The 108,437-nt window shown below is 42.3% G+C and overlaps 1 protein-coding gene across 14 annotated transcripts; it reads left to right on the forward strand.

Annotated features, from left to right (window-relative positions):
- The first annotated feature begins 10,769 nt into the window (after positions 1–10,769).
- Positions 10,770–100,939, forward strand: LOC111842280 (calcium-dependent secretion activator 1-like). 14 transcript variants are annotated; one of them, XM_023808714.2, is made up of 31 exons: positions 10,773–11,525; positions 28,421–28,534; positions 31,444–31,776; positions 50,698–50,778; positions 50,876–51,109; positions 51,829–51,950; positions 63,056–63,167; positions 65,535–65,674; positions 66,280–66,346; positions 68,434–68,542; positions 68,984–69,196; positions 71,339–71,350; positions 74,626–74,762; positions 75,144–75,331; positions 77,110–77,211; positions 77,399–77,462; positions 77,695–77,818; positions 80,519–80,551; positions 83,794–83,900; positions 84,463–84,492; positions 87,988–88,144; positions 88,628–88,769; positions 89,560–89,721; positions 91,899–92,054; positions 92,575–92,722; positions 93,058–93,132; positions 93,327–93,410; positions 93,791–93,823; positions 94,525–94,632; positions 99,023–99,127; positions 99,558–100,939. In XM_023808714.2, exons 1-31 carry the CDS (start codon positions 11,190–11,192, stop codon positions 99,732–99,734), a joined length of 4,005 nt encoding a protein of 1,334 aa, XP_023664482.1. In that variant the 5' UTR covers positions 10,773–11,189; the 3' UTR covers positions 99,735–100,939. The 14 variants fall into 14 exon arrangements, with proteins under 14 accessions (XP_072569002.1, XP_072569003.1, XP_023664491.1 ...); XM_072712901.1 differs by lacking the exon at positions 89,560–89,721 and having other exon boundaries at positions 10,770–11,525; XM_072712902.1 differs by having other exon boundaries at positions 10,770–11,525; positions 94,885–99,697.
- The last annotated feature ends 7,498 nt before the right edge of the window (positions 100,940–108,437 follow it).

Genomic DNA, 108,437 nt, shown 5'->3' on the forward strand with positions numbered 1-108,437 from the left:
TATTTCTCAGCCCTTAAAACCCAACCAGACTCTGACACCCATTGCGACTCGTGGTTCTATTTATATCATCCCCCACCCCCCACCTCTCAGGTTAGATTCATTGTTCTAACCAGCAGTTGTTTTGATTTGCATATTTCCTTTCTATTTTGGGTTGACACCCCCCCACACAAACACATACACACACCCCATGCTTAACGGAAATATACCTAACGAATGGAAAACCAGCCTAAATCTCTCATTTCATGCCCAATCTCCATGTCATATCATTCCATTTACTGGAGCATTTCTCACAGAAGTTTATCCTTTTATAACAGTTTTAGTATGCAAACAGTTTACCTGCAACACAAACATGCCCCTTAAAAAATTGGAATTAGACAATGTAATTTGGCTAAATAAATGTTAATTGTTTCCAGCTTTTGAAGAACGTATAGTACCTTAATTCATTTGGAGAGCAAATTGTTGTATTTGCAGAGAGCAATAAGATAATTCATTAATCATGTCTGGTACAGAGTCCTGCTTTTTCATAACCCGGCCCATGGAATGTCTGCTAGTATCCTGCTTGTTCAGAACTAATCCTGCCTCTTCCTTCCCGAGCTCCAGCTGTGGTCTCTCCACGGCGACTTAATGTACCGTGTGCACAATGTTTGAAAGGAGGGAAAAAAATGGCATCCAGTTCATTTCACTGACGTAAGTTTTCTGGACATTGCAGAGGCGATCTGAGAGCCACCTGGTTGATTCCCGTGTGATTCTGGGTGCTTGAGGCATCAGGGACAGCATCTGCCTGAGCGGCATGGCTGAGAGGAGCAGAGCGTTCCTGAGACATCATCTGACGTGTTCAGGAACAGGGTCAATTCTAAAATAAACACTTAGACATGCATAATACCCAAAAATCCAAGAAGCACTATCAAAAGGAAAGTGGAACATGCATTTTAATTCTTCAGTGGCATTACCAAACTCCAGGAGCAGAAACTAAATCCCAGCTGTGCAACCACAGTCCTAGTAGGACAGGCAAAGAGCCAAAGCATTTGACACGTAAGTAAACAAAAACAGAAATTAGCTCAGCAACAATGGTCCTGCCAAAGTGGGGTGAAGCCGCAGCCAAATGGAGCAGGAATCTGAGCAAAGCAAGTTGCCAGCTGCAGGTTTAGGAAAATTATAGGCAAAAAAGTAACATTGTCAAAGCTGATTTATTACCTGTCACGATGGACAAAGGCGTCTGCTAAAGAAATAAATGCAGAGGTCAAGGTCTTTAGAGTGCCTAGATGTTTATGGCTAAGAAAATAAATATGATGCATAACATGCAAAGAATTCAGATTTGCATTACAGAGACGTTTACCGAGCACATATAAAGGGACAGCATAACAGACAAATGAAGGAACACAATGAACCTATAGATGAAGAATAATAGGTGACTCCCAGCCTCAGGGCTGCCTCCATAACTTCTGATGCAAACTGCTGACCTGCAAGCTTAAATGCCCAAGGTCCTATTTGTTGTTGTTATCGCTGCAGGATTCGGAGTTCGTGAATTCAGTGGGGTGCTTTTGTTAGTCTGTTTATTACAATCAGACTGCCGCACAGAAGTAGTAACTAAAATAATTACAAACCTAAAACATGAAAGAGTGTAAGTGTAAGTTATGTTATTACAGCAACGCAAACAGTATGTCATTACACACCTGTTTGTAGCGGAGAGGTGATGAATATAATTTGGTTGAAAAGCTATTAAGACAAGACTGCATTATTTATTTTTTCATTTATGTTGGTTAGATGCTGAGTGAATGACTGTCAGTGAATTGCAGCAAGGGCTGGTGTAAATAACTATTGGGTCCAGGACAAAATCATTTCAACAGGGCCCCCCCCATGAAGATCATTGTCTCTCCTGCCCCCCCCCCCCCATCCCTATAGTCCCCCCCAGACACTTGCCGAAGGAGTGCTGTGTTCAGGGTGGAGAGAATAGCCTTCATCCTGCAGAAGCAGAGAGCAGTGAGCGAGAGGCACTGACTGTCTGTCTGCTGCTCCCCCTTCCCCTGCCTCCGCAGTGGCCCCAGCTGCCCCCCTACGTCAGAAGATCCTGCCGGCTTACCTGCTTTACATAACGGCCTTGTTCAGTCTGTGCCTGCAAACGCTGCTGTGTGATCCTCTGTGCTAAAAGCAGACATTTCCTAACGGGACCTGAATTTGGCCTGTTTAGGGCAGCACTGCCGCAGGGCAGGAGGCCGGGGAGGTCAGTGTGCAGTGCAGCGTGCAGTGCAGCGTGCATCGCGGCAGCACTGAGCAAAGGCTTCAGCTCCAAGCTGCATTATTGATGGGCTTAGCATTGCATTGTTGATGCTCTGAGAGCAGCGAAAATTTCTCAGAGATAATGAGAGCAAGACCATCACATGTGTATCCCTGTAATGAGCGGGAAGGGGACCAGCAGGGATGCTGGGCGAGACGGAACTCTATTTTTAGTGAGGTTAGCCTGCTCAAAATGAGGCTCAAGGTGTAATTGACCACTAAAAACACTGATTCATTCTGGTTCTCAAAAAACTCAAAGGAGCATCTTCCCAAAATATGATCTGATAAGTCTCTTATCAAGAACGTCCCCAGTAGAGTAGGCTGAAGAATATGAATGTAAGTACAGTGTTCCTGGCATATCCAATAAAATAAAAGAATAACAATGTTAACTAACTGGATGTTAAAATATATTACATTAAATGCAACATTTGGACTGTAATAACAAATTAAAAGCATTTAAATTAATGGTAAGCTCAATGTTTCATAACATATACAGTGATGCAAAAAAAGAAATTCTGGATTCTTGGATGCATTCATCACTGTATATATGCTTTTGCAGAATTTACTGTAGACATCACTTAATCTGTTATCCTGAGTTATGAGTTAGGGGCTTTTCTTCAAAATATGACTTTAAGGGATTATAATTAGATGAAGCGAATGAAAATTTTCTTGATTAGAAAGAGCAGAAATCTCTACTAATCTCCACTGATTTGTCATCCTCGAGTGTTCATCTTCATCTTGTCTCTCTTTTTAGCTGCATAAAAATTATTTTCTGAACTGTAATGTTTCTCGATTTACAGTCGTTTTCCCCACTTTGAACCTGTCAACAAAGTGCATTATGCATGCTTGTGCACTTACAAGGCATCTAACCGTATGATTTGATATGTCTTCTTTTTTTTACTTTTCCTGTGGGTGTAACATTTCAGTGACTGAGTGAAGGTCACTGTCTTTCTCTGGATACCTACACCCAACTGATCTAACAGCTTTGATGAAAATTCCCGAGAGAGAATTGATATCTAAGATCAGATGCATCATTGCCAGGCAGCTGACTGCCCCTTGATGTCTAACTGTTTTAATATCCGATTGAAAGTTGTCCTTTTTTGCCGTCAGTTTTAGGGGAAAACAAATATTGAATTACTATCTTGCATACAAGTATAAATTCAAAACAAAAGCCATTTTTTTCTCATTTATCAATGCAGAACAGAATGAAGATGATCTGGTGTATTGTGTCATGTGATAATCCTTGAAAGACACACTGTTTCCCTGCAGTGAACTGCATTACAAAGTCAGTCCAAGCAGACCTATGAAATATCCCCTGCACCAATGAAAACAGTTGCACTGCAATGACTTACAGTACATTTTAGCAAGCTAGCATGCACTCTTAAATGTGAAATACGTTTCATATGTAGCTATCGACTTGTACATGATTCCCCATCTACTCCTCCACTGTCCTTGGAGAAGAAGCGCTCTATAGATACAGCAATCATAAATTCCTTGACAGTCATTTCATTTAGCACCCATGCCGTCACAGACAAGTCATGTAATATTGCTAAAAGTCTAACAACATGGTCCTCAGGAGCAAGTACATTGTTTTCAGATATGACACAAATTAAGAGTAGTAGGAACAACTGTGTCAGTTATCTACTTCCTCCTTGTTAACTTGTATTAGATATTAGCATTTTAGGTGAGTGAAATATTAAACTGTAGAACTCACGAGAGGATTGTATGAATGACTGTAGGAATAACAAAGTTTAAATGCAGCAATTCTGAAAGAAAAAAACACTGTAAATAAAAACAAAACTAGGCATTGTTCAGACATTACTTCTAATTCCATAGAGGAGTAATGAAATTGGTTGAAGTATTTAATGTAAAAATGATAACTTCTTAGATGTCTGCATAAAAGGTATTACACATTTAATAAAATAGAGAATCAGAAAGAAAGCCTTGCAGCCAATTTATTACAAACAATACACCTGATACTGTCAGCACGCGGCAAGCAGGCGAGCGGTGAAGCAGGAGAGCGAGCCGGAAATACGGACAAACGGGATTTAATGGAGGCAGACTGACGGACAAAGCACAGCACATGACAATACAATGACAAGTCTGGGGAAGACTGACTCAGACGAGGACTAAATACAAAAGACAAGCTAGACTTAACAGGACACAGGCGATCACAATTAGGGCTGAACACGAGGTAACGAGGTGGGCGTGGCACACATCAGGAGCGGACGGAGCGGATCATGACAGATACTATAATTTTATAGAAGGCCTATATTTTATTCTAAGAAATACAACAAAATGTCAAAACACTGACCATCTTCAGTCAGACTTAATTCTTTGACTAGTTGAGAAATTACATTACTTTTCTGCTTGGGATCAAACTCATTCAGGAAACTCGGATTTTGGAAATCTTGAAAAAATTCCCCAAATGCACTGAAACCTCTTTGCGGGCGGATACGTTTGCACAACAGTCAGTATCTAAGGGCAGCAGCGGAGGTCAGATGAATGTTTTCTGGTTCCTGCTGAGGAGTGCGATTAACACAGGCCACATCACTAGGGGGTTGCTGTTGCCAATTAAAAGATGAAGTGGTACCTCTGTGTCTACTCCAAAGCAAACACAGTTTACTTGACCCTGAGCTGAAGTTAAAGGCTCTCTCAGTAATTCCAAACACGGTAAGAAATACCAAACAGCTTATGATGATCTCAGAAGATGTCCTTCATTTTTAATCTTAAGCTTTACTCAGCTTTAAAGCTGTTGCGAAAAATCATGACATAAGCACAAGTCTGAGTGCCAGTAGTAAACACTAAGACCAATGAAAATCATTGCACAATTACTATCATTTCCTAATACAATGTTGACGTTAGGCATGAAATATAGATGCCGAAGGGCATCCAGGACATTTGAGAAATGAGAACAAAAAACTAGTAATTCAACACAAAAGGAGAAAACACAATATCACATTTATGCTGATCAATGTCTTCTTCATCGCACCATAAGCATATTCATCATAATAATCACTATTATTCATTGATCTCTTTAACACCTCCTGCTCTTACACTTACTTTTATAATCAATACATGTAACTGATACTGAAACAACTACTCCATTTATTAAATTTTAATTTAAACACTTCAAGCAGAATACATATAGCACAATCTGCAGTGTTTCCTCCTGACCCTCATATCCTTTCTTGCATGTTGCACTTCTAAAAAAGTATAATTACTAAAAATCCATAATACCTCTGTTGGCACAAGGCGTTATAGATTGTGCATCTTGAATTTATCAAGAGGAACAAGAAAATCATCTGTAGCTCGTTTAATACACTGATAGCTGCACATTTGTCCAATTTAGACTGATGGTACAACTGATCTGGTTTTGGTGGTTGGTGTTATACTTTAGCATGGCTTGTTACAAGTGCATTTTTAAATTCTGTTTCCCCTTGATAACGTAGCCTACTTAAGCACAATGAGAAAACGGCTGGAACTGGTAGCATAAAAATACCTAATGCAACATCTGTATCATTTTAAGGTATCTGAAGAAACCAGGCCAGGCTGAGTCGCACTAAATTTAGCATCTGGGTAAGGCAACGGAGCACAGCCTGCCTGTGTAGGTTTAAAAAGCAGGTAGTAAATTAAATGTGTCATGAATTTTTCATGAAAAGCCATCCTTTACGAATCCTTGGCCCTGTACATTAGGAGCAGGCTGACATTGACCTGGCACTCGACCACTAGATGAGAATGACTCAGTAACAGCATTTAAGATGACTCTGATAAACCTAGGACCACAAATGATCTCTGTTCTGCGTTCCTGTTTGTACTGAATTTGTGTAATGTCTCAGTGGAGAATGTAGAGCAGAATGAGCTGCATTACTTGAGCTCTTTATGTAAAATGGCCAAATTTGGGAGGAAGGCAAACATTTGTGAAGCATCGCAAAACCTTCAGGAATTAGGGTCCGTTCTGAGATTACTACAGAGGCCTGTTTCCTTCTGGTTTCTAATATGAATTTCTTGTGAAAATGTCCAAATAAAACTGAGATTAAAAACTTGCTCACACATTAAGCCTTCATCTGGGGGCATGCGTATGAACCTGAGACGTTTTAATAAAATATGATTAGAAATATAGATATATTTACTTTTGCTTCCAAACCAGACTAAAAATAACCATACGCAGTTGATAACTCTATGTTGTAGATGACACAAATCCATCTGACCTTTGATTTGAACTAAAATGCATTTAATTATTTCCATATTATGTGTTGCAGAGTTGAGAAGTGTGTGATTTTTTTCTGTGTGATCCTGTCTTGATTCTCCTGGATCTTTGCTATTGATTGGTTGAGACATTTTTACATGTTTCATATTACAAGATTTTTTTCGTAACACTTAACTTAAAACAGTCTCCTTGATTAAATATACACACCTTTATAATGCATTCATAAAGTATTTTAAACACTGCTATAACTAATTATAAAATGGCATAACATGTTTTAGCCATGTTTATTATGCATCATGAATACTCTGTGAAGCTCTCATCTATAATATACTTTTGATACCTTCATAATGCCTTATAATCAGAAGTGGAAAGATCAGGTCCAGAAAGTAAAAATCCGGACCAAGTTTTGAGTTGAGAACTCTGTGACTCTTTATACTCAACTGGTTGGTTGCAACAAAATCTTTGTCTGAATTTTTCCTTTCTGGATCTGAATTATCCACCTCTGATTTTATTGGTCAGCATAAGTCACTAAATTGCATTTTGAAGGTATTAATAGTGCATTATAGATGTGAACTTCAGAGAGCATTCATAATGCATAATTAACATGACTATAACGTGATATGCCTTTTTATAAATAGTTATGGCCATGTTTATAATGCTTTATGAATGCATCATTATGCATTATGAAGGTATCTATAATGCATTATATTTGGCTGCTTTAAGTAAATTTTTACAGTTTTTTTTAACTGTTTAGTGCTCAGTTCTTTGTTTTGTTTTCCATCTTGTAATTATAGAACCGGAACAATGGCAGGCATTGCTATGAAATGGTACATGCTGCCTGAATCATGCTGTGTGTATTGAGAAAGCATGGCAATGCTGCGACACTGCACTGACTGGCCTTCAGCATGTAATTTATGCAGCATAATAAGCCACAGGGGCCCTGCTCATAAACACTTATCCAGTGGACACTGCATTAAGAAGCTGCCCCACGTGTTTGCTTTATACAGACCAAATGGGAATTTCTCAAGCCTGGTGGCTGATGTCCCATGATTGCAGAGCATGGTCCTTGACAGAGCTAATCTCCCCGGGTGACAGGGAGCGGGATCAGGGACAGGGAGAGGGATCAGTTTGTATCCAAGCAGGCCTCAAATAGCTCATGCTGCAGTGACTGAAAAAAGAGCATTCTTCACTTGGCCAGAATGAAAGACAAACCGGAGGAGTCATGGGGACGGTGCAGGGGGAGACACTCAAGGGATAAACATGCAAAATTGATAGAGGTGTGCACAAAAATGAAGAGAAGGATTAGAAATAGAAAGAGGGTGATGATCGGGAATCCAGTGAGAGCAAAAAGCTCACTGCATTATGCTGGGCCAGTGCTGGTCTGTGATGTATGGTGGTATGCCTTCTAATGAATTCTTGGAGGGCAGAATTTCACATTTGTAGGCCATGAAGCTTTCAGTGACTTTAAATTATTATTATTATTTTTTTTTTTTTTGGGGGGGGGGGTATGTTTTAGGCAGTTTGATGAAGTAAGGTACATTCCGAAGCATGGACCCTATGGAAAACAACCTGATTTTAGGAGTCCTGAAGCCTAAAGGATCAAGATGTGAAACAAGGGGAAAAGGCAGAAGTAAATCCTTTGTACGTCCAGGCTGTGACATCATTTAATGTCTTTTGGCAGTGTTGAAGTGGCTTTGTTTCCTACATCTTCATGTAGAATGACAAACTTTGATCAGCCTGACCTATAAGCAGGTCATAAACTGCTGAATTGTAAAAATGAATTGTGTGAACAACCAACAAAATAATTTGGCTGCCCATGCATACATGCACATAGACCTTTAAGTGTACAGATATGCTTTTTGACAGATCTTTATGACAATAACAAAGCTAAAGAATATCTAAAAACAAAAATGCCCAATCATTCTATTATCACCCCCCATTACAATTTGGCTGCACAAAAACAGGTGAAACATGCGGCTCTCAAAGCACATTGAATGAAAGGACTATATTTTGTAATTATAATTAAAAATAGCTTGCAAAATGGACTGAGCAGACAAGCTGTGAAGGAGGATTATTTTGGAACAGTGGAGCCCGGTACTGCCTGGACAGGGTTTCCAAATAATATTACCAACATATAGGTTGTGCTTTGTTCTCTTAAAATTGGTGCATACAATTAATTTTGTTTTTGAGAGAAAAAGAACAGTTTTCACATTTTCCTTTGTCTCTTGCGGCATGTTTTTATTGATGTTATAGCTGTCATTCTGGAGTGTTCTGTGGGTTTGACAAAAATAAGCTTCCAACAATTGCAACAACAGCTTTTTCTTACGTCATTTTAGAGGATATTTTGTTTAATACGCTGACCCCATGTACCAAAACCCAGTGAAATCCATGCAGAGAATTTACTTACATAATGTATAAGTGATACAGTACTGGCACACCTCCAGTAGCACAGGTCAAAGTCTCTGCTGCCTTCTATTCACCCTGAGCTCTATTTCATTTTAACTTGTTTTTCTAGTTTTTATGTCTTTACAATTTTGCCATAGATGTAAATCAGTCAGTAATTAAACATTCTTTAAACTCTGAAGGATCCCACCCCCTGGAGGTAATTCTGTGCAGAATCTTCTCTCCCAAGTGTAGTATTCACCCATTACAACAGTTGTCAGATATTTCAGAGGTTCTAGAAGAGTCTCAGCCTGCTTCAAATAAATGGAAGACAGCCTGACAGTTCATACTCTGAAAAATGTGCTTGGATAAGATACCTCCCCCAACCCACCTCCAATGATGTCCGGCTAATGGAGTACCAAGCTGTGCAGTTGTCCTTCTTTTCTTTCATTCTTCCCCACCTATTGTTCTGCTACTTCCTTGACCATTCATTCCAAAGCCCTGATTCAGAAGGGGAAATAACTTCTACCACACTCTCTGGATGTTTTTTTTTTTTTTTCAAAGTGTATTGATTGCATCTCCAGTTCTCTACCACAGCTCACCTCTCCTCTACTTGTGCAGAATGCCCATTAGAATATCTCTGAAACCTTCCATTGTAAGAGTCCTTGGTGACTTTGAGTCTCGGTGACCTTGGAGCCAAAATTACAGTAAAACCACAAATATGCCATGAGGGTGAAATATACTTGGGATGTGATAAATGTCTTCTGCACAGCCTGCTCAAAACATATAACCTGCTAAATTAAATAAATCCATGATAATGGAATAGAAAATGGATGACCCAGTAATGTAATAGTCAGAGTGGAAACAGGAAATAGGGAACCACAACTGCCCCACAACGGACACTGAAATAAATCCTTTTGACAAAATGAAGCAAAATCACTGACTCCCTCCAGACCAAACATATGTTCAAAATATTATTAGCACCTGGCATGCCTAAAACTTTAATCTCATCTTTTGTGCATAAATGCACATCTGCCACAAGACTGTCACCTGATGGTACGACTGGATTATCCAATGATAAACAGATGTGTTCAAAGGTGATGCAACGTGAAATTCTGTTCCTTTTAAATCCTGTAACTGACTGCGCATTTACAGTTTAGTGTGATTCATATTTTCCCTGGCGTTCGGTATTACGGACACTCAGTATGAAAGGTCTGTATATGTAACGTTGATTTTAAGATTATAACAATCGTTTTGTACGCTCCTTCTCAGTTTCTAAAAATACACACCCCAGTTCCAGCCATGCAGAGAACCTGACATGTTTCTTTTCTGTAAAGAACTTTCTGTGGGTAGATGATCATGAGCCATAGTAAAAACACGAAAAGTGAGTTCTGCAGTTTAATATTTTACTCATCTAAAACACAATACTATAACTAACTATATAGAAACCGTTACTAAAATACTATAAAGTAAACAAAAATTCCAGAACTCTTAATTAAAATCTATTTGTATTACAATTTGAGACAGAATTCAGCACCCAGGGAAAAACCAATTACTTCAATAGGACATTGACCTTCAAAAAAATATTTATTTATACACACACACGCACGCACGCAGGCACACACACGTATATGTGTGTATGTGGTATCAAGGGACATCCATTAGGCCTACTTCGTAAATATATTTATTTAATAACGACGTTTAAAAGTAAATGTTCTTTTTTCTACTGGAAAATAAAGCCACTACGGTTTTAAATACGATCCACATTGAATAAGGTATAGAAAAACAAAAGATCCATTAATGCAATTCACGGTTGACTGGAGGTGGCGTTATGTGAATATTGCTGGTCTCCTTCAGACACAAGCCGGGCGGCCGCTCGCTGGACCCGTGTCCCGGGATTCAGCACCTCGGTCAGTTCCGTGTCCGCAGAGGATCCATTCGGCAGGAAGCGGCCATCGATCGCACTGTTTCATTGACAGAGCCGATCGCACTCAGCCTTGCCCCCCTCCCACCCTCTCCATCCTTCCGCCCCTTTTCTCACCCAGTGCCTGAAAAAGGGAGCAAACACGTAAGCAGAACCAGCCTCACTCTGTAGCGTGAGATACCGCGTCTGGGCGGAAGCTGCTCGGCGTTGCTCCTGCCGATTCGCCGCAACCTCTGATTGTTTTTCGTGGGCTCCTTTCGTTGCTCGTCTTTTACCATTTATAATAACCATCGTTGGACTTTTTCGGGCTGCTTTATATTACTTACATTGGAGCGGCGCTCGAATCCAAGTATCCAGATTTAACTGCCTATTTAAAGGTAACCTTTACTCAAAGGCAGGATGTTGGATCCATCATCCAGCGAGGAGGAATCAGATGGGATAGTGGAGGAAGAAAGCAAAGAGGTGATGGCACCCCAGGCCGGATCCCGAATCTCCCCGAGCCGGACCAGCGAGAGCTCGGGCGGGCTACAGCCCGGCGGCCGGGGCAGCGGCGCCCGTCCGTCCAGCCCGAGCCCCTCGGCCGTCAGCGAGCAGGAGAAAGAGGAGGTGGAGAAGCTGCATAGAGAGGAAGAGGAGCGGAAGAAGAAATTGCAGCTCTATGTATTTGTAATGCGCTGCGTCGCTTACCCTTTCAATGCAAAACAGCCGACCGACATGGCCAGACGGCAACAGAAGGTAAGGACAGTGCAAAGGGGAAAACACGCAAATAGTTGCTGAAGTGAGCTAGAGCGGCCCGATTGCTCAGTATTGCATTGATTTTATACAACAACAACAACAACACAGCCCTCACTTAATATCAAATAATACTCCCATATATGTTTAGGTTTGCAATTTGTAATGTTGATGTGCAACCCGGAGGTCCTCAGCCCCAATATAGTACACACATATATAAGCAATTATATATATATATATATATATATATATATATATATATATATATTCATTCATTCATTCATGTGTATAAGATCATGCACAATGTGGGAAAGAGAAGGCGCTGGAGAGATATTTATATGCTGGGCTGCCTCGAGACTGCAGCACCATGCATATTGCATATTTGAGAGGCTGTAAATTGCCTCAATCGAAGGAGCGTAAGATGCATAAAACCGGTGCTTGCCGCTGCAAGATTAGAATATCGCCAGGGGAAGGAAATTCATTTACAGAGACCCCATCCCGAATATTAATACAGGGAAGGGAGAACAAAGTCGAGCCGTGTCATTGCCGGAGACCTTAGCAGAGTCACGTGGTCCGCAGGCTGGACGTCGAGCGCCGTGATGCTCCTGCAGTCACACGGTGCGTTTTTGCGCCGTATTATCCAAGGAAATTAAGTGCAAAGATCTAGTTCATAAAGTATGATTCTGTGAATTAAAAGCACCCCCTTTTCATTCTAGAGGCCGAGATTTTTGTATCCGAGATGCTACTGAATTAAGTGATATAGCGGCATTAATAACTGCGCAAAAACTCGCTCGCCCGTTATAGTTGATTACGCTTTTAATTTGTGCATTATGTCCATTTACTATCAAAAAGAGGTTTAATGTCTGTTAATAATTAATCGATTTGCCTGCGAATAATCTACATGTTTCAGTTGTCATTGTAATGTAAAATGAGGCACATGAGCAATCTTCGGGTCCTTCAAATGTCGTCATTGAACAATCCGTACTTAGTGCTGCGTTATTACCGACCCAGGCCGCGCGGAGCCCTGAGGACTAACATCGCCCTACGTGAATCTGATTGCATTGATCGCCACATTACTTGATCCAAACGGTTATATCAATCATATTGGAATATTCCTTTCGGGAATTAACCCCTTTGCAGAGCATGGCGACAGAGACCCCGAAGTGTCATTGCTGTGTGGCCTACACACATGAACTACTTCTGTCCTTTAATGGTTGCAGTCGCATATATTTGCGTAGCGGTGGAGGAGTGCACCCTGAAATGATGACCTGACAAGGATTTAATTTAATCCTGGAACCATTTACTCGCACATCATTCTTTTCCCCTGTTATTATTATTATTATTATTGTTATTATTAATAATATAAACAATATAGAGATACTTTTAATAAAACTGTTTTAACAATACTATTTTAAAATGCACGAAGACGCAAAATAGAACACGGCGAGCAGGACAATCATCCTGATTATCAAAACGGGAATCAGCGCATTTAATACAGAAAGTGCATGTTCGCTATTTTGTCTATTGTATTTTAATTGTAATTAGTTCATATTAATAGCAGACAAAATGCCACGGCTTGTTGAATCAGAAAATAGATATGTTGTTGTGTCATAAATTCCCTTGTCCCAGATTTCACACCTTTCATGTTTGCCTATCTATCTATCTATCTATCTATCTATCTATCTATCTATCTATCTAATGTCTATCTGACTGTCTGTCTGCTTGTTTGTAACTACGTTTTTTTGAGGAAGGGAAGCAATCTAGCTAAAAATGGTCATATTCATTTAGAAGACGCCATGTTTATCATCTTGAAACGGTGTCGAGGTTTGATTAAACAACAAGTTTGAGGGAGTGTCTGAAAATGCTGTTCTCGCGTGTAGACCTTTGCAGCAGGAAAAAAAAGGGTCAATTATTTGGGACGGTGATGTTGAACAGTGGCCACGGTGGACAGGGCACAGGGATCATAATCGATATAGGATCACATTCCGATGCTGGGTAATGGAGTAAAGTTATAAGGCCCCAGCAGGGAGTGGCACTTCAGCAGCCTTCCTGGTTCGATCCGAGGGAGGAGGGGCTGCTTCCAGAGGCTCGGGCTCCGTAATGGGTGACCTCACTAAAAGCTACTTTGAAACGAGTAGCTGCTATCAACTGGGCAAGCTGAGAAAAGCCTATCACAGACAACACACCGTAAAAGCAATGTGTGCACTATGGCACTGTGCTACTTAGACAGAATCAATAAGAATAGGTGTTTAACTTGTCCTTTTAAGCCTGACCCCCATGTAGATTAAGATTCAGCGATAAAACCGTCTTTACATTGTAGATTATTACGGTGGTCTTCATTCTTTATACTCTAAGTATGTCTGTGATTGAAAGGTAATTCAGGGGCGTGAAATTTCCTAGGCACAGGTATGGGCTCCGTTGTTTTCACAGCTGGGTCTAGACCCCATAGGGTATTTGGTCACTGTGGGTTTGCGCTAACAGAGAAAAGTATGAATGGAGGAAGCCAGTGGAAAACCGACCTGCACAAAAATACAGCCATAGAGAAAACCATGACTGAACCGTATGCTAATTGTCTATTTTTGAGATAGAAAATTCAGAGCTTGTGTGCACATGTTCATTCACAACGTGGCTGATAGTCTGTATTAGAATCCCTAACATTTAAGGCTGCTGGTTTGGCATTTAATTAAAAAACAAAATCTGCTGTTTGTCTGAACAAGAGTTAGGTGACTTAAAGAAAGTATTATGACCAATACTGTCCTGCACAATCGGTTACAACAGATCAGCCAGTGTGTCAAGCTGCAGTTAATTGGCTGTACACAAAAGTGTTGGGACAAAAGTGGCAACAAATGATGTCCCAGAAACTAACATGAAGACACCTGTCATGCCCCGATCGTGCCGACCCTCCCGTGTGCCACGCCCCCTCATCTACCCCGTGTGGAATCCCTGTGTTACCAGCTGTTTCTAGCCTAATTAATTGCTGTTGTGTATTTAGGTCCGCATTAGAGTATGTTTCCCCAGTCTGGTCATTAAGCATCTTGACGTCGCTGTGTGTTCCTGATCGTGTCGACCCCTAATAAATCCCTCGTTTACCTGACTCCACGACTTCCTTCGCCTGTTTCCCTGCTCCGTACATATGACATCACCTGTCTGCTTTACCCATATACCCTTCTGTTTTCATATTTATATATTTTAATTATATTTTATTTATAAATTGTCTTCATTTTATCAAAGGCCTTAATGGGAATTCATTTTGTTTTTATTTTCAGTTATATTTCAGTTGATTGAATGCATTTGCCCATGGCCTGTTAAATGAGTTGTGGGAACAGGCTGCACACAAACATGCAAAAATGGCCAGCGGCTTTTGTTCATCTTCCATTAAATAAAATTTCACGATATTCATCGAGTTATCACCAGCATACACACCGAAACATAGTGCATGAGGTAAAACACACACACACACACACACACACACACACACACACACACACACACACACACACACACACACAATAACACCTGTGACCTGTGCATCAGGTTTGTGTGTAATAGCCAGGTGTGTATTACACTGACACTTTTTTCAGAGGAGGTGATGCATTCGCTCAGCACAGCAGAACATGAAGCATTCCGTCCAATTCAATCAAGCATTTGGCTAAAGGAGAGTGGCTAATACCTTGATGTTCTCTGCTGGCTCTCATTGCTCAGTGCACTTTGTACTCAGATATCTCTGTGTGCAAAAAGAGCGTGACTTATGGCAGCTGATGGAATGGCCTGTCACATTACTTCCAAGAGCTCCTCTTTAATTTTGGCCTTAGTTGCTGAGTTTACTGAGTATAACATGCCTTTGATGGGACGGTTCCATCTCAAACTCATGAGCTCATACACCTAAAATCTTAATTAACAGTGGGATCTTTATCGATGGGGGGGGGATGCACTTAAATGTTGCAACTACTGTAGAATAGCACCAGATGTCAAAAGCAGAGATAAACCCAAAGGTATTTTGAAATGAATTCTGTAAATTGAATATTTCATATAAGTAAATGTCCGTTCGTAATGCAGGAGCAACAGTGCAATCGTCGTTTCCGCATGAGGTGTTAAAAGTCCTGGACCAAATTCAGCAGAGACAGCTTCTCCTTTTGTTGCTGTTCCTTGCTGGCCATAGGCAGGGTGAAGAATCATGGATGGGCTCCAGCTTCCCACAGTCTTTTTGCTCACTTGCTCTGCGTTTTTCTGAGCTTATTATCGGCTCCTTGCCAGAGTTCTTCAGGTTTCTTCTTCATAAATCACCTCAGCCCCCACACATGCAAGTTAAGTACTCAGTGGTCCACTGTTTATAAGGATTTACATTCCTCAGTGTAGTTAATACACAATAAAGTATATAGACATTGTTATTAATCATTCAACCATCTATTCTGCCCCCTATGGGGAAGTATGGGGAATGAGGCAGGCGAATGTAATGGGATCTCTGGGTGAGCACACACACACACACACACACACACACACACACACACACACATGTAGGGTAAACATATCCTTATGGGGACTGCTCATTCATTTCAATGGGAAAAATGCTAACGCTAACTATGACAACCTTAACCCCTACCCTGCCCTAACCATAACCATAAGTAACCTAACAAAATACAAGAGTTTTTGCAAGGGGAAAAAAACAGATATTTATCACCTTATGGGGACATTATGTCCCCATAAGGATAGGCAAACCCGCTCACACACGCACACAGACATACACACTTGTATTAATATCTTTGTGGGGTTGTTGATATAGTACCAAATGTCCCCACAGTGTGATAAAAACCTGTTAGTTTGACGTCGTGGGCATGAAGAAGCTCAGTTTTAAAAAATCTTTGACTGCAATAAAAAATAAAAATATCAAAAGTTTGGTATTTTGTTTGGTTACTTATGGGCAAGGTTATGGCTGGTTAGGGGTTAAGATCATCATGTTTTTTTCCATAGAAATGAATGGAGAATCTTCACAAAGATAATTACTAATTTGTGTGTGTGTGCGTGTGTGTGTGTGTGTGTGTGTGTGTGTGTGTGTGTGTGTGCGCACCGAGAGATTGCATTACGTTCTCCTGCCTCATTCCCAATACTTCCCCATAGGGGACAGAATAGATGGTTGGATTGGTTAATAATATTGTCTATATGCTTCATTGTGTATTGACTACACTGAGGAATGTAAATCCTAATAAACAGTGGACCACTGAGTATTTCACTGGCACGTATGTAGCCTGAGATGGGCAGGCGTGCCGTGTGCCGGATGCTTCCTGGGGCTGGCTCCTCATTCTCTGGAAATGAGGTTGAAAGATCACTTATACTAATTGGTAAAACTGCTAGCAGTCAACAGCTTTGAGTTTAAGGAGAATCGAGCTGTTGTAACGCACGTCACGATTTTAAAGATACCTCAGTTAAGTCCCAGTCAAGCTTTAGTCAAAGAAAACCTTTTATCCCTCCTTAGCCTTCCTGTTTGGCGATCACTGCTACACCCCAAAGCTGTGTTCTGTGTCACAGAGTAATAGCTAAAAGTAGAAATAAATATAATCTGAAAAAACTGCTTTAAACACTGCAGCTAATTTGATACGAACAGGAATAATGAAAGAGAGGTCCACTGGATAGGGAAAAGTGTGCTCACCTTCCAGAATAACCGATTGCTCTGCTGGGTCTGAGCCTAAACCAAGGTGATACAGAAATGCAATTAGCTGGGTCTCCACAACAACCCAGATGAGGTTAGACCTGACCGGTTCTGGATATTCAGCATATCTGTCAAACCCGCGGCACTCTGCTCTGGCTCCGTTCCGCATAAGAGAACGTGAAACAGGTGATGTCTCTCCGAACAGTGGGTTGGGGGGGCTGTTAGCGTTTCAGTTGTCAGGTAGAGAGCCGCGCATTTAATCTCTTTTCTCTTCCTGCGTGCCCCTGTGATTGCCCTCTCCTACCTGTCACTCATGGATTCGAGTGGGAACACTGGAAATGAGAAACGTGGCTAAGTTGGACTCCTGCGCCCCAGACGGCCACATTATTGCTCGTTATCTAACTGGGTTTCAGCATATTTGTACACGTTTTTCAGACGCTTTGTGTAACTCCTTTTGGGAACACATTTCCAGATTATTTAGCACTTGGCAAATGTTACAAACCATGTTAAAAACAGCATTTCTATTACTGGACATTGCTAGACAAGCATTTTTTACAAACTGATAGATAACTAGGCTTGCAAATGCTGCTCATAACGGTGGATAATTTGTGAGTTTAGTGAGCGTGGAAGCGAGGCGTTTCCAAGCTACTGCAGAAAGCTCTTCCTTTTTCTCACACTGGCGGCTATGGGTTCGTGTAACTCTCACCAGTTTGTCCCTCTTCCTCATCCATCTCCCTGAGCGGATTCTGCTCTGGCAGTTTAAAAATAAGGGATGGAATTACATTAAGGGCTTCATTGTAGCATGTTAGCGGCTCGTCCACATCGACCGCATCGACACCATGAAAGGCAAAGTCATTCTCGCTGCGAACGGAGACTCATCGCGCTCATGACAGCAGGGTAGCTATTAGAGGGCCTGCCTGTGATTCCAGAGAGCACTGAGGTGTTTGACCTCTATGGTGCTTATTAGCCTTGCGTACGATTGCGCTGAGTCACAGGGCTTGCCACCTTCTGCCAGGTGTATGTACTTCTGTTCCCAGCTGGTTCCTCTATGACTCTTTTCCCACAATGCCAAGAGCCGCACTATTGCTGGGCCTTGTTCCTGTCGTGTTGGCATTTCCCGTCATGCAGGAGTTATCCTGCCAAATTAAAAGCCTGAACACCAAGAGAACCAAACCAAACCCATGTGTCTTGCCGGCTTGTTCATTCCTTTAAACCTCAGCTGACTGCCCATGGAAGTTACGGTGGAAGAAGGTGTGAGACCAATAACTAGTGGATGGAAGGAGAGAATGTACAACTCGCTTACGGGCAGAGTACTTGCCCAGAGAGCTGCCGTTCACAGAGCTTAAAGCCGGGGTCAGCCTGGTCGGGCAAGAATTTACAATTCTCTGTGTATGACGCTTTAGCTGCAATGAGTTTCAAAAGTTCATTGTTTAAAAAACATAAATGAATAAATAATGAGTGGCTTGAGAAGTAGCTTCTCCGTCTTCACCAGATGCAGAAAACGGACTGGTAGTAAACAGTGCAGGTGCTGAGGGACACAGAAGGCGTGAGCTCATACCCTGTAGCAGGATCATTAGTGCAGTCCCACCTGGAGTGTGACAAGGGGATGCATCTCAGAAGAGCCCAGGGGCATCATGGGATAGATGGCAGCAGCCGAAACCGGCGCTGTCCTCTTGGGGCTCTGCAGGGTGGGGGTGGTGTGGGGCTTTTGTCTTTCTGTTCTCCATTTTTGAGTATTTCTCATCAACAGCTACTTTTATTGTACCTTCAAACCATTGTTTAGCTTTCCATTCTTTCTGTTGAAGCCACACCAAACGCTGAAAAACACTGCATCCTGGGGCATATTTATTAATACTTCACTGTTATTCAAGGTTTGCATTTTGAACTCTTCTATTGGCAATTTTTGTCCATTACGTAAGATGCTTTTGCTTCAAGAGGAACCTGTTTAAAATGATTCCTGAGTAACTTCATTATTTAATTTTGGGACGTTATGTTCTCTAGCAGGGAGCCATTTTAAAATAGGCTGTCATTTACTTTTGTGTTTTGTGCACCCAAATGGTTCTGAGCAACATTATGAGTCTGACTCTAAAACCTGACTAGGATCAGTTTAGTGTTTCAAGTGAAATGCTCTAAAAGAGGAATAAATCTTCAATTTATAAGATTATTCTATAAGCAGTGTTTGGTCTTTCAGTGCAGGTTTTTGATTTGTAGCAATATGGACAGGAATATAAATCTAATAAATTTGCACCTGCCCACCCTGAGCTGCTAGATTCTGTCACTGATTTGTGGAACAACACAGAGTCTCCCCAAAATCTGTAGGGAATCCAGTCTATCCTCCCAGCTTTTAAGGAGGAGCTGCGCCATTAAAATAGATCAGTGCACCGTACATCCATGCTAAGTCAGCTACAGGAGCAGCATGTGTGTTGCATACCAATGGGTCACTGAGTCACTTCTCCACAACTAGCGTGTTTCTGTGAAGAATATTATGGACCTCCTCGGTACTTCACAGTCTCAGTCAAGAAACTGTAAATTGTACACTGGAGTGTCTGTTCAAAAACAGGTTTTAAAATCCATGCATAAGCCATTAAAGCAGGTGATAGCTTATTGTCAGTCTTCCTAGCAGTGTGTCCTCCAACAGAAATGAGGCCCTGGAAAAGGCATGCAGTAATTCAGGAATTCACAAAGAGTTCCGTCTCAAAGGCCTCTTTTGCTGTGGCTAATGTCAAGGTGAGCCCACGCTAATGGAAAGACCTACCAAGAGTGGCCTGTTTGTTGGATATGGAGGAGGAAAACAGAACTATTGAAATAATATTCGGTAAGACATGATGGGGCACAAATAACTTTACTCAATTACTCAATTAGTGCTCAACATTGAATCATGAACATATATAGTTCCTGAAAGAAATATATGAACCATCATGATTGATTAATGATGAACGAACATGGGATCAGTACGTAACTAACACTTAGCTACTAGTTAGTTAATGCATAAAGTAAGTGTGTACTGCTTCATTATTTGTGCTCCCTTCAGTAAAGTGTTACAGAATATTTAGTGCAAGTCAAATGTGGAAGAGGAAGAAAAAACATTCTAAACCCTAATTCAGCCTTTTAACCAGTTAATAAAAGTTCACATCTTTTTACTGAAAAAGACAGTGAATGTTGACCAAATTGTTCAGTGAAGACATGGAAAAAGATTCTGTTATTATGAAGGTAACTTGAGGTCAAAATAATGTTAATATATGTAACCTTGTAAAAGGGCTCTGCAACTTTCCCTAACTACTGCGTATATCTAGTTTGAAGCAGAAATCTTTGTAAATCTAACATAAATTTTATATTTAAGAATAATTGTCAATAATGTCAGCAAGAGCAAAACATTACTGGAAGATATGCTTTTGCCCTGAGATGGGTTGAATAAGAGGCTATCCAGAAAAAAGAGAGTGAATGCTAATTTCCTGCCATTAAGAAACATCCTCTGGTCTTATATCTGACCCCAGGAAATAACTTTAATTTGTGAGAGAACGGAAAGATTTTTTTTTTTTGTTAGAGGTACTAAGTAATGTAGAAATAGGTATTAGTGTGTGTGGAGGATTGTGCTCTGTGTACACTTGGTGAGTGGTTTTCTGAATTGCTTAATGAGGATGGTGCATTTGTGATTATTTATATAATTGTATTAGAGCAGACTCTGTTTCTCAGTGCAGGGGGGCCTGTCATTTTTATATCAGCTCTTATATCTGCAATTAGGCTCTGGGGGCTCGTGCGGGTACCACTCTTGGTAGTCGAAAGGCTGGTTGGTGGCTGGAGACCAGCCATCGTTCCATGGCTGATTGCTCTCTGCATTCACCTTCGCTGTGATTGGGAGCCCGAGAGGACATCAGTTTCTCCTGATGATCTGGGAAGAGGACTTTTGTTCACCTCAGATTAGTACCAACTGCATAGATTATCGCAATCAAAGAAAACCCCCCCATGGGGTAATTGCGCCTGTGACCCAATCAGGGTTGACTAGCATATGGTCATGTCTCCTGTCGGACAGTATGTGAATTCTACAGAACCCGCCTCGTTACTCAGGCATTTTCAGAGGGTGATTGTTGTTTGGGGGGGGGGGGGCTTAGAGAGGGCGGTATATGGCCGAGTGAGACTGCAATCAGCCAAGCAGACAGCTAGTGATGAAATAAAACTTAATTTCCTCAATTCCAGGAAAGGCTGAAGCATATAAAAACTAAGCCATATGTATATATACGTCATAGAAAACTATAAGCAAAACACAGTATTACAGAGACTTATACGTTTACTGTGTATACAGGTATTCTTCTCTGAAATCATTTCCACCTTTTAATATTGAACCCAGGATGTGGAAAGTATATTTAATTAGATTTTTTTGCAAGTAATATTTAGCTGTAGGCCGCGACTGACTCTGTACACATGCAGATTTCAAGGCCGGGGTTTTGAGTGCAGCTGATTGACCATTTCTGTTCCTCTCTGCTGATTGGTTTGTGCTGGGGCTAAGTGAAAGGCGAGCGCCGATGAGAGAGTAGGCAGCTCCATTATGCGCTTGTTTTCCATCAGTAAACAATGACATCAACGTCAGTACAAAAGAGAAAGAACAATCGGCCCATGTGTCTCCGCCCGAGTTGAAATGGCGCTGAAAATGAAATGTCTTGCATGCTGAATTATAATCGGCTCTGGGTTAGTAGGAGGGAGGAAAGCTGTAGGGGGGTGGCGGGGAGGGGCGTGGGGGGGGGGGGGGTTGCTTGATATACGGCGTTTGGTGAATGCAGTCGTGGAGGATGGGTCTGCGGCGTGTGCCGATGCGGCCTGTTGGAGTCCTGCTGCTCGGGGGTCGGGATTCTGCCAGCAGCACAATGCATGTGCAAACATCAGTGATGACAGTGGAGCACGGAAGGGCTACATGAAAAGAGAAGGAAGGAGAAGAGAGAGCTGCTGTGCTGATTGGTATGGGGGCGATACATGGGCTTTGTGGACGTGAAGCACAAACTCTCACGGGTGGCAGTGTGACTGAGCACTAGTGCAGCTACCTCAGAGTCATGCCCAATACAAATTAGGGTCTTTAATCAGTAATCGGCTTTTTCTTCTTTCTAAGAAGGCCACATGTGTTGTGTGTCAGATACATATGGCCGCACTGGGCTGCTCTGATGCTGGGAACAGGCACATTCAGCAGTATTTTCACTGCATGCCTGATGCCTGGGGAGGACCACTTTATTAAGGCCTCGCTCAGCACACAGTGATTACGTCATCGCCTCTATGTGTGTGTGATTCTCCATGAGTGCTGTGCCCAATTTCATCGCGGCTTTTGCCGGGTACCAGATCAGGGACTGTCAAAAGTCAATTATTCCCTTGATTATTCCTTGGGAGGAACCTCTTGTGGTTAATCTTCGGGTTTCGCCTCTGCACTTCATCCAGACGAACTGCTTCAGTTAATGAGCACTGAAGCTGTAGGATTGAGGAGCGCAGCCTTCTGGATTCAAGCAGCGATGAACCGTGGGATACATAGACAGTGGATATCAGATATGGCAGGAGAAACATCAGATCAAATATGACAGAAATGAACAACACTTTACACCCTGGAAACTCTTAATGCAGAACAAAAAGGTGGTTTCGGACAGGATGTTCAGGTCCATAATGTATTATGTTTAACTGGATAACTTACTGGGCAAAGGACTTTGACCTTTACCTACATCTGTGTCAGGCCACTGCACCATGTGAAAATGCACTGTGATGTACATGGTTATGTTGAGCAGGGGCAAATTTACAGTGAGTCCAAATATTCCAGTGTGTGCAGGGAGGAGATCTCAGAAGGACAATGCCCAGAATGATTTTGCTGATGTGGATAACGATTTCTGTTGATAATAAAAATGGTTATGAGGATGATTCGATGCTTATGTAGTCCATCAGTGGGATTACGGTTTAATGGCAGGACAAACAGTAAAGACATCAGAATGAATTAACATGACTGCAGTTTTGTATGTTGCGCATTGTCCTGTCCATTTATGGCATTCAGTACAAAGATCTGTAAATGGGAGATGGATTTTGAAGTCCATATTGCAGACTGTTAATGATCTGTTAGCCAGATGCAACAAACATTTTTACCATCATACAATTTAACTTGACCTAAATAGGATATATACCTCTCAAAGGGCCCATTCTTGTTGTGTGCTGCCTGATTCGGTACCAAATCAGGGTCTTCCATTGGTGTAAAAACCCACGGCCATTTTGACACGCCCATCAGAAATGTGAACAAGTCTAAAGAATGCTTCTAAAATGTAGTGTCATTCCAACATGACAGTTTCTCTTCTGGAAGCTTCTGCGGCCCAGGGGGACGAAGGGGGACCAATCCAGTGAATGTACCCAGACGAGGCTGAATCACCTCCCTTCAGCGGTGCTGTTTCCACTTTAAGGCCGTCACAGCTCGACCCCCTGCCTGGGTGCTAGCATCCTCTGTGCATCAGAAGTCCCAGGAATCCCAAAGCTGCTCTAAAGTTCATTGCTTTTTTCTGCCTCAGAGCTGCTAGAAAAGACAACTTAGCGTGGAAGTGTGTGTGTGTGTGTGTGTCTCGCATGCTAAAACAGGCTTGAGACATAATTTGTTTACCTGCCGTTGTTAGTATGAGATGATTACAAATAATTAGCCTGCGTTTTAATATGATGCTCCTCATTAGAATGATAATACCAGTTTTGCAGGGGAAATTAAATGAAATGTGTGGAGAAAGCTTTGTGTTTTTTAATGAATGTATAAGACTTGGTGTTGCTTCCAGTGGGATTGGGTTAACAGTCACTGTCATAATGGATGACAGTGACTTTTAAGCACAGCCTAAATTGAAGTCATAAGCTGTTCACACAAATAAGAGACAATAATCATGGAAAAATATCTAGCAATAGTTTGCATGCTGGGCCTTCAGCACCACATTAAATGGTGGTATTAATATGAGCACCAGGTCTTTTGGGGGAGTCTGATTCTGGGCCTGTTTTAATTTGCACCTGTTGTGTATTCTGGACAACGTGCCTTCGCGTTCACTAACATGTCTTTGTAGCTAAATGTTTTCAGAGAAAATTAGTGGATTGGATGTATCACTCAGGAAGGAGTAATGGGAAGTGAGAAACGTAATTTCGATTCCTTTGTATGTCTAGTACATGCGAAGAAATTGACAATAAAGCTGACTTTGACTTTGATAATATCAGACCTAGAATTAGCAATAAGTCGCAATAGTCTTGTAGAATGTCTCCCCCAAGCCTGTTTCCTTCAACAGCACATCAGAAGGCGCAGTCAATCTAGCTTTGCGTTACCCCTGTGTTTGTTTGTGAGCCCACCTGAGTCACATGACATTGCTTTGGAGTTCTGGAGACCATGGTGCTACAGTGTGGCTGCTTCTGCTGTTTGTGGGCACCAGTTCATTTGCCTGATCAGACCCAGTTCCAAAACCCTACTGAAGGTCATTTTGCCATATGGCTCCTACCCTTGTTAAACTGCAGTTGCCTGTTGCAATAACCCTTGGAGGGGGACGTCCTCCTGAAATGGTGGGTTAGCTTCCCAAAGCACCAGTCTGTCATCTGCAACAAATTATGTAAGCATGACCTCAACAGTGACAGCAGCAAATGACTATGTAATATCAAGATGGCGGCTGGATTTGAAGTCTTAGTGCAATGCGTTGTGTAAAGATAGCAGTCACGCTGGTCCGTTTAGATTAGCACGGTTACTATATTTAGCAAGCAGTGCACAACAGTCTACGTCAATAAATGGAGAAGCGATAAATGGCAGGCAAGTCAAGATATCTTAAAGCAGCATCTTTTCAATATTTTTATAGCTTTTGAACCTAGTATTTAAGCTGTGGTATGTCATTGAACATTTTGTGGGTTTTTCTTTTCTTGGTATTACTATAAACATGGCAGAAATGTATTATGCTGTCATGACCTTTTCATATACTATAATCCAGCGCTGCAATGTCACCAAGAGCGCTTAACACTTTTGCTTTTAAACATGATCTTTTTTGTTGTTGCGGCTGATGTTAGCAGATTTAACAAGGAAGCATAAATGGCACAAAAGAACTGAATCCTCTGCATTCTGAGGCATGTTTTATTCATAAAATGTCCTGTCATGGTGTAACAGCTGATTATTCTGGAAGCTTAATTTTTTCATGAGCAATCAACAGCAGGAACATGGTGGCTCATTCGCAGGCTACGGCTGCCCCACAGCCCGACGTGTGAATAGAGCTTTCATTCATTTTGCCATTTCTTTCTGGATGTGTTGAGTACATTTTCTACTGAGTCCTTGGCCTGTTGCAGACATTTGGTTGAACATTAAAGGGTCGGTTGGTGAAACCCACAATTTATTTTTGTGCTATGACAGACGTCCCCTTAGGCATATTGATTTCAGGGAGGTGAGGGACAACTGGAACTGGGGGGGGGGGGGGGGGTGCTGGCTATGGTTGGGTAGTATTACGGTAATTACCCGGCCCCCTATCCCCCCCCCACCACCCCTGTGTGGCAGATTTTATTGGGAAATACCAGCATGTCATTGCTTTTCAAAATACTGTATACCACAGTTTAATGCCTGGATGGTATTAAAAATTAGATACTGCCTGAGTGTGTCTGTGTGTGTGGGGGGGGCAGGGGGTGTTGGGGTGCTAGCAATAAAATGTGCAGACTGGGGAGGGGGTGTTGCTGGCAGTGAAATTTGCCGACTGGGTGGGGTGGGATTGCGGCGGTAGAACTTGCCGGAACAACAGATTTCCAGGACATTGCACATCACTGGTGGGTGTCAGAGAGCCGCCGTCAATTTGCCGGAGACTCCGGGACCTTCCGGGAGAGCTGGGATGTCGCCAAAGATTAAGGCTGGATTTTCTTCGTTGAATTTGTTTCTGTTTACCCGTCTTCCAAACTTCTGCTCAAATCTAAGTCCATGAGCATCCAGACTCCCATGAAATATCATCTGAGCCAGTTGTGCTACCTGCTCAAAAGAATGGACGTTTGGGGAAACATGGTGACAGTCTGCCGCATACACAGTCACCTTGTGGGCACTGTCCTGACATCAGTTAATCTAACTGCTTGCTGTTCCAACCGTGGAAAAAAACATGGGGAGAAAACATGTAGGGAACAAATTCCACACACAGGCTACAGTCTTAGCTGTCATGCCACCCCAGTATTGTGTACTAATATAATATTGTATATCATTAATGACGTTTTTTTGTTTCTGACAAGGTTAATATCCTTCTTCTGTTTGATGACAGTCTTATTGTGTCAGATCTGTCAAAATCCAATCAGAATTGAATATTTTTAATTACAGTGATGATCAGATGAGGTCAGAGTCTCATTGAGTAATATAAAAAGTCTTACCAGCAGACAGATGGAAATTAAGTAACACACGATTCAGGATGGCTGTGGATGTCTGTGCGAGACAGGCTCCTCCATCCATCTGTAATCAATAGCTTATCAAAAGTTCCTAGTCTGTGTGTTTGAGTTGAAAATAGGGCTATTTTTGTGTGTCCGTTCGCTTCACAAACCCTTTGGCATCCTGTGATTTCCGATATCTCCTTTCCCTTTGGATCTATCCGCATCCCAAAGAGGTTTTTCAGAAACATCTTATATCTTTACTGATGGACTCAGTAGTTTATTTTTGGAAATATTCATTTTTGAATTGTGTTTCTGGTCCTGACCAGAAATTTGCATATAAAATATTCCCAGCTGATTTGACAAAACTGGCTGTTTATTACAAACCGTTCAGTTTAAAGAAAGCGTCTTAAAATTTAGGTGTATTGAAGCAGCAGTATTAAAATAATGCATTAAGAACTCGCAAAGTATGCAAAGTATATTCTATTAATATACAATGCTCTCCAATTAATAACGCAGACTATAAATGTCAAAAATCGTCACTCTTCTGAAGAAGTGCATAGAAAACACAAGTATTGTCTACATATCTACAGAACAGCCTCTAAACTGTTGGCATAGTTTTCTAACTAAATTCGCTTTCCTCTGCTAGTGCTGGGACTTCAAGGAGAAACATCATAGCTTCAGCTCTGTTGTTAGTTTTGTATTAGTTATACATTATTTATTGGTATATAAGTAGCAGACAACACAACACACAATTGTAGTCAAGATATCTTTAATAACAGGATACAAACATAAGTGCTGTATGTCTAACTATTTTACTGATTTAAACCACATTTGTAAACAATTTACAAACCTTCAAACTTAACAAAATGTCATAGTGCCTGTTCTCGGTAAGCTGCTCTAACCATTTCCTGTACCACAGCTGCCACTTCCCCTGTGACAGGAATGACAGAGGAATATTAAGGTTAATACAAAAACATCCCGGTGACACGTGTCATGTCACCATGGTAACAGGGACTTGAACTCATCCATCAGTCATGTTCTGCTGAGGTGGGACAGGTGTAAAATCTGCCATTATTCAGGATAATGCAGCATCGCATTAAACAATTACTGCTATAATCAGGTTTACTGGTGCCCCTAACACCCACCCTCGCATTTGGTCTAGTCTTAGAAATTGATGCATTCTTGGCAGATGAAAAAATAACGCTGCATGTAAATGCGAGTAAGAAAGGAATTTATTAGTCCTTTAGAAAGCAGAAGATTTTTGTGCAGAATTTGACTAGCTATTGTCAGTCATGCTGCACTCACGCAAACCTAAAAATAGCATGTGTAGCCCTTCCTGACATTGGATAGACCTTTATCTCCCTACAAGATGAGCACACAAGGGGGTTCTGTAAATGAACAGCCTCCCAGCCCATCACGCTAATCCAAATTTATGGGTATTTAAACAACGGTAGAATTTTATTTTGTGGTGGTCTCAGTGAATTAGTAGCTGTGGCTCACCTACACTAATAACCAAAAATAACCTTTAAAATAGTACTAAATACTTCTGATTAAAGTAGCTTGTTGGGTACTTTCCTTGCGTGGTCTTGAATTTTCAAATCAAAGTCATCATCAGGGTTGTGCTTCTCTATCCTCTTATGATCTTAATGCATGGATCATGTCCCACTTGAGTCACATTCGACTTATTTGTCTTTTGCTTTTTTGTTTCACTGGCATCATGTGCTTTAGTTGCGTAACTGATGCTTTTTCCTGCAGTTTGTAGGCTGGAAACTATACCAGAACCTGTGCCGTACCTACTGGTCTCAATATACTGAAGACTGTTAGAAATGATGGATGTTGGCATGTCTGCCCACCGCCTATACGAATGACAGCCTTCTTTGTTCAGAGTGTGGGACTCCTGTCTCTTCCGCAGATAACCAAGCAGCAGCTCCAGACGGTGAAAGATCGTTTCCAGGCCTTCCTGAATGGAGAGACGCAGATTGTGGCGGATGAAGCCTTCATCAATGCAGTGCAGAGCTTCTACGAGGTAAACTTTGCTTTATCGATGAATTGCACATCATATATCGGACCCAGTCTTTATTCAGTTCAATTCAGTTTACTTTCATATAGCATCTCTCTCAAAATGGCTGCTTCAAAGTGCTTAGCATAAAATCATACAAAAGTGGCACTTACTAACGTAGACGAGCTTTGAGTAAAGATAGTGTAAATAAATAGTGAATAAAGACTAAGCATGGACTCCATTAGCAACAGATTCTACTTCCTTCTTTTTAAAGTGTAGAAATACAATATTTGGAAAGCTTATCTATGAAGATACACTAGTATGTGTGTTGATTACAAAATTTAATACCAAAAACATTTTAATAGACCATATAAATATAAACCACACAAAATGTAGGAACCTGAGTAAAAGGGGCAGTTCACCCCAAAACTGAAAAAGATGTGTTTTAGAGAGGCTTTAGTGCTGTCTATTCATCTAGGTTGTTCTGCTGGGAGATGCCTAGTTTTGGAGATATCTGCAGTAGAAATGTCGGTATTCTCTCAAATATAATGGCATTCTTTCTGTGGTGTATAAAGTGCCAAAACATACATTAGAAAAATTCAACAGCAAAGTCTCTTACCAGAAATCATGACCCAGTTATTGAGTATAACTCACAGACTTTGTAGTGAGCAATTTAATGTAGGAACTATTTTCTTTACCAAATTCCACACATCAGTCGTATTCTAAAACATCAGTGACAACAACAGGCTAGTAACATGGCTAGCTAGCTAAATTATTTTAGTGCAACCATCAGCTTCTTTGATGGATTACTTGAGGGGCAGCTTATTAATTTTCTGAACATTGTTTATCTACTTTTACAGTTTAATTTTACATTTAAAACAATAACAAAATGTAGTATTGTCCAAAATGACCACCAGTTGATAATGCATTGTAAACACCCAAAATTTCCATGGAAACATTTTGGTAATTTACCAGAAATCTTCCACCCTCTTGCCATCCTAGTCATCTCCTTTCTGCTCATTCAGCTTGTTTTTTTGAGCTGAAAACTAGTGATGCGCTAATAAGGAAATCTCTGACCGATACCAATATCCCATTATTTCAAACTGATACGAGTACCAGTTGTTTGGGAAGTTCTGCTTAAATAAGTTTAAAGGGACACTCCACCCAAATAGATAAAAAAATGAATTAATTACATTCCAAAAATATGAAAAAGTATTTATTTTTGGTAAGAAAACATCAACTCTGGCATACAACAGTCCCAGAATACTATGTTTTATAATTGTTTATAATCTTATATATTTATCACATTTATAACAGAGAAGGGCTGATCAACAAGTGTGATAAACTAATAAAATTTTTTCGAGAAATATATTTTGCTTTCTCAATGTCATCGCTAAATTTTCTTTTGTTACCAAACCCTTGCTTTACTCACAGACTCGCATTATACAGCAGTACTGCTGCCTTCTTTATTAGAATGGATTTGTTTTGCAGAAACTCATACCCTTCATTGTCTCGCCTGAAGGTGAGCAGCCAAATTTGTTGTATCAAAATTTTTATTAGTAGATCCTTCCTTGTGAAATTTTAGCAGAGCGGTGTTTGCAAAATGCATTTCTAACATTGTTTTCGCTCGTGTTAAAATAATTCCACATCAACGGGGTTGTACATTACTGCATCTGTCTCAATCTCACTCTGCTAAATCTGAGGTCCTGGGTGAGTCAGAAATCTGAGTATGAAGACGTCAGATGTCCATGCGACAAGGCCAATGTTGTGGTCCAAAGTTTGCAATCTACTCAGAAATACAGTTACTTCTCCATGCCAAGTTGCTACAACAAAACCTGTAGGGGGTATTGCCTTTAATTAGACTGAAACAACATGATGTCTGCTGCACATTATAGTGCGTAGCATTGTGTGATGTCCACTGAATGTAGTATCAGAATCTCACACTCCAGTCTTAGCTCTTTGATGTGTTCATGGAGTAACTGAAGTGGAAAATGAACAAGCAAGGTGTATCTTGAGGATCTAAGCAGCCTTTTTTCTGGCCCTTCAGCTGCAAAATATCCTTGCTACTCTCATTGTAGACTTTAAGCCAGAGGGAACGTTTTTTTTCCACTATATTCCACAATATGTCAATATCAGGTTGACTCATTGTGGATTCTTTGTTCAAAATGGCTTTTGTTCAAAATTAAGTTTTCTTCACTTTTTGGCTTTGTTGAAAGCACTAAATGAGATCTTCATTTATGGACTGAGTCATGGATAGAATGGTGAGTCACTAAAATATGGATGAAAATATATGCCATGTTAAAGTGGACTGAAGAACATGGTAAAGGAAATGAAACAGATTGATAGTAGTTAAACAGAGTGGAGGTCATCCTTCCTAATAGTGTGTGTGTGTGTGTGTGTGTGTGAGTGTGTGTGTGTGTGTGTGTGAATATCCCATAACTTTGATCTTCTTAAAAGTCTGAAATAATGAAACCTATTTGGTTTGAGGGCAATTATTTATAATTTTTTTTTTTTAAAGAGAAGAAATTTTGTTTTAAAATAAAATATTCCTTCTTCTCCTAGAACAAGAAAAAATATGATAATGAAGGACTGACCAGTGTATGATTTATATAAATTCTAGAGAATTACGGCTGCGCACTGTCTGAAGTATAAATCGATGTCTTTATACCAAGAGATAAAGTAGTAAGTGACTCTCTTTAGGCTGCAGACACCGCATATCATATATTCTTTATTTTTATTCTGGGCCATGTGAACTCGTTTGTTTCTTTGAGTCCAGAAACAGACAGCACCAAGATGGATTTATTGGAGTGTTTTAGTGCACTTCAGTGATTAAGCAATTTGCACTGTAGGCCACAAATACCATGCAGAGCAACTGCCTGGTGAGAATAGAGACCATCAAGAGTCTGACAGCAAGTCCCTGCTTTCCGTGATCACAGGTGTTCCTGAAGAGCGACCGCGTGACGCGCATGGTGCAGAGCGGCGGCTTCTCGGCCAACGACTGCCGTGAGGTCTTCAAGAAGCACATCGAGAAGCGCGTGCGCAGCCTGCCGGAGATTGATGGCCTCAGCAAGGAGACGGTGCTCAGCTCCTGGATGGCCAAGTTCGACACCATCTACCGCGGCGACGAGGACCCGCGCAAGCAGCAGCAGCGCATGACGGCCAGCGCCGCCTCCGAGCTCATCCTCAGCAAGGATCAGCTCTACGAGATGTTCCAGCAGATCCTGGGCATCAAGAAATTTGAGCACCAACTTCTCTACAACGCCTGTCAGGTAACAGCTGTCAGCATTAAGGTTGGGAAACAGGCTATGCAGAGTATTATCAATCACTCGATCTCCAGACAAGGGGAAGAATTTACAGGAAGTAATTTGAAGCAAGCAAAACATGTATTGAAAGAACCAATATTGAATGAGTTCCAGGTGCCCGCGACACGCAGTCTTAGTCCTGGGGACACTGAGCTGGTTTTTGTTTCAGTCAGGCACTTAGACATTACGGAGCTTTTACTTTTTTTGCCTTTTACATCTATCAAAGTACCACAGATGAGAAATAATTGATTAGAGAATGCTTATGAGCAGTTCCGTGTAATAATATTTATGTGAGATTACATTTCACTGTGGCATAGCAAGACCACAAGGTTGTTAAAAATTGCAACTTTTTATTCAGCAGCTCATCTTGATAGGGCTGTTTGAGAAATGAAGAGTCAGGGATTAAGTTACACTGGTTTAGGCTAATAATAATAATAATAATAATAATCAGGGGTATAACAATACCGTTTACCCACGGTTCGGTATGTACAGTGCTTTTCAGGTCATGGTAGCAGTAAGGTTTCTGTATCCTTATAATTCATTAAAAAAAACACATCACCATTTAATTAAAAAACAAACTCTTTATTTTGCCAAATAACTGGATATTTAGCCACGATACAAACCGAATCGTGGGAAAAGGTATCAATACACCCCTAATAATAATGCTACATGGTGATTATGATATGGAAACATATTTGTAAAATCGTAATATAGCTGTAAAATCTCAGAAGAAGACTGCTATGAGCTACCGTACCGAAAATATTAGAAATTCTGTGTTCATATGTCTGTGACAGTTAGGAAATAAAGAGATATTGCGATATTACATATAAATGCGGAGAGAGAGGGAGGAAAAAAAGGGCAGTGAAAATCATAGGTTGGGCCCACAATTCGCTTGAGGGACCGGGCTCCTGCTCTGTTGGAGACACATGAATCCAGTGTAATATCTGGCTACAGATAAATAAGGTGCCGTATACGCAGTGTAAAAAACCCAGTGTGGCTCTGGCAAATAAGGTGCCGTATACGCAGTGTAAAAAACCCAGTGTGGCTCTGGCAAATAAGGTGCCGTATACGCAGTGTAAAAAACCCAGTGTGGCTCTGGCAAATAAGGTGCCGTATACGCAGTGTAAAAAACCCAGTGTGGCTCTGGCAAATAAGGTGCCGTATACGCAGTGTAAAAAACCCAGTGTGGCTCTGGCAAATAAGGTGCCGTATACGCAGTGTAAAAAACCCAGTGTGGCTCTGGCAAATAAGGTGCCGTATACGCAGTGTAAAAAGCCCAGTGTGGCTCTGGCAAAGTGCTGCATACTGATCCCCTTCTGGCTATTATTATTGCTATTTTACATGCACAAAATGCTCTCTGAGAAGTGCACAAACTGAAAGAAGAAACTATTTTTGGTGACAAAAATATGAAAATAACAGTTTTAATATTGCTAAGTAGCTGAGATCCTCATACATATTCATATAATTTTGTTTTGATATTTGAGTGTGTTTGTGTCATAGAGCACTATGATATTCTGATAATAAGTGTAAAGATTTATAGAGTCCTAGGAAGATTTTCCTTTGTGACCTTTGAGTGAGGATGAGTGTTTACCGTGATATGCGTTTGGTCAGTAATTTCAGCCATTGTGTGATGGAGATGTGTCCTGCAGCACCATTAGCCTTAGATTGATGGACATGCTAGAAGCGGTAGGCTGGAGGACACGTCCCGAAGATATGGATGTATTGTAGCTGTTGTTAATAGTGCAATGTTTACATATATCTGGATTAATCTCATTTTAAGCTTTTTGTGTTATGTGAATTGTGCTCAGTGATTGGCATGCTGTTTGGAATGTTTGATTAATATTTCCTGTTATTCCTACATATTTAGATTTTTTTGTGAGCTGACAATTTAGCTTATTTCATCGGGTAATGTTTAGTTTTAATGTTTAATGTTTAATATGTAATGTTGATTACATACACTTAATTTGTAAACGTATCACCTGCTAGGTGCCATCGAAAATTTGACCCAAAAATGGTTATATTTACTGATCTTATCAGCTTGCTCAACTCAGTATAAGCTGAGGATACAATGAAAAAACTACCTTGCGATTCTAGGAAGGGTTATTGCCTGAAATCTGTGCCATCAGGGATTTTTGGCGACATCCAGATGCAAGGTGTTTTGCAGCTTCGAAGCTGTGCATTCTGATGGCCCCTTAGCTGTTAGATTTTAGCTGCCGTTTCCCCAAGCAGGTTCCAGTTAGCACAGCTGATGTTCTGCTGACCTATGAAGGCTGAGGACATTCTGCCGATTGCTATTTTATGCTTCCATATGGTGGCGGCCTTAGTTATTTGGCTGGCTGCATTTAGTAGTTACTTATTTATTTTTGTTGACCTTGATCGAATGGTCTTTGTACTGAACTTGGTCATTCCAGAGGCAAGAGAGCATTCTGGGATGTGCTTCTGCATGCGAGCGGAGAGGCACTGACACATGAGGGGTGAAGTATGGTGAAGGATGGGTTTTATGAACATAAACCTCAGAGGGGTGGAGGTGCATTATTCCCATATAACCTCCTCCCCCCCAGAGTGGTTTATCCCGTTTAAAATAGGGCCACCTGCCAAAAGAGACATTTATTCTTCCAGGAGAAAATATTTGCTCATTTAAAATAGATGATAAGAGCATGAAATGTGTCTATGCATGAGCCAACACGTCAGTTCCTGCAGGAGCTACAAAGGCAGCAGCAAACAAGCTAATTTATGGCCAGGTAGCCTTTTAGGAGGCCTGCAGCTGTGGCTGATTGGCTTGGGGATCTCATCACAGATGAGGGTTCGCTCTTCGTGGCGATGAAGCCCCACTGACATGGGGGGCATTTCAGAGAGACGAGCTCCGCGTGTCGGGGTGTCTGGGCTCCCTCCTGCCTGGCCTCTGTCATTTCTGGGTGGATAAGTCTTCACATTCAGCAAACATATGGAATGTCCGACTCGGAAAAGCGTTGGCGTTTTCCGTTTCACTTGTCATATTGCTGCAGCTGGCTGTGTTGTAACTGCTTGTTGTCATTGTTGTAAGCAACAGTTGTAAGTATGAATTTATTAAATGAATGGAGAAAATGGACACATTGATAAATATAAATGGCCATCAGGTTGTGCATTTGTAGTGTTCATTGTGCAGTCATGTGAGAATCACTAACCCCTTTGGGCTGTTTATGCACCAATCAGAACTGGGTATTTAAGCATGCTGTGATATAAAGACCAGCTCAGCAGTTCATGGGTGCAATGTGGCTCTGAAGGTTACGCCTCTGCTCCTGTGATTAGAAGGTCGCTGGTTTCAATCCCAGCCTTGGCGTGATGGTTGTGTCTCTGTTGGGCCCTTGAGTAAGGCTCTTAACCTCCTGGAATGCTCCAAGGGCCCCAGATAAATAGTCTGACCCCAAGCTTCCCTCTCACTGCGTGTAAATGTGCCAAAGGAGGGAAAATGGGACGTTCTGTTCTGTTTTTTATTTCTAGTATGTATCATGCAAGAAATACATGAGCTTCCAACCGGATGAATGGTGTGAAACACAGTAAATACCCCTTTTGATAATTCACACTTCTGGCACATATTCTGTGTGTGATTTATCTTGATAGATCCCCTAACCCCCCAGAAAAGATCCATCACAGGGCGAACAAACACGCACAGTCGTACACTGTGGGTAATTAAAGATGACAGTTAGCCTATGAACTGCAGGAGGAAGTTCAGGTATCTGAAGGAGACCTGTGTGACACGGGGAGAACATGCAGACTCCACATACACAGAGTAGAGGCGGGATTTAAACCCTGTAGTCTCTCAGTGTAAATCAGTGTATCACATCCAGTAGTCTGTTCGGGTGGTCACGTCCAGTCGTCTGTGAGGTCGATCATGTCCAGTAGTCTATGAGGGCGGTCATGTTTGGCAGTCAGCGAGGGCCGTCGTGTCTGGTAGTCTTTTCGGGTGGTCATATCTGGCAGTCTGTGAGGGCAGTCATGTCCGGTAGGCAGTTAGGGCAGCCATGTCTGTCTACTGTTTTGTCCCTGAGGTCAGTGTTCTGTGATTTATTTTCCACCGCTCCTGTAAGAACCCTAAATCCGTTGTTATACATTTTTAATCTTATAAGATGACTCTGTGCAAAGCAACTTAAAGACTATAAATAGTTTGCAGTTCATACCACCAGGTATTTACCCCTGAGGTCAGGATGTACATGGCACAGGTGCGCTCAGTGACCCAACAGCAGTAATCGGTTAACTAGCAGGTAGGGCAGTGCTGAACCATTTTAGTTAACCTGAGCAATGCTGCTTCTTTTTACAGGAATTCCATGGCGTCCCCAGTGAACATGCTGACCTTTCAGCAGGTTTCGTTTTAGCATCCTTTTCAGTAGGACGCATATCAGACCTGACATGGTTGATGCAAAAAGCAGGCAGGCTGGCGGCCCAGAGGGGCGAGAGGGTGAACGAGTCCCACAGACACGCGCCGTGACGTGGGCGTGTGTCACAGAGCTGTTTTCTGCATTACAGCTCCTGAGCACCTGGAGTTTATGTAATGTGAAGGTCGTCGGCCAGCCAGTGAAGGTGTGGGAGCAGTAGATGCTCAGCCGGAGGGGTGCGATGCTGTCGTTTGCTCCGATTGCAGCCTCAGGGAAGGCGACCCTCTCGCCGAGGGCCGCAAAGCATCGAGCGCTTGTCGCGGGCAAACTCAAACAGATGCCCGGAGAGTGAATGACACGTGGCGCTGTTTCTCGGTGCCCCTGTCTAAGGTGTTAAACAGCCGCCCCCTCCTCTGTCACCTCCCGTGCGTCACAGCCTCTGCTCAGCTCACTCTGTCAGCTTCAGCTCAGAACAGCCTTACAGATACTCCTCCAGGGAGCCCAGTCTCACACAGCTTGGTGTTGCAGAGCTGGCTTAAGGTCATGGGCTCAGCCAGCCCAAAAAGCAGCCCCTCCCAGCTCTGCGCTTTGTCGTCCTGTATTTCCTTCAGTTAAGGGCTGTTCCTCTCTTAGCCCTTCAGCAGCAGAATGAGCCGACAGCGTCCATTAGACCTGAAAATGTGCATTATAATGTCTGTTGTTAGGTTGCGATTCATTTATTTAAGCAGTAACGCTGCCAGGAAGCCTGTCTCTGGTACTAAATCTTTTATGGTACGTCACATGCTTGGTGAAAATCTTCTTGCATTTTCTGGTGTACATTTCAGTGTGATTTGCATATTTATAATCCTGTAAAATCAATTTATATGGTTTGTATTTGAGCTTAAGTGCATGCTGCTGATATATTATCCTGCATCCTCTTAAATGTTATTTGCTGCATTTTGGCGCAGCAGAAAAGAGTCTCTGCCAGATAACTTAAATGTAAATGTGTCACACATTCTGGATTTGGTTACTGGGGGAACTGGCCATTTTATACTGACATGGTGTGGCACAGCTATATAGGGGGATTTGGTTGTGTTTGTGAGGAAGACATTATCAAGATATTCAAAATAATATTATACATTCAGTATTCAGTATATAGGCCCATTAGTTATAACTACGCAGGTATATCTCTGTGTTTGCATAAAGGCGTGACTGGGCCTGTGTTGATGAAAAACAGAGCATTCACAATCATCTTTCACTTTCCTTGACACAGGGTGTCAGGTGACCATCTGCCATCCTAGGCTCTGCTCCTTTGTCTGCTGTCACGGCAGCTGTGCACTCGATCGACCTTGCCCCCGCGCAGCCTATTGTCGCTCCGTTTTTTTGCCCTTCCCCTGAATACATTACAGACAGATGTTCTAGCAGCCAGCAACATAATTGCGTTTCCGACATATCAGTCGATCTGCAGAGGAAGTTATTCGATTTAGCGCAATCGCTTTTCCAGCAACGAAAGACCATCGATATCACCGAGCGTGGGACACACTGGGCAGCCGGAATGACCCGGCTGACCAGACTGTGCGTGGACAGGGAAGGTGGCTCGAAAACATTACACTCTGTAGTCTGTTTTCGCTGCTGTTTAAGCACTGCACACTCATCACAATTAGCTGCTTACTATAAGCATACAAAAGCTGCTGTACAAAACAAGGAGAAAGCTATTTAACTCATAGCCACCCAGATAATAAGAATAAATAATAAAAAATCACATGTAAACCTACACACAAATATAGTTATACTATTACTTAGGCATTAATTAACCACAAACTAAGTCTTAGTTACATACTGATCTCATGTTAATTCATCATTAATGAATCGTGATGTTTTATCCCAAGCAATTACTGTATTTGTTAATATATGTGTTAATTCACCAAACCTTTCTGAGCTACTAAAGGAACTACTGAAGGAACAAGTAATGAACAACACAAGTGAAATGCTGATCTCATGTTTGTTCATCATTAATGAATCGCCAGATCTTTTATGTCAAGCAGACTATATTTGTTCATGATTTATACTTCATTAGTAACTGAGTTATTACTAAGTATTTGTGCCTTGTCAAGTAAAGTGTTACCATTAAGTTTTGTATACTTTGTAGCGTAGCAGGCAGTATTATCCTGTTAGACTCTGAATGATTAACAGGCAGGTAAGATATTACTACTGCAAGGCAATCCATCATTAAAGCTAATGTAATTCAGTAAGCGACTATATACAGTACAGCTCTGGAAAAAAATCCATACAAATATATTTTTAAATCTGCATTTTTTTTTCTATGGCAGCCATTCTGTGCGCAGTATTTGTTGAATTTCAACACCAAGATACCTGATTTATTGTAATGAGGTATTGATTGGCTGAACCAGACTGAACATTTAATGGTGCAGGAATCATATCTACAGACTTCCATCCATCCATTTTCAGTAACCGCTTGTCCTATTCATGGTTGCGGTGACACACTCATACACCATTCACACCTGTGGGCAGTAAGGCAACTCTGGTTAACCTCAGCATGCTTTTGGACTGTGTGGGGAAACCAGAGTACCTGGAGGAAACCCTACCATGACACAAGGAGAACATGCAAACTCCACACACGAAGCCACAGTGGAGACTCGAACCCGGGTCCCAAAGGTGTGAGGAAACAGTGCTAACCACTGCACTGCCATGCCACCTTACCTCCGGCTCCATCGTATACTTAACCGTCCTATTTTTATAGGACCAAATAGATGTCATTAGCAACAGCAACCATTGACTATGCCAAAGATGTTCTGATGTTCTGTGTGAGGAGAAGAAGGTGGCTATGCTGGTCCCGCTGACAGACAGCTACCGTGAGAGGCTGGGTGTTTCCTGGCTTTAAGATTTTCAGCACGGCTGTACAAAAGAACAGCAGGAGACACTGAGAATGACCAACAGCCATAAAGAAAGCAGAAGTGACTGCACAGATGACCGCCAATTCATACGACAGTGCCTCGTGAATTGAAAAATGACATTGAGTGACCTTCAAAAAGAATAAGAAACTTGAAGTGTTGTGAAGAGCACAGCAAGGATGGCTTGAAATAGATTCCCAGAAGCAGGGCTTCAATGAGCCAGGTTGGAGGTTATAGAAGATCATCTTCTCTGATGAGTCCGATTTTAAGCTCTGCAGAACACCTGCCCATCTGATGGCTTGACAGAAACCTGGAGAGGCCGACAAGCTCCAGTGTCTCACGGTTACTGTGACATTTGGCAAACGGTTGCTGATGATGTGGGGGTGCTTTAGTAAAGCTGGAATCGGGTAGATTTGTACTTGTGAAGGAAGCCACTCAAGCACTGAATACAGTTGTCCTAGAAGAATACTTGCTTCCTTCTACTCAGACCATGTCCCCCAGCTCTGACGACTGAGTTTTTCAGCAGGACAATGGTCTGTATCATGCAGTCAGGTCAATCAAGGTATGGATGGAGGACCACCAGACCCTAACATGCCCAATCTCCAGACCTAAACCCCCATCAGAAACTTCTGGAATATTATAAAACAGATGAAGGGTGGTCACAAGGCATCAAATAAAGCTGCAATGTTTGACTTTTATACCAGAAGTTAGATGTGTCTGAAGTCAGCCAGTAACAGCGTGAAGGACTGGTGGAGAGTATGCCGAGATGCATCAAAGCGGTGATACAGTATCAGGGTTATTCCACCAAATACTCATTTTTCAACCCTTCCTAAGTTAAAGAAAAACATCATTTTTGTCTTTCTATGCAAATATAAGAATGCAGTGAGCAGTGCAGATCAATGCTAATATAAGAAAGCAGTGAGCAGTGCGGATCTATGCTGATATAAGAATGCAGTGAGCAGTGCGGATCTATGCTGATATAAGAATGCAGTGAGCAGTGCAGATCTGTGCTGATGGAGCAGAAGAAAACATGTAAATGCTTCATGAAAAAACATGGGTAAATCTGTACAAATGACTATGTATACATGACAATAAGGTACATCAAAGCCATCCATTCCTGCTATCCGACTATGCATATACAGTCCATAAAATTAATATACAGAATGAAACATCTCTATTGTTTTACTTGAATTATTGTGAAACTTTAACTAACTTTATATTTAGAGGCCAAGCAGCTTAGGTGCGAAACACCTATTGTAATTGACATTATATTTGTACGGTATATTGTTTTATAGCAGTGGTCACCAGCTGGTGCTTTCTGTTTTTCATTTGGACCGAAATACAATTGAATCCAGAACTTGATATTACTACCATAATAAAAAGTCTTCTATTTTCAAGAGGAGACACACGAGTTCAGTGACTCACTTTTCTCGCCCAAGGTGTCTTTGAGCCCTGAAATGTATATATTTATTTGAAGCGTCTAACAAACTGGATCCTGGATATCTCACTCCTGCCGTAGAGTGTCTGCTGCTGATTAGCTGTCTTTCTTGCTGGCCTTGAAACAAGTCAATGCACTTACTTTTAATTTCGTATGTTAGCAATGTTATGTTACCCAGTTAATTTGGCCTCTGAAATACCAAGATAACCATCTGAAATGAAATGTTGCAGTTATCCCTACTACTGATACAAAGTGTTTTATTGCAAAACATCAAATTATGTGGGGTGCTTTCCATCTTGGGTGAGTGATAAAATCCTGTTATATCTATTAATATGTATAAAAACTGTTAAAATATCTAACATAGCTTTTGATCTGAATATTTTCTTGGGAATCTTAGGTCTCTAGGTTGACTAGAAAGCCATGTAAATAGAATTCCACCCACTGTGATTTTTCTAGACAGGCATTGTAAGAGGCACCCACGTCTTGTGGCATGTTCGGTACAAACTAATCATTTTATGAATCATTAGCTAGGAGGGCAAATCTGACCCCCATTTTGATGCTCGTTTTGAAACAAGCTTGCTGTTTGACCTCACGTCAGAGGGACTCGGCAGTGACTCCATAAACAACGCCGTCTTCCTGGAGGTGCCGTCAGGGTCCTGATCGCTCGAAACTCACCTTGCCCTCACTCCTCGCTCCTCACACACACAACCGTTTAGCAGTTTACCCCCAAACCCTTCTGTTTCCAGCTGTTGAGTGGGAGGGGTTGGGATGGAATCGAGGTGCGTATTGGGTGTGGGGGGAAGTAAGGCTTAGAGGTACTGAAGCATAGACTGGCGGAATTCCTCCCCTAAAGTGATCAGCTCAGTCAGCACATGGCTGCGGATATAAATAGAGCAGCAGATTGTCATCCAGCTCCCAGCTTTTCAAACCCCGCTGCCCCCCTGCGCTGTCGCGTCCCCCAGCAATCCGGCTGGCTGTCCTCTGCCAGACCCTGCAGCAACCTGCCGGAGGAAAAAACACCCGCAAGGTCGGAGGAGGGCGGATGTGCGGCCATCCCTCATCTCTCCGGCACATCCTGCCCTCCAGGATGATCCTGCATCCTCTCCTTCTCTCTGCCCTTCTTAGTGCACCTGCTGTCAGTAGGAACATCATCACATGTGAGAGAACCCTTCACAGAATATCGAAATTCTGCATGAAAAATGTCACGTCAACACAAATCGATTTCCCTGTTTTGTTGAGAATGTATAAATATTTAGCTATTTATGCCCTTTACTCTACAAATCTCCTGCCGGATGATGTACTGGCTCCTGGATGCTCTTGGCGTTTTTTTTCTCGCGGTATCCTTGACAGAAGGTCATTTGTTTGCTCTGTTGAAGCCGCTCCAGATTCTCAGGGGTGTCGTAACTTTGCCTCGTCACCCACCTGTGCTCTCTCCCTCCCCCTGCCGCTTGTGACCTTTGTGTCGACTGCGATTCCGTGCGAAGATCAGATGCAGAAGGGCAGCAGGCCGGTTTTAACCGTGTTCCCCACGTCCATCTAAGGCTGTGCATCTGACCACGGGGTGTGGTTGCACACAGCGGTCTTATATTTATTGAGTAAAAGGGACGTTCAGTGTCATTTCAGTCCCTAGTATCATTCTGCAAAAAAATCGCAGCATGCAATGGAGCTCACTCCAAAGCAAGCACCTGTTCCTGCTCGCTGGTAGCGTGAGCTATTCCCCAGTGAAAGGTTACAGCACGCATCTCTGTTAATTGAAAATTTCCCGACAGCACCGCTGCACATGCAGTCTGGTGGAGTGTTTGGAGATGTTATATTAGCTGAGCCATTAAGCGGCCTGCACTGCAGCATGCGAGGGGGGATTAAAAGGGCGAGAGTCTGCAGATCGGCAGCATAGGTGCGTCCAGAGTGCGTGATGCTCTGATTAACGTGCTTTGTCCTGCTATCCCTCTCATGCGGTTGTCCTGAAATATCATTTGATGGTTCACTGATCACGGTGAGGGATGATGAGGGGGAGAGGAGTGACTGGGCTGTTCCTATTGGCCGTAACTGATTTCCATCTCTGAAATGCTGAGAAGTTAGTATTTAATCCACCACAGCAACCCTGTATGGATGGATGGATGGATGGATGGAGGTGCTTATCCATTAACTTCTTGATAGCGCATGTGTTTTTAAAGAAAGAGTTATATGTGTCAAATTTGAAACAAATCTGCATTAGGCTAATTGGATTGCATGGGCTAGACTCAAGACTCGGTGTGATCCAGTGCTGGAAGATGGATGAATGGATATTCTAATTTGTGCCATTACTTCCTTTCAGCTGAACAGCGCAAACCTTCCCATTATAAATGCTGTGCTTTAAATTCTCCCCTTCATAGCTCTGCCAACAACAGGGGAAGATTCTTGTTTGTGTAACATTAACATTTATAAATACTAAATATTATTATGCAACTTTATTTTAGGGCTGTCACTATAGGCTATATTAATAATTGAGTAATCTACCGATTAATTTGCTGATTAATTGAGTAGTCGTTTATGTAATATATGTAGCAGTTGTTGTGAGCCAGGAACCAGCCTTGAATGGGGCCCCAGCCTGTTACAGGATGCACACTCACTCAGACATACGGTCAGTTTAGGCATCTCCACCTTACTTAGGTTGCATGTTTTTGGGCTGTGGGAGGGAACCAGAAGATCTGGAGCATCTCCTCAGCTAGCCTCTCACAGGGAAGGCGTAGAGTCATTGTTACTTGGTTCATTTTGTTTCAAAACATTGACAAACGGCACACAGGTTAACCATATATAACGTATATAACGTTATTTGCAGTATTTATTTTATTATGTTGAAGAGAGATAACTTAAAATGTGGGTCTTTCCAATTATTAAGCACAATTTCAATGGTTGTCAATGGTGAGGCTGCTTTACTGGACCCATGCAGGACAAATATAGGCATCATTTATTTTTGCCTCTAGGAAACTCTGTTTGTAACAATGAAAATGTCTGTATGGAATAGTTATAGTTGTATATTTGCAAACATGGAAGGAAACCCTGTATTTGCACTTTGTTTTAACTGCACTATTTTAATAAAAGTGCTCATGACACATCTTAAAACTAAACATTTAGCCATTTAGGCTCCGTGGAAGAGAAAAAATACATACATGCATATACATACACACACACACACACACACACACACACAGACACATACACAGTGACAAAGAAAGTTAAGCACCCAGAAGTAATGGTCCAATTTGGATGTAATTTGGTACACATGCAGTCCAGCGATAGGTATGTAAATGAATCGATTTCCAAGGACCTGGCAGGTCTAGTCACCAGACACAGAGGATGCGTCATAGGTGCATTAGACAGCATTACCAGCACTTGACGGAGTTTGATATGGGTGGCATTGTGGGATCGCATGAGGCCGGGTGGTGGTATTGTGAAATTGGCTGGCATATGGGGCATCCAGATGTCACAGTCGCCCGATGTTGGAACCAATGGGCATGTCGTGAAGGTTCCGGTCACCCCAGACAGACAACACCAAGGGAGGATCAATCGCATTGTGCGCAAAGCTTTACAGAACCCCATGACATCTGCGCCTGCCATCCGGACACAGGTATTGGACTCTCTACAGCGCCCCGTGTCATCCTGCACCGTGTCTCGAAAGTCAGCTGGATGGTTCACCGTCCCATGCGTAGGCTGCCCTTGACACCTGTGCAGAGATGGCTGTGTTTGGAATGGTGGCATAACTGGGAGGCATGGACGGATGATGAGTGGCATCCTACCATGTTCAGTGATGAATCTTGGTTCTGCATGACCACGGATGGCCATTGTGTGCGCGAATGGCGACGCTGAGGGGAGAGGACCAATCCTGCCAATGTTGTGGAGAGACACACTGGTGTTACTCCTAACATCAAGGTGTGGGGAGCCATAGGGTGTGACTTCAGGTCATCTCTGGTAGTGACTCAGGAGACCCTGATGGCTCAGTGCTACGTCAGTCACATCCTGCATCCGCATGTCTTACCTCTTCTGAGACAGGGCCCTGGTACAGTCTTTCAACAAGACAATGCTCATCCACGTGGCACGTGTCTATGGACTGCCTGCCTCATGTTGAGGTCCTCCTATGACCAGCCAGGTCCCCTGATCTTTCCCCAATTGAACGTGTGGGATCAGCTCAGACATCAACTCAGACCCAGAGCCAGTCTGCAGGATCTCGAGGGCCAGTTACAACAGCTGTGGGCCGACTTGCCACAGGAGAGGATACAACGGCTGTACGACTCCCTTCCACACCGTATCGTCACATGTCTCCAGGCCTGGGGGGGGCGATGCCACACTCTACTGACATGGGATCAGCAGTGTGCCCATACTGCCAACTCTGTTGTCCATTTGATCTGATATTATAATCATTGTGATACAATCACATGACCTTTCACCACGTGCAGATTCATTTCATTTCTGGCATACAACACTGGGTGCTTAACTTTTTCTGTCACTGTGTGTGTGTGTGTGTGTGTGTGTGTGTGTGTGTGTGTGTGTGTGTGTGTGTGTGTGTGGTTCCAGTCAAAAGTTTGGACACACCTACCCAAAAAAAGGTTTATTCATACTATTTTCTACATTTTACAATAATCATAAAGATATCACTATGATTATATAACATATATAGAATTATGCACTGGACAAAAGAGTATTGGACAAAAATAAATTGTTGGAGTGGAGGAGGTGGGGCTGCTCTGTGGGCTGGAACTCAGAGAAGGTTGCGGGTTCAAGTCCCATGGTTGGTGGAATGATCCCACCATTAGACTCTTGATTAAGGCCCCTAACCCCAATTGCTCCAGGGCCAGGCTGACCCTACTGTCTGCTCTACATCAGTTCCATGAGTTGCCCTCTCAGGGTGCTTCCCCAGCGGTCCTGAAGGAGTCCCCACACACATGCTGAGCACCATTAGGCCATTTTTTCTTCATTCCCTGGTCAAAATCCCCCCCAAACCTTCTCTACTGTGTTGGTCTGGTGGCCAGGTCATGTGATGCGACACTATCATTCTCCTGCAGGTGGCTTGGCGTGTCCAAACTTTTGATTGGTGTTGTTTATATATATATATATATATATATATATTTTATGCATATATTGATGAATGGGGCCATCTCTCAGGTTTGTTCTGGCACTGACACTGCATGTTGTACTTATGCAACTGTCACATCGAAAGACCTGCGATAGTCAGCTGAGTTAATAAGTTACACTAAATCACTTTTACATAGGACACAAAACTTAGCAAGCTTTGCAGTTTTAATGATGGTTCCTTTTCAAGATTATCCAGTATACGTTAAAACAGCAGTCTGATGTTTACTGCCACTGCCTTTGCACGAGCTCTGCATGTGCTTTCTAAGAGAATCATAATCATCATCCTTGCCGTTGGACTCACAAAAGACATTCGTAATCCACTGTATGGAAACATTTTGCATTCCAGAGATGATTTTCAATGCAACACCACCAACTTATTTGACAAACTTTATTGGTAGATAATAGCAAGTAGTATAGTTTGTTTATTTTTGTGTGTGTGTGTGTATAATGGTTATTAATTCATATATGATTTGTATGTGAGATGATTCACCTAAATGATGTTGTTGAGGTAATAGCTTATTTCAGTTGCACTGGGGGAGTCCGTGGGTTGAGATAATCGCATTATTGGTGAGACCGTGAATGTCTTCTTTCAAGATGTTGTTCCATTGCAGTCGTGCTGTTGTGATAATTCTGCGACGACTGCATTTTCATTCACTTTTAATGCGACGTGCTCCCATACAACTGAGGCCTTCGCTTTCTTATTTGGACCCTCGTCCGCTACGCTCCGTCTTCCTTCTGTCATATTCCTGAGTAATGCGGGCAAATCTTAATCCATGCCTTTTAATAATCGAATAATTGAGTTTAAGTAATCAAGTAGTTGTGACAGCTCTATTTTAATTTTATGTATGTATGTATGTATGTTTGTATGTATGTATGTATGTAATGTATATGTGATGGGTTGGTGCCCCATCCTGGGTTATTCCTTGCCTTGTTCCTGTAGCCTCCTTGATATGCTCCTGCAACCCTTAATAGGACTAGCGAAAATGGATGGATGGTACAGTATGTATGTATGTATGTATTATTATTATTGTTGTTGTTGTTGTTGTCGCTATTATTTTTATTATTATTTAATTTAATTTAATTTAATTTACGTGATTTCACTATTGGACCTTGAGCAAGGCCCTTAACCCCAAATCACTACAAAGCTGCATTCAGACCCAGATATCTGACCTTCACTTGTACATCTCCTTGGACGAAAGTATCCACTAAATAGCTAATTGTAAATGTGATGCAGTCCAGGGTCAGAGTGAACCTGTAGCCCATTCCAGGTCAGGGCAGCCTGCCAGCCTGTTACATGTCAAGCAGTAGTTCAGCTACTATAATTAAGGAGACTTTTGCCTCCTGAGATTTTTTTTTGTTAGTAGTAACAGTCCAGGCCTGAGAATTGGTGTGGGGGCCAGACCAGCTGCTCCAGTGTCCTGACCACATGATCCTGGGGGAGGGTCGTGGGGGCTGGGCAGCCATACCCGGAGCAAACGCCGTTGGACAGGGCCCCCCTCCTCTCACACAGTCACATGCACAGGGGTCTGACCGCGAAACAGGAAAGCCATCCCATCTGGCCTCATCCTTACACCCATCCTGGATGCTGCTCATGCTTTTAAAGCCATTTCCTAGGATCTGACTCCCCACCCCACTGATCTGTAAATTGCGCGGGGGGGGGGCTCCTCTACAGGCTCTCCGAGCTGCACGTGGGCATAAGGGATCATTGGTGATGCGCTTTCGTGGTGGTGGGGGGGGGGGGGCGGGGAGGTCATCGCGTGACGAGGTGGAAGCTTCGTCCGCTGAGGGCAGGGAGGGGCACGGTTACCCTGCATTAATGGGGATTAATGAAGTCCCCTGGCTGACTGTGTGGCTGGAGGCGGGAAGGTGAAACCGTGAGGCGTAACCCAGCTTTGATTCACGTTGGCCTAGTTAAAAAAATTCCTGGGGGGAGTGGGCTGGCAGGGGTTTCTCTTAAGCAGCGGGGATGGGGCATGGAAACGGCAGGAGCCCTAGCCACACCCCAGCGCTCCTTAGGCTCCCCCGCCCCGTCCACCCGCTCAGCATCCATCACGGACGCCGGACTCCGCCCCTTCGCATCCTGTAGCAGTACGCCGCTTCACGCTGTTTCTTAAAACTAGGTTAGACTTCCTCGGGAGACGGACCCTCGGGAGACGGACCCTCGGGAGACGGACCCTTGGAGGACGGACCGCCTTCCTTCCCGCTCGCCAGCCTGCCGTGCCCTGTGTACCTCTTGCATGGTGCTCGGACGCTTAATCTTTGTCTGTTTCTCTTTTATTGTGCGTCGTTTTTCTTTTGGAATGTGCCTCCCGCTGAGACGAGGATGGGGCGGCTGCTTCACCTGCCTGCTCATGCACTGTCCGTCTCCGGAGTAACCCCCCCCCCCCCCCGCCCATAGAGCCCACCTTCTTGGAAAAGCAAACAGCTACACTCACATGAGCTATTCAGGACTACCCTAGAGCTCTTTTAATGCCTCATTAAGGCACATTTCCAGCTTTCTTGAGCATAAGAGAAGAATATGAAGAGAGCGACATTAAAGACCCGACACGGTGCAGTGGTATTTCACTGCTTATGACCTGCAGAGCTCTGGCCCGTCCTGCCCGCGGAGGCCGGCTTCCCTGCATCCCTGTCAAGCCCATTGCTCCACGCTGCGTCCGCCGGCTCTGCGTCTGCCAGGCTGCGTTAAACTGATTTCATTAATTCGATTAAGCTCAGATCACGATGGCCCCTCCCACGTCGGCGGGGACGTCTCGATCTCCTCTCACCGTGCACTTCCTACCTCGGCTGCCCGGCACGCTGCTGTCTTTGTGCCCCATTTACAGAGGATGTAAAGAGCCGGACAGGATCCTCCTGGTTCCACAGCATCCCAGTAACATCACTATGGTGAGATGCTCGGAGCTGCTTTATGCATGAAGGAAGCTCGGTGGTTAATTACGCCTCTAGCAGAGCATGGGAACTGAACCCAAACAGGCATAAGGCTACAGTGCCCCCCAGCTGGGACTATGCCATGAGGGATTCCCACGTAACCATCACGTGATCCACGTTGTCCAATCAGAAAGGATTCCAAAGAGAGCCTGTGGTGATGTGACCTTGGAGTCTGGACTGAGGGGCAGGTCGGATGAAGAATCTGTGACACAAGTGGAGCCCGTTGTAGTGATCTGGCCAATCCGTAGGGGGGGGAACGAGCATGGGAGAGCCCGCCCCCACACGTGCCCATGACTGTGCCCATGTGGGCTTGAGGAGGAAACATCTCACGCGCTCCACGTTGGAGTAGGGGAAGGGCACTTGCAGAGCGAATAAATAACACAAAATGAGTTCAAGGAGGCAGTGTGGGCGGCCGTCTTCCTGGACTTGGCATGCAGGCGGACCTGGAAACAGAGGCTATTTCCTGTTCATCATTACAGCCATCATTACTTGCGGCTCTGCGGTAAAAAGCATCATCCTGCTTCCCCCGGCCCCTACCGCGCACGGTGCTCAAGGGAGCCCGTTCAGAGATGGGTGTTTGTTCGCTTCGTCGAGCTCTCGTGGGGATGGGGGGTTTGATGGAGATGGGGAGGGGAGGGGTGAAGCACCGGGGTCCACCACCAGCCCAGATGGTGGAACTAACCAAGCAGAAAGCCGAATGTTCCCGGCCAACCAATAAATCGTAGCTTTTCTCTTTCTCTCCCGCCGTTGCCAAGAATGCCACAAGCTCATGTTTGTCGGGTCAGCTTTTAAAAATGAGGGAGAAAATATGATTAAACGCAGTATCTACTTCCTTTTATTATATGTAGTGGCTTCTCCAAACTCTAGCTGCAGTTGCATTGTGACTGAAAGCTCTTCAGACGTACTCAGACCCTCCACAGCAGAGGGCTCCGTTGCCCCCCTCCTTTTGACGGCCGTGACTCACGCTGGCGATGGGCGAGCCCATCACTCGGGGTACGGCGAGCCCTTCAGCGCGAAGGAATATGCTCCTCACGCTGACAGGCCGGCCCTCCGGCGGAGCCGCGAAGCCGTGGGCGGCGCTACGCCCACTCCGATCTGCTTCCTCGCCTGGTGGCGCCGGGCACTTGGGTCGCCGATGCGAAGGGAAAATGCACGCTTCTGTGTGCGTGATGTTTGCTGGCCGCTGTCGGCGCACCGTCGCACCCAAAGGGTATAACAAGGTGACTCTCGCCAGCTGTTGCTACGTGTTTTCCACCGATCCTCGTAATGTATGAAAACATAGACCAGCTAGCAGTGATTTGTGTCCTTCCCAAACCTCCGGCTCAAGTAACGCATAAACTCTCCCTTCGGTTGGAGGCATGCGGGTTGATTGATTACGCTATTAGGCCCTAATTAAGCTTACCAATTAAGAGGCAGCTATCACTGCACAAAGGTCAATAACCTTTTCACTGCACCCTATGAGCCGAATCATTTTCGATGGGAATTGCATCAGCTACATTTGCTTGTCATTATTCATTATTTACATCTATTCCTTCATCTCTACTTCCATCCATCTCTTACCCAATTCAGGTTCACGGTGACCCCGCAAACAAGGAATGTGGCAGCTAGCATCCAGGACGGGATGCCGTTCCATCACAGGGGACACATTCACGTGCACGATCGATGGCCAATTTAGATTTGTCCATTCAGTTAACTGAATAATTGTGGACGGCACGAAGAAAGTGGAGAACCTGGGGGATACCTGTCGAAATAGGGGAGAACGTACAAACCTCAGCCACACACACTCAGAGGCTGGATACAAGCCTCCTGCCCTGGAGATACTACAGTGGTATTCACCAAGGCACCGTTCTCTCTTCATTTTTCACACTTAATATGACGGCTGTTCATGGAGTTCTGTGGCCTGGGCTGCACCTTGTGTCTCCAGCCAGAGTGTCTGTTGTGCCTGAGTTCCCTCAGGTTCCTAATAGCACTCAATGGCAATTGTGTCTTCTCTCCAAAAAAAGCTCAATCATCTTGTGGTTTGTGTCTATTAAATAAAGTGAAGTGTGGCTGACAGGAGACTGTAAGACGGGGGAAAGTTTTAGACAACCTAATGAAAATCTCTTTGGGGTGAATGTACAGTTTAAGTATGACTTTGGGCATTAATCACTTTTTTACCCCTCTTCAATCCCAGCTGGACAACCTAGATGAACAAGCTGCCCAAATAAGAAGAGAGTTGGATGGACGACTACAAATGGCGGATCAGATCGCAAGAGTAAGTCGGCAGAAGGTTATATCAAGTATCATCTTATGTACTTTGACCTTAGTGATGTAGGTGTCCCTGACTGTTCTTATATGCGTTTAAATAAAAGGCAGGGAAGTTTCCCAAGTTTGTGTCCAAGGAAATGGAGGCCATGTACATCGAGGAGCTGAAGTCTTCCGTCAACCAGCTGATGGCCAACCTAGAAAGCATGCCGGTGTCCAAGGGCGGGGAGTTTAAACTGCAGAAGCTGAAAAGAGGTCACAATACCTCCATCATCGACATGGGCCAGGAGGACGAGAACCAGCTCTCCAAGTCTGATGTGGTGCTCTCTTTCACCTTGGAGGTGCGATCAAAGTCCTGCCTTATAGCTCTGGGAAGTGAAAAAAAGAAACAAGACTATTCAAGCTTTGCCCTCATAGAAAGAGTGCTAGACTGAGCCAATGCATAACAGTAAAAAATAATAATAGATTCCAGTAGAATGTAAATTTCAAGACTATAAAATCCATGCATTACTTTTTGAGCACTACTCAATCTACTGAATGGGAATTTTCAGGGCATGCATGAACACTTCTCATTCTAGAGTCTCAATTGTTGGCTTAGTTCAATTGAAGTTAAACGACCTACTTTGCTTTACTACAATTTGAAGACTAGTTCCTCCCATTGTTAAGAAAGGAATTGGCTAGAAAACATCTACCAGTGAAGGGTAACTGGCTCTCCTTCAGTGGGTTTGCATTTCCAAACTTTCTCTTCTGTAAACCAGTATGTGTGGAGACTTTTGAAACGTAAGCTCTAGTAAAATATGCTTTCATGATGAACGACTCCCTGTAAATGTGGCATAGCCCGAAGAACTATTCCCTTCCTCTGAGTATTAATTATACCATCAAACATTCAATATTTCCCTCTGCCTTTGATTATAATGTATTATGGTGACCATGGTTATTACCATGGCAGTGGTAAGACACCTGTTGTGCTGTTTGAAAAGGAGCAGTGATTTGTGGTGCACATGCTAGAGACTGGAATCCATTTTGTGGGTTTTATTTTTGTTTGTTTTTAAATTTCCAGGTTGTAATAATGGAGGTTCAGGGCCTGAAGTCTCTGGCTCCCAACCGCATTGTCTACTGTACCATGGAAGTGGAAGGTGGTGAGAAACTGCAGACCGATCAAGCCGAGGCCTCCAAACCGACGTAAGCAACACATGAACTATGATGGTGCTGATTCTTCACGGCTATGATTATGCAATGATTCATTCTTGGTTGATTGACCCAAAAATCCAAAAATAGATGTGTAAATGCTGGCAAAATACTTTCCTAGGGAGTATATCAAGCCCAAGTATAACCTTATCCCTAAACCTAACCCTATACCTAAACCATAATCCCGAATCTGTCTTGTGTTGCAACAGTTCACCTGGCTGCCATTGAAGTGTGTTTTTACGCTTTTTTAAAATGAGTTTGTTGTGACTGGGTTAGCATTACCAACACAAAAGATTCCATAAGCTATTTAAAAGAAAATAAAAAACAGAATATTTTCTCCCTCAGTAGGTTTTTTCTTGGTGCGGTTTTCGCAGTGTCCGCTTCCTGCCAGTTTATGTAATTCCCGCTGTAAACTCGGTGGGAACGGAAATGCCGCGTGATGTTCAGCATCAGAATCTAAGAGCTGCCATCCTTCCCCACGGCCCGGCTCCTTCCCCCTTTCTTGCTTTAATTAAAGTGCAGACTAAGCACTGTGTCTACTTCTAATATAAATCATGTCTTTTAAATATTCAGTCTATGGTATCTGTTTTGCCCACAGCAGGTGTTGAGTGACTCGCTTTTATTACCTTTAGCAGAGTCCACTGAGGTCAGCTGTAGCGGTCCCTTCGAAATCTTGCATGCTTTCGAAATTGTCTTATTGACGTAGCTGTTAAGACATGAAAGATGACCTTTAATAAAAGGTGTTTTGTTGCAAGCCCTGGATGTCTGACATCACAAGGCATTTATTTTTAAAGAATGTTTCAAAGAGTGTGTGTTTGAGAGCTGAGAGGGGGGGGGGGGGTTGGTCAGAAAAGCGACCCCATGGTGTTGATTACACGCTCTGGGGACACTGGAGACAGATGTTGCATTTGCGAGTTATAACAGCAAAGCACTTAGAGTTACCATATAGCTTTTGGTTGAAAGGACCTTCTTCTGCTCAAACAGGCCTGCCAAGCAGTAGTCTTCTGAGGCTGTATGCACAAATCCCTCTTAATGCCTGTCTTGGCCGTGAAGTAGATAAATAATCACTGATGAAGGGGAGGCTTCACTTCATTGGTTAATGGAGAACGTAGGGGGGAGGGGCTACACTTTAGGCTGTAATGTAAGCATCAGACAGCTCATTCTGCATGTGACACTAAAAATTATTACATATTCACTGCAGTAGCCAAGAAGTCGAACTCACTTACAGGCAAGATTCATCCAGATGAGGGCTGCATCGTATCAGGGTTGCCAGGAATAGGCGATATAAATCCCTTGGGGAAGAGTAACATTTCAGGGCAACTGCTGGAGGACTGGACAGTATTACTTGCACTTGGGGATCTTTTCTTAAACAATGATTAAACAGAGATGCTGCCAGCATTTAGTGAATATGGCTTATAGATTGTAAGATGTCGTCCCCGAGACTGAAAAGCACAGCTGGTCTCTAGGTTATGCCAGGCTGTTCTCGACATTGTCTAAATATAATCCTAGGAGATGCTGTCTTCAGCATTGCTGGGGCAGGAAGGCTTAGTTGTAGAGGTCTCCCAGAATATTAGGCGGGAGAAAAAAAAATGGGAGTTTTGCATGGAGGGAGGGGTAGCAGGATGAAGTCATGGGGGCATTTAGGTTCTATTTAAGTGGGTCTGTCCTTCATATAGCTGCCTCTCAGTTGCTATAAAAAGCCTCCCCAGTCCCTGATATCTGGCACCGTCGGACTGGCTGACTTGTGGACAGTGAAAGCGAGATGCTGAGGTATCACAACAGACGGTGCCAAACAGCCATCCAGCTACTAAAGAGGCAGGGCCAGCAGCGGACTCGACGGGTAGGTGTCCAAACCAGGCAGGTGCAGGGGGGTAATGAGTGTATAAAGGGAAAAGCAACAGCAGATGGGTCCTCTCTTTTTGAATTTAATAATCCGGCCTCTCAGAATATTCTCGCAAGCGACAGGAGGATGTTGTCACCGAGTGGCCGCAGGCAGATTCACACACTATGCCCAGCCAAGTCTCACCTGTTTGTGTACATCTTTGTCAACGGTATGTCGAGTGAGAGACAGAGCTGTAATATTATTATATAAAATTCAATGAGCTGTAATTGATTATATAAGATATGCCTTAATTTCCAGTAAAAAATTAGGGCGACAAGTCTTTTGACAAAGGTAACTATCGGTAGTTAATTTGTAGTAGACAGTAAGGAATGCTTTAGGTATAATAATGAAAGCAGGCATGAAAATTGGTTATTGGAATAAATTTGATAATAGAAATGCATGATTATCCATTCATTGTGGTGCACAAGGCAGGGGCGTACCCTGGAGAGGATACAGAGTACATTACGGGGCCCCTGCATGCCTTTGGACTAACATGAAACCTTCCCAGAGGATTCAAACCAGTGAGCCACAGTTTACATTCATGCAGTTGAAAATTCATAAATAAAATGATTGGAGTGGGGGGAGTTGATGGCAGATGGCTGAATTTGATTGTCCATTGATGAGGAAACCATCAAACAATAGCCTCACAAAATGCCTCATATTGTTATATTGCCAGTGGTTAGAATGCACCTCCATTTGGATTCTCTGCAGGCCAGTCAGAGAATTGTGTAGTTTGAGAACCGCTGGCAGATCAGGAATCCAGACTCTTTGATGTTAAATTGCTGATGGAACAGACAAATCTGCCTTTTCACCCAGTGCTTTTAAGCTCTTTGTAATGTAAGGCTGCTACTGGCACAACTAATCTGGACAAACGTAAGCCAGGCAGTTTTGCAAGCAACAGTGAGTTCACATTTGTAAGTAGTTTTATATCTCAGAAAGCCATGTCTTTGTTTTAAACAAATAGGGAGATAAAGAAACTCAGTCCATTTTGTATAAGTTGGTGTCGTGCACATAATTTGGACGAGTTGGATTCTGTTTGATGCCATTTCCAGTTTTTACCTCTATTTTGGGTTTAGGAATCACCTCTGAAATGACATACGCATATAAAATCTGCGTTCTTTGACCATATATGGCAGTGTTAGAGATGGTGCTGTCTGGTGTAGGATAGCGACACAGTATAAGTGCAAAAGAGCCAATGGGTACATCAAACAGGTATCAAAGAAACATCAAAGAGGTTAAGGTGACACTGAAGAACGTTCCTAATCTGAACCCATTTTGCAACACAAAAGGCCCAGAATGTATACATGAGCAAAGCTGCAAGTCACTGGTTCAAGTGCCAGCTAAATATCTAAGTGTAATGTGAATGTGAGGCCTGATGTTTCAAACACACACAGAGGTAAACATCTGTTTTATTTTTGTTCCAGTCTTTCCTCTTCAGTAGCCACAATAGGGATGTACTTGGCCAAGTAAATGGTTTGGCTGCTATGTCGGTATAAGAATTATTGGTGAAAGCAAATTTCCTGCTCTAAACAGCCATTACGTGTGACAAATGCTTCAAGCTGCGGCCTGTTGTTGGGTTGCTGCAACGTGACCATCATGGTGTTAGTGATGTTTTGGTAAATAAGCATCAGTCCCCACCACACAGCACCAGCACTAAATTTGGGGTTATTCTCCTGTTTTGATTATGATAATTAAAATAATTGTTGATTAGTCACACTTTGAGACTAAATGTACATGTGTTATGTGTGAATCAGGTTCAGTGTTGTGGGAGATGACTGACACACAGACAGATGACCAAAGGAAAATGTAATCAGGTGCAACATCAGTAGGATTATCTTATTGGGGGGAATAGAATGTAAGAGAACAAGGTGAAAAGGACACTGGACAAAGTACCGCGTGTCATAGTGACTTGGGGGGCCATAGATAATGGCTAATATATATTGAACGTGTTGAAACGATTGGGTTATGAGTTATCAGTGCTTGATTTTGATTGCCTCTGTATTTTTTATGTCATCATTCTATTTTTTTAACTGTTTTCTCCCACATTTAGTAGGTTAAGGTGTGTTTGTGGCATCTCTGCTGCAGTATTGGACTTTCCCGTGCTGTGTGGGTCTCCTCCTGACACCAAAGAGGTTAAGGTTCGTCCAGTAGGTAGTCCAAGGACATGCAGTTAGGCTAACTGTTGTTTCTAAATTAGTGTATGACGGTGTGTGAGAGATTGTATGTGGACTAGCATCTAATCCATGGTGTACCTCTTCCTTGTGCTTCCTGGGTTAAGGAAAATGGATGGATTAGTGGATGTATGTATGGATGGATGGAGGGATGGATGTAACAGGCTACTAACCTACCTGAGATACTCTGATATCTCTCCAGACTTTTGACTGGTCCAGACTCCCTTGAATATCTGTTCAGAGAATCCAGCAGATTCATCCATGTTGTTCATCCATACATGAAATTCGTAATTGTAATCAGGTTTAAACAATGACTGCATTTTTTTTAATTATTATTATTTTTTAATAATAAAGTGCACAGTTCTGGCTTAGTACTTACACCAAATGTAAGTAGTAAGGCAAATAAGTATATTTTCATAACTGTAACTCATACGTAACATATGTAGCATGAATCACTTTAGGTTAAAGCCTCACCTGAAAACAGCAAAAAGATTTTAGACTTTGACGTTACGAACACCTGCTAATGATTAGCTCTCCATACACAGAGAATGTTTATAACACCCTCAATGAGAATCATTTACTTCAAATCTCGACACTTTTGTGATACACTGAGGATTTACTAATTCACGTTAATTGAAATCGATTCACCACTTCAACCTGATAATGTTATAACGGTTTACAGAGGAGATGAGCCTGGTTTCCTGTTACGTCGTGTGCTGAATGTAGATGTGTATTGTCTTACTGAGATGTATGACACCCAGAGAGAATGCTCACACACCGGAACCAAGGGGTAAACATCTGTGTCACTGATGATGCATCACCAGGCTGATCATTCCAGCAGGCATGCGAATGGTTACTGAATCTCCAGCCTCACTTGGCACCATTTGAATAAAATCAGCCGTAAGTCTCAAGTCATCCTAAGTAAGGCGAGCAAGTGCTGGTGAGCCAAAGCGGAGTCGCATAATCTGCCAAATCAGCGAAGCAGATTTGTGGGGCTATTTTTACATACCAAAATACAGCCATGATTACAATGAATTGCTTCCTTACCATTCGTCACTGAAAAGGGATGAATGTTTAAAAATAGATTCTGAAAGGAAAAGCAAAAACCTGACCATTAATTACAGGAGCAAGTGACAACTGGGCCATTACATGTGAATGTTGCATTAATATGAAAAAATATAATGGAAAATGTTACCAGTGTGATTCATCCGCGACCAGAGTACAGCTGTAGATAATGCTTTCCTAATCATTTAAATAATATTGCATTTCTTAATTTTCAACTGCTATATGATACTGGTTGCATCTATGAATAGTTGGTAACGCTTTACATTAACTGCACCTTCATAATGCTTTTATATTGCATTCATAAAACGTTCAGTACACCTTCATAATGTATTCATGAAGTATTCATAAAACATTCATAAAGATCATGTATGTATACCTTAACATCCTAACATCCCTTAACAGCTGCAATATACATTAATAATAAACACTATATAATAATAACAAACATTATAATTCTATATTCATGTAATGTTTGTTATTAATGTATATTAAAGCTGTTAAGGGATGTTAGGATGTTATGGTATACTTGCATGCTTCTTATGAATGTTCTATGAATGCATTATGAATACATCATGAAGGTGCATTTAATGTAAAACATTACAGAATAGTTTTGGTACATATACAGGTAGGGAGATACACTTTATAGGTTTCTCCCCTAAATACAAAAACAGCTAATTAGCCCAGCAATAGATATCTTTTGCCGTTATTCCTTGACTTGCATGCAATTCAAGAATATCATATAAATGAATATTGATTTTTCCCAACACATAATTTGTATTAAATGTTTCATTAGGGGACTGTAATATACATTGACAATAATTAGACCCCTACAGTCTTTTATTTATGGATTATCTCTGTGGAAAATTCACAACCTTGGTAACATTTATAGTCCGTTAATGTGGGCATGGACATCGAAAACGTTTTTAAAAGTCACACAGTCATTGTTCTGTAAAATTGTATCACTTGCAACACTGCCATCTAGTGGTGGCATTCAATGCTTCCTGCATTAACCCAACTTTTTCGGCTGTTTTCTTGTTTGAGAGGATGTAATTGGTAATAATAATGATAACTTTTATCTGTCATTTGTACCAGTACAGGTACATAAGAATAAGATGCATAGAAATTTTTTTGGTTTTTGCATATTTCAACTTATCAGACATACATATGCAGCAGAGAGTGAGTCCTGGGATCAGAGTGCAGAATCAGCTGTTTATCCTTGCAGAAGGTTTTTGAGGTTAAGGGCTTTACTCAAGGGCCAACAGCAGTATAGTTACTGGGTCATGCATAGGATTCAAATCAGAAAGCATCTAGACAGATTTACGTGCTTAATTTGATAAATACAACATGACACATGAATGAAGATTTCAAATGGTGCAGTTTTGGGGCAAGAATATTAATTAACATTTTTCAATTGTTGGGACAGATGAACCATAGCCGTTCCCCCAAACCACTTCAGCAGCGAACGGTAAAAGAACGCCGTCCCCATTGTGCGGCCCCGTGGCGTGCACCATCAGTTCAGCATGCGCTAGAGCGCACGCGGCGCAGAAAATCGATGACTGCTTCGCATCGCAGTGAGCCTGTGTAGTCAGACCGCCGGCTAGAGAGCGAAACCCAGCAGGGTCCTCCAATGACGACCTGTCAAGAAACTCCAAAGCTCAATGATCAGAAAAATCCCTCTAGATGTGAGCAGTCACCTCGGGGTTATGGGGGAAATGAGGGGAGGAACGAGAACCGAAACAAAACAGCTCCCAATCACAAACTGCTCTTATGATATTGGAAATACAGTCTTCTAAACTGATATTTTTTAATGCAGAATTGCCTGTCATAGAAGAAGCGTGAAAAATATTGATAGGTCAGGTTCTTTTTTACCATGTAATTTTTGAGTTAATGGTTATTCTGAGGTTTGTAAGGTGACTGATTGATGTACAGGTATTAGAGGACAGTGCTCAATGTCAAGCTGGACCCATCGCTAAAGAATTCATGTGACTTGAGAGAACTGGAAGTTCTGCTCCAAAGTTGACCACAGGCAGTGTGGTATATCTCGTTCAGAAATTTGAATATGGAATTTTCTGAAGGCCAAGAAATCCTTGAGAAACCAAAGATCAAGCTTTCAGACAGATATATCTCAGTGGGTTAGTATGCTGTGCCTGTGATCAGAAGGTCTCCATTTCAATTTGTGCGGTTGCCAGAGCTGATTCACCGTTGGGCCCTTGAGCAAGGCCCTTAACCCCAAAACTGCTCCTGGGACTGTCTGACCTGGGTTTCTCCATTGTATGTTGCCAAGGATAAATCTTTGGCTAAATAAATAAATGCATAGCTCGGGTTTAAGGTTACCTTGCTTGGAAAAACCAGATTGTAAACAAGATTGAAAAGATTTATATAGGAGAAAGTTGAGCACTCGCTTCACCGAAAAATCATGTAAACTCAGTATTCATTAAGTACATTTGCTCATTAGCCTATTCCTTGAAACAGCTAATCATATGGCTGCTATTGAATAGGTACAGCACATAGACGGCATCAAGAGGTTTAGTTAAGCATTAGAATAGCTAAAATGTGTGATATGTGATTTTAAATTCCGTTATTGGTGCCAGAGGTGTTTCCCCTCAGATGCAGCTAATCTCCTGGAGCTTCCATTTACTGCGGTATCTGGAGTTTACAGAGGATGGAGTTATAACCAGAAAGCATCCAGTCAGCAGCAGCGTGTTGTCAGGAACATCATGCTAATGAGACGGGTCAGATGAGAATGGCCAGACTCGTTAAGGCTTCAGAAAAGCCACGAATACAACATTAACAGCTCAGTAAAACTGTAGTGTGCAGAAAGGCTTTTCTGAACACACAACTCATCAATCCCTGAAGTGGTTATGGAAACAGAAATACTAATGTTTTACTGAGCTGTTAATTTTGCATTTGTGGCTTTTCTACAGCTTTAACGGGTCTGGCTGTTGTATCTGGTGACACATCGACTGCTTAATAATGTGGCCACTGGGAGTGTATTATTCTATCAGTGTATAATACAAATGGGGGGTGAGTTTACTGTTTATTGTATTTCATGAACATGTTTAACTTCCTGCTGGTTACTTTTCGATCCATGTCCGTTTAAACTGACAATTATCCCAGCCACAGTGAATGTAATAACTATTGTAATCAGTGTTAAGCAATATGGTGATATCAGTATTGTATTGCAATACCAAAAAAATTAAACGGTACAATTCTGTCATTTTCAAAGTTTAGATCAGGGGTTACCAACATGGTGCCCGCAGGCATCAGGAAGCCCCCAAGGACCACATGAGTCAACAACGGACCTGTTCTAAAAATAGCACAACTCACCAGTGAGCAGCGTCTAAAATGATCAAATTTAATTTTATCCTGTTGCTATTCTTCTTTAATCACATTTGCATTTACATAGATTTGAAAATGACAATATCTAAAAAAAAACATTTAAAACATGTTTATTATACATGAAGTTTAGATAAGTTTAGGAGGGCGTTTCAAACTGATAGCCCTTCGTATGGCTCAGTACCTGTGAAGTAGCTCTCAGTTTCAAAAAGGTTGGTGACCCATGATCTAGATATTTAAAAAGTGGATGTACTGAATCTGGACTTTGGGAAACTGCTTGTTCTATTCAGGGTTGCAGGGGGAGAACATGCAAACTCCATACCCCTTAGCAGAGACCTGATCCCAGGTCCCAGAGGTGTGAGGCAACAGTGCTAACCACTGCACCACCCACTGTACCAACCACTGCACCACAGTGCTGGCGAGAGACACAGTCACACTCATTTCACATGTCTCTTGCACGGAGAAGCTACATAGATGGAAGATGGAAAGCACTGTTGCCCAGTCCCTGCCTCTAGCTGATAAGCAGGATGGCAGAAGTGAGAAATATGATATTTTGCTTGGAAACAGGACGAAGAGGGTGAACATGCAGCCCAAACAGCCCCAGTATGCAAACTCTGTCGCAACAACACATCTCTCGCTCACCCTTATTTATATGAGGAGTGTAATGATTGTCAGGTATGCGTGATAACAGATTTAAGACACACGATAGTAATATTTATGCAAAATGTAATTTCGCGGTTATTAAGTTTGGTTCAGCCTACATGTGGGTTCATTCATTTCCCTTTCCCCAGGGACGAAAAGTACGCTAGGCTAAATGAACAGAACAAACACAGAACAAGTATAAAACTAGCCTTAGTGTATTATCGATAATGTTTTGTAACAGCAGAGACCAAATTAATATCAGAATCTGTGTATTGAATGGAGTTTAATTAATTTATGCATATTTCATGGATAATGTTACAACTATATTATATGTTATTGATGTCTGTTTACTTTAATTGGCCTGTTTATTTCAAACCAATATGAAATTTAATGGCAAAGTTTTACAGTATCGGCTCAATATCAGTACAGAATCAATATCAAGCTACCAAAGCTGGTATTGAAGTTAGAATTTTGGTAGCTATCCAGCTCTATCATGGCGTGGGGGTTTGGGGGTGGAGCTCTGTCATGGCGTGGGGGTTTGGGGGTGGAGCTCTGTCATGGCGTGGGGGTTTGGGGGTGGAGCTCTGTCATGGCGTGGGGGTTTGGGGGTGGAGCTCTGTCATGGCGTGGGGGTTTGGGGGTGGAGCTCTGTCATGGTGTGGGGGTTTGGGGGCGGAGCTCTGTCATGGCGTGGGGGTTTGCGGGTGGAGCTCTGCTGCCCTGTTCTGTCACATAGGAGCTGGAAAGATGAACAGAGCTGCTTCTCTGACACGTCTGCTGCTGACGGATTTTTTTCTCAGCACTGCAGCCCCCCCCCCCTTTTTAACACTTCTGGGGTGGGAAAGTCCCAGACTGCTTCTTAAATTTATCTACATAACATCTCTGAAAATGTGATTTCTGTGTGTGGGGGGGGGGGGGCGGGGGTGAGCTGATAAACACTACTGATGCTGTGACTGAATAGAACACAGATGGCCTATTTATCTCTGTGAGGAAATTCTCTTTTCGCCTCCCCCATCTTGCTCCCCATGACACACACATATAGGTGAGAGCAAGCTTGGGGGGTCACTGACCAGGGTCAGCCAGCGTGCAGCTTCCCTGGGGGGCCCACAAACATGTGACTATTCTGCCAAGGCTCTCAGTGGCACCTTTCCGATCACAGATACAACGGCGCTGTGAGACACTGCCTGATTCCTCAGCAGACTCCTCTCCTGGGGAGGCGGATACTTTCTACCCATGTCCATCCATCCATCCATCCATTCATCCTTTACCGCTAGTCAGGGTCCCAGGGCCTCAGGCACAGTTCACACGGTTGGTGTACGATCTGGACGATGTACCAGTGACTTGTAAAGATAGTACCTACACTTGTTAAGATAGTACCTATAGGGGGAGCATGAGGGTGGGGGAGCTGATTGACCCTGTATCAGGCTGAAATTAGTAAGGCGATCAGAGTCCGTAGCAGTACGATAAGTAGCTTTTCTGGAGGCCGGTGTGCGTATCTGCTGCAGCATGCATGTGTCTGTGTTGCCCTCTGTGTTCTTATTGCTAGAGATGCTCCCCCCCCCCCGCCATGTCCCCCGCCGCCCGGCAGTGACGCTGAGACCTCAGCATCACTCTGCATCGCTTCCTCTCTTCTAATAACTTGAGATGTTCTTGCCGCAGGGGCTCTGGTAAAGGACCAAGCATTTAATACTCCTTTCTTCTCACAGGGTCTAGCTGCTATTTCTGGCTTGTTTTTTTTATATCATATTGGACACAGTTTGCCTGCTGTAAGACTCGTATGAGTGGATGAGTTCTTTAAATGGCCCTGACTCCATCTTCGGGCAGCCACAGCATGACTTTTGGGGTCGCCCTTTGTGGAAAAACTCAATTTGACATGGCTTGACATCAGTCAGTTTGTCCCTCAGGTGCACCGTAGGTGAGAGCGTCACAGCGGCCTTGAATCAGGCGACGGGTACAGAGCAGAAGGCTGCTTTGTGTAACCGTGCAATGCTTCCATCTTCCAGCTGGGGCACTCAAGGGGACTTCACCACAACACACCCACTTCCTGGGGTCAAGGTGAAGCTCTTCACAGAGAGCACAGGCGTGCTGGCCCTGGAGGACAAGGAGCTGGGGAGGGTGAGCCGTCGCTTTTACACGCCGCGTAATATCAGCTGACCTCCGCCGGACGGGACCCAGGGCAGCCTGCCTCATTATGCCTTATGTATGTTACAACCACAAAAAAAGTCTTAGCAAAAACGATTTCCTGACTCGCTTTTTGAAATGCTGAGAAGCAATTGAAAAAACACCTGGAAAGTTTTGTACATAAGAAACATAAACGTGGCAGTAAATTCACTATAATCTTACAGGTCAGTGTCTTCTTTGCAACAAATAGGGGTATTGGAGACTTATTATTATGGGGTGGTGTATAGTGGAAATGGATCTTTCATTTCCACAGCATTGTGACTGGAGAGCCTGCAAGCGTTTTATCTCCTTGGGGGTAATAGTGCATTTATATATATAGAAGAAATGTGTTTTTAAATAGAAAATGTAGAAGTTAAGTGACGTATTTGAGAGCTCAGCCTTTTGGCGTGTAGGGGACAGGATACTGCAGCTTCAGTATTTCCTGTCCCCCCCCCGCTACGACTGGCCCAGACTGACAGCCTTGGCAGAAGCTTCCCTGCATGCGGTGGAGCTATTAAACGTCACCTTGTTCTGCTGACCTTGACCGGATCTCCTGCTTCTGTGGAGGCAGATTCCTCGCCGGCCCAGTTCGTTGGCACGCTTTCACGGCAGATTAGGACAGGTCTTGAAATGAGAGCGGTTCCCCTTTACCCCATCCACCCAGATACAGCTTCTGATCGCTTTCATGTTGGGGGAGAAAAGGCAGGAGGAGAAGATTAGTGCTGGCATCAGCAGAGAAGACCGGTGTGCTGTCTGCCTAGGGCAGCTATTTCAAGTGACATTTAACTGTGTTCGTGTAGAAACCCTGACGTAAACAAAAAATATCAACACTATCTTAATCAGAATAAATTTACTCTTTGCTGTTTTATTACAAACTAAATATCAACTACTATGGATGTAACGGTACACGATATATTACCGAATCATTCGGTATACCACCTGGTGTTGTATCATGACTACAATAAATTCTAGCCCTCAAAAATAAGATGACCCCAGTTTTTCAGATGTATTTTTTGGGTTAAAAAAACGTCATCTGATATTCCTACCACTATGTACAGGAGCATATCATAATACAGTGGTACCTCGGTTCTCGAACTCACTAGAACTCGAATTTCTTGAAAGTCGAACAAACCAGTTTGACCTAGAACTCGATCTGAATATCAGAAGTCGAACCGTGAACGCTGACCTAATATATATTGTATGTGCCAGGAAATGAGTCATACTACAATGCAATTCTTACTTGAATGGCTTTTTCACAGACTGGACGATTAACCAAATAAAGCAGCGCAACATTACAGTAACTAACAATAAATAAACCACTGACTTACGTGTACTATTAGAGCATTTATGTCATTTATTTAAACTTTTTTACCAGGTAAATTAACTGAAAACCAGTTCTCACTGCTTTACGCAGATTACGCATCAGAACTGTCTGGGATACAAATGTCATGCATGTAACTAAACTCTTCAGCCAATAAGGGCAAAGGTGTGTTGTCACGGAGGCAGTTCCTGTTTGTGCAGCCGGGTGAGAGGTCGCAATGCATCTAACCGTAATGCATTGCGTCAGGATCAGAATGCGTTGCTTTAAGCCAGCGCTGTAAGTCGAACGCACCCAATGACCGGACTGGGGAAACAAACTGAAACGCGGACTTAATACAGAGGACTAATGACAACAACCAGAAACAGCTGATTACATGGGGATCCCACACGAGGTTAACGAGGGGGCATGGCACACGGAAGGAGCGGACGATCGGGGCAGGACAGGGGTAATGTTGGGATAAGATCTTTATCGTTTTGGAAGCCATTAAGAAAAAAATGCTCTTCTTGTTTTATCCAGTTCATTTTGTGTTTAAATACTAAAAAAAAAAAAAAAAAAAACATATTTAGGTGTAATTTTGGGGGGCCGGGAACCAATTAATTGGTTTTCCATTATTTCTTATGGGAAAAATTAGATCAGAACTCAAACTTTTTAGGATTTGATCCGGAGTCCGGAACGGATTAAGTTCGAGAACCAAGGTACTGCTGTACCATGGTTCACATGTGAGTATCGAACCGTTGGGGGCGTACGGTTCAGCAATATACCGTGTACTGTTACACGCCTATCGGTTAAGTAAACATATTGCTACCAAGCTAAATATATGGTCAGTTGGAAACATAAAGAGTTCATTTTTTTAATTTAAGGGTGATGTGTTTTCTTAATATACGGATACAGATACCGAACCGTGGGCAAACAGTAGCGTTACACCTCTGTCTACTATTATTATTATTGTTATTATCATTATTATTATTATTTTTATGCTGTTATTTGTATAATCCCCACAGGTTGTCCTGCACCCAACGCCCAACAGTCCCAAGCAGTCCGAGCTACATAAAATGAGCCTGACGAAGGCGTGCCCTGACCACGACCTGAAGATCAAGCTGGCCATCCGCATGGACAAGCCTCAGAACATGAAGCATTGTGGGTAAGACGGCAGCGATCTTTTGCCCCGTGGAGCAGCACCGTTGTCGCTGTTCGGCATCGGCGCTTTCTCGCGGCACGCGGCCGGTGTTGCCTGGACGTCCTAGGGGCGGTTTTTCGCAGAAACATCTCCAGGAGACCTGAGTGATACAGTGATATCGCAGAACCGTCCACCGGAACAGGGATGTCAGAGTGTGGTACTGTATAGTTTATGCAGCCAGATGGAATAAATCCAGTATAATTCAGCAGTGGAATGCAAAAGAAAGAAAAGCTGTTTACGCCAATAAGATCACAGTACAGTGAAGATTTCATTTTGGCTGCGGGAAAAAACAAGTTCCAGTCTATATATATAGAGTGAACATGTTATAATATAATATAAGCATGGTGTTATTTTTCATTGTGTGCAGGAGCTTTACATTTTTTATCATTTTACTGCCAATTAGCAAATGTATTGCTTGTTAGAAGCACAATAATTGTGCACCTGTTTGCTTTTGCATTTGTACAGGATCCAATTCTTAAAGCAAAATTGCTTTCATTTGTATCATACTGTGTTGAGAAATTTTAGCTATTTAATTTTGTTTTTGCATTAATAAAATTTCATTTTTGCAGGTACCTGTGGGCATTTGGGAAAAATGTATGGAAGCGATGGAAAAAGAGGTACTTCGTCTTAGTGCAGGTAAAAAAAACTAACGGACACAAAAGCATATTTAAAATTCATTTTATTTTATGGAAGATGAATACTATACCTCTTGGGGGAAGTTTATTACAAAAAAAAGGGTACAGATATATAATGGGGGTTCCGTAGGAGCATTCTCTGCATTCTCTCGCCTTCACATCCAGTCTGCATGCAGGGGAAGGCTTCATCACCCCCGGTTGGTGAAATTGCTAGTTGCCAACCATGTCCTGTTGGCACTCCTTGTGGCCGACAGTAAGGAGGCTACAGTTACTGTCGGTCAGCGTGGTGCTGATCGCCCCCTGCTGGTGCCTGGCGGATTCTCGCATCAAGCCCAACAACATCTTGGCTCCCTTCACTCCCGACTAACAGTTGCTTAGTTACCCACCAGTTAAAATCCCAGCGTTGTTACAATGGCATGCGCATGGAATGCCATGTCGATATTAACGTCACACGTCATGCAAACCTCGTGGCGCACTGGGTAGCGCTGTTGCCGAACACTGCCACCTTGCATGTTCTCTCCGTGATGTCATGGGGATTCCATCGGATACTCAGGGTTCCCCCCATGGTCCAAAAACGTCCTGAGGTTAAGCAGAGTTAATAATTTGCCTGTAGGTGTGAATGTTGTGTGTGTGTTTGTGTGTGTGAGTGTGAGTGTCATTGTGCCCTCGATGGGTTGGTGTGCCGTCCTGGGTTGTTCTGTCGCTTGTGCCTGTAGCCTCTGAGATACACCCTGGGATCCTCAATAGGACAAGGGAATGGATGGCTATGCACACACACACACACACACTCACACACTCCCATAAAAGACTCAGTGACAAGCTTGCTTCCTGTTTGAAATAGCTGAAAATAGCTTTGTTTGAAAGTATTTAAAAAAACAAAGCCGACTCTCTGTCTCCTTCCATGTTTCTTTTATTGGTTAAGAATAAATTCACCATTAAGGCAAAGATAAAGACATAACACCATGGAATATAAGCATTTCATATGACACGTATGAGCTGGTTTTGGGCTATCCTCTCCTCTCCTTTCCTCTCATCGCCTCTCCTCTCCTCTCCTCTACTTTCCTCTCCTCGCCTCTCCTCTCCTCTCCTCTGCTTTCCTCTCATCGCCTCTCCTTTCCTCTCCTTTCCTCTCCTCACCTCTCCTCTCCTCGCCTCTCCTCTCATCGCCTCTCCTCGCCTCTCCTTTCCTCTCCTCTCATCGCCTCTCCTCTCCTTTCCTCTCCTTTTCTTTCCTCTTCTCTCCTCTCATCGCCTCTCCTCGCCTCTCCTCTCATCGCCTCTCCTTTCCTCTCCTTTTCTTTCCTCTTCTCTCCTCTCCTCGCCTCTCCTCTTATCACCTCTCCTCATCTTTCCTTTCCTCTCCTCTCATCGCCTCTCCTCTCCTTTCCTCTCCTTTTCTTTCCTCTCCTCTCCTCTCATCGCCTCTCCTTTCCTCGCCTCTCCTCTCATCGCCTCTCCTCACCTCTCCTCTCCTCTCCTCGCCTCTCCTCTCCTTTCCTCTCCTCGCCTCTCCTCTCCTCTCATCGCCTCTCCTCTCATCACCTCTCCTCGCCTCTCCTCTCCTCGCCTCTCCTCTCCTCTCATCGCCTCTCCTCGCCTCTCCTCGCCTCTCCTTTCCTCTCCTCGCCTCTCCTCGCCTCTCCTCTCCTCGCCTCTCCTTTCCTCTCCTCTCCTCTCCTCTCATCGCCTCTCCTTTCCTCGCCTCTCCTCTCATCGCCTCTCCTCACCTCTCCTCTCCTCGCCTCTCCTCTCCTTTCCTCTCCTCACCTCTCCTCTCCTCGCCTCTCCTCGCCTCTCCTCTCCTCTCATCGCCTCTCCTCTCATCACCTCTCCTCGCCTCTCCTCTCCTCGCCTCTCCTCTCCTCTCATCGCCTCTCCTCGCCTCTCCTTTCCTCTCCTCGCCTCTCCTCGCCTCTCCTCGACTCTCCTCTCCTCTCCTCGCCTCTCCTTTCCTCTCCTCTCCTCTCCTCTCCTCTCCTCGCCTCTCATCGCCTCTCCTCGCCTCTCCTCGCCTCTCCTCGCCTCGCCTCTCCTCTCCGCCTAAGGTCTAAGCCGGTATCTGATTTTAGCCTGTCTCCCTCTCGCCAGGTGAGCCAGTACACCTTTGCCATGTGCAGCTACCGGGAGAAGAAGGCGGAGCCTCAGGAGCTGCTCCAGCTGGACGGCTACACGGTGGACTACACCGACCCCCAGCCAGGTAGGCTCTCAGAAACCCCCCCCCCCCCCCATTCCTGCCTGAAAGTCAGCCTTTACGTTTGTGCCCTTAAATGTACGAATGCGTGGAGATAATTTTTTTGCTTCACACTGTAAGAGACGCGGGCATATGAGGGAGGAATGGAAGCGAAAGCACAAGAGACAAAAGCAAACGAATTTAGGGTGCGGTGGGACTTGGGCTCGGAGCTCAGCGTCTGAGTCTGTGTTTTGTGAGCTGAAGGAAAATCGAGCAGAGACAGTGGTGAAGACATCTGGTTTTTGGTCTAAAAGACAGACACGACCATTTAACATGTCAGCCATATTACCCAGGTTCAGTATATTACCACTAGTCATACAGTGATGAATGTTCAGCATGCCAGCACTGACCTCTGAGCTCTTGAGCCACATGGCTCTCTGAAACGGCCCATACTTTACCCTTCTGCAGGCCTGGATGGTGGGAGGGCTTTCTTCAACGCAGTGAAGGAGGGAGACACTGTGATCTTTGCCAGCGACGACGAGCAAGACCGCATCCTGTGGGTTCAGGCTATGTATCGGGCCACCGGGCAATCCCACAAGCCTGTCCCACCCACCCAGGTGCAGAAGCTCAACGCCAAGGGAGGGGCGGCACCCCAGATGGACGCACCCATTTCCCAGTTCTGTAAGTAAACCAGTACCAGTCCAGATGTGTAGCTCTCACCTGCACTTTTTGCCAGATTCTCCATGCCACACTCTGGAAGACAGAGTACTTCACAGAGTATTTCACAGAGTACTTCACCCCCACACAGTCCTCTCTAACTGATGCTCGAAGGAATCGCTTCTACGCCACAAGCTCGTCCTCCGCACACCGTTCCGATTCTGTGGCCTTCCGCAGTGACAAAACTGAGAAAGTGACGACGCAATTGAAGTTAGACCTTGTGGGGACTTCCTCAGGGTGTAGCAGACAGCGCCAACCCGCCCGCAGTAGCGTCACACGGCGCGCTTTCAGGGTTCATTTACAGTACTTAAGAGCGGGAGACCCCCCCCCCCACCCCAATGAGGCTGTGTCCCACACATTTCTTAATTACCCTTCACCTCTTAAGTAGCCCTATTGATCTGGTACTTGAGCCAAGGTAAGCCTGCCTAGTGCTGTGTCTTGATGGTACACTCACAAAGACAGTGGACAGTGTTGTGTATCTCTGGGCCTCTGGGCTGTGCACAATGAAAGGCCACTCTACTCTATGTACACGCGAAGGGTAGCAGAGTGTTAAACCATAATAGATCCTGCGATTCAGAAACAAATGAAGAACATGTTTTTGGTGTGTGTCCTAATAAGCTCATAGTGGAGTATTCTTGTCAAAGGTTAACCTGCACAAGTTAGTAGAATAGATGGCATGCAGAGAAAATGTGCAAATGTTTTTACTTATTTTTTCTGCAAAAATCTAAGAATAGGCTGCAGTTTTTATAATGCTCATTTTACTGGTAGTTTTTCGGTGTATAACAGCCATAGGGTGTATGGCTTTGCAACCTCAGGATTAAAGTATAATACATGCGGTATAATAAAAAGAAAAATCTGTAAAAAGTAGGGTTTCCTAGTGAGAGCCAACGTATAAACTGCTGTACAGAATCTATAAACATAAGTTCTGTGTTGTTTGTTCATTAGCTTGTTTCGTCAAGTATGTGAACATTCGACTTTCTGTGACCTGTTGATTCTGAAGGCCAGCAGATGCCATTCAAAGCTTCCTCACTGTGACACCCCCCCCCCCCCCCCCCCCCGAAACACTGTGGTCCCTCGTAGGTGTTTCTGTCCTAGGTCGGGTTGAATGGCATGGGTCAGGGAACAGAGATCTCGCTCAGAGCTCTGCTGCAGTGCATTTGTCTGCTCATGTGACTGTCCAGTAGGGACCTCAAAACTCAAGCACCATGACTATATTGGCCAATTGCAGTCTAGGAGAATATTACTACTAACCTATCTAACAGCCTGCATGCAAACATAGTTACTAGGCAGAATATTTGGGTGAGGAATGTAAAGATGATACAGGGATTCATATGATCACTTCATGACTCAAGAATCATGTAATCGTAATCATGTAGCTTCTGCTTAAACAATAATACTTATTCTTCATTTTTGCTCACTGATGGAGAAATATAATGTTACTGTCATATTTACTGGCTAAGGCAAGATGAGTTTGAAAAGTAAAGTATTGCATTGGACTGTACACATATACACTAGTGGCCAAAATTGTGGGAAGAGCTAGCATTTTTGGCATTACGCTTTAAAAGTTACTACACAAATATTGGCAGTAATGTTTATAAACAATCATAGAATGTTTACAAATATCATACATTGGATGACTAAATGAGTAACTGGAGTAACTGGAATAAAGTTCTGTAATCGCTAAAAATTGGTAGTGTTTCCACAATTTTGGCCACTAGCGTACTAGTAACTACTTGAGCGCCGGAAGAGCAAACAAATCATCTACAGCAGAGTGATGAAGCGAATGCCCAGACCCTCTGATAACCTTCTTTCTCCCGTTCTTTCCTTCTGTTTTGCTCCCTTTTCTCTCTTTTTCCTTCTGTCACTCCTAATTCCCGCCCCCCCCCTCCCAGTAGTACTTCCTGTCGCTCCCCCTGTCTCTTTCTAACCCACCACTTTCTCTCTCATGTTGGTACGAGTTGTGTTTTCGTGTTTTCTTTTCTCATGCTTTGCTTGTACCCTTTACTACTACAGCTGCTAGGTTAGGTTTCCTGTCTGCTCTCCTCAGCCTTGTTGCTAGTCTTTATGTTATTCTGGTTTGTTCCTTCTTACCCCGCTATCTTCTAGCTGGACTGAAGGGTAAGTGCATCCCTGTAGCCAGCACAGCTCAGATAATCTCGCCAAGATTATCTGACTAAGGCAATGTGCTTTTTTATACTCTCTCTCTGTCCTCCTTAATTCTCTCTCCATATCTAGACCTCTGTAGACAGATCTGTCCTCTTTGATTTCCTCGGTTTTTAGGTTCTGAATATGAGCTTCCATTCTTACCAGATTAGGATGCATGTGGTTTTTTTAGTCATATTATATTGGTTAAACATTTATCTATCTATCTATTTATGTATTTGCATAATTGCCTTCTCTCTACATAATTGTATTTGGTGGTAAAGGCTCCTCAGAGTAAAGCAGTTAGCTTAGTTTAAGCCAGTTCTGACATTAGTGGATCAATTACCCTATATGATTTTATTTGGAAAATTTATTTTTACTTTTTTGAAGATGTATAATGTTGATTCATTTATTTTTTGCTCTCTGCAGCCCTATATCAGATAAGAGGCTGGATAGATGGATGGATTATTTTTTTATTTAAAACATATAGTCCAACCTCTGGCATATATATGTTATTTTCTGGAAATTTCTTTATGTCTTATTTACACTAATATATTATATAAGTGCAAGAAAATAAATTAAAAACCAGTAGCATGATTAATGTTTTGGACATAGTTAGATAAGGCTGATCTAGAACTGAATGTGTTTTGAGAACCAGTTATTTCCAGGCAGAGTGGAGATCTTTATGAAACCACTCAGATGTCAGTTTTGCTGTAAAATTCTCTGTTCTTTGCTTTACTTTTGAGGCCTCAATTTGTTTTATTTTATGTATTTTTCATGAGAGTTGGCAAATATGTACTTGGAGTATGCTGAATGCTAATGACAAGGAGTAGGTGAGGCCAGTCCTTACCATGCAATACTCCAGGCTTTCCCAACTGTAGATGGATTTTGGATAGATACTAGACATTTTATTTTTATTTTTTTCCACCTTCAGGAAGGATTTTTAAATCTATTTCCTGTTGCTTTGGTTTGTTTGTTCTTTGAATGCCTGAATAGGAGACAAAGAATGTGATGTTATACATTTGTTGGTGGAAATACAGAATTTTCTTTGCCCCATCTTTCCAAGAATGAAACAATTCCACTTTCTTGGATTCATGCTCTACCCATGTATTTGCACCAAAATGCATCGCTCTCCTAATAGAACATGATCGTAAGTCGTGGTGTGCTTTAAAAGCATTGTAGAATTCATGAGTACACTGCAAAATAGAAAAAAATACTGAAGTATTGTCAACTTGCAAATGCTAAATCAATAAGTGAGTAAAATTCAGACCATCTAATCTAAAGGAGATTCCAAGTTTTACACCACATATGAAAACACAGCCCAAACACATTTGGTGTGAAATACATTTCGAGTTTAGAGTTTTTAAATTGACGGATATGTTTTATATAATTTGGGAGATCACATTTGGTTAAAAAAAATATTAATTTTGAATCATTTTTTGGTACGTTTGTCATATCAGAAACCATATTACACAAATGTAAGATTTCAGTTAGTGTAATATGCAAAAGTATAAAAATGTGAACCTAAATATTTATATAGCTGAATGTCACATGTTCAGTGACATGATCAGTATAGTCTGCTCTTCCTGCTATAGTGCCCTCTGCTGGTGGCTTGGAGTAAGTTTCAGGTGCCATTCGTGTTGCCTGATCACCCATGGAGAGAAAGTCATTCTCAGAATAAAAGGGAGCCATCTCTTCTAGCAATTATGTATCCGTTTATTTTCTTATTAAATTTATACTTAGTTCTTAGTTCTCTTTTTTGAAAGGATGTATTACTGAATAGCAGGCATCAGTCACCATCATTTGTTAAATTTCATTTGTTTCTGTGCATATGGTTTATTGGTGTTTTCATTACTATCCAAATCCTCATCTTTATATGTGACCTGGCTCACATGTGCACACGACAAGCTCACTGTCATCCTGCTAAGGGAAACAGAGCCACCTTTTCCTTTGTGATTTCATTCATATGTAGCGCATCCCTGTCAATTGTTTTAGATTCTTTTATTGCTGTTGTTTTTAATAAATAGGCAGTTTAACGCAGGGCTCAGTTCAGGAGAGATGAATAGCATTAGCAAATTTAATTTTAGCTCTTACACAGGTCATGAACCAGGAAGTTTAGGTTAATTATTAAAATGATTAATTAATTACTAGTGTCATAGAGTTAAATATGGGTACTCATTTAATTATCTTCATGAAATATTTTTATAGCTGTCCAAACAGGTGCAATTTGTTCAGTCTAAAATCAAGTTTTCGAATGTATTTAACCTATTTCATAATGCTATTAAATATTTTAATGTATTCTAGGCAGCAGGGTGTACTAATTTTAGAAGTGACAAGCCAACCTGTTTAGCGAGTATAATTAATTCAGTCAGGTTAAGTCCCAGAGGTGGGCTCCACCCCCCCTCCCCGCCCTGCCCTGCCCCTCCCACCTCGCCGCCTCTGTGTTCCCAACATGTTGCTGAGGAAGGAGGCTGGGGTTCGTCTTGTCCTTGGCCGCGTGCATGTCGCTGCCACATCCTAAACAGCAGAGTATTTTACTGCCTTGGCTTATGTTTGCAGATAAACTGGGAAAGCAGCTGCGTCAAACTTTTTTTTTTCCTTAGGCAGCTACTACATGTTTACCATCACAAATCCTCCGGCGAACCATCTTTTGTTTTAACTCTAGGATACAGTCTTCCTGATTTTTTTGGACAAATTCGCTTCCAAAAAAAAAAATTCTCAGCAAAACAATAAATCACTTTTTTGTTTCTTTCAGTACAATACTCACCTTGCATTAGGAAATCAATTTACTCTACTTCTAGCGAATGGCAGAATCTATTGTAGCACTTTGAAGAAGCTTGCGTTGTGCTTTGGCTTGGTGAGCTCTCTGTCCGGGGGAGATGGTAACATTCCCGCAGCTCATCTCCATCGCTGGGAAGCTGGTTGCGCCCAGGCGACTCATGCATGCTCACACATTCAGATTCGCACGTCCACGCTGCTCATGCCCCACAAAAGATTTGCAAAAAACAACAAAAAAAAAAAAAACAGTATTTTGCTCCAGTTTCAGTCTCATTTGCTCTTGTATGATTATGCAAGTTGACAATGTAATGCTGTGACTGTCTCATTTTGCTGTAGAGGTAGATCAGTCACCCTTGGAGCAGAGAGCTCCATGTCACGTTGTAGCTGTTGAAAGAGCGCTGTCCCAGTTCTTGGCCCTGATGCTGTCTGTTCTTCTGAATCCTTGCCTCTTCTATGTGCGATTGACCGGATAGATGCGGACAGAGCTCAGAAACACGGGATGGATGAGTTTATCTCCGCTAACCCGTGTAGCTTTGACCACGCCTCCCTTTTCGAGATCTTGCAGCGGCTGACGCTGGATCACAGGCTCAACGACTCCTTTTCATGTCTGGTGAGTGTGACGCGCGTCGTGGAGTTTTTTTTTTCTCCTGCGAGAGCCTCGATACCCAAATCTTTCCCTATGTGACTTAGTAAGCAGTTAAACTTGTAGAAATTGTGTGAGCGGAGCAGTATGTGGCACTAGGTTAGGACTCGTGATCAGGAGGTCACCAGTTCAAATCCCGTGGTCGGTGGAGTGATGTCACCATTGGGCCCTTGAGCAAGACTCTTAACCCCAGTGACTCTGACTTTTTCAAGTTTTTGTTGCTTGGGATAAAAGTGCCTGCTAAATAAATTAATGTAATGTATGTAACTTTGGCCCAGTTTCTAATTCCTGAGCATATAGCCCCTCATTACCTCTCATGGTATTTAGCTCCCCCTTATCCACCCGCAGGGATGGTTCAGTCCAGGACAGGTGTTTGTGCTGGATGAGTACTGCGCCCGCAATGGTGTGCGGGGCTGCCATAGACACCTGCATTATCTGGGGGACCTGCTGGAGCGTGCTGAGAACGGGGCCATGATCGACCCCACCCTGCTGCACTACAGCTTTGCCTTCTGCGCCTCTCACGTCCATGGCAACAGGTAGGCCTCACGCCTTCTCCCCTCAGCAGTTGAATGTGGCCTAATGGCGTTCAGCGGCCAATCGGAATCAGTGGCAGCCCTATGGAAAGAGACGAAAACAATGGAAATCAACCTGAAACCTTTTGCGTGCACATGCTTTTATTATTTATTGTGCATGTCGGTACACGGTGCTTGGTTGCAGCTCTGTGTTGCACACTGTCACAGAAGGCTGAGGCAGGTGCTTGTCAGGATCCTGCATCATAGAGGTCTGGATGCTTCCAAGCTGCAGCAGCTCAGGCAGAAGGTGCTGATTGTTTAGAAAGGCCTGCATCGGCCAGCCGTAACCAACTGAGACATGCTGCAGGACCACAGTGGTGTGCAAATCTCTACCTTCCTTCTTCCCCAAACACTATGGTATTTAATATCATTCCCCTAGTCTACCCAAGGGTGAATAATTCCTATTAATAGTGCGTATATTCCCATAACCTTTGACTCAAGATCACCATCCTGATAAAAACATTGGGTAACACTTTACTTGATGGGGCACAAATACTTAGTAATAACTCAATTACTACTGAAGTAAAAAATTATGAACAAATATAGTTGCTACTTGAGATTAAAAAAGTGTCACACTTTTGTTAATGATGAACAAACGTGAGATCAGTATTCCACTTGTCATTCATTACCTATTCCTTCAATAGTTCCTTCAATAGTCCACAAATGTTTATACTGTAAAATTAACAGATATAGTAACGAATACAGTAACTGCTTGAGATCATTAAGAAATTGTGATGCAGGTTTTAACATGAGATCAGTATGTAACTAAGACTAAGACTTGGTTAATTAATACATAAGTAAAAGTATAATATATTATTTGTGCCCCATCAAGTAAATATAGTATGTGAGCCAGGTTGACTGTATCAAATGATTTCGGGGTTAAAAGATAAAAAATACTGCACAATATGAAGCTACTTAGTGTTAACAGAAATGTCAGTACAGTCTGAAAGTACCAGATTGGTGTTCTTCAGCCCTTTTATTTTTTGCAATACTGCATAACCTTGGCAAAGGTTCCCCCCACCACCCAGAAAATTCCCTCCCTGTAACAGCAGTCCCATCCACCCATCCTGTGACTCTTTGCTGTGACATGGAGGGGGTGTGTATGATCCCCCACTGGCAGAGAGTGACCGAAGTGGGACATAGACCGCGGGACTGTGACAGCCCTGTAGGGGGTGCTGAGACAGCTCCGGGGAAGGAGACTGCGAGGAAGCCGGGGGCCCGTGGTCTGCGGGGATTGAGGTGGCAGCCCGTGGCTGTGTGAGCAGAAGCCGGTCTAAGTGAAGACCGCCTCACAGTCAGTCGGTCTGTCAGTCAGAGTGGTCCTTGAAAATGAATAAAAAACTAAATAAAAAAAAAAAATCATTTTCCACATAACTGAACAACATTTGATCTTCTATGCATATGGGAGATATACATGTCATGACAGATGATGTGGAAGCACACTGCCCCCTGCTGACAGGATTGTGTGGCCAGGAATCATTAGGGGTAATTCAATGAATTTTAAAGACGAATGAAATTAGTTTTATAAGCTAATAATAATAACAAGATTTTTTCATTTTCAGTTTTCATTAAAACTAAATCTCAAAGCGCTAATATGCATACCAAATGTGCCACTGGACAGGCCTTTGAATCTCCCCAGAATATGGATTCATAACCTTTCACCAAAATAACATCAGTGTTTAGAGTAAAGTATTGGATTGTGACTGTTGGGGGCAGAGCAGTAAAGTGAATGTTGTTTTCAGGCCGGATGGATTAGGGACCGTCAAGGTGGATGAGAAGGAACGGTTTGAGGATATCAAGGAGAAGTTGCGTGTGTTTCTGGAGGACAAGATCACTAACTTCAGGTACATTTCATACTCTATGGTCTGTTTTGGGTAAAAGAAATAACTAATGAAAAATTAAATTGTCTCTTTCATTTAATGCCTTTACACACTTTATGTTGAATATCAGAAGTTAAATGGAATATTTATGATAATATTAGTATTGAGATGAGACGTTGAGCATCCTGCCATGTTGTGATTTATCCAACAGATACAGCTTTCCATTCGGCCGTCCCGAAGGAGCTCTGAAAGCTACTCTGTCTTTACTAGAAAGGGTGTGTAATTCTATTTTTCAATTACTTTGCGATACAGAAATCCGGACTTGACTGTTTTTTAGCAATAAAAGTGAAGAAAGTGACATTAAGAGATTAACTTCCTACACGTTTAGCCTTTAATGAAGCTCTGCAGACCTGATGTAATGTGAAGAGCAGCACCGCCAGTTGTCCACTGGAGAGTCACATGATCTGAGTGTGTTTCCTTTCTGAAGTGCGTCTTAATCCCTCCCAGGTCCTTATGAAAGATATTGTGACCCCAGTGCCACAGGAAGAGGTGAAAGGTGTGATTCGCAAATGTCTGGAACAGGCGGCCTTGCTTAACTACCAGCGCATCACCGAGTACGCCAAAATCGAAGGTAACTAATACTCACTCGCAGTTAGGTTTTATTTCAGCCCATAGGACACCCACAGTGGATTCCCGAAGGTCATATTCTTTATTTGAGGTCGCATGTCTACATTGAGAAAATGCTAGAATACGACTTAATTCAGGTAACCTTCATGTACTTCAGCCTGTATTGTACGAGTAATTGTTAAGTAATGTGTTTTACTAGGTTATAGCTTCATTTTTGTTTTTATAGTGTGCTAATAACACATTTTCATCTACAAGCAGAATTCTGGTATCTCCAGCGCTGTCACGTCTCTTTTCTCTGGTTAGCAAAGCTCTGTCGGTGATGCAGTATTAAAAACGGAGGCTGGGTCAAAGAGCAGCTTTTACCTCGATTGGGTGCTGTTATGAAACAGATGGCAGTGACGCACAGGCTCCTCCCACACGGTCACTGGCGATTGGCCGCTGTGTCGTCTGCAGGTGCGGCGGCCACGCCCCCCCCCCAACTCGGGTTCATTTAAGGTGACACGACAGATGTCGAAGACGAATCGATATTTTTTGAGCAGCGGCAGCGTGACGGGCCCACATGAGTCTGTGCTCTGCTGTGTGTTTAAAGCAGCATCCGTTGACTGTGGTGAATGTGCGTGCTGTGTACCGGAGATCAGAACACGCAGAACGGCTCCTGGAATCCCAGGTTCCCTGTGGTGCCTCTGCTCCTGCCTCTGCTCCTGCCTCTGCTCCCGCCTCCTGACTTCTCTCTTTTCCACAGCGGCTGTTTCGGTGCGTCTTGCCCCGTGCGGCAGACAGCTCCACTTTTCATTTTTAACTGTACGCTTTATTTCAGGTCTGTTGTAATAGTGCCGCAGGTCATATACAGTTTATTAGAAGTGTGTAAGTAAAAATGCATTCAATTCTATATCTGAAGAACTCGCACTGTTCTTTATTTTTGTATGCTGGCTTCACCTGTGCTGTTTTCCTTATTGCTGCCAGTGTGGCCCTGTGTACATTATAACATATATAATATATAATATGTATAATACATTCAGGGAGCAGTCCTGTTCTTCAGCTCTTAAAAGAAAAACCCTCACCCCTCCCTCAACCACCTCCAGATCCTTTCTGCTCCCTCTCTTTTCCCCCTTCCTCACTATTGGCTTTGTGACTTGTTTATATGGTTGCATAAACAGTGGCAAAGAAGCCAATGTGCAAAGCATGCTGGGACTGCCCTCTAGGGCAGATCAACATTGGTCAAATGCATGTCTTCTATGCAGGTTTTCTTTAATAGGCATAAACTCACCACTCTTCTGAATTATCTTTTTATTTAACTAATGGCTTACGTTAGCGTGTACATTGCTTAACCACACCTTGCATTAGTGATCTTTTTAGTGTTGATACCAGCCTGGTGCAGTCTATGCCTAAAAAGAAATACCCACATATGCTCAAGATACTAAAATCTTATTCCAATGGTATCTTGGGAGCAAACCAATTGAACTTTTTGTGTTGCTCTCATATTTTTGCCATGACCTGGAAAGCTTCAATCTAAGCGGCATTTTTCAAGGTCAAAATTTTGTGTTGAGCTTGGTCCAGCGGATGCTCCACCTAGCCGGTCTCTCAGTGGTTTTTAACTGCAGTCTTTTGGTGGTTTTATCCTGCACCCAACCTGGCCAGGAAGCTGTCACCCTCTGACCCGACACAGTGTCCCCCCCCAACCTGTAACCCTCTTTACCTCTGACCGAAGCCTCTTGCATGCCGAAATCCTCTTTTATAGGGAAAAAGAGAGAAATATTTGAGCATCCTGTCTTCCGCTTGGCGTCACAAGTGATGGAATTAACCCTTCGTGAGTACCAGCCTCACCATCCCAGTCCTTCATTTCTCACCTTTTCTGTTTCCCATTCTCTCTCTCCCCCCCCCCCCCCCCCCCCCCGACACCAAAAACAGCCCTCGATCGATGCCGCATTCTCGCTTCAAGTATTTTTGCCTCCCTATCCCTTGCTTCTGTTTGTGAAACCAGCTGTGAGAGATCGATGCGGTCCTTGGGGGAGGTGTGTGTGTGTGGGGGGGTTCTACTGTGTAATCGGGAACTAAGGGAGCGTCCATCTGTTTGTGAGAGACGTGAAATACCTGTAAGCTTTTTGCATTGATGCTCGTTCCTGTGACTTGAATGCATTTTTACTCTGCTTCTGTGTATCCCTCAGTTTTTTGAACACTTGTCACTGGTACACAGTGCAGGACAGATATGACAGTGCTTTTGCTCTGGGAGCCGAGGGACATTAGCCAGCTGCAGCTGGGAACTGCCAGGAGGAAAGCTGTCTGTGTGTATGCATATTGAGTACTTATAAGTGTCTTCAATTGCCAGTCACAAATATGTGTGTCTTGTCTAGAGTTGCCACGGCTTTCTGTGTCTTACCTGTTACCGCATCTGTAACCTTTTATTTGTGTGTATTTGTTTTGTCGATGTCTGTTGATTTGTACCCTTCTACTCAGGCTAACATCTCTTCGTAGTTATGGGACTGTAAAGGTGTCTGTCCATCGCCTGGCTTTCCATTGACAAAAGTCTTCCCTTCATATGAAGCCACCGGAGGGAGGGTCCCCTGGGGTCGGGGTCAGACAGAGGGGAACGACGACCTGGTCGGCCACTTTAGGAGACATGCCTTTCTCGCCCGCCTCTCATTAATCCTGAAATCTTTTCTTTTTTGTCTCTCTTTTCTCCTCCTCGGTCTCTCTCTATCTCAAGTTGAGAAAGATCAAAAGGATCAGAAGGATCCAGGTGAAGCCCTCTGTCTGATTTCTAGCCTAGTTTATGAAACATACACACACACGGTACTCACACGGTACTCACACGGTACTCACACGTCACTGAATTTCTCGCAAATGCAGCAGCACATAATGTGAAGCTTAGCGCGTTAGAGTAAGTATGGCGTCAATCCACACATCATTCTCCTCTCGCCTTTTGAAATTTTGAAATGAAACCCTCTTTAGTTAGTGAATTCTGATATATTCTCCCGCTGATCCATCACTAGATTTTTTTTTAGTATCTTCATCATACCAAACAGAAGAGATGGTATTTCTTCACTATTTTCTGTGACTTGATTCAAAATTCGTTGTGGCAAATTCATTAGAAGATCAAATGAAAACTTTGAATGAAAACTGTGAATGAAGTTATACTGTCTCTCAAAGGCACTCATATTGAAATACTTAAAAACGCTCTCATTCATAAATATGGTAATTCATTCACTAATATATTAATCATTTTCAGTATCATAATCATTGCTTTAATACGCTGCACATGAAAGTAGGATAATTTTTAATGATAATACAATACTAAAATAATATCGCTACTGTATATCACTGTTGCCAGTGTCCCTTTGACTTGTCTCACTGGCTTTGCTCAGCTATTACAAATATTATTCGCTGATACACACTTGCTGGTGCTCTATATGGAAGGCAGGAAGCACACCCTGGTTTTTTGACACCTTTCTGTGGAATACATCTTGCGAGTGGCAAGGAAATCTGGCTATTATCCTCTAACAGGATGTTGCACGCAGGCTGTGCAGTATAATCAGAGGTCTTAGAAGCAGAGGTGACCTTTCTGAAGGCTGCTGTAGGCATCATCTTGCATCCTGGTGTCGTAAAAAAGCCCCGAGAGCCTCGGATGTTGCTCCATATCACCAAGTCCAGCTTCTCCCGCTGCTCATTTTTAATGATTCTCCTTAAGCCCACACTGCACTCAGGGTAATAAATCAAATTAAGGCCGTTCACTTTACTTTTAGAGGGCGGTACTGTGTGCAGGATTCTGCTGTAAAGTCAGCAACGGTCCACTCCGACGAGGAGGAAGCACCTATGTAGGCTCTAACCAGGGTCATTCGCACCTGTTACGTTCTTCTCCAATTACCCCCATCCTTCCAGAATCTTCTTGCCCGACTGAGGAATGTTGACTGCGGGCAGATAAAGATTTCGTTGTTAGAAGTGTTCCTGTAATTTAAGCTGGAAGTGGAAGGCTGATGAACACTAGAGGTTCAGAGTTTAGAGGATTTTTGTTTAGTGACTTTTTAGATTTAGTGGCTCTGCTTCCGCTGTCTGCTTCGGTGTCCTTTGAGATTTGTAACTCATTTTTCTTGTTTTTTTTATCCTCCAGCAGTCACAGTATACCTGTGGTCCAGCATTTTTTTTAACATCTAACATTTTTTCACATCTAGAAAATGTATTTCAGTGTCCTGAGTGTGATTTTAACTGTTTTATGCTTCAAAATGAAGAGCGACATTTACTTCATGGCTGTTATTTTGTCATATGCTCTCTGTCTAGCACTAGGTGGGGCTCTATCGGCGTGACATACATGGAGGAGAACAAATCAGTCTCACCAACAGGATAAAAAGAAAAAGTTTAGTTTAACAGAGCTGTCTTTCTGTGACTGACAGTCGGAGCCACGGAGAGCCTTAATTGTGTGGGCCTCTTTACATGGGTAGACTATGAGTTTTAGAAATAGTTGAAAGTCTTTGCTCAAAAGTTTCTGGCCACTTTAGCTGTTCAGTCAGATTTAAAAGGGGTTGGCACATCTGTTAATCCTTTAATAATTTGACTTTACTGTTAACAGGGAAACAATTAAAATTGGAGATAATTACGTAATTGCGGCATTTGCTCATTCACGTAGAATTACCCTGTATTACCTGTTGGCATTAGCAGAATGCACGATGGTTATAACTGCAATAGAAAAAGAGAAAGAGAGATTACACAGTGGGAGTTCTAGATATTAATATAAGCCAGTATTTGATTTCTTAAGTGGCTGGTTTCAGGCAATTCATGTTTGTTAAGCCAAAAGCCAAAAGAATGACTGCAGGTCAGTGTGAGCCTCCACCAGCTTAGCTCTGTGTCATCACATTGTGATAACCCTTGGAAATATGTGACAGACCCTTTACATCACAACTTCTTCCCTTGAGAGCTTCCCTATCACAGCTGTGGTACTGGATCACAACACATCTGTATCCCCTCCAATGCCGTACATCGTCGGTGTGCTTACCGTCCACTCACACGCCTGCTTTATTCATCATTAGGTCCATGCCCTCATCTTCCTTTCCTGTGTTTTGCCCAGTCTCATGGCAGCTATACCTACATACTGTAGCCACAGGTAGATAGGACAGCCCCTCCAAGAAGATAATCATTTATGCATTTCTGTTTTCTTTTTCCAATTGACTTATTTTCATTAGCCGAAAGAATGAATACAATCTTCATTTAAAGTCACCTGCTGCTCTTTATATAACTTTACCTCCCTTCACAAATTTGCTTTCTGAAAGTTTGCTGTAGGCAACCAACGTTCTGGGGCTTTGATCTGATGTTGTGCTGATATATTCACAAGAGGGATGCATTCTCCATGTTTAACAGCGTCTGTCATGTTTGACTCAGCGTTTGACACGAAACAACATTTTTGCCGCACAGTGTTCTGCATGATGACTGTAACATGTTTGCTCTTTTTTTATTATTATTATTTTGGTTGACTCATTATACCTGTACTGTTCTTGTTAACTTTCCTGTTGTGTTGGTACCAGTTTAAGCTGGGAGTTACACTCCCCGCTCTGTGCTCTGATAATCATGTGCATGACTATGGTCCGTGCTGTGATGATAATCGTCAGATATCACTGTGTCATTAAAGACTGTTTTTCTTCTGTTCTCTCTGATCTTACCTAATGGCTTGTTAAAATTCTAAAGCTTTTTGAGTTTATTATTCTTGTCCAATAATAATAATAATAATAATTTCTAAAAATGATAGTAATCTCAGTTAAGAATGTGATCTTGAATCTTGGTTGTGCTTAGTATTGGAGAGAACATATGTTTTTTTTTTTTAAATCCAGAGCACTGATAGTTAACTGACAGTTAAAAAACCTGGATGATTTGCATGCTAATTATCAGCATGAGTTAGGAATGAATGAACATCAAAGTAAAATAAAATTAAGAAAAAACATGAACTCAGTCGATTGGCACCACCTGCTCTCGTAACCACCCGTCGTTCTGCCCCAGATAATGCCGCTCGCTTGGCCACACCTGCCAAGAGACTGGAAGACACCATCCGTATGGCAGAGTTAGTCATTGAGGTGCTTCAGCAGAACGAGGATCACCACGCTGAGGTGAGTGGGCTCCGTCTCATCCGAAACCTCCATAGCCCCCTGAGGACGCCCCCAGCACTCACCCGCGCTGCCAGTGTCGTGCGAATTGCAGTTTACACACGTGAAGCTCTTAGGGCAAGATGACTGACACACATGTTCTTTAGTCCTGGCACACTGATGTGCATGCCTGGTGGAGAATGACAGTCCTTTAAAGATCTGTTTGCCTGTGCAGTTTTATGAAAGAAATGTCTCTTTTTAGTCCGTATTGTTTGATAGATAGATGGGTAGATTGGTTGTGCCATACAGCAGCTTCTCCACGATGGGTGCGTTAATGCTTACAGTATTAGCATTCATAAAATTATATTCTGAGAAAAACATGAATTAGTATTAGACAGCAGGACCAACAAGGACTTTATTCACACATTTGTTTTTATAAAAGTTAAACACAGATACCAAAATGGGGACTTTACTTTTACGTTTTCTCTGAAACGTACTTGTATTTGAAATAGTCTCGAGATGCAGATGAGGTCTAACCATTCTAAGATGTGCAGATTTATTTTGTGTTTCTGAATATGTTTAACAGGCTGCAGTCACAAGTACAGGAGATCAATCGGTACAGTATACACATTTTTTTCTCTTAAGTCATATAGCATATCAGACTTTTAGCGCATGTAAGTAAGCTACAGCCACATAGGGTTTTCTGTTGTTTTTTTGGTGGGGGGTGGTTGCTGGAAGCGAGGGATGGACAGTCATGTGACCATGGTCACCAAATAGGATCATGCTTCACCCTGTCACTCCATAGCGCATCACATGTGCTCTTTACTTACTGTAGTTGATGTGTGCTGATTGGAGGGCAGGAAATTTGCTCAGGTCATTTCAGCATCCATATCCCTGGTTAGACTGCCATCGTTCCAAGATGGAGTTCATCTCTCTTCCCAAATTGGCTTATTTGAAAACATTTAATTTATTCTGCACAGTTTTTTTTTTTTTTCCGGATGAGAGGATGAGAACTACATTTTATACTTGACTTGTTCCTGTAAAGCAGTATCAGAATCTCCCCATCATGGTGGCTCGGACTTTAAGGCTTAGCAGCTGGCGGCAGAAGGCACAGAGATGTGGTTTTCCTCAGTTTCTCTCTCTGCCAGCCTGCCAAGGCTCCCGGGCCGTTTTGTCACTCTTGCTCCTTTCTCCTGTCATAACAAACTGCTTGTGAAATATTTCCACCTGTCCCTGTCCCCTTGAGTGACTAGTCAAGTATTCCAGGTCTCATCCTAAAGCACTGTAGTATCCTATGTTAGATAAATCAATCCATTATGTCCTTCATTTCCCTTTGGTAATTTAATAATTTAATATAGTATGATGTTTGCCATTGTCTTAGGGTACTCTGTGATGTTTTAGGTTCTCTTTCGTGCTTAATGTTTTTGAAATCCCTGTGGTGACAGATAGAAGTAATACTCAGAAAAAATGCCTGATTTTTTTCTGCTCAAATCTTTTTTGTTTTTGTTCTTTTTATTGAACTTTTCGTTCGATACGCCATGATCCAATCAGGGAAAAGAGGTATGTGGCTCAGCTGAATGAGATGACATCACAGTTTGTGCATGTCCTGCGGGTGTCCCATTCCCTTACGTAATTGGGACGTTACCTACGCCCCCCCACTCCCCCTCTCCCACCCCGGCTCTGGATCCCCCAGCACCCCCTCCTCATCTCTGTGGGGAGTGCTCATGCAGTCCTCAGTCCTGGCACCCTTTTGCAAGGTTGCCAGTTTAGTCGTCATGTTTGGGGAAGAGCAAAGATGCATAGCATCCCGTCCCTCCCCACCCTACTGATTCCTGCCCGCATTCTCCTCCCCATGCTAAAAATCCCGCCTCCACCCCCCCCCCCCCCCAACCCCTCTACTTGTCCACCGTAGTCGGATTTTACTTGTGGTTTGTCTCTAACCTGCTATTGCACCAGGAGTTGTGTTTATTGCCTGTGACACAAATGAAAATAAATTAGTCCTTTATGTTTGGTGGGATGGGTGGTATCTAGGTGGGTGGAGGTAAGTGAGGAAAGGTAAGACGCATCGGGGGTATAATCGCCAACGTTCGCCTGATTTATTGACGCTATTACTGCTGGAAGCATGCTGCTCACCCGCCAGGTGAACTTCTCTGTGTAACAAATTCCCTATTGCATTTCTCTAATGTACTTCATCAGCTTTCCATGAAGAGATAAAAGGCCAAGACTGCAAGCAGATCGGCCCCATTAGCAACAGACAGCCTTGTTCAGCCTAGTGCACCACGTTTTGCACTCTTTAATTCTTCTTAAAGCCAATTCTTTGAAAAAATGTTTTCAATGAAAATTCATCTGAGATAATGGTGGCATTCTTCACAATGCCAGGTTAAAAGGTTATTTTTGGGAAAATAATCTCTTTTACAAGGTCCTGTTGCTACTAAAACCGTATGCTGCATGATAACAGTCGTTGGCACATTAAAACACATGGATGCATGAAGACGTGAAACATTCACATCTCACTTGCTCTTGATGTGAATGGTGGAAAACTGATACCCGGTTATAGCACCCTCCAGTGGCCTGGAGGGACACGGCATGCCAGGAGTCCCTTGCCTGCATGAAAAACCCTTACAAGTTTTGTCACCCTGCTGAATACAAAAAATGGAAATGTAATACACAATTTCTTTGGCCTAAGAATATTAGAATATTACATCTAAAATCCTGTAGCAAGAGACAGACATTGCATAATATGCATTAAACAAGGTCTGAGTTTTATTATGCTAATTCTGTAAGGAGAGCACAATCTAACTAAAGGCATTTATGCATGCCAACATTCCGAGGAATGACTGTGTGAAACCCAGGTGTGGGCAGCTTCAAATACTGATGGGTTACAGTTTCTTGCTTTGTGTGAAATATAACATTCATTTATGCTTTGTTTGAAATATTACAGTTGAAATTACACTCATATATGCTTTTATTTTCATTAAATTAAAATAATATAATGTTTATTGTTGAAAGACACATCCAAACAGACAGACAGCCAGGGTGATACGAAACGCTCTCTTGGCATCGGTAGTGTTTTTTTAATACTTTATAAGCTGTTGTTCTAATCTTTATGAGAATTGCTCAGCGAACTTTCTCCCATGGGCTCTTAATGCCTCCTACCTCTGTAACTGACTGCTGTCTCTGATTGGTCCCTCTCCTACCTCTGTAACTGACTGCTGTCTCTGATTGGTCCCTCTCCTGCCTCTGTAACTGACTGCAGTCTTTGGTTGGTCCCTCTCCTGCCTCTGTAACTGACTGCAGTCTTTGGTTGGTCCCTCTCCTGCCTCTGTAACTGACTGCAGTCTTTGGTTGGTCCCTCTCCAGCCTCTGTACTGTAACTGACTGCAGTCTGTGGTTGGTCCCTCTCCAGCCTCTGTAACTGACTGCAGTCTTTGGTTGGTCCCTCTCCTGCCTCTGTAACTGACTGCACTATTTGGTTGGTCCCTCTCCTGCCTCTGTAACTGACTGCAGTCTTTGGTTGGTCCCTCTCCTGCCTCTGTAACTGACTGCAGTCTTTGGTTGGTCCCTCTCCTGCCTCTGTAACTGACTGTAGTCTTTGGTTGGTCCTTCTCCTGCCTCTGTAACTGACTGCAGTCTTTGGTTGGTCCCTCTCCAGCCTCTGTAACTGACTGCAGTCTTTGGTTGGTCCCTCTCCAGCCTCTGCAACTGACTGCAGTCTTTGGTTGGTCCTTCTCCTGCCTCTGTAACTGACTGCAGTCTTTGGTTGGTCCCTCTCCAGCCTCTGTAACTGACTGCACTATTTGGTTGGTCCCTCTCCTGCCTCTAACTGACTGCAGTCTTTGGTTGGTCCCTCTCCTGCCTCTGTAACTGACTGCAGTCTTTGATTGGTCCCTCTCCTGCCTCTGTAACTGACTGCAGTCTTTGGTTGGTCCCTCTCCTGCCTCTGTAACTGACTGCAGTCTTTGGTTGGCCACTCTCCTGCCCGTTTAACTGACTGCTGTCTCTGATGGGCCCCACTTTTGCCTCTGTAACTGACTGCTGTCTCTGGTTGGCCCCTCTCCTGTCCCCCCCCCTCCCCCCGCTCCACCCCTTTCTGTTCCCCTGGGATGAAAAGGCCTTTGCGTGGTGGTCCGACCTGATGGTGGAACACGCTGAGCACTTCTTGTCGCTCTATGCCGTGGACATGGATTCTGCCCTGGAGATACAGTCTCCAGAGAGCTGGGACAGCTTTCCACTCTTCCAGCTGCTTAACGATTTCCTCCGGATCGACTGTGAGTAACTCTGCCTCTCATTTAGGATTTGTCAATGTATTATCTGAAACTGAAAGAAACATTATGCTTAAGCCTTAAGTTGTGAGGTTACTCAAAGGCTCCTCATAAAGATTCTTGGGGAATCTTTACTTTCTGAGACTTATCTAAAATGTTATCTGTTAATGCTAATGTTTTTAATGTAGAAAACGCTGAAAACTGGAACCTTATTACATTTTGGAAAAGTATATACAATGTAGCACTTAAATTTATAATTGTCAGTGATATTTTCAATGGTATGCAGTGCCTCTTAGATTTGTACATTTGTTACATTTGAGCTACGCATATAAACAGCTCATACTCAGAACCCAGGAAGATACACCAAAGTGAATCATATTCATTCCCTGCCTTGCAGTATGAAGGCAACGGATTTGTTTGAATGTTACGCGACAGAGTGCGAACGGGTCACACAGTGTCTCACGTACCCTCTGCATCTCTCTGCCACAGGCCACCTGTGCAACGGGAAGTTCCACAAACACCTGCAGGACCTATATGCCCCGCTTGTGGTTAAATATGTGGACCTGATGGAGTCTTCCATTGCACAGTCAATACATAAGGGCTTTGATCGCGAGTCGTGGGAGCCCGTGAAGTAAGGAAGCCATTTCTGTATCACTTCTGAAGCACAGTGAGCCTGCTATGAATCAATGGATGCTAGTAACAACATCACAAGCAGCACATAATGTCAATGAAACATTAATCGTATCAATTAGACATTTGCTTCAATTGCTTTATGTGGTGCTATATACAGGTAAGCTAGAATCAATATGGGTACTAATAAATCTTGTTTATAATTGTTATACATAAGGTATGTCACTACTGTTTTCATTTCATAGAAAAAAAATATTCAGCTAAGGTACATGAAAACAGAATTTCTACTGTATGCAGTGCACACCTTAGTCTACAGACTGCTACAAGAAGGTTTATTGTGTATATAAAACATTACATACTGTGTGTTTGCGCAAGGTCAGCATTTTAATAAAGGCTTTCATCCTTTTTTTGGGAATTTACCCTCACAGTCTGTGCCTTTAAAGCAAATCAAAGTGTTTTAATGTTTACTGTCTTGTTCCAAGCTGCCTGTTCTTTTCCTCTGTTATGTCGTTGTGTCTTGACTTTCATCTTTCTGTTGCAAGCTTCTCCATTCACCATAAGAGCTTCTAATGCATCTCTGTCATGCGTCCCATACAAAAATGAAAAAAAAAAATATATATAAACCTTGGTAGCACTGCTAGCCCAGAATTTCCATTGCTAAGCTAATATATTCTAGCTCTTCATTTGATTTCTTTTTTTAAACTTGAGTACTTAAGTAGCATCACACTGCTTTTGCAACATCTGCATTGTCACTGTTATAGTATTTTCTTTTTGTCTGTTTCTCCCTGCAGGAGTTTAACAAGTAATCTGCCCAATGTGAATCTGCCAAATGTGAACCTCCAAATTCCCAAAGTACCAAATCTGCCCGTCCCAGTAGCAGGACTGTCAGTTAATCTCCCACAAATGCCTAGCTTTTCCACTCCGTCATGGATGGCCTCTATATATGACTCTGAGTGTGTATTCCACGAGTTCCCCTCAGATCTGATTAATTAATGCAAGTCACCTTGGCATGAAAAGATCTTTTCATCTTTTCCCTGGCTTACTGTTATGTAAAAAATGGGTAAACTAAGATGAATATTTGGCAACTTGTAATGATGTGTTGAGTAGTATACAGGCTGGACAGATTTATCTTGGTGGGTAAAGCTGAGTATTTAAAATGGAGTGTTCCTGAAAATACTCTGCAAAATTTTGCTTTGCTTTGCTGTGTTATAATGGACCTACTACTAGTTGTTTATGGCTTATAGCATATTAACAATACATATTATGTTTAACTAAGATAACTGGTAAAATTCTCATGAATGCTAAGGTCATTTTTGAGCAGGTCAGTTTTGTCTGTTTACTTGGAAGACAGTCTTGTCTGTTGTCCATGACAGAGTTATATAATGGTTTGGAAAAGACATTCATAGCTTATAGATTAATAAATGAATTCTAATTTGAACAATAACATAAAAATGCTACCTAAACAAAACTTCCCAGTGATGTGGTCTCTCATGGTCCCTTTAAAATCTCTGCCTGATGTTCACAGAACTGATGAACTCCTGTCATTATTCAACACATCATTACTTATTCGGTCTGGTCTTACCAGACGTGTACCCAGAGCACAGCACACTGGGAGCTGGAGAAACATAGTCAGTCAAATGTGCAGGCGAAGGTTCACTGCAACAGTCATTTTCATGCCAAGACAAGACTGTAACGGAAGACTGGATGAGGACTTTTTCACTGGGGGACATGTTCTTAACTTTCCTGAACATGCATGCTGTTCAAGTGGAGGATGGAAAGATACAAACCCAGAACAGAATCACTGACGGTTATCTCACAGCTGTGTACAAGCAAATCCAGAACTTGATTTTGTACACCTGTTCAATGCAGTGCGACATTATCTTATTGATTGCAATATACTTCTTCAGTTCTTGTTAACCCAAGGTGTCTATCAACCATTTGTGTAGCAATAATATTATCCCTTTGTGTGAAAAGGGAGAAAAAAAAACAATGCGGAATTTCATTGCTTGGTCAAATTGTGCTCAGACCTTTCATATGAATCATTAGGTACACTGATGCAGATACAAAGCTTAAATATGAAAGCCTTAAACAGGGTTTTTGCATCTTTCCAGAATTTTATTTCCCTCCAGTCTTCCTTCATAAAATAACTTAGAGCGAAAGAGGGCCTTGAGTGTTTGTTTTGCTGTCTTAGAGCACCAGGGGTTGACAGTAGGAGTTCCCAGTGGTGGAGAGACACTTCACCGAGTGTTTAGTCCTAACTCAAGCTGTCAGTGGGCAATAGTCTTCACTCTGCTCCAGCTGGCATGCGAGACAGTAGACCCTCCCCCCAATTCCCAAACCACCCCTATTCCTCTACCCTGTACTAATCTACTGAGGATGACAGCAACCCTTCATCATGCATGGAGTGTCCAACGTCCCAGAGACCCAGTGAACGGTCTGGTATGAATGGTGTGAGGAGATTATCTCTGTTTTAATTGGACAGTGTCTGGCTCATGCAAGTTTCACATAGGGAAAGGTATCTATTCCTTTGTATTATCAATGGTATCTTTAATACAGTAGCATGTTTGACTCGTTAGCCATTATGCCTGTGGAAGTTTCCATAGACGGTCAGACGGCTTCCATGCTGACTAGGTCAGGTGTGAAGATCTGCACCAAAGGGAAAGCATGTAAAAACCTCAAAGCCAGATACAACCTCTCACCACTGCATTCACCAGCCTCACTTGTAACGTGTATCCCAATGAGTATCATGAAATATAATGACAATTTCAGAATGCATGATTTCATAGGTCTCCCCCAGTGGAAATAATCATGTGCTTGTGTGGTTTTTAAGGTGTCACAGGCTTATATGTATGTCCTCTTATTTTTATCATGAACTGATGGTCCAAATTGATGTTCACCAGCTAATGGCTCCATATGGCACAGATTCTTGTGTTTGTATTAAAATAATTAGGCCTCATCAGTGTATGGTAAAAATAATGAAAAACATGGACCCAAAGCATTGGAGGCATGGGAATGCAGTGCGCTCTACTCCTACCATGGTGCTGGCCTTCTTTGCTCCTTGACATAGTTCCTCTGTTTCCTGATGTAGGAGTGATAGCAACTAACCTTTGCCTGTTCCTGTTCTGGACAGCAATGGCTCTGGGACCACAGAGGACCTCTTCTGGAAGCTGGATGCCTTGCAGACCTTCATTCGGGACCTGCACTGGCCCGAGGAGGAGTTTGCCAAGCACCTGGACAACCGTATGAAGCTAATGTCCAGTAACATGATCGAATCCTGCGTGAAACGGTGAGACTGTCCCAGGCCCGCCCTAGTCCATAAAGCCGCCTTCTACACACTCCATACCCTCAGGCTGGTAGCCTTGCAGTCGACAACTCCTGCTGTGTCCTTAATGAAGCAACTACTTTAGCTCCATGCCTCACTGACTGCTCGGTCAGTGGTCAGAGGCTATGGTGCCCCTGATAATGATGAAAATGACTACCAAAGACACAAAAGTCAAGTGCCAAAAGCACAACTCTGGGCTTACTCACTCAATAAGACTGGTTTGAATATTCATAGAGCAGTAATTTTCTGTTCCATATGAAAGCAGATTACAGCAGTGTTTTGAGAAATTGGCCCTTCTAATTGTTGACTTTGCATATGGGTGACCTGGAAACATTAAGGTTTAAATTGCTCTGAGAGCCAGGAGAATCATTCATCACTGATGTTCCTCTTAGAATGAGTTATATAAAGAGAAATATCCACCTCCACTTTGAAAAGGAGCCGTGTTTCATTCCTGTCTGCCTGCCTCATTGTGTCGGCCACCCAGCACGCGAGCTGCTTTCGAGTCGAAGCTCCAGAAGAGCAGCAAGACGACAGATTTCCGCATCCCACAGTCAATATGCACCATGTTCAACGTGATGGTGGACGCCAAGGACCAATCTGCCAAGCTGTGTGCCATGGAGATGGGCCAGGAGGTACCACAGAGGGCTCAACGCCTCCGCACAGCCACGCTGTCCGAGCAGCGCACTCAGTGACGGCTTGTGGTGCCGTTTAAACGTGGGGGAGTGAGAATTTTACGTGAACTCATTTGTTTTATCAGTTTTCAATAGCCCTTCAGGTGTCATAACAGGACGCCAGGAATATGAAGAGAACACAGTCGTACATCATGATAAAATGAACTGCGGTCACTGCTGAAGCCTTATGCTAAACTGTTGGGTTTCTGTATTCAAATTTGAACATTGTCTTTTTACTAAGCTGTGATACATATAGTATGTGTAATGCCTGTGTTTTTGCTCCTTGTCCTTCCCAGAAACAGCAGCATTCCAAAATTGACTCTCTCATCGAAGATTCTGTTAAGGAGATGATTTCCCTCCTGGTGGGAAAGGTAAACATGCCGGCATGACATCCGTTCCTCTGCATGTCCAAAAAATTTTTTATGTCGTGCTACGGTGAGTTAGCATCGAGCACCTGCATGACCAAACAAAAAGTGTCCACATCAACTATTAAAGGCTACCTTTAATAAAATTGAAGTGTTTGGAAAAATATTGTATTTTTTCATATTTCTTTTCCACCTGACAGTTTGTAACCATTCTGGAAAGCGTCTTGGCGAAGCTGTCCAGATACGACGAAGGCACTCTCTTTTCGTCCTTCTTATCTTTCACAGTAAGTGAGCACTCCTCCGGTTGCACTGCGCAGACCCAAACCATCTGCAGGTACTCATTACCACGCTGCAGACACATGCATCCGTCATTCCACCGACGGGTTTGCTACTGCGAGGAGATGCAAAGGTGCTTACATTATTCTGCTTAATGGGCCGTATTCCATTTACACAAAGATGAGAAACAATATATGTCAGTTATAGTTGTGAAATATTTTCGAAGATCACAAGAGCTTTGTAGTGGTAACATTACAAAAAAAATCACACTTGGAACTTGATTTACTTTAGTGACTGAGCAGTTAAAAAGAAAACAGGACTTTCTTGACGAGCACATGCTTAAAAAGCTTCTGTGGTTATGTAACATATTTTTTTTTCCTCACCAAAGGTAAAAGCAGCCTCAAAGTATGTGGATGTTCCCGTAAGTGAAAACTTGCTTAATATCCATATGCCTGCTTACTTGCTATACCACTGCATTCACTGCATCCCTGTCTTTTACGCAGTGTGATGCAAGGATTATAAAATGTGATGCTAAATTCATAAAAACTAAGCTTATTTGTGGAGCCATAAGCAACATTCTCAATATTATTCAATGACAAGTAAACATTTTTGGACAAACGTTGGTACTCACCCACTGGTATTTATTTTACATCCCGTCACATGTACATTAAGATGGTGACACACCTGTTTACCCCCCTTGTGTTCACACAGAGAAGGGTCTTACTTCCACATTTCAGACTGCAGATATCTGTAAAATGCATTGTCACACAAGAGAACTACTGTATGTGGCCCCTTTTATAAAAAAAAAATCCTTTGAAAGACCTTTTTGACATACTCCAAACAAATTGGCTTGGCCTTAGAGCATTGGCAGGACCTGGCCTGCCCATGCAGCTTATATCACGGGGCAAAGAGTATCCCATGAAAGACGACATAAACCACAGGTGTGGAAACATCTGAAAAATGCTCACATTAGCAGCAAAGCAGGGTTGCTCGCTTGCAGTGCCCTCCTTGACTTGGCCCATGGACCTTAGCTTGTCATTCTCCTGATTCCTGGCCGCACGCCGTCGCCCTAGCTCCCTCCTCTCTAATGCCCTTCTCTCTTGCGCTGCCTGTGTCTTTTAGAAGCCCGGAATGGACGTGGCGGATGGATACGTGACCTGTGTGCGCCACTCACAGGACATGCTCCGAGAAAAGGTCAATGAGGAGGTGTACATAGAAAGGTTATTTGATGTAAGTAGGATGCCTGCTCCTCCTGGACCAGGAGGAGGTGCTCCAAAATGTGACAAAACTGTGGGCAAAGAGGGATAAGTCACATTTTGAGCTGCATTTCTCTGCTGCTACTTTAACTGATTAGCGTGACTTTTCTTTTTATTTCTCCTTAATCTATCCTTTTTGCCTCCCCCCTTCCTGTACTCAAGTCTGCTTTCAGCCCCAGTATTTTCCAACCTTTTTTTGTCTCTGGCTGTTTTTATTTTCTTAAAGGGTACCGAAGGCTGTTCTTTAAAAAAAGGCACTTTACAGTAAGTAAAAAATATATATATATAACTGGAACCAATGAAAAGTGTTTCGTTGGATGTACCTTTAAAACAGAGAACTTTCACAAAGTGGGGTGGAAGATTCCATCCGTTGAAACACTGTTTCTTCGTTCCTCTGTGCCTTGAGAACATCTTTAGGTGCTTTTTGAGAAGGATTTTCTTGAGCAGTGTTCTCTTATTCATAATTTGAAACAAATTAATACTTATATAAGCAAATGCATGTCTACAGCACTTCACCCAATAAAATAAGTACTTTTGTTATGTATAAAGTAAATGAAAGACTGCAAAATTCTCACATTTTTATGCATTTTTATACACATAAATAGTTTTTATAACCTAATAGGAAGAGACTTCATAACAATAACTGTATTTTGAGTAGCATTAAGTGTGTTGTATGTTTAAACACAAAGAGGACATGCACACCTTCCAGCAATGAAGGGGTGAAACACAGTTTGAGAAAACACAAAATAATGCAGAAAATAGACGCCTTAAAACTTTCCAGACCATAGTCATTTATTTATGTAATTATCATATAAATTACATGTTATGTATATTAAAATATACATAAAAATTTTTAAATATACATAGAAATTTTACATTTAAGTGGCTATAGTTATTCATTTTAAAAATATTTGAGTATTAGGTAATACCTCTGTATTGAAGTTCAGTGCTGTTACACTAACTGCAATTTAGTTTCAGATGTAACTGATAGAATCTACAAAAATTGAATAATGGTAAAATACACAAAATAAATAAAAGGCAGACAAGGAAAAAAATCCCAAATAAGTAATAATTATCAAGAATTTGATATTTTTAGCATTGCCCCCACTGCACAAAATGAGGTTTTATTCTTAAACAGAAATGCACACAACAGAGCATAAATGTAGCAAATGTTTAAGGTATGCGGGGGGGTAGAGAGCACTGTCTTAAGGACCGGCTGCAGACATCAGCTGGTCAGAATCCTTTGTGATGCATGTCCACTAAGCTGCCCACCCTCCCCCACCTCCCATGGCGTCCAGCTCAGTCAGCTTTTTTTTGCACTCTCAAAGCAGACATCGGCCATTTCCGTTGCCGCTGTCTGCTTTTCAGCAGTAACTCTCTCTGTTTCAGATATGTGTTCTTCTGTTACATTTTTCCAGATGAACCTGGTGTCATTCCATTTTAAGTGTTTGAACAATGTGTTTCGAGCCATCTCTCTCAATATCGTTTGATTTCTATGTTCTTTTGTATTGGTTTTCTAGTAGTGGTTGTACCCACACAGGGCTTTTTGGTGTCTTTATTATTTCATGTGACATTTATTCCAGCCAAAGAGTGGATTTTATTTGTAGCTTACAAAAGCTCTTGAATTGTTTTGTCTGCATGCCACATCCTTTGTCATCTTTTCTCTCTGCTTTTCTCTGCCTCTTCCTCATCTCAGCCTTGAGTCTGCTCTCAATTCTTTTTTTTACTCTCCCCCTAAAAATTGAAATGGAACTTATCTCTCATGTCAGGCGGTTTTATCGCATTATGTTGAACGGCATGATTTGGAGTCAAATAATCTCGCTGTGTACATCTTCTAGCATGACCCACCTCTTCTGAGGCTAGCCTTCATACATGCATCCCACTCTCCAGCATCCAATCCCAGCTCTGCATGCAGAACCCACCCAAAGCAACAGTGTGAAGTGGACCGGCACCAACACGGCTCTGCCCAATTCTGTTCCCACGGTGAACCCTGCCCAGGGGTTGGCAGGCCCTGATCCAAATTCTCTCAACTACAGCCTCTTCACTTCACGATACCAAAAATTGTTTATGATTACTTTTTTTTCTTTTTAAAAACAATTACAGTATGCTTTCACTCCATGTGCTGTTATCTTTAAACTGTGATTTTTAAATCAAAATAGCAAGGCAGACCGGTCGAATGACAGAAGCAGTGTCCTATAATGCACAACATCGGCCATAAAGGAATCAGTTCTGTGTGATGAAACAGTCTGAGAAAACAGCACAACTCCTTGTTGCCTGCTAAACCATTTCTGCACTTTCTCATTTGGAATTTCATTTAAATCATTAATACCTTCCAGTAGCACAAATTGGATTCAACCTATATTTGTAATAGTAGCTCATACACATCTGAAGTTTATTTACTCAATATACACTAAATATAATGAAGATAGGAAGATTTGTAGCTGTATATGAGCATTTATGACTGAATCCTTTGACAAAATCCTGATTAATTCGACATCTACAGGACATTCTTGTTAAGATATGATAAAAAATCCTCATTGTCAGCTGTGGGTAAGTCTAATGATGCAATAACACTATAACAGCTATATAAACCAGCAGATAAGGTAGCTTATCGTATTAGTGGGGTGGTGTTGATGATGGAGTGGGGGATTGTTGGACCTGTGTGGTACTGTGGTTGTGCAGGCATGGTCGGTGGTCTTTGTGTGGCACCACACTGCAAACCCACTAACTTTGCATAATGCATCCTGTCAGTAATTTAACACATATTTAGTGAATTGATGGCAAAGACAAAAATCATCTGAATGCTGCTTGGCTGCATTTTTTCTGAAGGAGAGGAGCAGTACAAACTAGATAACTCGATGTCAGGTAAACCGGAATGGAAAAAAAATCATCTGCTGTGGTCAGGGGGAGGGGCCATGCTGAAGGGGAACGGCAGCTGTAAAGGTAGCTGCCCAGGACCAAATCCATACATCTAACGGAGAGGTGACCTGACTTCTGACCCAGTAACAGCTCCCGCAGCTGCCTGTAGACAAGGATAATCTGCATGGCTGAGTCTCCATGCTGTCAGCAGGAGTGACCAAAGAAAGTCAAACTATTCAAAAGAAAGTCAACTTGTTGATGGTACCGTCCTGTCTAATGATTTTTTTTTCCTCTTAGAATATGCTGTAAACTGGGTGACATTTTGCCTCTAACCTAATTCTTGCCATTCTGTTTCTAACAAAAAACTTGTCTTTTGTGTGACTGCATGTGTGTTCAGGAACCGTCTTTAGTTAGATTTGTATTAGTCTTTTTAGTGTCATTGAAACACAGGCACACAGTCAGCAAATAGTAACCTATGATGTGTAAATTTGTGTTTATTGCTGTATGTGCTGCTTTATTATTGCTGTGCCTAAGCAGTATGAGAGGAATAGTTTCTTCTTTGATACTTTTTCTTATGTGAGCTGTTATGTGAGATTACAATACTTGTCCGCAGATTTTTTTGTCGCATGATGCAGACTTTTCTCCACTTTGATATCAAACTCTGAATGGTGAAAAAGTCCTTATTTTTAAAATGGCTAAATATTTTTTAGCAATTTTATTTTTATTATATCATGGTGTTATAGTTGGTGGCACTGCTGCCTCATACCTTTAGAACTTTAGAATTTTTGTTTGTTTGTTTGTTTGTTTATTAGTTAACTTACTTTTAATAATATATCCTTCACAGAATCTGAACGCTGAGTTGCTATGAAAACACCTCTTCAGGACTGTACCCTTGAAGGACTAAAACTATGCTTACAGTACTAAGTATACTAACCGGCCGGCCTATAGGAATAATTATAAGGTCACCAACTTTCTTCCGTATATTTGATCAGGTGATCCATCTCTGTGGATGCCAAGCGGAATGGTGTTCGCTGGGTAACGCCAATGGCAGACTCCAGTCTTTAAAAAACTGCAGGGAAACTTAAGGAGAGATCATCCAAGCCTCCCTGGATTCGTCGGTTGGGTGAAAGAGCTCAGTCACAGCCACCGTTTGAGCTATGAAACACTTTTGAGAAGAGCACCGTTACTTTATTGACCATAAGCTCAACAAATACCCTTAATCAGAGACTGTATTCATTGTCATAATGAGACTTCTCCCATCCAGTTTTAATTGGATTAAAGACAAGGCGTAAATTAGTTGTGTTTTCCAACACAATAACCCTGGTAACTTCCCATCTTTCAATTTCAATTTAATTTCTTTACTTAATGCATATCCAGATAAATGAGACCATAAGACCAATCCCGTTGTTCCCCATTTGTCCTGCTGCTTGTCTGTGTCCGTATTCCATCTCTCAGTGTACGTGTCTGTGTGTGTTGCTGGAGAACGCTGTCTGTCTGTGTTTCAGCAATGGTACACGGGCACCATGAACCTCCTGGGAACCTGGCTCACTGACCGTATGGACCTTCAGCTCCATGTCTATCAGCTTAAAATTCTTATCAGGATTGCCAAGGTAACGTGAATGTGCCACAAAAAAAAAGAAACCACTTTGGATTTCTTACATGGAAGTAGGATGTAGTTGACCTAATTAAAACATCATGACGTTGTTGTTCCACAGTAATTAATTTTGCACTAGTGGAAAAATGAGTGTGACATTTTGTGTCATGTGTATATCTGTTCTTCTCTGACTTAAGGAGTTAAAACTTGGGAAATCTACATTGCGCACATGGGTAATCACAAATCAAAGTGCATTTATATGTCACTTACTGTCAACATTACTGATACATAGGCCTGTACCCCACAACATTTACAGAAGGCATTTTCATACAGTATGATCACTGTTTATGTTATATTGGGGATAATCCAGTTGTTAAGGATAAATAGCCTAGTCTCCCTGCATGGAAATGACACATTCAGTGTTTAACTTTTTTTTTAATTCCCAGAAAACGTACAGGGATTTCCGTCTGCAAGGAGTGCTCGACTCGACTCTCAACAGCAAGGCGTATGAAACGGTGCGGAATCGCCTCACGATGGAGGAGGCGTCGGCATCTGTGCGCGAGGGAGGCATGCAGGGCATCTCCATGAAAGACAGCGATGAGGAAGATGAGGATGATGACTAGGGCACCTGCGCTCTCCTCCGAGCCTGAAGAACTAATGCATGTACCAACTCTGATATTCAGTTAGCCATCCTAGGAAAATGTCCGCTGTAAACTCCCATGAAGGAAAATAACTATACAGTAATAATTAAAATAATGAAGATAAGAATACATAGATTATTATTAATAACCATAAAATAATAATGTTCTAATAATAATAAATAATAATAATACTGTAAATGAAATAAAAACACAATTAACATTTTAGCTGTGTTTCAATCATGCTAGCACTGATCTCTGACATTGATTTATAAACTGGTTTCTATGTGTTCCTAAGCAATATGGAGTACCATTTGTTTGACGATGTTGAGTGAGATAATTAGGAATACTTAATACTAGGTGTGTCCCTGTTAAATGCAAACCTATATGGCGCTTCTTTAACGTTCTTTACATACATTGATGGTACATGTTGTGAAGATGAGTGTGTGGATCCCTTTAATTGTCTTGTCCATTTTTAAGTGGATGCCAACAGCTTAAAAATAAAAGGATCCTCTGTATTTAAGTTCAGTGCTGTTACGATTTCTGTGTTTCCCATCTGTTGCGCGCCACCGTTGTTGTAACTCTTGAGATTTCAGTTCATTGTCGCAGTTCAGGTCACATAATCACATCACTGTCCATCAACAAGATACCATGAAAGAACAATACGAGTTGGTATTATAGTAATGCAATATCCTCATAGCCACATTGTGTGTTGTTGGAATGTTTCATTTATTTTTATTTTTTAAATAAATTTAAAACTTTGAAATTTATATTTTAGTTAAATAGCACTTTTTCAAAATCTATATGAAGACAGCATAACAAAAAGGAACCTGATATTCCTTTTTATCTGAGTTAATTAGCCATTTCTAGAAATTAACTTCTGTTTGTATTATCTGTTGGTTGGCTTTATTTATTTACATGTTTATTTTGTAAATTGGTGGTAAATATGTCCAACAGCATTACTCCCACTGTCTTTCTGTAAATAAGATGCTGTATATTGCAGTCTGACTTGTAGCTGCATGCCCTGAGTTCCTGTCCTCACCAAAAGCATAGTTTTAATGTGAATTAACTGGTGGTTTTTTAAATTCTTTTTTCTTTTTTATTTTTTTGCTTTTGCCTTATTAAAGCCTACAGTTGTAATATGCAAGAGCCATGGCCTCTGAATAAACATAAATGTACAAATGCAATAATGATTCAAACTGTGTTTTATTTAACTATGAACTGGTTGTCACAACACAAATACGTGGGCACACTCCCTTAATTATTAGTGTTATGAAAAAGAAATATTGTGTCAATAAAATATCATATTTCTATGATCTTATTATAGTTTATTCTTTTATCTTGAAATATGATCTAGATATTGTGAGGCTTCCATTCTCTAATTTCATACAAGATTTAAATAGTGGTCACCAAGTTATACTGAACAGTAAATTACAGTCCCATAATTTTGAATGATAATGTTGCACTTGAAAAGAGGAGCATTTTATTTTTAAAGTGATAATATTTTAATTTTGAATTCAGTAATTGGCGTCCACATTGCTCAGAGTTTGTGACTGTTTGTGAGTGGCTGTTCTGGGCCTGTGGTTTCTGGGGCAGACTCCAGGCTCAACACAACGCTGCTGGATAAATGTCATGGAAACCTTGCCAGTTGCCACACTGCAGTCTGTTTTACCATTATCTGCTGTGGAAAAACTAATAAGAGCCGCAATTCACATTGTTCCCAGTACATAAAAAGGGGTTTAATTAACTGGTATTACTATGGTTTCCATGCATGCACCCAATACCCTCCCATCATTAAGTGTAGGGTTTAAGTGCACTTAAGCGATTTGTTCACTTTGGGTGGAGAAGCTCCAAAATGTGGGCAGGCCACATGTGCGTGGCCCTTAAGCGCATTCTGCCACGGACTTAAGGGCCCTTCAATGTATTTTTCGCTAAGCTTTATTAAGTCAAGTGCCTCCACACGGCCAAATGCAATATTGCAGGTTTTAGAAAGCCAAATGTAGCAATAATTCAATTAAGAGAAAAAAGCAGATTGAATGACTGATCAATTAAACAATTCTTGTATCAATCTAGATAAAGTATTGTGCCTTCAAAATCATAAACTATAATGCCTGCATTGCATGCCATTGCTCTTCAGTGAGAACAGGACAGATGGAGAAGACTACAGAGACAAAGATGACCAAAAATAACCCGTGCTTGTCGTGAGCTACTGCAGCTAATGGACACAGAATGCAACACGCTGTTTCACACGCACCATGAAACTGTCATGTTTCTGTGCCAACTCCTGGCTGAATGACTGTCCAGCCACAGCAGTCATCCCCATTCGTTGTCGGTACTTCTTAAAGTCAGAAGCGCTTTGTCCATCCAGGCAACCAGATTGTTCCAGTAGATGACCCCTGCTGCTGGGTCTTCAGTGTGTCACACTGCCAGTATCATCAAATTCTGCTGCCGTTGCACTGCCTTCCCCAGATCTCGCAGTGTCCCGAGGCAGGTCGAATGCTTTCTCTGGCTCTGCAGATGGAAGACTGCCGTTGTGTGGCAGTGGGGGCCGTGTTGATCTGCCCAATGACCCTGCCACTGCTGAGAATGGCGAAGTCACCCCAGTGCAATTACCGTTTGTTAGCCTTGTGCATGTTTAGTTGCAGCTTCAGACCTGCCAATTAATGCCAACTAATACTTAATGACAACTGATGCATGTGTCCTTCATTATTCTGTATATCATTGTATAAAGACCCACAAAGCTACTTGAATGGACATTGTATTGGGCGTTACCTTCATTGGTGTCAACTCCTCCTAATTATGTAAGTCCCTAAGGCCATCAGTCGTGGAGAGTAGCCGTCACTTCCTGCTCCAGGAGAGTCATATGTACTGGTGAGGAAAGCGGACAGCCACCCACGGTTAAGGTGTCTCTGCCGCTTCTGGAGAGCTCGCCTTGTGCAGAAATATACAAATCTCGCCACTTGTGTTTTAGATTGACACGCTCCATCTGCACCTCCCCACCATTTCCTCTCATATTTTCCGTCTTCTGCCTGGGTCTGCCCTCGGTGGTCCAGAACCAGTTAGACCTTGATAGTGTGCCATCAACCCCAACACTAAAGTGTCCAGCTCCTCCTCAGTGAAACTGAGTTTGCACCCTGTTATGTCGGGCATTGCTACGACAATGCCGTGTTCAGATCCTTTTTACGTTTTACGGAGGTGAAATAAGTTCGTGTTTTTTTTCCGGATTAAACTGGTTCGCTCCAACAACAGTCTCGTCTGGTTTTGTCTGCTGCCAGAACAAAACACACCCACTAACACTCATCATGATCTGCGTCTTTCCCCCATTCCACAGGCACTATTTTATACCAGATTGCGATGAATTGACAAGTTGACTGACTAATTAGTAAGCATTCCACAATTAGTGATGTACATGTGCTGTTTTAGCGGCAGTGACTATAGCAATTAGTTTATGATCATACATTGCAGCCACCGCAGAAACGCATATTAATTTTCTCCAATCCTCAGAATTAGTCTGACGACAGACACATTGTCTAAGATGTTGATTTTTCCCTCTGTTGTAGTTAAGCGGTTGAATAGTGAAACAATTGCAAAAACATCGAAGATATGACCATACGTCGTATTATACTGATTGTCTTTTGTGGGTTATTTTCAGTTAAGTTGAAAGATATAAAGATATTTTATCTATCTCTGTGTTATTTGACCTGTTTGAACCGGGGATTCTGGAAGGTCTCCTATCTCATAAAATTCAGTTCTCAACCATATTGTTCGGTAAAAAAATGTCTCAGTTGTCAAACGTATTTTCGGTTCTCAATAAACCAACCCTTTCTTGCTAAAACGTGTCGGAGAAAGCATAAGTCTATTTACGCACAAACAGGAAAGAATGTGTGTATATCCCTTATGAAAAAGAAGTATATTTAAGTGTACTGTACGTATACTTTTTCTAAACTAAAAATTTGTATACTCTCAATAAACTTCTTATGTACTTAAATGATATATACTAAACAAAGTCTGACTTAAGTATACCTGGCATAAACTGACATTTATTGAGAAAAGTCTAGCTTATATGTAACATGTATTTTATCTTTAATTTTGGCATTCAAAACAATATTTGTTCATTTTGAGTGACTAAGAAAAAAAACTCTCTAAGTATGTTTTGCAAATTTTTATTAGTGTAATCTAAATGTAGTCATATCGCCACTGTGCTAACTAAATAAATACACTTAAAATATATACTTCAATAAACTAAAAGTGGACCAATTTAGTCCCAAGAAGTATACTTAATAAAATTAACTTTAAGTATACTTTTTTTTGGTAAGGGATGTCAGTCTACTGCTAACGCTCACATAGTGAACATCTCCACCAAATTGTGCTGCGAATATTGTTTTTTTTTCCTTTTGTTTTTAAATAAGCCACCATGAAGGCTAAGAAGGTGTGTGATAGCAGCAAACCAAAAAGGAAATTTGTGAGAACCATGATATACTTTAAAAAGAAAAATAAGTGTGTCATTAGCTCTCCAAAGTACAGACAAAGCAATTAATTTTCATTGTATTTATGGGTTTTAAAGTTTTTATTTATGTTTTAAGCAATATATATGTATTTATATAGGTCTTGAAAAAATTTATCTCATTTACATTATTTCTTATGGGAAAAATGGATTCAGTCTTCAACCAAATCAGTTCTCAAACTGCCTTCTGGAACAGATTAAGTTAGAGAACCTCCACTGTAGTTCATGTTCCATTTTTTGCTTGTTGCCAGAACCATTGAAGGCGTGACCTCCTTTTCTTGCTTGATGAATTATACTTCTTGCACAGCGGCACCTTCGGGTTAAGTGCAATGGGAGGGTCTGTGCTGATGAGTGGAGAATACACTTAACTCAAAAGAGCGCAACTTTTTAAGTGCTCTTTTGACTGAAGTGCTTATTGGGAGAATGCACTACAAAATGAGAAATGCTGCTCCTGACAGCATGATTAAATGGTACACGGAAAGTGTATCACCTGGTTTGTGCTCTGTGCTGTCTGGGACAGGCTTCAGACTCATGTTACTCATTACAGCTGCGGGGCATGGTGCTAGCGTGGAAAGGAAGGTGACGATCCACTAGCAGCTCCAAGACAAACAGGCGTTTCTTAAGGAAACTAAACAGACAGGGCAAAAACTACAAAACAAAAGGTCCGACGAAGGGTCAGGAAACAAACAGGGAAAATACTGCATTAACTAAAACCATGAAATGAAGCACAACTAAGAACCTAAGCAGAACCACATGGAGTAGAACTAGGCAGGAGAACAGAGGAACAAACACAATAGCAGACTGAAGCACAGGACAAAGGCAGGCACTTAAATATACAAATAACGAGAACTAACAAAGGGCAGGTGTGACTCATCAAGACAATAACCAATGAGCACAGTACAGGGAAACAGGCTATAGGTGGAGAAACTTAACTAATAGCTAACAAGCACAGAAAACTAGGGATTACTACCAAAACTAAGAAACAAACTACAAACGGGGAAATAAACACTAGAAATTTTGACACAGAACTGAGGACTAACACTAGGAGAGACTAGGAACACAAACACAACAGAAGTAAACTGGACACAAATAGGATAAACAAAACTGAAACACTGGAAAAGAAAAACCCAAGTGAAGCTAGCCTCGAGCCCATGACTGTAAGGTTACAGCCTTGGTACTGTACACTCAACCAACTGAGCTATACACCAGTCTGGTGGAGAAGGGAAACACACTGGGGACAGCAACACCTGGGGGGTATTTTTCGTACGTCTCTTAAATCAGCAAAGATCAGATGCCTCATCTTGGATGAGTTAATGCCAGTGAAACTTATCCAGGATAACTCGGATTTTCAAATGCAGCCGTGTAGTAGATTAGTCTAGCTGGATCCATTCATCCGAGATGATTGCGCATGGCCATGCTGCTTGAAAAGCCCGTATATAGAGAGTCTAGAAAACTTGATCAGTAAGTCTCTCATTGGCTTCCACAAAATTTCAAAAAACAGGCCGTAATTTTTCACACAATCCGAGCAGGACCTTTTATTAGAGGGTATGATGAATTCAAAGATTTAATATGTGCTAAAGGAGACACATCAAAAGCGGCCCAAACCAGAAAAGACGGCTGGCAAAAGGTGTCCGACAGATTAAATGTGTAAGTAGTTAGTTATTGTATTTATCACTTGAATGTAGTATTACATTTCCAATGTTTCATTATTATTTTATTGTCATAATTACAGATCAAATACAAGCACAATAATGCAGGACATGGGAACAAGTTCAAGTACAAAAATATACTTCAAACTAGTAAACATGACATTTCATTCATATGTGTGTGTGCGTGTATTTTAATTTTATGTATATGAAATGTAGGAAATGTAATATTTATAAAACATTCCTTTTGAAGCTAATAAGAAGAAGGCAGACAAAACCTTTGGAAATTCTGGGTAATGAGAATATTAGTGTGATTTTTAAATCCTTTATAGAACTGTAATTTTATTGCGTGTACTGTACATTACTTGCAATGGCATAAAAAAGCCTCTATAATTGCATGCACTCGCAGGTGTCCGGGAAAAACAATGAAAACCATGAAATGAAACAATGAAATATTTCAGGCCCAAACAGACCTTGCATATTGCCTGGCAAACTGTACTCTTTGATATATTTTCCGCATCGCCTACAGTATACAAGAAAGTGCTGCTTGCAAAATAACTGAAGGCGATGCACATGGTCTATGTGGCTGTGAGCCCAACTTCGCCTGGTTGGACCTCTACTATATGGAGGTAATAAATCTTTAAGATATAATATTCCATCTCAGCTGAAACGGTATCTTTCGAAAAGAATATCATCTGGCAACAATAAAGGATCTTGCCGATCGCGCAAAACCTTCTCAATTTGAAATTGCCTTTTTATTATTTGTGCACCGATTGCAATTGGTTGCTCATCCATGAATGGTGAGGCCATGACTGAACGGATTTCCATGCACGGACACCGATTAAGTGTGCGAGCTAACCCTTGTTTACGTAGAACAAACCTGCTCCGAGCAGGTTTGAGGATTTGGATGTGCTGCTATGACAACACATCCAGCAAGAGTTTAAAAAAACCGACAGATCCAGGATCATGCCAAATCGTCAACAATTACATCCGGCTAAACAAGTAATCCACATACGGAGAATACCCCCCCTGCTGGCCAAACAGGGACCAAACACATAGGACAGGGATGGACGGGCACCGACCCTGACCCTGACTGGAGAAGCCGCTATGGGAGATTTTTAGACGGCTGGACTAACAAAGTCATTAACAAAACAAATATTCACAAATACATCATAAATGTTTTTACCCAGATTTGAATATTATACATTTATCATGTCATAGAAGTGAATATCATTTGTTAATGATTTACCTCAGCTGATGCCTAACAGTCCACTGAAACTAGCTACAGTATATGTGAACTTCTCCAGATTGACTGGAAGGTTTTTATTATAATTTAAAAAAAAATTATTATTATTATTATTTTTATGGGGGCATTTCCCAATAACAAAGACCCTTAGTGTCTTACGAAGACTCTAAAGATATACTTACGAAAGGCATTTCTTTTCCTACGTCTGTTTTACAAAATGATTGTAAAGGTGTATCCTGTCCAGAGTGTCCCCTGCATGGTGCTCTGTACTAGAAAAGTGGTTGAACCAGACTATGGATTTGTATATAATATACATCCCATTCCTTCTGTTGTCCCTAAAAACTCAACAGAAACATTTAGTGTATCACATTTGCCTTTTAAAGGCAGGATGTCAGCTCCTCCCCCACAATCTATAACTCAAGCAGGCTGTACTGACACTGGGCCAGAAACAACTCTTGGACATTTTGCGCTCGCCAGCAGTGAGCCAGATGTACCATCTCATTTCTGTAACTGGCCCAGTGCCGCTCTAAGTGGAGTGTCCTTCAGTAGATCAGTTTATAAACCACATCTTGCATTCAATCTAAAAACATATATCCAAATTGCTGGCTTTTAAGCATTTTGCTTATCTGTGTTTTATCATAAAAAGCATATTCACACTCTGAGAAAGTGCAGAAGACTATAACAGTCAAAAGTTTTAAAAGTTTTATATTTCAAATATTTTATCCTTTTGAAGTAGCCATGCATCTACTCACATAGATAATCATGTCAGTGCTTCTGAACTATTATTATTATTATTATTAATAATAATAATGATAACAGTCAAGAAAGGGAATTCAAACACAATGAACAGAATGAGGCATTATGTGTGTCACCTTTGCACCAAGCCACGCATCCATCCAGCCATAACTGATCAGTTCCTGCTCCACCTCACCTGAGTACTAGACACACCTCATCAACCTGATCAACTGGCAAACTGTAAAAACACCTTATTCCAGTGAACTCCTTCCGAAGTGCTAAGTGTCCCACCATACCAAACATTTGTTTCATGACTTGCTTTCAGTATTTTCTTTTTCTGTATGTTTTTCTGGCAGAATACATAAAAATGCATTATTCAGAATACTGCTAAAAATTGTAAATACATTAATGGAGAGAGTGTTTTTTTACCGATTCAGTGTCATATTTTTATTAATCAGGCTACAGTGCTCCTAGACTAAAATTTTCGAATGTTTGGACACATAATCAAAGCAATGAGAGGATTTTTATGAACAAATAGTAATAAACAAAGTAATCAC

Source organism: Paramormyrops kingsleyae, chromosome 6 (assembly GCF_048594095.1).
Source record: "Paramormyrops kingsleyae isolate MSU_618 chromosome 6, PKINGS_0.4, whole genome shotgun sequence".
Classification (NCBI taxonomy): domain Eukaryota; kingdom Metazoa; phylum Chordata; class Actinopteri; order Osteoglossiformes; family Mormyridae; genus Paramormyrops; species Paramormyrops kingsleyae.

What these genes read in the sequence shown, in the direction of transcription:
- LOC111842280 (XM_072712903.1), top strand. Translation starts at nt 11,190, where the DNA reads ATGTTGGATCCATCATCCAGCGAGGAGGAATCAGATGGGATAGTGGAG. An exon ending in GCCGAGGCCTCCAAACCGAC is followed by an intron (nt 51,951 to 63,055) that starts GTAAGCAACACA and finishes TCCATCTTCCAG; the next exon opens with CTGGGGCACTCAAGGGGACT. An exon ending in TTTCCCTCCTGGTGGGAAAG is followed by an intron (nt 93,133 to 93,326) that starts GTAAACATGCCG and finishes TCCACCTGACAG; the next exon opens with TTTGTAACCATTCTGGAAAG.